Source organism: Sus scrofa, chromosome 7 (genome assembly GCF_000003025.6).
Source record: "Sus scrofa isolate TJ Tabasco breed Duroc chromosome 7, Sscrofa11.1, whole genome shotgun sequence".
Classification (NCBI taxonomy): Eukaryota; Metazoa; Chordata; class Mammalia; order Artiodactyla; family Suidae; genus Sus; species Sus scrofa.
This window is the reverse complement of record NC_010449.5, coordinates 49,099,130-49,235,392: the sequence shown is the minus strand read 5'-3', so window position 1 is coordinate 49,235,392 and position 136,263 is coordinate 49,099,130. Positions and strand designations below refer to the sequence as shown.

At 46.0% G+C, this 136,263-nt stretch overlaps 1 long non-coding RNA gene across 2 annotated transcripts; it reads left to right on the top strand.

Moving 5' to 3' along the window:
• Nucleotides 85,019–135,555, top strand: LOC102157546. Of its 2 annotated transcripts, none has more exons than XR_002345775.1 (3): nt 85,019–85,148; nt 129,199–129,359; nt 131,419–135,555. It is a non-coding gene; the product is annotated as an uncharacterized LOC102157546 (long non-coding RNA). The 2 variants fall into 2 exon arrangements; XR_002345774.1 differs by having other exon boundaries at nt 85,028–85,148; nt 131,435–135,555.

Below are 136,263 nucleotides of genomic sequence, written 5' to 3'. Positions count from 1 at the left end.
CCTCCCAAAGGTACCAGCTGCTCATACCATCACATTGGGTGGGGGTAGGATTTCAACATAAGAATTCTGGGGGGCACAAACATTTGGTCCATAATAGGCCTGAAACAAAGTGAGCATCTGTGACTCCCAAGGAAAATAGATTTGGCTGGCAGAGGAAATGTTAAGTCTTCAGCCCATGTGTAAAGATGGTCTCAGAAGGGGTGAGGAAAGAAAATGATCTTGGAGTTCCCATCGTGGCACAGTGGTTAACAAATCTGACTAGGAACCATGAGGTTGCGGGTTCGATCCCTGGCCTTGCTCAATGGGTTAAGGATCCGGTGTTGCCCTGAGCTGTGGTGTAGGTCACAGACTCGGCTCAGATCCCGCGTTGCTGTGGCTCTGGCATCAGTCGGCAACTATAACTCCAATTAGACCCCTAGCCTGGGAACCTCCATATGCCACTGGAGCAGCCCAAGAAATGGCAGGAAAAAAAAAAAAGACAAAAAGAAAATGATCTTATTGGTAACAGTAGCTGATGGGATTAATCAATGGTCCAATTCAAAATAAAGCCACACTCTGCTATAAACAAATGAATGAATCTTTATTGTGGGGGATTGTTAGTGACACAGGTTGGATGCATTTGATGGGTAACCAAGCAATGCAGGAGATAGCCCAGCTCAGCTGGGGAAGGCTGCCCAGAGGGATGTGGCAGGCCGGCTTTGGGAAAGAGGCATCTAAAGATGCATCATGTCATGTCATCAGACCTTCATTTTGCTATGAACCCACAAATTAGCAAATATGTCACTCACAAAAGGTTCTTCTAAACTTCAGGGCATTTTCTAAAGTTATTTTCCACTCTCCTTACCACATCACTTGTGTATTCAAAACTGTACCTGCAGGGTTGAATCTACCACATACTAAGTTGTGCCCCCAAATGTGTCTTTGTTTATACACAATAAATGGAGGGTCACTCTCATATCTTTTCTAAACCTGTGCCCAAAATGTCTGGTTTTATTTTGGAGAAACATTTATGTCTTGTGTTCTTCATTCTCAGATAAGATTGTGTGTGTGTGTGTGTGTGTGTGAGTCTTTCTGCTTATTACCATAGTTTCTCAGTTATTCAGCGAGGAAATTTTTTAGTGAATAGGCTTTGGGGCATGATGAGAATAGAAAAAAAATGACTATATTTTGTACACTGTCATTAGAATGATACACTTCTAATAACAGAATTGTATTTGTGGACTCAGTGCTTAAAGTTTAAAATACCGAAAATTTGAGTGTGCTTTGACAGAATATGAGGAAGTTGAGGGAGAAAAAGTGGGAAGTTTCTAAAGGGGGAACAAACATAGCAGCTTATACTATCAGTAGTGGCCATTAATATTCCCTTCTCTCTTTTACAATTTCTCTGAGTCTTGAATACTAGCAGAAATTAAGTTCCAAATTAAAATTTTTCATTATGAATGCTCAGCATTATCTTTTTTTGTTTTTGTTTTTGTTTTTGTTTTGTCTTTTTGCCTTTTCTAGGGCCGCTCCCGCAGCATATGGAGGTTCCCAGGCTAGGGGTCGAATCAGAGCTGCAGCCACCAGCCTACACCAGAGCCACAGCAACGCAGGATCCAAGCCGCGTCTGCGACCTACACCACAGCTCACAGCAATGCCGGATCCTTAACCCACTGAGCGAGGCCAGGGACCGAACCAGAAACCTCGTGGTTCCTAGTCAGATTCATTAACCACTGCGCCACGATGGGAACTCCTGTAATTTTTAAATTTTATTTCATTTTTTACTTTTATGAAAATTCCTGGGCCAGAGATCAAACCTGCAGCACAGCAGTGAGACCCAAGCTGGATGCTGGATCCTTAACCCACTGTGCCACAAGAGAATCCTCGTGATGTAATTTTTATATTGGACAAAGACACAGCCTAACTGCTTCTCCTTGATATTAACATAGGATTGCTATGGCTGTGGCATAGGCCAGCAGCTGCCGCTCCGATTCACCCCTAGCCTGGGAACTTCCATATGCTGCAGGTGCAGCCCTGAAAAGAAAAAAGAAAAAAAAAAACCCTCAAGGTAAAACTTTGCTGTACTGCAGAAACTGGCACAACATTGTAAATCAACTATACTTTAGTAAAAAAACCAAAACAAAACAAAAAAAACACACAAAAAGTAAAAAAAAGATTCATATATCTGTGTTTTCCATATTTATGCTTTCTTTCGCTCTTTCTTTCATTTGTGTATGCATTCGTTCCTCTGGGGTTGGGAACATGCTGAGTAGCTCATACATCATTTCATGTTTTTCTTCTGTCTGATTCTCTTTTCCAGGGAAACCATGCTATCTGCCTGGTTCCTATTACTGGAGAAAGATCTTAACCCAAATCTCACCCGAGGAGTTGGGATACATCTGTAATTGTTATTATTATTATTATTATTTAAGCTATGGTGTGCAGCAGCATCATGTGGAATCTCAGTTCCCAGACCAGGGACTGAACCTGGGCTGCAGCAGTCAAAGTGCTGGGTCCTAACCACTAGGCCATGAGGGAACTCCCCGTTACTCTTGAATTGACACTCCATCCTGCCAGGGAGAACCTAAGCCTGAGAGGTAGGCCATTCATGATGTTCTGTCACTGCGTTTGGCTCTAGGTACTGTCCCCATTTCTCTTCTGGTTTCTCTAGTTTGTTGTGAATTGCTAGCTAGTCATGCTCCTGCAGGAAGCTCCTAGAACTGCGGCCTTCAGTTGGGGTCTGAGGGATCACTAAGGTTTCAAGGAATCCTGGTATGATATCGCTGCTGACATAGCAGTGTTCCATGGTCCCGGCGTCAGCTCAGACGTAGCAACAAAATAAACACAGATGAGAGGGTCAGGAGGAGAATGAATCGCTAATGGTCCTTGCCTTCCTGGGAATGAGAGATGTACACTATTCAGGACTTAGCCAATATTTTCTGTAAGGAGCCAGAGAGAAGATGGCTTAGGCTTTGTGGACCACATATGAGAGATTTATTTTAAAGAACTGGCTTGTGTGATTGTGGAGGCCGGCAAGTCCAAAATTTGCTGGGTGGGCTGCAGGCTGGAGACCTAAGGATGTGTTGACGCTGAAGTCTCCACTCTGAAGGTTGTCTGCCAGCGGAATCCCCTCTTTCCTTAAGAGAAAAAGGTCTTTGACTGATTGCATGAGGCTCACCCACATTAGGGAGCGTAATCTGCATAATTTAAAGTCTGCTGATTTAAAGGCTAATCACTTCTAAAAAATACCTTCACAGCAACATTAGACTGCTACTTGACCAAACATGTAGACACCACAGCCTAACCAAATTAACACATAAAATTGGCCATCACAGGCTCCAAACTATTAAATAACATTTGATTTTTGCTTTTGTCCCACATCTTCTGATAATTACGGTAGGACGCAGGCAATTGATTTAACAACCTAAAAGCAACCTATTGCAAGAGTGCCTGGCTGCTGACATGGAGAATCGCCTACGAATTATACCATGAAAATCTCTCTTTCAGAAAACGAGTGACGCTGAAGATTTTTTTTTTTTTTTTTTTTTTTTTCCTTTTTATGGCTGCGCCCACAGCACAGGGAAGTTCCCAAGCCAGGGACTGAATCCAAGCCATAGCTGTGACCTACGCCACAGCTGTGGCAATATTAGATCCTTTAACCCGCTGTGCTGGGCCAGGGATTGAACCAGCACCTCCACGGCACCCAGAGCCACTGTAGCCAGATTCTCAACCCACTGCACCACAGCAGGAATTCCAAGCTGAAGATATTTAGAAAGTGCCTTTTTAGAGAGATTGTTTCAGAGGTACGTTTTTCTTTCTTTCCTAATGTCTTTTAGATTTCTGTTAGCTGGACACATTTGATATGCTAGTCAGGACTGAGCCAGATTTCTAACATGGGAGTCTGCAGAAGTGTAGGAAATAAAAAGAAAATGCTTTACTGGTGTAATCAGGAGGAGCACCCTTTTTTTTTTTTTTTTTTTTTAATTTGGGGCAAAAAAGATAAAGTCTGGGACCTGGACACACAGAGTAGCATCATGATTCCTTCTCCACCAGGTGACTCCTAGACTCCTCACTTCTGGCGGAGGTGTGACAAGCTATAGCTTGAGAGCAGTTTTTACTACCAATGCTCTTTTGCCAGCCCATCCACCTTCCAACACACCCAGATGTTAAGAATAACATCCTGTAGGTGAGAACTGGGACAAAGAAGTACCCTTTCCAGAATTCTTGTTGTGGCTCAGTGGTAAAGAACCCGACTAGTATCCAAGAGGATATGGGTTCCATCCCTGGCCTCGCTCAGTGGGTTAAGGATCCAGTGTTGCCATGAGCTGTGCTGTAGACTGCAGACCTGGCTCAGATTCCACACTGCTGTGGCGGTGGTATAGGTTGGCAACTGCAGCTCTGATTCGACCCCTGGCTTGGGAACCTCCATGTGCTGCAAGTATGGCCCTAGAAATGAAACAAAACAAGCAAACAACAAAAGAAGAAGTACCCTTTCCTCCTTTGTTCATTGCAGCCCCTCAAAACCAGGCCAAAAGTTAAAGTTCAAACTCCAGCCTCCTATCAGAAACAGAAGATGTATTTCTTTTCACAAAGAAGACCCTTGTTCTGGAGAGATACCCCACAGGTGTACCCAGCCTGTTGATGCTGCACAGTGTTGATGGGAATCCAGTCCCAGTGTGGCCGAAAGACTGCCAAGGCTATTCACTGCTCTGGAGCTGAGGGGCCATGTGGTCCAAAGCCCTGATTCCAGATACTTCAACCACTTCTTCGTGTGGCCCATTATTTTAGTTTTTGTGGACCCAGAAGGCTGCCATTTAGAGTGGCTTCAATCATCTATGTGTTGGTCAGTTCAAGTAAGTGTTAACTTCATCCCTCTCATTCCTAGCAAGTAAGGAGAGAGGATCAAAGTCAGCTATTGGCAGGGATTCGGTTTACACTGAAAGGCATGGACAAGAATGTTCATAGCAGCAGTTTTAGCAAGAGCTAATAACCAAGCTGAAAACAACTTAATGTCCAACAAGGCTAGAACTGATTAAAAAAAAGCACTGTTTCCATATAACAGAATACTAAACAGAAATAAAAATGAATGGAATTCTTGCTGTGGCACAACAGGATCGGTGGCATCTTTGGAGTCCAGGGATGCAAGTTCGATCCCCAGGCCAGCACAGTGGGTTAAGGATCTGCTGCAGCTGTGGTATATATAAGTTGCAACTGTGGCTCACATCTGATCCCTGGCCTGGGAATTCCATATGCTGTGGGGTGGCCAAAAAAGAGAAGAAAAAAAGAGAAAGAAATGAAAACGAGTTACAGGCAAGTGCCATAATGTGTATGAATCCCACATAATGTGGACCAAAATACAATAGATACCAAAAAATACATACCGTATGATTCCACTTATATAAAATTCAGAAATATACAAACCTGAACTATGTATTAAAGTCACAGACAATAGCTACAAAATAGTGCATATTGAATAATTCCATTTACATAAAGTCGGAAAACAGGCTAAACTCTAAATTGCAGTGCTAGAGGTCAAGATCATGGTTCTCTTTGGGGAGGACAGAAGAGCTGGGATTGGGAGGTGACCTGAGGAGAGCTTTTGGGGAACTGGCCAAGTCCTAAGTCTTGACCTGGCTGGTAGTTTTGTACTAATTTGTCAATATCCTTGGCATTTTTCTGTATGTATGTTATATCCACATTTCCAAGGTTAAATGAAATAAACATTGGAAATTTGAAAATCCATTTTAAAATAATGGATAACAAACATTGGACAATAATTAGAGCTGTATTTCTGGGATGTGACTAAAGTATTTAGAGGAAATTTTATAGCCTGAAATGAAATTGTTGGGGGGAAATGTCCCTCACATTAATGAACTAAGCATCCAAATAAAGCCAGAGAACAACAGCAGCAATGACAACAAAATAAGCCCAAAGATAATAGAAAGAAAGAGTAAATGAAATAGAAAAAAGGAAGAGGGTCAACAAAGCCAAAACTTGGTTCTTTGAAACAAGGCAAACTATTGGAAAGATTGAACAACATGAAAAGGAAAAAAACCGACACAAATAAATGCAATGAAGAACAATAAGACAGTTGGAACCATAAGATTAGATTATAATATAGATAATCTAAATTTTTTAGCCAATGAAACATGGATTAGATAATATAATTTTCTAGAAAAATGTAACTTAAGAAAACAGATACACAAATAAATAGGAAAGTAAATAGATTATATCCATTACATTAATTGAATGCCATGAAGCACATACTTTAGTGGGTAGATAGCCAATTGTCCCAGCATTATTTGTCAAAAAGATTATTCATTCCTCATTGAATTTTCTTGGCACATGTGATGGTTTATGTGTCAACTTGACAGGGTGCCCAGTTATTTGATCAAATATTATTAGGGGTGTTCCTGGGAGGGTGTTTTTGGATGAGATTAACATTTCCTCTGGCTGACTGCTCTCATCCATCTGATTCATTGAAGGTCCAAGTAGAACAAAGAAAGGCTCACCCTCTCCCAAGAGAGAGAACGTTCCTCCTGCCTATTTTTTTAATTTTATTATCTTTTTATTTTTTTTTTCCACTGTACAGCATGGGGACCAAGTTACACATACACGTATACATACTTTTTCCTCCCATTGTTGTATTGCAATGTAAGTATCTAGACATAGTTCTCAGTGCTACACAGCGGATCTCCTTGTAAATCCATTCCAAGAGCAATAGTTTGCATCCATTAGCCCCAAGCTCCCGATCCCTCCCACTCCCTCCCTCTCCCCCAGAGCAGCCACTAGTCTATTCTCCAAGTCTATGATTTTGTTTTCTGTGGAAACGTTCATTTGTGCTGCATATTAGATTCCAGTTGTAAGTGATATCATATGGTATTTACCTTTCTCTTTCTGACTTATCTCACTTAGTATGAGAGTCTTCAGTTCCATCCATGTTGCTGCAAATGGCATTATGTCATTCTTTTTTATGGCCGAGTTGTATTCCATTGTGTATATATACCACATCTTCCTAATCTGTCGATTGATATTTGGGTTGTTTCCAGCTCTTTGCTATTGTGAACAGAGCTACAGTGAACATGCAGGTGCGTGTGTCTTTTTTAGGGAAAGTTTTGTCCAGATATATGCCCGAGAGTGGGATTGTTGGATCATATGGTAGTTTTATGTATAGATTTCTAAGGTACCTCCAGACTGTTCTCCATAGTGGCTGTACCAGCTTACATTCCCACCAACAGTGTTGGAGGGTTCCCTTTTCTCCATATCCCCTTCAGCACTTGTTATTTATTTTTTATTTTTTGTCTTTTTTTGCTATTTCTTGGGCCGCTCCCGCGGCATATGGAGGTTCCCAGACTAGGGGTCCAATCGGAGCTGTAGCCACTGGCCTATGCCAGAGCCACAGCAACGCGGGATCCGAGCCACGTCTGCAACCTACACCACAGCTCACGGCAACGCCAGATCGTTAACCCACTGAGCAAGGGCAGGGACCGAACCCACTACCTCATGGTTCCTAGTCGGATTCGTTAACCACTGCGCCACGACAGGAACTCCCCCTTCAGCACTTGTTATTTGTGGACTTATTAATGATGGCCTTTTTTTTTTTTTTTTTTTTTGAACGAGGGCATTGGTTTTGTCCCACCTTTGGACTCTTGTTGAAATACCAGCTCTTCCTTGTTCTTTAGCCTGCTGGCCTTCAGACAGGACCTCCACCATCAGCTTTCCTTGGTCTGCAGCTTGCTGATTCACCCTGCAGACCTTGGGGTTTGTCAACCTCCATAATTGCAGAACCAACTCCTTCTAACAAATCCCTATCTATCTATCTATCTATCTATCTATCTACATCCTATCAGTTCTTTGCTCTGAAGAACCCTAAGATAGCACCCCTGTCAAAATTTAATTGACCATAAATGTATGGGTTTATTTCTGAACTCTCAGTTCTCTACTCTTGACCTATAGGTCTATCCTTATGCCAACACAAAATTGTCTTGATTACTGTAGGTTTGTAGTACGTGTGAAATCAGAAATTTTGAGCCCTCCAAACTATAAGCGTTTAGACGTATATTGATTTTATATTCTGCAATCTTTCTGAATTTGTTAGCTCTAAGAGTATTTTTTGTGGATTCTTTAGGATTTTCTATATGAAAGATCATACCATTTGCAAAGAGAGACTTCTTGTCTTCCTTTCCAATCAGGATGCCCTTTATTTCTTTCCCTTGCCTAACTGCTCTGCCCAAACCTCCAGTACAATGTTAAGAAGAAATGGCAAAAGCCATCTTTGCCTTGCTCCTAACATCATGAGGAAAGTTTTCGACCTTTCTGCATTAAGGATGATGTTCGCCATGGCTGTTTTCCATAGATGCCCTTTATCAGGTTAAGTTCCCTTCTACCCGTTTGTTGAGTGTTCGCGTTTGTCAAATGCTTTCTTCTGCATCAGTTGAGATAATCATCTATTTTTCATCTTCTATTAATATGCCTTCTTACATTCATTGATTTTCATAAGTTGAGAAAACCTTAAATTCCTAAAACAAACCCAAATAGATCATGTTTTATATGTTTGTTGCTGGATTCAATGTGCTAATATTTTGAGAAGGACTTTTGCATTTATATTCATAATGAATATTGGTTTATAATTTTTTTTCTTGTGAGGTCTTTGTCTGATTTGGGTATCAGGGTCATCAGGTACCTCAGCTAAGAACCGTTCCTCCTTCTTCTATTTTTGAATAAGACACGAAGGGTTGGTGTTAATTCTTCTTGAAATGTTTGGTAGGGTTCACAAGCGAAGCCATCCGGTTCTGAGCTTTTCCTTGTGGAAAGCTTTTTTTAAATTATTATTACGACTTTAATCTCTTTACTTGTTACAGGTTAATTCAGAGTTTTTCTTTTGAGTGAATTTTGATAGTTTATATTTTTCTAGTTATTTATTCACTTCACCTAGGTTATCTAATCTGGGGGGCATACAATTGTTCATAATAATTCATGTAATCTTTTTTATTTCTTTACAGTTGGTAGTAAGGTCCCCTCTTTTATTTCTTATTTATTTGAGTCATCTTTCTTTTTCCTTTGGCCAGTCTACCTAAAGCTTTGTTGAGCTTTTCAAAAAAACAAACAAACAAACAAACAAAAACAAAACACCTTTCAGTTCTATTGATCCTCTCTGTTGTTTTCCTATTTTCCATTTCATTTATTTCCTCCCATCTTTATTATCTTTCTTGCTATTCATATTTTCAGTTTAGTTTCCTCTACTTTTTCCTGTGTTTTAAGGTGAGATGTTAGATTGCTGTTTTGAGAATCCCCGTCTAATTTTTTTTTTTAAGCTATAGGCATTTACAGCTACTAATCTCCATCCAAGCATTTCTTTAGCTGCACCCTGTATGTTTTGGTATGCTGTATTTTCATTTTCATTCACCTCAAAAGTATTCTCTGACTTCCCTTTTGATTTCTTCCTTCGGGTACTGGTTGTTTAGGGGTGCACTGTTAAATTAACACATATTTGAGAATTTCCCAGTCTTCCTTCGTCATTGGTTTGCCACCTCATCCTACTGTGATCAGAGAACATACTTTGTGTGGGCAGAACCTATGAATGTAACAGATTCTCTCCTTCCAAAGGTTACTGTGTTGACTTTTGAGTTAAAAGGAAGATTGTCTGAGAGGGTCTTATCTAATCAGGTGATACCTTCAAAGGTCTGGGCCCTGCCAGAAATGACTTTCTTTCCAATCTGACATTGGAAGTGTTAGAGGTCCAGCAGAGAGGGTCATGTGACAGGAACCGGAGACTGGCCCCCAGGGGCTAAGAGCAGTGTCTGGCTGACAGCTATCAAGAAAGAGGGACCTCACTCACACGGCTGCAATAAAATGATTTCTGCCAACAACCTGAGGGAACTTGGAAATGGGTATCTCCCTTCTGAGGCTTCTAGATAAGAATTAACCTAACACCCTGATTTCAGCCTTGTGAGGCCCTGGGCAGAGGACCTAGTTTAGATGTGCCAGAGTCCAGCCCCACAAACACTTTGAGGAAACAAGTCTGTGTTGCTTCAAGTCAGGTTTGCGGTAATTAGTTACATAGCAATAAGAAGACTTAACACTATCCAAGTGGATGAGCTAGTTTATTACTCAGAGCAGGACTGCATCTGTCAGTTCCCTGCATCCCTCTGGGACCAGATGACAGGCAGCATGTGGGGGGCTTCGTTGCTGAAGAGCCAAGCCTGTCCTGCGGCATAGCAGTTTATAGCCTGCAGCTGTGCCCAAAGGAAGAGGCGGAAAGTGCCATGTGTGTCCTCAGAATCAGAGAGACCAATGAGACCCGGCCTGTGGTCTCCCAATCTCCCAGACAACAGAGAGGAAAATGGGAAAAGCCTCGTGACAGCCCCTCACCAGCCTGCCCATGTTATGTGGTCCTGGGAGGAGCACAAGGTCATTGGCCAAGGCTTGGACCTCTCTGGGGTTGAGCCTCACATTGATGGCTTTTGTGGAAGCAGGCAAGGTTACAGGGCACAAGGTAGAGCTGTTTCCCTACAATTAGAAGCTCTCAGTCTTTTTTTTTTTTTTTTTTTTTTTTTTTAAATGGCCAAGTTTGTGGCATATGAAGTTCCCCAGTCAGGGATGCAATCCCAGCCACAGCTGTGACCTATACCACGGCTGTGGCAATGCTAGATCTTTAACTCACTGCACAGGGCCAGGGGATCCAACCTGTGTCTCAGCAGTGACCCAAGCCACCTCAAAGACAACTGCAGATCCTTAACCCACTGCACCACAGACGGAATTCCTGTGTTTCAGTCTTTGTTTGGTCTGGTCTGTTTCCAGTTTGCCCTTTTCCCTACAGTATGGTCCTTCAGCATCCCAGCTGAAAGTCTGAGATGCTTACTGGCCCTGGAAGGACTCCTATCTTTGTCTCCTCAGCCCTTGGTGAGTGCTGACAGCACAGCTTTGCTTCTTACCATGGCTGTTGCTTAGGACTCAGCGGGAAAACATGAGCTATACATAGTTCAGCTGTATGTCACCTCTCTGAGTACCCCAATTCCACACCCTCACTGCCTTGATAGTTCTCTCGTGCCTTGAAACGGTTTGTAAAAATATTATTTTATACCATTTTTATAGTTGTTCTTTATTGGAGTTTGTGTGCTATTAGTGAGTCCACTATGGCCAAATTAAAGCTTCCTGTTTAACATTAGTAACAAGGCAGAGTGGCTTGCTTTTCTTAGCCTATCAATATTACACTGGAGATTTTTAGCCTTACAGCAGTGATTCCTAAAATTTTTCCTTTTTTATTGTTCTCCTAAGGAGCTTCTGAAGACCTTTCTTTTCCTATAATAACCACTCATATTTTTATATCATAGAAAACTGAATATCTGCTTATGTACTGCAGATCTTTTTTCTTTTTTTATTCTTTTTTAATTTTATAATGATTTTTATTTTTTCCATTATAGCTGGTTTACAGTGTTCTGTCAATTTTCTACTGTACAGCAAGGTGACCCAGTCACACATACATGTATACATTCTTTTTTCTCACATTATCATGCTCCATCATAAGTGACTAGATATAGTTCCCAGTGCTATACAGCAGGATCCCATTGCTTATCCATTCCAAAGGCAGTAGTTTGCATCTATTCACCCCAAATTCCCAGTCCATCCCACTCCCTCCCCTTCCTGTTGGTCTTTTTTCTATTTCTTTTTTCTTTCTTTCTTTTCTTTTCTTGCCACCCTGTGGCATATGAAGTTCCCAGGCCAGGGATCAGATCTGAGCTGCATTTGCTAACTATGCTGCAGCAACACTGGATCCTTCAGGCACTGTGCTGGGCCAGGGATCAAACCTGCATCCGAGCACCGCAGAACCCCTGTTGAAGCTACTGTGCCACAGCCGGAACTCCTGTACTGTGGATCTTTAAAAGGCCCCAAATTATTATTGTGTCTAGATTCTTTTTATCCCCCAAGGACAAATTTTGGCCCTCAATCAGGATGGATGCCTTAATTTCAGACTGAGTACTGGAAAGGAAGAGATGGTGCTGTCATTAATCACCAACAAATGATTATGGACACAGAACCGGGCTGTCAAATGACAGTCCCTGGCCAGCACCTGTTTGTGTGAAGGTCGATTGGACTGCAGCCATGCCCACTGTACATACTGTCTGCTTTCACACTACAACAGCAGATCCAAGTGGTGGTAATAACAACAACATGGCCTATAAGCCTGAAATACTTCCTGTCTGATTCTTTGAGAAAAAGCATTCTGACTTCTGATGACAGACACCCAAACCAACTGCAAGACTGTATTAAGGCGCCATTGCTGAATTCAAGGTAAGCATATAAAATTAAGCTGCCTGACCATTTGCTCTGTCTCTTGAAGCTGTAAAACAAATCATCCAAACTGAGTCATGTAAAAGAACAAAACTTTTTTATGCTTATGGATTCTGGGGGTCAGACTTTTGGAAAGGGCTCAGAGAGGATTGTTTTTCTCTGCTCCATGAAGTCTGGGGACTTGACCGTGAAGTCTCAATCAGCAGAAGGTGACCTGGGTGGCTAGAAGAGCTGGATCAGGAGGATGTATTTTCAAGGTGGTCTCTTCACTCATATGTCTGGGCTGAGATGGTTGGGGGACAGGTTCAGCTGGGACTGTGGACTGGAGCACCTAAATGGCTTCTCCATGAGGTTTGCACTTCTCACGGCATAGTGGCTAGATTCTGAGATGGAACATCTCAGGAGGCAGCCTTCAGAAAATGAGCATTCCAAGAAAACCAGGAGGAAGCCCCATGGCCTTTTCTGACTCAGCCCCAGAAGTCACATGGTGTCACTTTTGCCATAACCTATTGGTTTCAAGCAAGGCATAACTCATCCCAGAGTCAAGACAAAAGGAATCTGACTCCACCTCATAATAGGAGGTATGCAGAAGACTTTGTGATTTTTTTTTGTCTTTTGTAGGGCTGCTCCCTTGGCATATGGAGGTTCCCAGGCTAGGGGTCCAATCGGAGCTGTAGCCGCCGGCCTACGCCAGAGCCACAGCAATTCGGGATCTGAGCTGCATCTGAGACCTACACCACAGCTCACGGCAACCCTGGATCCTTAACCCACTGAGCAAGGCCAGATTAAACCCGCAAACTCATGGCTCATAGTCAGATTCATTAACCACTGAGCCACGATGGGAAGTCCTGTGATCATTTTTTAAAAACTGGCACAAAGAAACAAACCTAAGAACTTTTGATTATAGCAAAAAGAAACTCTACCTTAGATATAAAGATGCTTAAGACCTTTTAGAAAACTCTATCTTCATTGGAAAATGTTAAAGATATTCTTAGTAAATAGAGAATTAGATCTTATCCTTGGGTGGAAAAAAGTTCAATTATTTACTTATTTATTTTTGCTTTTTAAGGCTACACTCTTGGCATATGGAGGTTCCCAGGCTAGGAGTCTAATCGGAGTTACAGCTGCCAGCCTATGCCACAGCCACAGCAACGCCAGATCTGAGCCTCGTCTGCTCAGCTCATAGCAACACCAGATTCTTAACCCATTGAGCGAGGCCAGGGATTGAACCCGAAACCTCATAGTTCCTAGTCAGATTCGTTTCCGCTGCACCACGGCAGGAACTCCTTAAGTTCAATGATTTAAAGATGACGCATTTGCTCAAATTCATCTGGAAACTCAAAGCAGTGCCAATCAGAATTCCAGTAGAGCTGTTTTGGTAACTCTAAAAGAACTAACTCTTAAAAAATATATATATATATACATATATGAATGGGGGACCCGCTATATGGCACAGGGAACTCTACAATATTCTGTGATAATCTGTATGAGACAAGAATCTGAAAAGGAATGGATGTGTATATGTGTATAACTGAATCATTGTGTGGTATAGCAGGAATTATCACAACATTGTAAAGCAAGTGTACTTCAATAAAACTTTAAAAAGGGGGAAAATATGTATATGGAAAAACAAAGGACCAAATGATCCTCAAAAATTTTAGAGAAACAAGATATCTTGATATGCCCAACTCAAAGTCAAAATTTATTTTAAGCTTCAATAATGAAGAAATAATAGTATTGGCATAGGAGTAGACAAATTAAACAGAATAGAAAACTTAAAAGGGGAGTTCCCATCGTGGCTCAGTGGTTAATGAATCTGACTAGGAACCATGAGGTTGCAGGTTTGATCCCTGGCCTTGCTCAGTGGGTTAAGGATCCGGCATTGCCATGGGCTGTGGCGTAGGTCGCAGACTGGGCTCAGATCCTGTTTGCTGTGGCTGAGGTGTAGGCCAGAGGGTACAGCTCTGATTAGACCCATAGCCTGGGAACCTCCATATGCCGTGGGTGTGGCCCTAGAAAAGGCAAAATGACAAAAAAAAAAAAAAAGAGAGAGAGAGAGAGAGAAAACTTAGAACTAGACCCACAGGATAGAAAAACTAGATTTGTGATAGAGGATTCATGACAAATCAGTGAGGGAAAGAACGACCACTAAATTGATGATGAGATTACTGATAATCCAATTATCTTTTCTCTCTCACATCACACTCAAAGATAGGAAGAGTAAAGACCTAATGATATGAAAAACAAGCAAAAAATTTTCAGGCATAAATAAAGGGGAATATATTTGTTCCCCACGTATGGGAAATAATTTCTAAGGACTAAATAGCGTAAACCAGAAAGGAAAACTCTGGTAAACTTGAACATCAAAATCTTCCATGAGCAAAGAAAGATATCACAAATGCTAGGAGCAGATGTTCAAATATGTGTAATCTATGTGTAATCAACAAAAGAATACTAACAAGAAAGAATTCTTACTGTCGAAGAGAGAAAAGCATCAATCCAGAAGAAAATTGGGCCAATAATATAAAAAGAATTTTACAGAAGAAAACTGAATGTCAGCAGACGTGAAAATTTCCTGAGTACCTCAGATAATCAGGGACATACATATTAAAATAATGATATTGTGTTATCATGTCATACCTATCATGTTAATAATTTTTTAAAGACTGGCAAGACCAGTTCTTAGGTGGAAGTATAAATTAGTGAAATCACTTGAAGACAATTTGTTAATCTCTAATTTTGCTGAACAAGGACCATGGTAAGAACTGGGCTGGGTAATGAGTAAATCTTTCTTTTTTAAGATGGGAAAGAGGTATTGGGAAGGTAGGAAAGTTCTCCGGCAGGTAAGTTTCTAGGAGAGAAGTGGGACGTGAGCATGTGGACATGGAATACCTTAAGGTTATCTACACCTGCACACTCCTTGGAAAGAGTTTACTTTCCAAGTAACACAGTTAAAAGAGTAGTGTTCCGGGAACATGCTTTACACATTTCATTTGTTGGGTCAGAATACGTTGTTCAATGTGACAATGTGAACATCTAGTCCAACCAGGTTTATCCACATGCTTCCCCGGTGATCTCAGTTACATTCATGTTTGTCTGTATCTGGTCCATTCCAGGTGTTTCTGAGCCAGCAAGAATAGGGTCAGACTCTGAAATTTGGTGATATTACTGAAAGTATATTTGTGTCTCCATAGTGGTCACTGTGAGTACACATGGTCACAGAGAACTGGGCAGCAGAAATCCTGGTCCCTCCACCTGCAGCAGCACTTCGGCTTCAGCCCTCCAGCTCACAGCAGTGACATCCACAAGCTCAAGAACCCTAGGTGTGGTGGAGATGCCTACCACCCCTGCTACCTCTCCACCCCTGTAACAGCTGCCTGCAACCCAGGACACAGTGAGGCAGCCACCATCCTGGTGCCCCTGGCAGGGACACCAGCAGCAGCAAGGCACCAGCAACATCTCTAGCAGAGGCAGCGGGGGTGCTGATTCTCAGATAGAGTCAGAGTCAGCTCAGTTAAGTGCCAATTCTCAGATATAGCCTGAAAGAGCTCAGGTAAGAGAAACCAAACACTTGAGCTATAGGGCCTGCTACTAAAAAACAAAGGAAAGTTCTCTAATTACCAACCTGTTGAACTATTAGAATCAAAGTAAACCAAGTTTTACTAAAGAAGAAAGATGTCCAAGTCTTCAAATGTTCTGGCATCATGCAGCGTGAAAAACCACGGTAACATGGAATTCCAATAGGAAGATGACAATTCTCCAGAAACCACTTAAAGTCAAAGAAGTTTGTGATCTAGGGAGTTCCCTTCATGGCTTAGCAGTTAATGGACCCGACCAGGATCCATGAGGATGAGGGTTCGACCCCTGACCTTGCTCGTGGGTTGGGGATCTGGCATTGCCGTGAGCTGTGGTGTAGGTTGCAGATGCGGCTCAGATCCAGTGTTGCTGTGGCTGTGTCATAGGATGGTAGCTCTAGCTCTGATTCAGTCGCTAGCCTGGGAACTTCCGTATGCCATGGGTGTGGCCCTAAAAAGCAAAGAAATAAAAAGAAGATTGTGATCTAATTGATAGAGAATTCAAAATAGGTATCATGAAGAAACCCACTGAGCTGCAAGAAAACTCAGAAAGGTAGTTTAATGAGCTCAGAAATAAAATTACTGAACAGAAGGAATACTTTACCAAAGAGATTAAAACTCTAAAAAAGAACCAACCAGAAACTAAAGGACACAATAAATAAGGTAAGCATTGGAAATAGAGCAGAATAGGGGGAAGAGAGAATTAGAGAGCTTGGAGATAGAAATCTGGTTTTAAAAAAAAGGAGAGAGGAGTTCCCGTGGTGGCTCAGAGGAAACAAATCCGACTGGGAACCATGAGGTTGCAGGTTCAATCCTTGGCCTCGCTCAATGGGTTAAAAATCCAGTATTGCCATGAGCTATGGTGTAGGTCACAGATGAAGCTCGGATCTGGCGTTGCTGTGGCTGTGGTGTAGGCTGGCAGCTGTAGCTCCGATGAGACCCCTAGCCTGGGAACCTCCATATGCCTCGAGTGCAGCCCTAAAAAGACAAAAGGAAACAAAACAAAAAAAGGAGAGAGAATAAAATGTTTTTAAAATGAAGAAACGCTAGAAGAATTATCCGACTTCATCCAAAAGGATAATGGGTATCCCAGGAGAAGAGAAGGAGAAGGGAGCAGAGAACTCATTTAAAGAAATAATAGCTGAAAACGTCCCACACACATCCATAAAACTAATAGAATACATAATTATCTCAGTGTAAAAAGACCTTCTCCAAGACACATTATATTAAAATCATCAAAAGTCAATGATAAAGAAAGAACTTCAAAGGCAGTCAGGGAAAAAAGGGCAGTAAAGGAAACACAAAGGAATGCCCATGAGTCCCTCAGTAGATTTCTCAGCAGAAATTGCAGGCCAGGAGAGTCGAATGACATACTCAAAATATTGAAAGATAAAAACTATCAGCCAAGACTACTGTATTCAGCAAAGTTGTTCTGGGAGAAATAAAGGCTTTTCCAGAAAAACAAAAGCTGAGGGAATTTGTTACCCATAGACATGACTTACAAGATCTGTTGAAAGGAGCCCTTCTACTTGAAATGAAGACAAAAGTACACAAAATTGGAGTTCCCATTGTTGCTCAGTGGGCTACAAACCCAACTAATATCCATGAGGATGTGGGTTCGATTCCTGGCCTTGCACAGTGGGTTAAGGATCCAGAGTTGCCACAAGCTGTGGCACAGGTCACAGATGTAGCTCAAAATCTGGCACTGCTGTGGCTGTGATGTAAGCTGGCAGCTGTAGCCCCGGTTCGATTCCTAGCTTGGGAAATTCCATATGCCACAGGTGCAGCCCTAAAAAAAAAAAAAGAAAAGAAAAGAAAAGAAAAAAGTGCACAAAACTTTGAGAAAATTGTCATTATTTGCAGATGATATGATTGTATGTATTTAGAAAACCCTAAAGCCCCTGCCAAAACTTATTAAAAATAATAAATGAATACAATAAAGTTGCAGTGTGCAAAAGTAATATACAAGAATCTGTGCATTTCTATTTATTAAACATAAACTTCAGAAAGATAAATTAAGAAAACAATCCCACTTATAATCACAATGAAAAGAGTAAAATATCTAGGAATAAATTTAACCAAGGAGGTAAAAGACTTGTACACTGAAAACTGTAAGATGTTGCTGAAATAAATTGAAGAAGACTCAAAGAAATGGGAAGATATTGATGCTCTTGGATTGGAAAGATTAGCTTTGTTTAAATATCCATGTTAATTGAAGCAATCTACAGATTCAGTGCAATCCCCAATAAAATCCCTGTAACAATTTTCAGAGAAAAAAACCAAAAAAATCCTAAAATTTGTATGGAACCACAAAAGACCCTGAATAGCAAAAACAATTCTGAGAATAAAAGAACAAAGCTGGAAATATCACATTCCCTGATTTCAAGTTATACCTCAAAGCTACAGTAATCAAAACAGCATGGTATTAGGGGGTTTCCATTGTGGTGCAGTGGAAACGAATCCAACTAGTATCTATGGGGATGCAGGTTTGATTCCTGGCCTCACTCAGTGGGTTGGAAGTCTGGCGGTGCCACGAGCTGTGGTATAAGTCACAGACAAGGCTTGAATTCCATGTTGCTGTGGCTATGGCATAGGCTGGCAGCTACAGTTCTGATTCAACCCCTAGGAACTTCCATATGCCATGGGTATGGCCCTAAAAAGAAAAAAAACACCACCACCAACAACACCCTGTAAAACAGCATCGTATTGGCAATAAAATAGATACACTGATCAGTGGAACAGAACTGAGAGCCCAGAAATAAACTGACTTTATGGACCACTAACTAGAACCAGTGAACCAAGAACATACAATAGAGAACGGAAAGTCTCTTCAATAAATGGTGGTGGGAGAACTGGACAGTCACATGCAAAAGAATGAAAACAGACCACCATCGCTTACCACAGACCAAAAAATCAAGTCGAAATGGGTTAAAGACTTGAATGTAAGATCTGAAACCATAAAACCCCTCTGAGAGAAGCAACTCATCATGGACAAGGGATCCTCAATAACTTTAATCGCCCATTTTTCATTAGAAACTACGAAGGCCAGAAGGAAGGATGATAACTCATTTAAAGTGCTGAAAGAAAAGACCAAACTGCCAGACAAATATTCTATGTCCAGCAAAACTCTTCTTCAAATAAAAACTATCCTTTAAATTATGACAATCCCAGCAAAAAATGAAAAGGGAATTAATCACTAGCAGACCTGCCCTGCCTTACAATAAATGCTAAAAGGAATGCTCCAGGTTGAAATGAAAGTTTGGTAGATTACAGAGTTGTGTATGATCTTTTCTTAATTGCAGTACAGTTGATTTTCAATATTGTGTCAGTCTTAGGGTACAACAAAGTGATTTAGTTTTGCTTTTTTTTTCCAGATTATTTTGCATTATAGGTTAACTATAAGATATGGAATCTAGTTCACTATGCTACATAGTAAATCATTCTTGCTTGTGTCTTTTATATATAGTAGTGTGTATATATTAATTCCATACCCCTAATTTATCCCTCATGGCTCCCTTTCCCCTTTAGTAACCCTAAGTTTGTTTCCTATGTCTGTGAGTCTGTTTCGTATACAGATTCACTTGCATTATTTTTTAGATGCCACATATAAGTGATCTCATATAATATTTAACTTTCTCTGACTTGCTTCATTTAGTATGATATATCCTAGGTCCATCCATGTTGCTGCAAATCTAAATTAAGAGATCAGTACAAAGTTAACCAGCCCAACACTCATATTCATTCATTCAACACACATTTTTTAGCACTTTCTAGGTGCTGGGCACAGTTCCAGATACCAAGGATATACTGAGAAACTGAACTGACAATTCCGTCCTCAGGGAGCTTCCATTTCTGTGAATATAATATGTGTGTGTGTGTGTGTGTGTGTCTGTGTATTTATGCATATATATATATATTAAATTATTGTTTTGTCTTTTTAGGGTTGCATTCGCAGCATATGGAGGTTCCCGGGCTAGGGGCTGAATAGGAGCTACAGCTGCTGGCCTACACCACAGCCACAGCAACGCCAGATCCAAGCCTTGTCTTCGACCTATACCACAGCTCACATCATCACTGGATCCTTAACCCACTGATTGAGGCCAGGAATCGAACCTGCACCTTCATGGATACTAGCTGGGTTTTTAACCTACTGAGCCCTGAAGGGGAACTCCTATATATACTATTATCAAGGAGTGTCCCAAGTTTTGTCTAAGAATCCTCTATTCACTGTGAACCCACTGTAAACAAGGCCCTTAAAAAGACTCAGAGGTAAAAGAAAATCTGTTTCATTTTATTGTTTTTTACCTCCTATCTTGACAGCTCTGGGGGTTTTTATATTTTTAACATCATTTGTAGCTGAGACTGGAACCCTAAGGCATTACTGCCTGGGGGACTCCTGGGGGACTCTGAAAGGTGCTCTTTGTGGAGGTCTGAGGATAAAATCCTTCCAGTGACTTCCAAGGGGTCAGAGTTTGATGGTGAGGATGCCACCAAGAAAGAATGGGGTTATTCCTCTCCCCACCTGCTATGCCACCACTTCCTTGTACTGCTGCCTCTGCTCTTTGAGTCCTTCTGTACAGACACCGATGCAGTTAAAGATTCTGTTTCCATCATCTAGTAACTTCTAAGAAGCCTGAAGGGATTGTTCTTTGGGGCCATTGAACACGCACAGAAAGATAATTTGTGGAAACATTAAACTGCACAGAAAGCCTATATTTTCTTCCTGCCCTACCTCATTTCAAGGAGAAGCTGAGCTCTGCAAGGCAGATGCTGCCCAAAGGGTCTGGCTCTCAGGGTCTGCTGTAAAAGCCTCAGCTCAGGGAGTTCCCGTCATGGCGCTGCAGAAACGAATCCAACTAGGAACCATGAGGGTGTGGGTGTAATCCCTGGCCTCGCTCAGTGGGTTAAGGATTCAGCGTTGCCTTGGGCTGTGGTGTAGGTTGCAGATGCGACTTGGATCCCGAGTTGCTGTGGCTGTGGTTGTATAAGCCAGCGGCTGTAGTTCCAATTTAACCCCTAGCCTGGGAACCTCCATATGCCTCAGGTGAGGCCCTAAAAAGCAATAAATAAATAACAAGTTCTGCACAAATTCACACTTACACACACAGTACACATCATCCCTTCATCCCCTCTGTCCACATAGATTTACTGGATAATGGCTACATGATAGACCCTATGACAGATGCTCTTGACTCAGAAATGACTAAGAAAAGCTTCCTCACTGTCAGGCAAGAGAAACAGCCAAGTTGACAGGTGTATCAGTTAGCTACTGCTGGGTAACAAATGACCCAGAAATGTAGTGACTGAAAACAACCACCGTTCAATTAGTTCATGATTTTGCAGGTTTCCACTGGGGTTCTGGTGGTGTGGGCTGGCTCAGCTGTTCTCAGCTGGACTTGCTCATGTGTCTGCCACCAGCTGCCAGATCAGCAGGAGGCCAACTGCTCCTAAAGTAGCCCAGCAACACCAACAGGATCACCTCTACAAGATGGCTCATCATCCAGCAGGCAGACCTGGGTTTCTTCTCACAGGGGGTTTCAGGATTTGAAGGGGGTCAGGAGGATATGTCCAAGGTGGAAGACCATGTCATGTCTCTGCTTATATCAGGTTCACCACTGTCCATGGGCACAGTCCCTATTCAAGGGATGGAAGAAGAATCATGCTCTTGAAGAAAGATGCAAAGTCAAAGTCATCACACAGGGATGACTGTATCCTCTCTCTGGATACAGAGAGAGGGAGAATGTGCAGCTATTTTCACAATTGTAATCAGATGTGTTCTAAGCTATAGCAAAGCATTCCTTGAATACAACGGGATACCCAACAGGGGTGGGAAGTTATACTAGGGGTTGGTCAGGGAAGGATTCAACCAGGAAGGGATTCTTGAACCAAATTTGGAAATATGAGGGGGCGAGGAGGTGGGTCATGTTCTGGTTCATTCAGGAATCTCCAAGTGTTCTGTGGGCCAGTGCAGGTGAGGGTGGCATAGACAGAGAAAAGCCTCATAGACAGAGAGGATGAGACCAATGGGGCATTTCTGCTACATTTCTGAACCAACACTGATTTTTTTCCTGTTGTGTTTCCAACAACTTGTCCTGTCCTGCCTTCTGGAGTCACACAAACGGCCTCCTTTCTTGCCAGCAGAGAGCTTTCATTTTCCTCTGAGGTGTCAGGTGGCTCTCTGCTCACCCCTTCAACTTTCTCAAACTCTCCTTCAAAGGTTCCCAAAGACTGCTAATTCTTCTAAACAGCCTCCAGAACAAAGCCAGCATCCAACCCAAGCAGTGGACAGTGAGCTTTCCCCAAGTGCCCTTCTAAACCTATCAGATAGGCATAGGTCCTGAACCTCCATGCCTTCCTGGGAGGCCATATCCTATGCCTTTCCCCCATCCCCAAGGGGAGCACATGGAGGGCTGAGGAGCTTCACAGGAGCCCTTCCCAGGGCTTGAGGCCAGAAGGTCAAGAATGAGGGGCCAAATGTCCACCTGTGAGTAACAGTGCCTCCAGAGCCAGTGCAAACAGTCCCAGTCTGCACGGGATGCCTCTGATGGATGGATCTTCTGTGGAAGTCACCATTCATGCATTCATGCACTCAGCAAATGCACTCTGGGCACCTACTATGCTTCAGTCCCTGTCCTACTTCCTGGAACTGTAGACATAGGGCAGATCCTATCTCTGCCCCCACATTGCTCACAGCCCATTGAAAGGAGACAGATGTGTAAATGAGCCTGTCCTGTAACCTAGAGGAGCACAGTGATGGGGCTGGGGTGCTGGGCAGCTGTGAATGCACACAGCATAGGCATCAGCCAGTCTGAGCACGCCCCCCCCCCGCCGCCCCCCGTGAGCTGTACCTGCAGATGAGTACAGTGACCAGAGCCTGGTCTTGGTCTGTAGCCGTCACTGTTCTTAACCCTCACGTGGTTGCCTCTTCAACCTCTGAATGATGCTATCAGTTGGACTGAGTTCTCTCCATTGTATAGATCAGGAAGCAAGGCAGACAGAGGCTGACTTCCTGGGCCAAGAACACAGGGCCATTGGTGGGGGAGAAGGGATCAAACCCAGGAGCATGGCCAGGGTCACCTTTCTGTGTCCCCATGTCCCACCATAATAAGGCGGGGCCAGGAGAGAGGGGAAAGACAGTCTTCTAGTCAAAGGGAACAGCCTGTCAGAATGCTCAGAGGCAAAGGAGATCTGAGAGGGGTTCTGAGTGGATCCTGAGTGACCAGGGCTAGAGAGACATATCTCAATCCGATGAGCAGCCTGGGAGAAAGCAATGACCCATCACCATCTGTACCAGTCCCTGAAACCCCATTCTCTCCCCAAACAGACAGGAACCTCCTTGAGGGCAGGCAGGGAAAGGTTCCACATCATTTCATTCTATAATCATCATATAATCTTTCCTCACTGTTCCCCCATCCCTGCTTCAACAGTTGCCATGCTGAGGTTCAAACTGAGCCCTCGGAACAGAGCTGTGTCAGCGATGACATCATACAGGGCTTACTGGAAGCCTGGGAACTCACTCAGATCCCAGCTGCTCCCAGAGGTTGTGGATCTGAGCTCTCCCTGTGGCACAGCACCTGCAGGTGCTGTGTCGCAGGAACCCAGGATTAAATCACTGTCCTCAGTCTGCGAGAGATTGAGACTCCACCTGAGATTGGGAGGAGGGAGAGAAATCCTTCAGAGACCACTTTGAGGTCATCTTTGCCCTGACAGGACAAATGAGCAGCGTTATGGAGGAAGAGACTTTCTCTAAGAGGCCAGGTAAGGGGGGATGTTGGGAAAAGATTGTTTCTACAATCTTTTCTTAGCCTCTCTGCTTCTATTTTCTCGGCTGAAAACTCCATCTTGTCTTGCTTTACTTTACCCTCTAATCCTGCGTGAAAAACAGTTGCAGTGCTGGTAAATAACTTAAACTTAAGAACAAAGACCAAAAGGCATAAGTTATTCATGCGGTCAGCTGAGCGAGGACATAATGCATTGGTCTAGACATGCCAGACCTGTACAAATAGGCACGCTGTTTGCACAGCATATGTCTTGTTAAAATAAGAGAAAGAGGAGCCTCATGGCCCCAGGGGGTTTATGAGGGGTCATTAGCAGGATATGCACCAGCAAGGAGAAGGAGGTGCAAACCTAGGCACGCCGGTTGCGGCAGATGGGCACGCTGTCTGCGGAAGCACAATGGTGATTCTCTAGATGCCATGTGTAGACAGCTGACGCCAGTCTTCCTCAGTGCTAATGATTGTTAATTGCCTAAAGGTCAGAGTAAAAGCTTAACCAACTACCAGCCATATGACTTTTAAAAAATAAAAAAACTATATCCTGCACCTGCAGCCCCCTCCTCACTTGATGTAATCCTAAAGAGCACAATAAAAGCTCTTGAGGCGGTGCTCTTGGTCCCTGAGACCTTGAGTCCCCCTGTTCCCACCTTTGATTAAGATAAATGTCTCTATGTCTTGTTTTATGTTAATCTTTTAAGTTTCACAGCACCCGTTCTTCAGCCCTCACCTGCTGAGCTGGTCTCGGCAGGGGGAGGCAGATGGTCTGAAGGCTGCATGGGAGCTGGGTGGCCAGAAGTCTGCTTTCCTTGGACCAGGGAAGTGAAGAGAAAGGATTTGGTGTGAGGGACGAGGCTCACTGAGGCTTTCACCGAAAGAACCATCCCTGAGAAGACAACTACGTGCGTAACGTGAATGACTAAGTGAAAGCAGAGCTCTCCTGGGACTGACTTTTGTACAGACAACTAAGCGTGTCTTCATTCAATGGTTCAAATCTTTGAACCCAACTTTAAAGACAGATTGATCCCTATTGTAATGCAAAATTTAAAACTATATATCTATGACAGTTTTAACTTAGGTCTTATATTCTTATTATAGCACATATACCTACAACATTTTATAAAAATAAACTATAATCAGATATCCTCTTACATGTCAATTTCACCACCTCCCTGAAGGTGTTTATATTGAAAAACATACTATCCTTCCATACATACCTCTTTGCTCAGACACTGCTGTGTCTTAATATTTGTCTCCCTAAAATAACACCCAAGGTGATGAGATCAGGAGGTGACCCTTTCAGAGGTGATTAGGTCTTGAGGGTGGTGTCCTCATAATGAGGATTAGTGGCCTTATCAAGAGATCCCACCAAGTTCCTACCTCCTCCACCATATGAGGACACAGGTGGGATCTAGACAGATGATCTAGACAGGTCTCATCTGTCCAAATGGTACCCAGGTCTTGGACTTCCAGCCTCCAGAATTTTTTTTTCTCTTTTGGCCACGCTGTGCAGGCAAATGGAGTTCCCAGGTCAGGGATCAGATCCAAGCTGCAGCTGTGGCAAAGCTGGAACCTTAACTGACTGTGCCTGGCCAGGGATGGAACCTGCGTCTTAGTGATGCAGAGATGATGCCAATCCCATGGTGGCATAGTGGGAACTCTGGCCTCCAGAATTGTGAGAAATAAATTTTTATTGTCTGTAAGCCACCTAGGCTGTGGTCTTTTGTTTTATCAGCCCAAATTGACTAGGAAAAACATATATATGCCATCACAGAGACACTGGTAGCTCTGTTTCTTTGCTTTTTTAGAAGCTGGATCACATTCTAACCATGTTGTTCTCCATTTTTCGCTTGACCATCTCTGATGGGTTCCTGTTAGTAGGTGTAGCTAACACAGTCTTTTTGGTTCTTAATTTAATGTACATTTACACATAAATGAATTTAAATAATTGCTTAGAACACATTATATACACTTACCAATATAAGCCTAAAGAACGAAGTATTTTCTCTAAACAATGTCCTTTCCACAGGTTGTATCTCTCCACCCCTTGAGTCAAGAAAGTTCTAATCATCTTACAAGTAGCTTATCTCATCCTTGCTGAAGTGATTGTACTCATACTTACAGAGAAACACATCTGCTCAGTTATGCACACACACACACATATATATATGTATGTATATACACATATATAGGTATTCGAATATGTTCAGATATTTGCCATTGTTTTACCCATATGGGCTCATGTCATACATATTAATTAGCCTCTTCTTTGTTTCCTTCCTCCTTCCTCATGTGGAAAACATGATCCATGCCTCTACCAACAGAGGGCCTTAAACAGAAAAGCAAAGCATTTCCCACCTGCTCTTACCTGAGAGAGCCTTCATGAGGGCTTCATCACACACATGTAAAAGGACACAGTAACTGCTGTCTTCCCTCCTCAAAAAGAAGGAAATGATGCTACCAGATCAGGGTTCATGTCTCCATGCCTCTCTCCTGGCCCCATTTCTCACCTGTGTAGTAAAACAGGGAAACAAGCTATCAGCAGAGATAAGCTGAACCCAGGAAGTATTTCTCGGCAGGGTGTCTTCCAGGTCCACTAATCCATCCAAGGAGAGGTCAGCTGATGAGCAAAAGACTAAACTGCAGGAAGAACAAGGTGGGGTTAGGCAGGGTCTCCTGACCCATCAGGCCCTGCAAGAGGTGTTGGAGGCTCGTTTGTATCTTAAGTCAAAGGCATTTCCAATCCAGTTGAAAAGGTTCAGGGCAAAAGACTTTCTCGGAAAGTAGAAATGGGCCCAGGACCCCCAAGATCAATGTGCTCTACCAGGGGCCAGCTTTGCAAGTTGGGGTGTCTGTCCCTGGCTGCCTGCAGAATCAGGCCTTCCTAACTGTTCATCTCTCCCTTTCTCAGTGTTCTGTGGCCTCTGTCAGTCTTAAGGTGGTAGCTCACACAGCTGCTTGTCCCCCTCAGAGGTGACATATTTTCAGGCACCAAGCAACAGTGCTCTCACATGTCTTTTAACAGAACAGTTGCTAAAAGGGACACAGTAACCCGAATAATCCTGAGATCCCTGATGAAGCAAAATCAGTGTTGTCTCTGGTTATGGGATGTTCTCAGGACTTGGGGGCTCAAGGTCACTGGGGTCATGCCCATGGCTGGAAATCCTCTGTAACTCTGTAGCTTGGTGTCCCAGGAGGATCTCAGACAAATGCCTGACCCAGCGGTGAGGGAAACCTACATCAGGTGACAGCAATGTTCCTGGGATCTTTATTCCAAGAATTTTAGTCTGTACACTCTCAAATGTTAGGCGATGAGAAAGCTGGGACCAGGGAGGCTGCCAAAAGGAAGAGGCTTATTTCATGCCCTTTAGGATTTTGTTCAGGCTTTTTTTTTTTTTTTTTTTAGGAAGTAATGCTAAGCAGGATTTGTTGCTAATGTTGAATTTTCTAAGTTCATGTCTTACCCAGAAGTTAGATCTGGAGAGTCTGTTTGGAGCTCATTTGCGTAGTTCTCTGGTCCAGCCATAGGACAGTCAGTTCACAGCCAGTGATGCCAGTGGTGACCCTGAAAGGTACCAGCCAAGACCAAGCAGGCTTTGCTGCAGACTCTTTGTCCTTTAGCTTCACCTCCTTCCTAAGCCTTCCAGCTAGACCATGCACAGCACGGAGGCGCATTGGGAAATCAGGCCAGTCTCATGAGTGACCCTATAAAATGAAGGCTCCCCCCCTTATCAGCACTAGAATTATCTGACGATCTTGCAAGAAATGCAGATCCTCAGGCCTCTCACCTGAGGTCCTGAGCAGCTATTGGCACATGAACCTCTTTTTTGCCTCTTTCATGGGATTCCTACAGGCTGGGCATCTGGGGCCTCAGAGTCATGTGAAAGTGAGGACAAAGAAGAACTGGGGGACTATCCCAAGGGATAAAGTGGGGAGGAGTCCAGGAGAGGAAGGAAACAGAGCTGCATGAGAAAAGAAGGTCTAGGAAAGCACACCATTGGAAAGGATCCATAAACTCTCACCATGGAGATCACGTGCTGGGTGGAGCAGCAGTGGACCCCAGCAAAGCACAGGGTGGTGCATAGCCATAAACCCGCTCACCCTGCAGTGTCTATTCCTACAAGGCTAGGCAGACGGGAAAAAGACCCTAAAAAATGCCTGGATGTCCATAGGGACAACACACAGCCAGAACTGCTGCTGCAGTGGAGGTGGGCAAACCCTGGCCCTGTGCACGCAGCAGTTGGGGGAGCCTCCAGAAGAGCACTGGTGTGGTCCTAGGCCCCCAGCTAGAAGTGAGTGCCCTGGGAGGGCGCTCCAGGGTAGTAGCTCCAGCCTGGAGAGTGTGGAGCCATATTCCAAGAGCATGGCCTCTGAGACTCTGTGTCAATAGGGGCCTGGGGTCCCCGCAGAGCCTGGCAACCTGAGGCTGCGGACGGGCCGGGCTAGATGCTGGGCTCCCAACCTGACTTCCACGGGGTTGGCAACAGGGCAGGTTGGGACGGTGCTGCCACTACCCCACCACCCTTCTCCCTGCTCATTCCAATAGCACATACCCTTCTGATGGGCAGAGCAATGTGGGTAGAGTATGATCCAATTTCCATTTTAAAAAAAATACCCTAAAAAAAAGATCTACGTGTATGCCTGTGACTATATACAGATATATCGAAGAAAGGAAAAAGTAAGGAAAATAGGCAAATATTTTTAAAAATTGGACACCTTAAGGCAGGAAGTACAATTTACATATGAGGAGGTGGCTGTGACTATAACTTCTTTTTAAAAAATCTGTATTGTTAAGCGTGCTACAGAAATGTGAGACCTTTGTGAGCTGAAAAATTACATATTTTTGTGAGCTTTAAAAGTACATATTTTTAAAACTTTTTTTAAAAAAGTTCAATGGACATACGCTTTTGAATGTGTCATATTAAAAGGAGAGCGACATTCAATCCACATTTGAAAGATATAAATAATTTATTTCATCTTTAAAAATGAAAATAACTTTTTAGATGAATATATTTAAATATGTATAAAAAAATCTTTCTGTTGGCGCCAAAGATTTGAATCCGACTAGTATCCATGAGGATGCAGGTTTGATCCCTGGCCCCGCTCAGTGGGTTAAGGATCCGACATTGCTGTGAGCTGTAGTGTAGGTCAAAAATGCCACTTGGATCTGGCGTTGCTGTGGCTGTGGTGTAGGCCATCGGCTGCAGCTCCAACTCAACCCCTAGCCTGGGAACTTCCATATGCTATGGGTGCGGCCCTAAAAAGACAAAAAAAAAAAAAAAAAAAAAAAAAAGATAGGTCCTATCTTCATACCACAGGACAAAGAAAGAATGAGCATGTGCCATGGACGTGTTCATTATCAGAGGGTAAAACTGCTCTCAAAGGATAAAGTTTTGAAGCTGCTTCCATTGCACTTGGGAGGCTCCCTTGCAGAACTCAATCGGATCTACCGATCTGAGCAGGGCAGGGCACCCAAGCCCAGCTGCCACCTCCATTCCTCCCAAGAGGAAACACACACCCCTCCAACCCCAGTCCTCCCAGGGAGGCCAGAGGCCTCTGATGGTGAGCTCATCAACCCCGTGGAGGCCCTGCCCACCTCCTACAGGGCCCCTTCCCCGCCTCTCGCTGGAGGTGGCCGCAAAGGGGTCCTATTGACTTGGCTTGTTCTCCTCGCACGCTGTTTTCCCCATGTCCTGGAGTCCTCCTGGGTCATCAGTGACACGCCCCCTGGACAACTTCACTTCCTCAAAACTGCCTTGACCGAGGCCCTCTCCTGGCGCTCAGAGCCCCCTGAAATCCCCTTTTCTTTCTCGACTTACACCATAGCCCTCTTCAGGGTCAACTCCTCATTCTCTAGGTGAGACCTCCAGTCTGTCCTGGCGGGCGACACTCTGCCCTGACTTGGCGACCGGAGTCGGCTGTCCCAAGGTCCTGGGCCCCTCCAAGAGCCCCTCTGGGGCGGGAGTGGACCCTGAGGGCAAGTGCAGGAGCTCCCGGGGTGGATGGGGAGCTCACCCCAAGTACGGTCAGGACAGGCCCTACCCTCCAGCGCTGCTCCCCACCGGGGCCTGAGCTCGGCCCTTCCACCTCGCGCACCCGCCGGGCCTCCTGCCTCTGCAGCCGCTCCTGCTCGCGCCGCAGCTGCCTCAGAGCCCGGCTCCGCGTGCTCCCCTGGTCTCCGCCTCCAGGCGCAGGCAGCCTTCCTCCTGGGCCCGCCCCTCCCGCCTCTCGGCCGCCAGGAGGCGCCGCTGGGCGCTCAGGTGGCAGCGTCGCGACCACGTGGAGCGGAACCCGCGGCCGGCGCTCCAGCAGCTGCTCAGAGAAGACCCGGCAGCCGAAGCCTCCCCGGATTCCGCGCTCGGCTTGCGCCCGGGGCGCAGGGAACACGCGGCAGCAGGCCCCGCTGTGGAAGGCCGGCTCGCGGCTCACCAGCCTCTGGGACGCCGTCCAGTGCCTCGTTGTCGGCGGGGTTGGGCGGGGAGCCCAGGATGCGCTCCTGCGTAGACGCGGCGCGGCTGGTTCCCGGGTCCCAGGGCCACTTTCCCCTGCATGGTGCGCGCTCCAGTGTAATATTCGCAACGCACCTACCGCCGCTCCACCCGCGCTTGAAGCTGGCCGAATTGGAGGTCCACTCGGTGCAAGGCGAGCACAGAGACTGCTCTGCTAGCCGGGGGGTCTCCCTGGGCCGGGCGCTGGGACTTCCTGATTGGAAAATTCTGGGCTTCAGGATCCGGCGTTGCCGAGAGCGGTGGTGTAGGTCGCAGCTTGGATCTGGCGTTGCTGTGGTTGTGGTGTAGGCAGGCAGCTGTAGCTCCGATTAGACCCCTAGCCTGAGAACCTCCATATGCCGCGGGTGCGGACCTGAAGAAAAAAAAAAAAAGAAGAAGAAGAAGAAGTTCTAGGCTTCCTGACTTTGTCCTTCAGGGTTGAGGTTTCCGAGAACAGAGTGTGAATTGCGCGAGCTCTGGGGCCTGGATCCCGGCCTTTGTGCTCTGGTCTCAGGGATCTCTGGGGGCGTCTCTGTCCACCTCTTGAAATCTTAGGTCTTACCAGACACCCTTTCTGTGCCATCACTGTACCCAGCGCAGAGTACCCTGTTTTGGGTACAGTGCTGGGACATAGTCTCTTGAGCACAATGGTGCTAACAATAGTGGCACCTTATGCCAACAGTCTCTGGGATGACATTCTAAGACACCTTGGGATCTGATGTTTATAATTGGGGGATCTTCCAAGTTATTTTTTCTGCCAGCTTCTGTTTAATGACAAATGAATTTGTCCTTCGGCAGATGGAAATCAGCTGTTTCCCTGGAACCTTCATATTATTATGATATTTCTTAAAGAGATGTTGTCTGTGAAGTGATTTGTTAGTAAATTTAGGGTGTTAGCATCCAACAGGAGAAATAACTCATCTCTTCAACTTTTCCTTAAGGGAGGGTCCCCTTGGAGGGAATTATACTTAAAGACATAGTAATGCGTACACTCTGTTAAGATTTTTGCATGTACACTTGTTGCCTGTGTCCACTTTAACCAAGCAGCAGTAGCAGGTGAAAAGTTTTCTCTAAACAAGCTCCTTGAACAAGTCCCTGTGAGAAGAACTCCTTCTGAAGGCAGAAAACAGACGCCAGCCTCTCATCCCTACCTCCATGGCCAATGGGAAAAACCTCAGAGTGCGCATGCGTGGGTCAGACGCGTAAGCTTCAGGGCGTGTGCATGTTTCTGAGTGGGAGGTGGTTTGAAGAGCCTCGGATGCAGTGAGAGTTGGACACCAGTTGTGCGTTTCTCTGTGGGTAGAGAGAAATGAAAGGACCAGGGAGAGACAGCAGGTGGAGAGGAGGAGCCTGGGGAGGTGTTAGTGGCCAGGTCAAGAAAGGAAGGGGACTCAAGGCTGGGCCGGGGTTGGGGGGCAGCACAGGGGAGAGGCAGCGAAGACGGGGGCGTTGACTGGGTGGGGAAAAGCTGTGGAAGTGAGATTGACCGCGGAAGGGCGGGTTAAGTGGAATTGATCATGTGATTCTGATGTGATCCTAAGTGTGATGCTGAGGTCCCTGGAGCTGTGGGATGGGATCTGCCCAGATCTTTCCTTCTCTCCGCTGGGGGCAGCTCCGGGCCCACCAGGGCAGGGACCTAGAGCTGCACAGCACACCAAGCTTCCTCACTGGCGTGACCTTCACTCCCCACTCTCATAACCTCCTAGTCAATATTATTTCTTAAAGCCTCACGTGATACATTCATTCACTCTCAGTAGAAAATGAGATGACATGAAGGACAAGACACCTAACCACGTGCTCCCCAGTCCCACACCACAAGGTCTCAGGCTTTAACATTCGAGTTACCGATCTCAGTCCATCCTGGAAAGACCCTCTGACTCCCAGTAGGAAATTCCTGGTCTCACTCCCTGGTTCCTTCACTTATTCGTTCATGTGAGTCACTTAGTTGTCTCCTATGGACGGTTCTTTCACTGAAAGCCTCAGCGAGCCTCATCCTTCACACCAAATCCTTCCTCTTCACTCCCCTGACCACCTGTCCAGGGAAAGCAGACCCCTGGCTTCCCGGCTCCCATCCAGCCATCTGACCATCTGCCTCCCCCCTTACTTGGCCTTCACGAGGGTAGCCAAAGATGTGGAGGAAGCGAACCTCTCACACACTGCTATGCACTGACAGAAATATAAAATGGTCTGACCCCTTTGGAAAATGGTTGGACTGGAAAAAAGTTAAGCCATAAAACCCACCTATAAATATAATAAAATTGAGGGGTTTTTAAAAATACTATCGTGCTGCTAGATATTTAGCCCAAAGAAATAAAAGCAAAATCTGCAAGAGACACTTGTATGTGAAAGTTTATAGTAGCTCTACTTATTTACAGCCGAAAGCTGGAACAACCCACATATTTTTCAAGAGATGAATATGGATAAACATAGTTTGGTACCTTCATGCTGACTGCTAGTCAGCCATATTGATATACCTGGTAACGTGGTTGCATCTCAAAGTAAATATGGTGGTGAAAGAAGCCAGATGTCAAACTACATTTTGGATAATTCTATTTATAAAAAATCCTGGAGGGTGTTCCCGTAGTGGCACAGTGGAAACTAATCTGAGAGGTAACCATGAGGTTTCCAGTTTGACCCTCGGCCTCCATCAGTGGGTTAAAGATCCAGCATTTTTATGAGCTGTAGTGTAGGTCGAAGACTCGGTTCGGATCCTTTGTGGCTGTGGCTATGGTGTAGGCCAGCAGCTATAGCTCCAATTCGATCCCTAGCCTGGGTACCTCCATATGCCTCGGGTGTGGCCCTAAACAAAACAAAACAAAAATTCTGGAAAATGCAAAGCAATCAGTAGGGTCAGAAAAGCAGGTCAGAGGTTGCCTGGGGAGGGTGGGAGGAAGAGGCTGAGGGTGGTTGAAAAGAGATAAATCCAAGGGGGACAAAGAAAATTTGGGGTTGATGTAAAAGTTCATTATCTTGGTTGTGCTGATGGCTTCATGTGTGTGTATGTGTCAAAAATCATCTCGTGATGGAGTTCCTGTCGTGGCTCTGTGGTTAATGAACCTGACTAGGAACCATGAGGTTGCAGGTTCGATCCCTGGCCTGGCTCAGTGGGTTAAGGGTCCAGCATTGCTGTGAGCTGTAGTGTAGGTCACAGACACAGGCTTGGATCCCACGTTGCTGTGGCTGTGGGGTAGGCCGGTGGCTACAGCCCCGATTAGACCCCTAGCCTGGGAACCTCCATATGCTGTGGGTGCGGCCCTAGAAAAGACCAAAAAAAAAAAAAAAAATATATATATATATATATATATATATATATATATAAATGGTGAGGGTATGCATTTGACAGCATTAATTGGCCAGATATTCCATGAGTGCTAAAAAAAACACATGTTTATGAAAATCACTAACATGCCTTCCTAGCTTCTGATTATTTTAATCTGAAATAAATCTGTCACCCCTATGTTTGTCTGATGTCTATAATGCTCACTTAATTACGCAAACGGTACACTCTTAAAATGATTTAAAGTAGCATCATTGATTTTGATGAACAAAGGCTACTCTTGATGATAAAAATTTCTTAACATGTGTTTCATGATTCTTTTTTTTTTTTCTTCAAAGAGAGCATAAACCATCCCCAATACGAGTATCTTCTCACACAGAAGTAAATCCTCTTTTCTCTCCTGCTTGGTTCACTGGGCAGCTTCCAAACGATAGTCTATCCTGGTTATTGTAACTTCAACAGATAAACAGAGACAAATATGCACCCTAGATAAAATTGTAAATACATAATCATACCTTTCTGTTTGAGTTCTGTACTTGCAATGAGCACTTAGCTTCCAAGAAAATATACCTGTGAGCATAATCTTTGATTTCATTGGAGCTTGAGTAAGTTCCACATCTTTGTGCCTATTGCTAAGCTGGGTTTTCCTTGTGATGCTGTTTACACATGGTTAAAGCCTTTCTTTTTGGAAGGAAAATATTACAAGTCAGTGTATCAGCTTCAAAAGGCACATCAAGCAGCCTCTGCCTAATGAATGGAAAGATAAAGCCCAGGTATGGTTCCCAGCTCACGAATGCCTAAGCAGCTTAATTAGACAATAAAGACACATTTGTAATGGATGAAATGCCCTTGGCTGAGCACTGCTGCACTTGAAAGTTAATTTCTGGTTGGAAAAGCAATAGAGAGTTTGAAAACCAGAAGGAAACTTCTGGTCCAGTGGTTCCCAAATTGAGCCTTTGGGTTGATGTTGGTCTTGGAAGATCAGGGTATTCACAAAGAGAGAGAAAGAAACAAAAAAGACATGGCAGTAATTATTCATAAAAATAAATCGACTCAATTGAAAATTACGAGGTCAAAATAAACAAATAAACCAAAAAATCAAGCATGAACCACACAAAACTATTTCCTCGAAAACAAAAGCACACACACACACTGACAGATTTCTCTGTCCTGGGGGCAGACAGATTTCTAAAATGGTCCCTAATGACCCCCCCCCCCGCCCCCGTCCGACTCCTGGTGTTCATATCCCGTTTAATCCACGCCTCTCCCCCTCAGGCTGGGTTACACAGAGTGACTTACTTCTAATGGATGGAGTGAGGCAGATGTGGGTAGAAAGGCCCATGACTTCCCCCTTGGCTGGCACACTCTCTGGCCCTTCTGGCTTGTTTGCTCTGATGAAGCCAGCAGCCAGGTGATGAGTTGGTCCCTGGAGAGGCCCACAGGGCAAGGGCCTGCAAGCTGAGTGCTGCCCACAGCCTCACATGCCTGGAGCAGCTCTCCTCCAATCTAGCCCAAAGACTGCCCAGAGCTTCGGCTTGCAGCTGGATTGCCACCTTGCGGGTGACTGGAAATGAGCATCCAGATAAGCCACACCCAGAATTATGTCCCCCAGAAGCTGCAAGAGGAGTTCCCGTTGTGGCTCAGTGGTAAAGAACCCAACTAGAATCCCTGAGGATGTGGGTTTGATCCCTGGCCCTGCTAAGTGGGTTAATGATCCTGAGTTGCCATGAGCCATGGTGTACCGTTTGCAGTTTGTCACAGTGTAGGTTGCAGACAAGACTCAGATCCCATGTTGTTGTGGTGTAGGCTGGCATCTGAAGCTCTGATTCGACCCCTAGCCCGGGAACTGCCATATGCTGCAGGTTTGGCCCTAAAAAAGCAAAAAAAAAAAAGAAGAAGAAGAGGGAGAAGGAGAAGAAGGAGAAGGAGAAGGAGAAGGAGAGGAGAAGGAGAAGAAGAAGAAGCTGCTGCTGCAAGACAGTTACTGTTGTTGTCTTAAGCCAGAAGGGATAGGGAAGGGGTTCGGGACAAATGCCCCCCAAATGTCACTTTCTCATGTGGATTACTTTGAGCTAAAAGCAACCCAGACTCTGTAGACTCAGAGAAAGTTCTGCCCCTCCCTTAACTACCTAGAAGCCCTTAAATTGGGGGTTTGCCCAGGATGAGAATTATTTCCAGAGATACATTTTTCTCTGCATGGCTCATCTGTATAGCAGGGCAGGCATCTAATTACCAAACATCTGCTCTTACAGTGGAGTGAGTGACCCTGCTGTCCTTGCAGGCCCGGGCCCCTGTCCCATTCCTTAGCTCAGGATGACACATAGGCCTCTTTTTTTTTTTTTTTTTGCTTTTTAGGGCTGCACTTGTGGCATATGGAGGTTCCCAGGCTAGGAGTTGAATCAGAGCTGCAGCTGCCGGCCTACACCAACCACAGCCACAGCAATGCCAGATCTGAGCTGTGTCTGTGACCTACACCATAGCTCACGGCAACGCCGATCCTGAACCCACTGAGGGAGGCCAGTGGGATCAAACCCGAGTCCTCAGGGATCCTAGTTGAGGTCCTTATCACTGAGCCACGATGGGACCTCCCACATAGACCTCATTGTACCTTTCTGTCTTTGAATTTCCGTGCCTACAAAATTAAATTTGATTTCCCTTCTATTAATCGGTCTCTTGTCAATTTGATTACTAGACTAGTCAAAAGAACCTTTGAAAGGTAGAGGAAAATTCCTGCTACCCAAGAGTTACTACCCATGGTTACTACTCTAGGGCATCTCTCCACTTCCACACACACAATCGTGGGGAGACCTTCGTAAACAAGATAATAGGTTAAAAGAGAAAAGTTAAATGCTTTTGCTTGAAAAAGAATGCTGTTTTAACTTTCCATGGCAAAAGATATCAAATTCAAAGTCAGTAACTTCTATTTCCCAGAGAAAACTGAATATCATCAATTCAACAGATAAATGGCAGATTGGAGAGAAAATTCAACACATATGGCAGATAAAGAATGACTATCTATAATGTGCAAATTAATTATTTAAGGAAAAGAATAGGAGATTCATAGCAAAGCGTAGCCAACTGGCAGATATAAAACCCTCTGAACTCTGAAAATCACAAGATAAATAATGTGTTATCATCTTAAGCCCATCAGACTGACAAAACTAAGATGAATTGTAAATTCTCCCTCTGGTAAGCTTTCAGGGAAAAAAGATTCTGACTCACCACTGATAGAAATGGGAATTAGAAAAGAGTCTGGCTGTTTTAAAATTAAAAATGTGGAGTTCCCATCATGGCGCAGCAGAAACGAATCCGACTAGGGACCATGAGGTTGCAGGTTCAGGTTCGATCCCTGCCCTTGCTCAGTGGGTTAAGGATCTGGCATTGCCATGAGCTGTGGTGTAGGTTGCAGACGTGGCTCGGATCCTGCGTTGCTGTGACTGTGGCGTAGGCCAGCAGCTACAGCTCCGATTAGACCCCTAGCCTGGGTATCTCCATGTGCCGCAGGTGTGGCCCTAAAAGAAAGACCAAAAAAAAAAAGACAAAAAAAAAAATGTACTCTTTGATCCCATAAGCCACTCTTTAGATTCTACCCATAGGAATAAGAAGCACCAACACATAAAACTTTGTGTACAAAAATGTTTCCTGCAATGTGTTTTTTTCGTTTTAGGGCCAAACCTACAGCACATGGAAGTTCCCATGGTAGGGGTGGAATCGGAGCTGCAGCTGCAGGCCTACACCACAGCTACAGCAACCCCATGTCAGAGCCACATCTTTGACCTACACAGCGACTTACAGCAATGCCAGATCCTTAACCCACTGACTGAGGCCAGGGATCAAACTCACATCCTCACAGAGACAACGCTGTGTCCTTAAGTGGCTGAGCCACAAAGGAAACTCCTCTTGCAGCATAATTGTAATGGCTAAACGCGGAAACAACGTGAACCAGCATCAGTAAAGGAGACGCTGAATAAAGCAAGTGTGTAACACTCTGCTGTCCTGAGTAGTTGAGGTTGTTCGTGGGTCGCTTCCATGTGAGGAGCACAGAGTCATGTGTGGCACAGTCTTACTCCTGCAAAACAGTGACCCCCGATCTGATTTTACTCACATAGGAAAGAGATAGAGGCAGATAGGTAGACAGACAGAAAGACATTGACATAGATAAGAAGGAGACAGAGAAATAGAAAAATAAACATTAGGTGACCATGTTGGACTAGGGATGGAGACGGAGACAGAGACAGGGGAGGGACTGAAGAGAAGAGGAAGGGTCGCCAAAGCAAAGTGAGAATTTAAATTAAAAATGATGGCAATTCCCTGGTGGCCTAGGGGGTTAAGAATCCGGCATTGCCACGGCAGTGGCTCAGGTCTCTGCTGTGGCAGAGGTTCAACCCCTGCGGTGGGAAATTAAGCTGGGTGCAGCCAAAAAAAGAAGGAGAAGGAGAAGAAGAAGAGGAAGAAGAACAAGAGGAGGAAGAAAGAAAAAGTGTCCTCAGTAAATACATCAAAACCTCATTTGCGTAAATTGTGTGTTTGTGTGTGTGTGTGTGATGCACAAAAGGATCATGACAGAAGGTAATGGTGACTCTCCTAGGAGGTCGAATTTCAGAGACTTTCATTTTTTTTTCTTTATACTGTGTTGTACTCTTTTATTTTTCTCCCCAGCAAACATGTATTATTTATATACTCACCACGGAAAATCTACTTTCACCATGGAAATGGAAGAACCCATTTATCATTTTTATCAGTTTTATGTATTGTACTAGTTCTACAGAGGTTTTATTTGAAAAAAAAGAATTCAGCAAAGCACTGCTCTGGACAATAGGGCCTCTCTCCTCAACGCCCCCAAGCACATGACATTCCAGAAGAATAGATTGATGTCTCCCGTTTGCCAGCAAATAAGTGGGTGTGAATGGATAACAGCTAAATGTGCAGTGGTGATCACGTTGTGGTGTATAAGGAGGTCAAATTATAATGCTGCACACCTGAAATTTTACAACATTTTTAACCTAGAAAAAAATTAGATTTGCCAAAAAAAAAATAAGCAATTGAATTAAAACACATTGCAAATTTTTGTTTACAGGACAGGCTAACGCTGGCAGTCAGAGGCTGCATCCAGCTCAGTGATGATTTTATGAGGCACACAAACTATTTTAAAGTATGAATTATGGGACTGCCTTATGCACACTATTGTATGTGGAATAACTGGCCAATGGGGATCTGGTGTGCAGCACAAGGAACTCTACCCAATATTTTGTAATAACCTGTATGGTAAAAGAATGAAAAAGCACAGCTATGTGAATATGTATAACTGAATTACTTTGTTGTAAGGCAGAAATTAACACAACAGTGTAAATCAACTATTCTTCAAAAAAATGAAAAAAATGAAAAAATAAAAACATGAATTAGGAGTTCCTATTGTGGCTCAGCAGTAATGAACCCTGCCAGTATCCATGAAGATGTGGTTCGATCCCTGGCCTCTCTCAGTGGGTTAAGGGTCTGGCGTTGCCATGAGCTGTGGTGGAGGTCGCAGATGCAGCTCACTCAGATCCTGCCTTGCTGTGGCTGTCACATAAGTAGGCCGGCATCTTCAGCTCCAATTCGACCCATAGCCTGGGAACTTCCATATACCACACGTGTGGCCCTAACGAGCAAAATAAGAAAAGGAAAGAAAGGAAGAAAGAAAGAAAGAAAGAAAGAAAGAAAGAAAGAAAGAAAGAAAGAAAGAAAGAAAGAAAGAAAGGAAGGAAGGAAGGAAGGAAGGAAGGAAGGAAGGAAGGAAGGAAGAAAAGAATTAAAACTAAATAACAACATACAAAATCAGGAGTTTTTTTAAATTCTAGAGATCAGGTTTCTTTTATAAAGAAACTGCTAGTTGGAGTTCCCATCGTGGCTCAGTGGTTAACGAATCCGACTAGGAACCACGAGGTTGTGGGTTCGATCCCTGGCCTTGCTCAGTGGGTTAAGGATCCGGCATTGCTGTGAGCCATGGTATAGGTTGCAGATGCAGCTCGGATCCCGCGTTGCTGTGGCTCTGGCGTAGGCTGGTGGCTACAGCTCCGATTAGACCCCTAGCCTGGGAACCTCCATATGCCACGGGAGCGGCCCAAGAAATGGCAAAAAGACAAAAAAAAAAAGAAACTGCTAGCAACATGGGGCACACATTCCTACATGAAAAAAGCCATCCAGACCCTGGTGGTAGCCGTTACCTTTGGCTGAGACTCACGCTCTGCAGCTCCCAAAATTCCCCCTGGGCCCCTCCTCATGTCACCTGCCTGGCCTCTGATATCATTCTAGGGGCTACCTGACTTGCTGCAAACAAGGGACAGAGAGGGCCAGAAAGTAGCCCCGGGGCTCACTCTGATTGCTCAGATGATGAGCTGACCAAGACCAGGACAGGGGACTTCAACTTCCCACAGGACCTAAGATTTCCAGGTTGATGGAGCCACTTTCCCAGACAACTGCTCCAGAGCTGCACCCAAATCCACACTGCTGGTCCCCGTAGTTTGGGTGTCATCCTCTGGTAAGTCTGCTGTCTGCCCATCAGAGTACCCAGCACGGTCCTTTGGAACACACACCCACAGCGGGACCAGGCCGCAGGGCGAACCCCCAGTGTCTTCTCTCCATGCACCTGCTTTTGTAAGCTCCTCCTTCCCCAAATAAAGCCTGTGCCCGAACCTCTACCAGGTGATGCAGAATTCATTGGAGGCCCCACAGCTAGGCGATTGCAGGGTTGGGTTCCCAACCCCTCCTCCTTTGGGAATCCATCTCCTCAGGCAGGAGAAGTCAGGCAACAGCTGCATCCTGGTTACATCCTGGCTTAGTTCATCATATTTCTCCTGCATTACTCTTCTTCTACCTTGTGTTCATCCCTTGCTGATGTGGGCTGGTGACATCAAAACTGACAATCTGGGAGTTTCTGTCATGGCACAGAGTGTTAACGAATCCGACTAAGAACCATGAGGTTGCGGGTTCGATCCCTGGCCTTGCTCAGTGAGTTGAGGATCTAGCATTGCTGTGAGCTGTGGTGTAGGTGGCAGACGCGGCTCAGGTCCTGAGTTGCTATGTCTCTGGTGTAGGCCGGTGGCTATGGCTCCAATTAGACCCCTAGCCTGGGACTCTCCATATGCTGCGGGAACAGCCCTAGAAAAGGCAAAAAGACAAAAACAAACAAACAAACAAAAAAACTGACAATCTGGTTCCAGAACATTCTCAGCTTTTAGGTTGACACATGTCCCAAACGTGATTCCGAGAGCAGAAACTCTCAGGCTTCATGGCGCGATTCCCCAGCTGAATTGTTCTTGGCATGACAGGACCTCACTTTGTTCCTATCAACACCATGCCTGCAGCCCTGACAGAAGAGGGTTCTCCTACCTGATTTAAAGAAGGAAAAAGAGTGTATTTGGAGCTGGGTTTTTCCTGGAAGAATGCATGGGATTACGAAGACAGCATTTCTCCTCTGCTTGTTCCTTATTCTTCCCTTTAAAAATGCCCTGAGGTTGCAGGGGAACTTCTTGCCAGGTTTTAAGTGTTTGAGCCACCATCTGTGGGCTGTTCTAAGGCAATCAGGCATCTTGGGTTGTGGTTGGTAATATCTTCCAGGCAGGGAAAGGGAAAAATAAGAACATCTCTCTGCTAAGTTTCTTTTTTTTTTTTTAGGGCCACACCTGTGGCATATGGAAGTTCCCAACCTAGGGGTCGAATCGGAGCTACAGCTGCTGGGCTATACACACACCCACAGCAATGCAGGATCTGAGCCACATCTGTGACATACACCACAGCTCACAGCCACACCAGATCCTTAAACCCCTGAGCAAGGCCAGGGATCAAACCCGCTACCTCATGGTTCCTAGTCAGAGTCATTTCCGCTGCACCACGATGGGAATTCTTTTTTTTTTTTTTTTTTTTTTCCTGCCAAGTTTCTATGGTAACCTATGCAAGCCTAGAATAGTTGTTTGGGAAAAGAGCTGGGAAGAATGGTGTGTAGCTTGGAGAGAGAGATTTCCCCTTGTGGGGTGTTCACGGAGTTCTCAGGAAAATGTCTTCTGGGGCCTGGGCTAGTGGATGTCATTGCTAAGGTCTGAAATGAACATCAGACCAAGAGGTAGAAGCCCAACTGCAGACTAGGGAGAGATTTGTCTAGAGTCTGGAAATAGAGGCAGATCCTGAGGGCTGAGCACCTAGGAAGACCACAAGGAAAGATGACAATCGGAGATGGCCTCAAAGAACAGGTGGGCAGAGGGTCTGTATTGAAGACTTGTGATCCACTCAGCACGTGTGTAATGGATGCTTATAACATGGAGCATAGTAAAAATCGTACCATTTAGCGCACAGTTTTTTCAACCAACCCAGAGAATGGCCATCAAAAGAATTAATGATCTTATTGGGCTTGGTAGATGGTAATATCCTTTGTGTCCTTTGAGGTTTGCAGGAGCTATTTGTTTTAGAGTAAAGATATTAAATTCATGCTTGAGAGGATTAAGGAAGGAAGACAAATGGCCTCCAATGAAATAAACCACCGCTCATGGAAAATGCCTCTTGAATTGCTCTAACATCGAATCCTCAAGTCATGTCAGGTTTGAATTAAAAGCCTAATTTCATTCTTGCTTTTGTTTGCACGAGGGTCCTGTTGCTCTCCAAACCCCTCTTTTTTCCTTTTGTCTGGGTCTGGGAGAGCTGGGCACGGTCTACTTTGGGTCAGCCACTTCTCAGGCCCAGGCCTGATTTTTATCTATAGAAGGAAAGGGATGAAATGATGTCTCAGTCCCCAACATTTACAGATCCTGGGATTTTCCATCTAGACCATCTAAGCCTTGTGTTTGTACATGTATTATTGCTCACAGAATTAGAAATTGAAGTGTAAGCTTTAGGAGGTAGGCATTTTTATAGATCTAGCTGGAGTGAACCATACAGACTTATTTAGAGAAGGAGATGCATTTGCTCAAGAGAAGGCATCCAAGTTCTTCCTTTATTTGATTAAAAGATGAATGTCACAGCCCTCGTTCTTTTAAATGAGGTTTATTAAGCTTCACACCACGCTCTGAGTGCGTATCAATGTACTGTCGAGCTTTCAGCTTTATTTAACTTCATTAGGAGTAAATGTGATGAAATCACACTTTGTATTTCCTTCAATGGCACAGGAACTGAGATTAGGCAAGCTGGCTGGAAATTAAAACCTCAATAGCAGTCCATGAATCACTCTCACTTGGGCACACATCATTTCTTTTCCATTTTCCATTTTCTATCTCAATCACTTTTCAACTCTCTGATTTTGAAATTACTGATAAAAAAGACTGGATGGCTATAAAGCCCAAAGCATCCAATTACCTGGACCTGTCATCACCCAAATGCCCCTCGAGTCTGCCTTTCTGGGTCCTGGAAATAGTCTCTCAAGGAGGGCGTGGGGCAGTGTACCCTCTGGGGATATAGCCAGGTGTGTCCCCATCTGGAAGCCCCTTGTGCTTATCTCTGGAGGAGCCCAGGTCCCACTCCCCCGTGAGTGGGGTGAGACTAACAGTGTGACACTGCTGTAACTGCTATGGCCAGCCTGACTTTGTGCCCCAACTCTCACACCGATTTGTTGGCAATACCAGGTCCCCGCTCTCTGCTGGGCTCTGGGCTGCCCACCTAGAACTCCAGAGGGGAGGAACGGTCCCTTCCCTGGGGCTCCCTCCTGCAGGGATGTCTTCCCTTCCTTCCTGTCTCTCCCTCAAGGCTCTTTGTTCTCAGGGTTACAGGGGAGCTTAGAGAGCCCTTAATTCCCCTCCCTGACCCTTCAGATGGCTGAAGAGCATACCTGCCTTCACCCCTATGTTCTCAATGGCCAGGCTAGAGTTTGGCAAGTAATAAATACTTTACTATGCAATGGAATACTACTCAACCACAAAAAAGAACGAAATAATGGTGTTTGCAGCAACATGGCTGCAACTAAAGATTCTCATACCAAGTGAAGTCAGTCAGAAAGAGAAAGACAAATACCATATGATATCACTTATATGTGGAATCTAAAATATGGCACAGATGAACTATCTACAAGACAGAAACAGACTCACAGACATAGAGAACAGACTTGTGGTTGTGAAGGAGGAGAGAGGAAGGAGTGGAATGGATGGTAATTTGGGGTTAGTAGATGCAAACTATTACTTTTAGAATGGATAAGCAGGAGTTCCCGTCGTGGCGCAGTGGTTAACGAATCCGACTAGGAACCACGAGGTTGCGTGTTCGGTCCCTGCCCTTGCTCAGTGGGTTAACGATCCGGCATTGCCGTGAGCTGTGGTGTAGGTTGCAGACGCGGCTCGGATCCTGCGTTGCTGTGGCTCTGGCGTAGGCCAGTGGCTACAGCTCCGATTGGACCCCTAGCCTGGGAACCTCCATATGCCGCAGGAGCGGCCCAAAGAAATAGCAAAAAGACAAAAAAAAAAAAAAAAAAAAAAAAAAAAGGATAAGCAATGAGGTCTTATTCTACAACACTGGGAACTATGTGCAGTCTCTTGGGATGGACTATGATGGAAGATAATACGAGAAAAAGAATGTATATATATGACTGGGTCACTATGCTGTACAGCAGAAATAGGCACAATGTTGTAAATCAACTATACTTTAATAAAAATGAAAAATAAATTTAAAAAAGTAAATACTTTCAAGTGACTGAATTTATGATACTTTCCCAAATTTCCTCCCCAATAGTGCTGGGAATATATAAGAGCCTGCATAAATATTTAGTCTTTATTGTAAAATGGAAGACTGCAGCTAGTGAATACCGCCGTCCTTATATTGATGGCAAGGGCATTGGATGGAGTCAGATGACACTGACGGTGCTGGCCGAAACGAGTCACTGAATTGGAGGCATGCTGTTTGACTTACAAAGATAGAAAAATTCTTTGTTCAAGCAGCAACAGCAAATAAACATTACATTCAGTGTTTATAGAGGCCAGCTACAGTAATGAAGGAGAGTAATGAAGGTTATATTGGGAACTGAGCAGAAACCAACTGATAACCTGTATACTGGGTAGGTCAAGGGGAGAAGTTGTTTGTTTTTTCTTTTTAGGGCTGCACCTGTGGCATATGGAGGTTCCCAGGCTAGGGGTCGAGTCAGAACTGCAGCTGCAGGGCTACGCCACAGGCACAGCAATGTGGGATCTGAGCCGCATCTGAGACCTACACCACAGCTCATGGCAATGCCAGATCCTTAACCCACTGAGCAAGGAATCGAACCCTTATCCTCATGGATCCTAGGCAGGTTTATTACCACCGAGCCACCATGGGAACTCTGGAGAAGTCATTTAAATTGAGAGATATAATCAGCGATCAAAGGCATCAGAGCCGTGAAACCACATACAAAACAATAACAAAAGTATATAAAGCACACTTATTTGATAAAGAGGAACTAAAAGATTGCACATTGCCTGTAAGTATAGTAGGTGCTCAATAAATAGTTCTTGAGGGATTTTTAAATGATGCGCCAGAATCAACTTCAAATTATCCATTTGGAATGGCTTTGGCAGTAGCACTCTGATAGGGAAAAGGGCCTGAGGAACCACCTTGAAGCTGGATGTGCACAGCAAGGCAGGATTTTTTTTTAGATTGTATGTTTCTTTGGAATAATTTTAGAAATTGTTGGCTGATAGAGAGCATGCAGAAATAAAAGCCCTGACCAAGCCCTTTGACGCTGCCCTTGGTAATAGCAGATTTTTAACATAACACTATCAGGGCATTAAGGATAAAACAGACTGAACTGGAAACCTAAGGGCTTGAAAACGTATTGAGTCAATAGTACTTAGCACTGTATGTTTGTGTGTATATGTGTGTGTGTACATACACATGTCAAACTTTGAACCATACAAAACATACCATATTTTCCAGTTCCAATTAATTATTTACAAAAATGGATCTTAAAGTTCAAGATCTAAAAAGTAGGAATTGCAGGAGCTACATTGAACATTCATAAAGCAATGAAACTACAAAGCATAAAACCAAAAATCCAACTAGACAGTAGGAAATATTCATCCCAGTTCTACTGGATAAAGGAGGGGGACGTGATTCCACATTGATATAACTGAGTATCGCCAGTCATTACAAATCATATTTCAAATGTTTTTGACATATGTCAAAATATTCATGATACATCAATGAATGAAATAAGCATAAACATTCTTTACAGACATCGTGATCTCAAATAGAGACCCAAATATGGACAATGTGTGTATGGACAGGGACAAGTAAAGATAAAATAGACTCTTGGTTCGGTTGAGGGATAGGTCCTGTTATCTTCAACATTTTCTATCTTTGCTGATAACATTTAATAACTGCATAAAATACACTGAAACATTAGAACACTTTTTCCTCAGTTATATCGTCAACATAGCAGTTGGCTTAGGGCATGGTGTATTGGGAGGCAGTGCAATTCCCAAGAAATAATATATTTGTTACCTTAGTACAGTCAACAGCATAGGCAAAATGAATAAAGAATGGAAATGCCAAGGAGTTACAGATGCTGGATCCATGACAGTTTCTCTTACCATCTAAAACATTTGGTTCCACACAAAAGACTCGTAGCACATGTACTAGTGTAGGCTCTTTAGGTTGCAAGTGACAGAAACTTAATTAAAAATGAATTAAGGGGAGAGAGTGGTAAGTAGAATATACTGACACTTGTAACTGAAAAGTCCAGAGGTCATCTTCAGGCATGGCTGTATCCAGGCACCCAAACAAGGTGGCATGTCCCCATCCATCTCCTACACTGCTTCCCTCTCTGTTGCCTTATTTCTGTGTGTGGTTAGCAATAGTCACTAGCAGATACAGAATTCTATTCTATGGGTCACCTTAACGGAAAGAGCACATCTCTTTTCCAGAAGTTGTAGAAGTCTAGGAACTGACTGCAATTAAGCTGCCTTGGATCACATGCCCACTGCTGATTGGAGGACGGAATCGGCCAGTTGTCCAGGTCTGGACGACTCTGCATCTGTGAGCCCATTTGGACTTAGCTCTATCAGAGTCACATGGACTAAGATGGTGTTGGGTTATTGGACATTTTTTCTAAGTTGCTTCCTCTAGCACATGTGATTGGATACTTACCTGAGCAAGAACATGGATGACGTATCCATGTCTTAAATATTCCGGGTCACTCAGATATATTCAAACAAAGATGGTCTAATGTACAGAAAATTCATAGCCATGTCCAACAGAAATACAATGAGCCACATGCATAATTTTAAATTTTCCAGCAGCCAAATTTAAAAAGTACAAAGTTACAATCCGAGTGAATGTAATAACATAATTTAGCCCAATATATGAAAAAATAACAATATTTCAACCTGTAATCAATAGAAATAATTATTAATGAAATTTTTATGGTTTACATTTTTGCATGCTAAATCTTCCAACTCCAGTGTCGTTTATACTTTTGCACGTACAGCTCATCTCAACTTGGACAAACATATTTTTCAGTGCTACACAGCCACATACTCAGGAATTACCATCTTAACACAGATATACATTATAAAGAAATGTTAAGATTATAAAACGTTATACGTGTCTCTAGAAGGGAGACTTCATTTTCTACTTCATATTTTACTATCTTCTAAATGTTCTGCAATGAGCACATAGTTCTTTCTAAATAATGGTAAAACGGTAAGAAGTATGTCAAGGCCCTTCCTGCAGCGGGCTTGTTGATGGGCCAATGCGAGCTGGTGGGAAATATCTCTGAATTTTCCCCAAGTTTCTAGCATGGGCATCACTCCCATTCTGATAAGAATAAGGACAGATGATTCTGACTATTCGACTTGATGTTAATGGGATGCTGAGCCAGAGTTCCTGTTGTGGTTCAGTGGAAAATGAATCTGACTGGCATCCATGAGGACACAGGTTCAATCCCAGGCCTCGGTCAGCAGGTTAAGGATCTGATATTGCCATGAGCTATGGTGTAGGTCGCAGACATGGCTTGGATCTGGCTTTGCTATGGCAGTGGTGTAGGCCTGCAGCTGCAGCTCCAATTTGACCCTTAGCCTGGGAACCTCCATATGCCCAGGTACAGCCCTAAAAAGACCAAAAAAGAAAGAAAGAAAGAAAGAAAGAAAGAAAGAAAGAAAGAAAGAAAAGGAAAGAAAGAAAGAAGGAAAGAAAGAAAGGAAGGAAGGAAGGAAGGAAGGAAGAAAGGAAGAAAGAAAGAAAATAAAATGTAATGCTGAGCCACAAGAGAACTCCCAGTTGGTTTTATTATTGGCTTTTAAGTTTTATGCACACACTGGATCCCTTGTGGGCTCCACTAGGGGGTGACTTTCCCCACGCCACTGGGAAGGGGCAAAAACTGATACAACACTGCCTACGGAGGACAATGTGGCACTATTTATCCAAGTTATATGTACTTTTGCTCTTTTGTCCAGATGGTCCACTTCTGGGAATTATCCTACAGATACTAAAGCACAGGTACAAAATGGCTTATTTATTTTTTATTCACTGTAGTTTTAAGTTTAAAAGACCGGAAATGACCCAAATGTCCATTAAAAGAAAATCAATTTTAAAAAAAGCAACAAAACGAAAAACAAAACAGAAGTTCCTGTCATGGCTCAGTGGAAGAAAATCTGGCTAGTATCCATGAGGATGCAGGTTCGATCCCTGGCCTTACTCAGTGGGTTAAGGATCCAGCGTTTCCCTGAGCTGTGGTGTAGGTCACAGGCTCAGCTCGGATCCAGCATTGCTGTGGCTGTGGTATAGACCGATGGCTACAGCTCAGATTCGACCTCTAGCCTGGTAACTTCCCTATGCAGCACATGTGGCCCTAAAAAAACAAACAAAAAAAAAAATTGAAAATATCTTGGTGTATCAACCGAATGGAATAGTCTGCCACGTGGTTGAGGGGTGGCTGGGGTGGGAATAAATCTTTCTTCTGTTGAATCAGAGAATCAAAAACAACAGCAACGTGCAGAACAATATGAATAATATTCTATCTTTTGTATTTAGGAGGGAGAACGTGAACTTAAATTTACGATTGCCTGTATCTGCACTCTGGAGAGATACGTCAGTAACAATAAGAGTGGAGGTGGGGTGAGGAGATAAAGAAATGGATGGATGGATGGATGGATGTTTGGATGGATGGATGGAGGAATGGAGAGAGAGAGACTCAAAAAGAAAGAAGTCTCAGTGGAGGCCTGCTGGATACCTTCCTATCTATGCAAGGCTGTCCACTTCATGCTTGTTCCATGTGTCTCCAGAAGGCAAGAGTAGGACCCCTAGGCTGGGGTAACAACTAGTATGCATGCTTAGCTCCATGTCTGAAATAGATGGGCAGGGAGGGAGGGAGGGAGAGGATGAGAATGAATTCAATGTAGCATTTGGTCTTTTGCTTTGAGGCTCCAGGAATTCATCTCAAACTTGGCGCTTTCTAGAGGCAGTTCACTAGCCTTTCTCTTGACACATTAGTGCATAGGTCTTCCTGCCATAAATCACTTAGACAACTTACACTCCACACTTCCTTTTTGCAAAACATTACCAATGCTACCACATCAAAGAGTGGCCTCTACATAAGTAATTTAACAACTTGAGACACAGATTTACTTGGCCGCCCTGACTCTATGGCACAGACAAATGGGGCTGAGCATTTTTATCTGTTGAGTTTATATTTTTAATGAACACCCATTCAGTTTGTCCTTCTGATGAATGAATTCCACCTTCTTTTCATAACTTGGCAGTGTCGCCAGTGACTTCCAATCGATCTGTTCTAATGAGCTCAGCACAAAAGTTGAAAGTACAGGGGAAAGTGGAGGAAAATTCCCATTCATTCCTCACCTCATTTAACACCAGAAATTGCTTCTCGTGATACAGTAGAATCAGTATTCTCTCCAGACAAGGGTGACATGTAATCATTCGTTATTGATAATTCATTGCATTATACAGAAAATGTTTCATTGTTGTCCCTCAGCTATGCCAGCTGGCTGAGGCTAATTGCATCTTCTCTGCACATCTGTATATAAGCAGGATGGGCATCCACACAGACTTCAGATGTTGCAAAAAAGAGAAGTAAGGCAAATGAGGGTAGGAGACATTGGAGAGGCTCAGATCATGGAAATTCAGGTACCTAGCTAAGTTCATGTGGGACTGAAAGTAAATACAGCATGGGTCACAGCTGCGTCTCTGCCTGAAGGACAGAGACACAGCCCTTTGGAGAGGAAGATTCTAAAGACTGCAAATTTATTCTTAGAATCTTGGAAAGGATCCACCCTTAGGACATGCGCTGAAAGTACAGGAAATTGGTCTCCTGGATGAAAATAAGCAATGATTTCAGAAAGGAGCCATGATTTGTTTTGTTATAGCCACCCATTTACCAGCGAAATAAACATTTCATTGGAATGGAAAAACCTTGTAGCTCTTACTTCTGTATTTTCTTCCAATAGTATTTAACATGTGAATTTGGAGACACGCACAGTCAGAGCATAGCATGAGGCAACTGTAGTCCCGATTTGCCAGTAAGCAGATGTGTAATTTGTCTCTGCCTCTGTGAAGAGTTCAATCCTTCAGCTTCTTTCGAAAGTGCGGTTTGCCCCGCGTTGCTGTGGCTCTGGCGTAGGCTGGTGGCTACAGCTCCGATTCGACCCTTATCCTGGGAACCTCCATATGCCGCGGGAGCGGCCCAAGAAATAGCAAAAAAAAAAAAAAGACAAAAAAAAAAAAAAAGTGCGGTTTGCATATTGAACTGTTTATCATGTTTTGTTGGACTGTAATGTTTTTTTTAAGAGAAATAGTACAGGAATAACAAGAAAGCATCTCATAAGAGATGAAATCGACAAGGAAGGAAATGCAAATCAAAAAGGCATTGTAAGGGCTTTTACGATGTTTCCTTTGTGGCTCTGGGGTAATGAACCTTACTAGAATCCACGAGGACACACGGGTTTGATCCCTGGCCTCCATCAGTGGGTTAAGGATCTGTGTTGCTCTGGCTGTGGTGTAGGCCGGCAGCTGCAGCTCCGATTTGACCCCTAGCCTGGGAACTTCCATATGCCACAGGTGTGACCCTAAAAAGCAAAACAAAAACAAACACATTCTTCTTTAACATGTAAACATTTTATCCACCTAGAATTAATTTTGATATATATGTCTGAGCTTCTACGTTTTCTTTTTTTCTTCTCTTTAAAATCTCCTTTGTTTCCGATCTTTCCAAAGTATCTCTCATTAATACTTCAAGTTTATGTTTGTGGTTTTTGCATGTAAGAGGGAAAAGTTTGACTCTGGGCATGAGGTCCTAAGATTGATACTGGAAACAAGACCATTTAAATCAGGATTTCATGCACAGCATGCAAGGCCCAAGGCCATTTTCATGCATTCATTCCTTTAGCATGTATTTACTGACCACCTACTTTGTTCTGGATACAGCCGGTGCACCTACTACGTACAAAAGAATTGTCAGAGCCAAGAAATGCCTTTAAGAGGCTCACCAGAGCACAAGGCATTCCAGGGTGGCCACAACCGGGAGGGTGCCGCCTGGCGGTGATCTGGGATCCCCTCGCTGTGGTCTCAGAGTTCTCTGGCTTGCTCCTGTTCCCTAGAATTCCTCTTTGGCAGTTTGCCCAGTTCTAGAGTCTTGGCTGCAGCTGTCTCCCCACTTCTGATCTTTTAACCCATGTCACTCATTTCTCCCTGTCCCCCAAACTCCTGCCACTGGCAACCACCAATTTTTTCTTTGATTTTGGGAGTTTGGCTTTTTATTTTTGTTTTGTTTTTTTTTTAGATTCCATATATGAGAGCTCATAGAGTGTTTGTCTTTCTCTGTTTGCCTTATTTCACTTAGCATCATGCCCTCAAACTTCATCCATGTTGTAGAAATGGCAAGATTTCATTCTTTCATGGCTGAATAATATCCCATTATGTATATATAGACACTTGGGTGGTTTCCATGTCTTGGTTATTGTAAGCAATGCTGCAATGAACATGGGGGTGCATATATATGTTTCATTTTCTTTGGCTAAATACCCAGAAGTGGAATTACTGAACCATACAGTAAGTAGTTCTACTTTTAATCTTTTAAGGAACTGCCATATTGTTTTCCATAGTGGTCGCACCAATCTACATTCCCACCAACAGTGGGAATTTTCAACTTTTAAAAATTAGTATTTTTTTACCCACTGCTATGAAATGCCATTTTATCATATGCTAGTTTCCTTAAAATATTTAGTTTCTTTTCTGTATATCTGCCTATTTTTGAACTATGGCCACATTGGTTTAACTGTCATAGCTTTTAGCCAATGCTCATAGCACAAACATTATTTTTACTTCCTCGAGTACTTCTTGGCTCTTTGTGAGCATTTATTCTTTGGGATGAAGTTAGATCTACTTGACAAGTTCAAAAATAATCTTCTTGTATTTTCATTAGAATTACATTCAACCTCCAAATTGGTTTGAAAAAAATTCATATCTTGGAATAACTCTTCCACTGCCTAGGCATCTCGCTTCAGTTATTCAAGTCGATTTTTATGTCCCTCAGTAAAACACACACCACTGCAAAAAAGACCCAGCCAATTTCATCCTAATTTTACACTGGAACATTTATAAATTATGTTGTTATTTGCTCATGGAGTTCATGATATTTCCTACGTAATGATGACTAGGACAATTATGGATTTTCGAGTATTTGTTTTGTAGCCAGCCACTTCATATTAATTCTTCTGGTTTTTTACATTCCTTCTCTCAAGTTTTCTAGGTTGACAAACATGACTTAGTTTCTAGGTAAATAAGTCATGGTACTTTTTTTCTTCTCCTTCCTCATGAGCATGCTTCTTTCCTTTACCTGATTGAATGACAGAGAACGTTCAAGAACAGGGTTATATTAATAGTGTTGCTGGAACTTGGCCTGTCCTCAGAGGTGCCCAATAGAAATGTGGAGACAGAGTTTTGCATGAAGGAGAAAAAATAGTTTTATTGCTTTGCCAACAAAGGAGGGTGACAGTCTTTATGGCCTCAAAGACTGTGCCCCCCTTAGGAGAGGTTGGGAGATGGTTTTATAGTTTGGAGAGTGAAAAATAGGACTGCAGATAAGGATCAGGCTAGAGGCAAGCTTGCATTGTTTTCAAGGCTGGTGTCCAGTGGTCTGGTGGTCTTCTTTGCAGCATAAAGAAAGCTTCATTAACATCTTCCCTTTGGTGGGGGGTTTAGTGCGGCAGAAGAACTCAGAGATCTTGTTGTCTGTATTCCTGAGGAGGGACCAGGACCTGCCCCAAAGCTGCACTATTGTTTCTTGACGGTCCTCCCAGGTCTCTGCATCCCCTCCCTTCCCTGATTAGCAACTGTTTGAACCTGTCCCTTGGAACTCAGGGAAGGTCATGGAGGCTGAAGTTTATTCCCTAAAAACAAGCAATGGGGGACTCAGAAAGGCTTGTGTGCCCAGGAGCCCACAGGGTCCTGCTTGGTTTCCATAGCAGTGTGTTACTGTCATTTTTATTTTGTCGCTGGCTTGGATGGAAAAGGCATCACACACTGGCCATTGCCTTGGGAGTCACTCCCCCGGGATCACGATGAAGAACCCTGTTAAGCCCTGGTGCTACTCACAGAGCCTTCCTGTGATGGTCACTCTGAAGGCAACCTGCCAAGACCTGGCTCTACCTACTGTGTTTCCTGCATCTCCTCCCCAGCATTTGTGACCGCTGGGTTTGGCTGATCTTGGAGGGGCCGGCCTGAGAGCACTGAGGCAGAATATTAACTCAGGTAGTCGTTGTAGGTGCGTGGGCTCCATACATTCTTTGATATGGCTATTGATTAACATTTGTGGCTTAAGGGCTCCAGGGAGTAACTTCCCCACAGGCTTTGTTTACTATAGGAAATGCCCACTAGCCCACTCCACAACTGATAGAAAAGGAATGAGAGGAATGCTGACTTCGTCTAAGGAAAGAAAGGGACAAAGAAACCATAAAACTTATGGGACATTTCCAACTCTGAAACCCCTATTGGACAAGGACTGATATAGATAATTGAGCAAGGCTGATGGGAGAAAACCACGTCTTTCTGGATCCCACCCATTTTTAAGAGATAAAAATCCCTATAGGACAGTAGAGAAGAGGGCTCTTCTCCCGCCTCCCAGCAGCCCTGGGAGCCATCTGCTTTCCTTTAATAAAGACTTTGCTTGCTTGCTGCCTATGTGTGCGTGGAATTCATTCTTCAACTTCTGTGAACAAGAACAAGAACCCGGATTCCAGTATCAGCACTGCTTCTCACTGGAGGTCAGCAGGTCAATGGGCAGGCTCTGCCCCACACGTCCCTGGTCCCCTCCCTGGGACCAGCAGACAGCAAGGGCCTCTCTTCTCCTGGTGATGGCAGAGGGGCGAGAGGGTTAGCAGAAAAGGGCAAGGACTTTTGAAGTCCATACTCTGAATGGGGATCTCTGCATTTCAGCCCATATTCAGACCACAAGGCCAAGCCCAAAGTCAAGGGAAGGAGCGGTAAGCTCCACCCTAGATGAGCCACAGTACAGGTGTGGGTGTGGGGAGGGGAGGGCCTTGCTGCGTGCCCTACTCACTCCGCTGCCCCAAAGAGGAGCAGGTCAGCCCTAGGACCACAGGAACAGGAGAGACGAATCCCAAAAGGCATGATGTGTTAAACCTATAAAATGGGCAGTTAAGTTTAAAGAACTCCCATTAGCACAAGCATCCACTTAATGCAAACATTATAAACATCCTCAAAAAAGTTGTAGCAAAGAAGAGGCTGTTGATAATAATCTGGATCCGAAAGACTAGATTATTCCACAAAATATAGTGTTAAATGAGGGGATAATGAGGGTTGAAGAGCTTGTTAAATTTTTTATTTTGCTTAGAGTTGTTTTTCATTTGAGTTGAGACAGATTCAAATATATGTTTTTCCTTAAAGGTAAGACTAGTATCATTAAAAAAAAAAAAAAAAAGGTGTGTAGTAGCTTCTACGTGTATAAGGGAAAAAGCAGCATGAAAAAAATATTAGCGGAGTTCCCATCGTGGCGCAGTGGTTAATGAATCCGACTAGGAACCATGAGGTTGCGGGTTCGATCCCTGCCCTTGCTCAGTGGGTTAAGGATCTGGCGTTGCCGTGAGCTGTGGTGTAGGTCACAGACGTGGCTCGGATCCCGCGTTGCTGTGGCTCTGGCGTAGGCTGGCAGCTATAGCTCTGATTCGACCCCTAGCCTGGGAACCTCCATGTGCTGCAGGAGCAGCCCAAGAAATGGCAAAAAGACAAAAAAAAAATATATATATATATATATATCACAAAGAATAATGAGAAAAAAAGAAAATAAGAAAGCATAAGATAAGAGAGTCACAGATATACTGAGGACCACGTCCTGCTCTGTGGGCTCCAGTAGAGGGGCACGGTGGGTAAACTCAGCCTCATACCTGTCCTGCAATCAAACAACCCCTTAGGAGTTCCTGTCATGGTGCAGCGGAAACAAATCCGACAAGGAAACATGAAGCTGTGGGTTCGATCCCTGCCCTCGCTCAGTGGGTTAAGAATCTGGCGTTGCCCTGAGCTGTGGTGTAGGTGGCAGACAGGCTTGGATCCTATGTTGCTGTGGCTGTGGCGTAGGCTGGCAGCTGTAGCTCCGATGGACCCCTAGCCTGGGAACCTCTGTATGCCATGGGTGCAGCCCTAAAAAGCAAAACAACAACCAAAAAAACCCACTTACATAAATGTCAAATTGCTTGAATCAGTTAGGGTACTGGGTACCATGCTCTGAGAACTTACCATTGCGGAAGGGGGCTGACCTGATATGGGGAGTCAACAGAAGCTTCCTGGAAGAGGTGCCCTTGGAACTGAGATGGGATGGATGAAGCGGCATCTGGAGAAGGGGATCCCTAATTATTGCGTATAAATAGCTACTCCCCTCTTCCTTTCCCCTTGGTTCTTTTTTTTTTTTTTTTTTTTTTTTTGTCTTTTGTCTTTTTGTTGTTGTTGTTGTTGTTGTTGTTGTTGCTATTTCTTGGGCCGCTCCCACGGCATATGGAGGTTCCCAGGCTAGGGGTTGAATGGAGCTGTAGCCACCAGCCTACGCCAGAGCCACAGCAATGCGGGATCCGAGCCGCGTCTGCAACCTACACCACAGCTCACGGCAACACCGGATCGTTAACCCACTGAGCAAGGCCGGGGATCGAACCCGCAACCTCATGGTTCCTAGTCGGATTCGTTAAACACTGCGCCACGACGGGAACTCCTCCCCTTGGTTCTTACATCACTCATCACTTCCTGAATATCTGTTATTGATTCATTTGCCCATGGCTCAAACCACCAATAAACTCTAAGTTCCAATAAAGTAGGACTATGATTGTTTTTGCTCACTGTTCTATCCCAGATCCTAGAATGGAGCTTGGCACCTAACAGGCACCAGATATGCCGGTGCTGGCTCCATGGATGAAGGTGCGTGTGGATGGACTCAGGGTGTGGAGACATTTCCTGACTGCAGACTCCATCGCCACACGTAAACCTTGCTGCTCCCTGGGCCTTTGGACCTCCTCATCCTTATCTCTGAAACCCCCTCTGCCCCTCCAGCCACACTCACATGCTGTCACCCTCTGGGAACAGCATCACAACTTGATGCTGGAAGTAGCCATGAAGTGGAGAGGGCAGGATGCAGGTGCAGGAGAGGAAGGCTTGCTGCAGGCACCAAGTCCCAGAGGCAGTGAGGGTGGATGGGCTCTGGGGCAGAAGTGGAGGGGGTGACACGGAACCAAGGACTGTTACCCTCTTATATGGGGTCTGCGAGTACAAATGCAGGCGAGCCACCAGGCTGGTGGTTGAAAGGGATGGTCACAGCCAGGGGAGGTAAATGTCACCTTTAGAATTACCCTTTGCGAGAGTTCCTGTTGTGCCTCAGCAGGTTATGAACTGACGAGTATCCATGAGGACATGGGTTGATCCCTGGCCTCTCTCAGTGGATGTGGGATCCGGCGTTGCCGTGAGCTGTGGTGCCATGAGCTGTGGTGTAGGTCACAGACACGGCTTGGATCTGGCGTTGCTGTGGCTGTGGTGTAGGCTGGCAGCTGCAGCTCTGATTCAACCTCTATAGCCTGGGAACTTCCATATGCCACAGGTGCAGCCCTAAAAAGCCAAAAGATAAAAAAGCTCAAGTATTTCTTTGACCAAAATCTTCTCCTGCTTCCCAAGAAGAGTGATTGTCTGGCCCCCATTTTATTTTGTTTTGTTTTTTAGATTACAAAGTTTTATTTACAAAAGGCTTTGGTTGTTTTGGTTTTCCATCATTTTTGGCAAACATTTCAATATTTTTAGTAACCAAAGATTGTCAGTGTCGTCTTTCCTCCCCCAGGAGAGCCACCCCACTAGGTCCCAGGAAGTAAGCCCTTGCTCAGAGGTCGCCCGGGTGGTTGGCGTGGGTTGGGGGAGAGCTTCCCTGTCCCCATTTTGACATAAAGGATGAGTGTGTGAGGCGCAGGGGCTCCTACCCAGACTGTGCTGCTACCTACACGTGGGACCAACAACTTCCTTGGCCTTTAAACAACTCCTGGGCAGCTGCAGCCAAAGGGAAGTGAAACAGCACGACGGGCCATTGACGAGTGGTATCATTTGGTTGAAACTTAAAAACAACAGGGCCCATATGGGTAGGAAATTATTTTTAAATGACTGAAATGTCTAATTTGCATAGCTTATACTTCTTGTTCATATTTGCACCCGGTGGGTGTTGTATGAATATTTGAATACTTAATGACTGATGGATGTAATTTGCTAGGACCTCTCATGGTTGAGAAGCGTTCGAACCAAATCCTTTTTTTTTTTTTTTAAAGGCTGCCAATATATAGAAAATGTTAAAAAGTATCAGAATGGGTTTAAGAGAATTATAGTATATCTTAAACGTTTACATTGAAAGAGACAACACTTTAAACATACACACAAACACACAATGCACCTGTATACAAACTTCGTCTGGCAAGAATGTCTAAAGCCATATTTGAGAGCCTTGGTGACCCTGGTCCTGTATGCATCCCAAGTTAGATCCTATAATTTACATTGTACTCTATTGAGTTGGTGAGCTTATCTTTCAATTGCTAAAAATCTTCCAGATTAAAAAACTCACTGGGTTGACAATCAGAAGACCAAGAACTGCCCCCCCCCACACACACACTTTTCTCTCCCTCTGAGTCACTTTGGGCATCACTTTCCTTGGAAAAAGAAAAGATGGCCAGGTAGCCTCTGGGGCTTTTTCAATCCCTGATAATGTGAGTTCACTTCGGACTCCTGATGGGTCTTTACCATCAGGAATTTCAATTCAAGGTGCTGTCTCGTGCAGCAGGATAAGGATTCAGCATTGTTAACTGCTGTGGCTCAGTTTCCATCCTGGACCGAGTAGCCAAAAAGAAAAAAAAAAAAAAAAAAAAAAGAAGAAGAAGAAATGTGGAATGCCAAGGCCGTAGGGATTCGTGATGACAGGCCTATGACACTGGCTTTCAGGAGACCTAGCCCTAGGGAATTTAAAAAAAGAAATCACAAAGGTGCAACATTCCAGCAGCCCATGGGCACGGGGCCTGCCAGGCTGGCCTCAGTAGCATCCTTCCCCTTCCCTGGGTCAAGAGGGCCACATTCTCATGCCCAGCTGCCCCAGACACCCACCTCTTACACAACCGCATTTTTTTCTGTTCTTTCTTCCCTGGTCCCTGAGTTTGGATTTCTTTGGTGGCTGAGCTTGATCCTCAGGCCACATGGGGCTCAGTTGCCCCAACTGTGCGGTGAGGATGGCACCTGGAGAATGGTGCCTGGGAAAACTTTCCAGCCCATGGAGCCAAAAAGAGGACATCGTGGAGACAGCCAGCTCAGGGCATCGGCAGGATAGCTGAACCCTGGCCCCTGCCTCCCACCAGGCTTCAGCAAGGTCAGAGCCTCGGCAGTGTCAGACCTCAGAGCCAGAAATCCCAGACTCCTCTCAAGGCCGCTGCCATGGACAGACTCCGCCTGGGTGTCTCTGTGTCTGAGTCCCAGACAGAGACTCAGGTGCCCCAGCTGGGGCCAGGAGTGACCGCAGACCAATCAGCCTGTGGCCAGGAGCCAGGTCCCGTGGACCAACATGCCACTAGAATCCTTTCAAGGAAGAATGGCTGTGAGCCAGGCCACCACCCAGATGGTATTGGCATCAAAGGGAGCTGGGGAATAATTGATCTTCTCTGAGCCCACAAGCACTGAGAGGGTGAGTCATTTTTCAGTGCCTGGGAAGGCTTTTCAGCTTGGCACACGGCAGATGGTGCTAAGGTCAAGACCAGGAAATTATTCGGTTCACCGAGCACAGATGCCATTTGAAACTCAGCCCAGCTTCTTGCAAATAGATATCCTCAGTCACTAAAAAGATGGTCCCCACCTGCTCCCATTCCAAACCCACCCTACACATCCTGGCCAAGTGCATCCTGCCAGTACACAGCACTACCCATGACACCCTCATATTCAGGATGTTCCAAGGTCTCCCCACAGACCCCCAACTCCTCTCAGGCTTGATCCCACCTCCACCCAATGCTGTGCCAGCCACACCTGTCCTACTCGCTGTTTCTTTTTTTTGTGTGTGTATAACTTTACTGAGATGTAATTCACACACCAAAACATTCACCTTTTTAATTTTTATTTATTTATTTATTTTGGTCTTTTTAGGGCTGCACCCATGGCATATGAAAGTTCCCAAGCTAAGGGTCTAATCAGAGCTCAGCTGCAGGTCTACACCACAGTCACAGCAACACAGGGACCGAGTCTTCTCTGTAACTACACCACAGCTCATGGCAATGCCAGATCCTTAACCCACTGAGCGAATCCAAGGATTGAACCTGCATCTTCACAGACACCAGTTGGGTTCGTTACCACTGAGCCACAACAGGAACTCCCACCTTTTTAAAAAAGTATACAATTCAATGAGTTTTAATATATTCATAGTTGTGCCACCATTGCCACTATTTAATTTCAGTACAATTTCACTATCTTCCAAAGAATCTCCATATGCATCAGCAGCCACCCCTGATGTCCCCATGTGGTAAGAGCCCTCCCAGAACAAAGGGAAGGCACCATGGCACAATCAGCATCTGTGTGCACACATGTGACTCTGTGGCAACGTGGCATAACCAGCACCTATATGTACATGTGTAACATAGTCATCCAATCAGAATGTACAGAATGTATGTTACCCTATAAGGAAAACAAAGAGGCTGAAATGGAACAGGGAAGCTAATGAAGCATATACAAGGCTACACTCCGCTGTGCTCAGGCCGCAGCCTTTGGATATGAATCCGCTGAGCCAGGGCCGGCACAAAAAAACACTGCTTCCTGGCAATAAACCTCCATGTCCCATCTCTCTATACACAGTCCTGCAATACCCATTTCCCCAGCTCCTGGAAACTATTGATCTACTTTCTTTTTTTTGTCTTTTTGCTATTTCTTTGATCTACTTTCTGTTGCTATAGATGTGCCTGTTCTGGACATTCCAGATGAATGGAATCACATAATATGAGGCCTCTTTAATATAGTATAATGTTTTCAGCCTTCATCCATGTTGTAGCATGTGTTGGTAATTGATTACTTTTTGTGGCTGAATAACATTCCATTACATGAATATACCACATTTTGTCTATTCATTCTGGATTCTTTCCATTTTTCTGACTAGTACCAATAACACTGCTTTGAATACTTTTGTATAGATCTTCCTTGACTTATGATGAGGTTACATCCTAATAAATTCATTGTAAACTGAAAATATCATAACTTGAAAATGCATTTACAAGTTCCCATTGTGGCTCTGAGGGTTAAAAACCATATGTAGTCTCTGTGAGGATGCAAGTTTGATCCATGACCTCACCCAGTGGGTTAAGTATCCAGTATTGCTGCAAGCTGCAGTGTGGCTCACCGATGGGGCTTGGATCTGGTGTTGCTGTGGCTGATTCAACCCCTGGCCTAGGAACTTCCATATGCCTCAGTGTGACCATAGAAAGAAAAGAGATGCTTCTAATTCAGCTAACTCACTGAACATCATAGCTTAGCTTAGCCTACTGTAAATGTGCTCAGAACACTTACATTAGCCTCTAGTTGGGCAAAATCATCTAACACAAAGCCTATTTTATGATAAAGTTTGAATATCTCCTCTACTTTGTTGAACATTGTGCTGAAAATGAAAAACAGAATGGTTGTGAGTGTAAGGGTTGTTTACACTCGTGGTTGCAGAGCTGACTAAGAGCTATGGCTCACAGCCCTACCCAGCATCACGAGAGCATCTACAGAATATCGCTAGCCCGGAAGATCAAAATTAAAATTCTAAGTACAGTTTCTACTGAGTATGTATCACTTGCACACCCTCATAAAATCAAAATATGCTAACCCATTCTAAGCCAGAGATCATCTGTATGAGTTTTTGCACAGACACGTGTTTTCAGTTCTCTCTGGTATATACCTGGGAGTGGAGTTTCTCATCACATGTTAACTCTTTGGTTCAACATTTTGAGGAAGTACCAAATTGTTTATCAAAATGAACGTACCAATTTATATTCCCACCAACCGTGCATGAGGGCTTCGATTTCTCTACATCTTTGCCAAAACTCTTCCTTGTATTTTTTGTTTTAGCTATCCTTGTGGGATATGTAACAGCAACTCATTGCGGCTTTTGTTTGCCCTTTTAGGGTTGCACATGTGGCATAGGGAGGTTCCCAGGTTAGGGGTCCAATCAGAGCTACAGCTGCCAGCCTACACCACAACCACAGCAACGTGGGACCTGAGCCTCATCTTCAACCTACACTGCAGCTCAAGGCAATGGCGGGTCCTAAACCCACTGAACGAGGCCAGGGATCGAACCTGCATCCTCATGGATGCTAGTCAGACTTGTTTCAGCTGAGTCACAATGGGAACTCCTTACTGTGGTTTTGATCTGGATTTCCCTGATGACGAATGATATTAAGCATCTTTTCACATATGCTTCTTGTCCATCTTGAGTAGACGGTTGCTGATAGATGATAGATAGATAGATCGATAGATCGATAGATTGATAGATAGATATCTTGCATATATCTTTGCAGAAAAGTCTATTCAAATCTTTTGCCCATTTTCAATTGGGTTGTTTGTCCTTTCATTGTTGAGTTGCAGGAATTTTTTTTTTTTTAATTTTTTTTTTTTTGTGTGTCTTTTTGCTATTTCTTGGGCCACTCCCACGGCATATGGAGGTTCCCAGGCTAGGGGTCTAACCTACGCCAGAGGCACAGCAACGCGGGATCCGAGCCGCGTCTGCGACCTACACCACAGCTCATGGCAATGCTGGATCGTTAACCCACTGAGCAAGGGCAGGGACCGAACCTGCAACCTCATGGTTCCTAGTCGGATTCGTTAACCACTGTGCCACGACGGGAACTCCAAGTTGCAGGAATTTTTTACATATTCTGGATACGGTTTCCTCATCTTGCCTAGGATTTGTGGAAAGGCCTAAGACTCTTCCTGGGAGACCCTTGGTTAACTCTCCACAGGCCTGGGTCCCTCTCACCATGCTGTTAATAGTTTGTTCTCTCACGTGAAACAAAAGACATTATCAAATTGTGGTTATCAATCTTAAGCAAAATATGGCAAAATACTCATATACCTTCTCAGAAAAGATATGTTTCACATACTTCATCAAATAGAACATGCAATGTTATGAAATTCCTGTGGGAAACTTTTTTGTGTAGAAATTCTGCTTTCTTCTATTTATCGCCAACCCTGGAGCAGAATGCTTGTCATAGAACCCATCTGTATGAAGAAAGGAGGGTATAATTAAATCTCAACCCAGATAATTAAGCATTTCTGCTTCAGGGGAGGTAATGAAGGAATTAAAAACAAACTGCCTGTGGGCCAGTTGTCCAGTGGCAGGCGAAATCTTCCAAGAGTGATCTTTCCCCCTCAAAAAGATAAAATGTAAGTGTCCAGAATGTCTCAGGATATAAACAAAAATCCTTTCACCCTTGGAAGGCTGAAACCAGGGTGGGTAACACCTGAAAAGGTGTTTGATCTCGCTTTGGGTGGAGGACGAAGAGGTGACAGAAAACGTCTTTCTCTAGTCTCTGTGTCTTCCCATCTTGAAATTCCCTCCTTATTATTACTAGACGAGAAATAAATTGGAATTTGCTCTGGGGCAAAAAAGAACTCAGTGTAGATTTCAGTAAGATCCTAAAACACCGCTCTGTTAATAGAGTTTGCTTTACTCCAATGGTGATTGGAGCCATTGAAAAGTTTTAAGCAGGAATGACATGTTTAGATTTAAGTTATTAAAGATGGTTTCAACTACATGGTAAAGAATGGGAAGGACAGGAGTTCCCTTCATGGCTCAGTGGTTAAAGAGCCCAACTAGGATCCACAATGACGCGGGTTTGATCCCTGGCCTCGCTCAGTGGGTTAAGTATCCGTGAGCTGTGGTGTAGGTCGAAGACTTGGCTCTGATCCTGCATTGCTGTGTCTGTGGTGTAGGCCTACAGCTGCAGCTCCAATTCGACCCCTAGCCTGGGAACTTCCATATGCTGCAGGTGCATCCCTGAAAAAAGCAAAAAAAAAAAAAAAAAAAAAAAAAAAAAGCATGGGAAGAGCCAGCTTGAACATAAGAAAAGTTAGGAGGTTGCTGCAATAATCTGGGGGAGGGATGATGATACACGAGGACAAAGGAGATGAAGAGAAGAGGGCAAATACTGGGGCTGGATTATTGTGAGTGAGGTTAAGCGTGAACTTGATCTTGCTAATGGCTCCCATGTCCCTGAGAAGGTGGGTGGAGAAGGTAGGTGGAGAAAGAAACACATGGGAAGAGGAGTAGGGGTAGGGAGGAAAACGATGGACTGGACCTTAGACATGTACAGATAGAGCTGCCCTCTCCGTGCATCCAAGGGTGATTGGAGGTGAGAGGTTGAAGGCCAAGAGAGAAAGGGAGGCTTGGGGAGGTTTGGGAGCTGTCAGCCCAGAGATGGTCACTGGAGTCTTGAGAGTGAGCAGGGTGCTCAGGGATGGTGCACTGGCAGAGCCCCCGGGAGCATGGGTCCCTGGAAAGGACACGTCAACCAGGCAGCCCAAGACAGATAGCAAAGACTTCGAAGGGGTCCACAGAGGGTGGACAACATGGAATCAACAGAAGAAGGAGGGTGCCATGAACTGAAAGTTTGTGTCTCCTCAAATTCATATTTGGAAATCCTAATCTTCAATGTGATGGTGTTTGGAAGGTGATGAGGTTCGGATGAGGTCATGAGAGCCCCCATGATGGGAATTAGTGCCCTTATAAGAAGAGGAAGAGATACCAGGGACCTCTCTCCACCAGGCAGGATGCAGGAAGAAGGCTCTCCCTGGAAACAGCACCTGCTGGCATGTTGATCTTGGACTTTCCAGCCCGCAGAACTGAGAGAAAGAAATTTGTGTTGTGTAAGCCACTCGGTCTATGGCATTCTGCTATAGCGGCTCAAGCAGACTAAAACAGAGGGCAGAGAAACTGAGCTAAAAAAGGCCGACACAACATAAAGAAAGAAAAACAAGAAGGAAGGGAAGGAAAAAGTAGGGCCGTTGGCTTTAGAGCCATTTAAAGTCACTGACAGTCTTGGTGAGATAAGCCTTTTGGAGCGCTGTGGACGGGAAGCCAGATTTTAGCAAATTGAGCTGTGTAGAGAGTAAGTGCCCAGAACACACTCAAGAACAGGAGCAGAGTGATGGAGATGCGGCTGGAAGACCTCACTGGAGGGGTGGCAACATATCACCTTGTGCTCTGTCTTCTTGGTTGTCCAGCACTTAATGGTTGCCTTTTAGGTTTACTTGTTGGTGTCTGCCTCTGCGGCCAGTCTATAAACACCTTCAATCTGGAAACAGCCTTATTTTTGTCGACAGCCCCAGTGGCGCCTAACACAGAAGAGCTGCACAGCAAAAATTGGGGGGGGGGGGGGGTTTCTGTATGACAGGTAGTGTCTGGATTAGAGGGCCCTGTGTCCACGCACCAGAGCAGAATATGGGTTGTGTGACTTGTTTCCGTAGCATCTGAAAGGGGGCAACTGTGTTGCTCCGCTTGAAGGAGAAGCACATTGAGCCGGCTCAGCCATGTGGGACGTGCATTGTTCTTTTCACCATATGGCCTGGGGCCGACAACAAGGGGGGCGGGGGCGGACACCATCGGCTCCCAAGAGCCTCAGGATATGCGACAAGTGATGCGAGGCAAGGGTAATAACACAGCAAGAGCTGGAAGGGACCCAACATCTTGCTCAGTCCAGACTCTAAAGATCGGATCATGCTGCTTTGGCAGCGACGGTCACAGGCCCTCGGGCTGTTTGTCCAACCTCCTCCCAAGGATGCATTTGCTTCCGTGATAGCCAAGATAATGGGACCTGAGGCCCTGGTCCACTGACCCAGAGACTCCATGGAAATGGCACCCAGGTCCCTTTGCGACCCCCACCTGCCACCTTCACCACCTGGAGGGCAGCTGGACTGGGACCCGCCACCCTGTTTTCTCTTGGGCTGTGCGGTAGACAGACGAAAGTGCAGGGTTTGGGAGTGAGACAGACCTGAGTCAACTCCCACCTCAGAGCTCAAATCATGCCCGTGTTCCTTGTTGGCTCAGCGGGTTAAGTATCCGGCATTGTCAAGGCTGTGGCTCAGGCTCGATCCCTGGACCTGGAACTTCCACATGACCCAAGTGCAGCCAAAAAAAAAAAAAAAAAAACAAAAAACAAACATACCCAGGCTGAATTACCAGAGGAAGATGGGTTCTCAGTGGATACTTTAATTGAGGCACGTGGAAAGATGAAGGATCTGTTGGCTCTGGGGTATGTTGGTGGCTCACACCCCTTCCTGATTCCCCATTACAGCCCTGAGGGACTAGAGGCACACCCCTTGGTGAAGTGTACATTCTCCGGCACCAGAAGATGCTGGCAGGAGACGGCAAAGAGGGGTGAATGCTCCTAACTTTTGAATATTGTGCCATGTGATATTTACATATTAAAAATATGAATCAGAAGAAAAGCAGTGCTCCCAAGATTTTTTTTTTTTCCCTTTCTGTTTCGGCCACCTAGAGGTCTATGGAGTCCCTGGCCAGGGGTCAGACCTCAGCTACAGTCATGACCTATGCCACAGCTGCGGCAACTCCAAATCTTTAACTCACTGTGCCGGGCCGGGTATGGAACCTGTGTCCCAGCACTCCCAAGTCGCTGCCCATCCCATTGCACCACAGCAGGAACTCTGAAGAAAAGAAGATATGTTTGAAGGGTGAGGATTCCAATATACTTATTGTATGTGTTGAAAAGAAAAATTCAGGCAATTAGTATACATTAAATCTGTGGGGCTGACACATGGCTATCTGTTAAAATAATCTCTGTAATTTCCTAGGACTTTTTAAAGGATTCTGATGTGGTGAGGAGGGAGTGGATGTAGCAGTGGCAGTGGATGGGGAGGAGAAGGTGGTGATACCAGAGGCATAAACCAGCTGCCCTTGGTGATTGCTTGTAATCAGAGGTTAGGAGGCATGAGTGTGGCTGATTTTGCCATGGAGACCTCAGCAATCTGGCTCGGGTGGTGGTTCCCAAGATTGAGAAGAGGAACTCAGGAGACGTAGTCTGAAAGGAGACGGGGATGTGTTTAGTTCAAGTATGCTGAATTTATGGTGCCCGAGGGCCGAGGGCTGTGAACACAAGTCCTTTTTTTGTTGTTGAATCACCATCATCATCATCATCATTATTATTATTATTGCTTTTTTTTTTAGGGCCACACCTGTGGCATATGGAGGTTCCCAGGCTAGGGGTCAAATCAGAGCTACAGCTGCCAGCCTACACCATAGCCACAGCAATGCGGGATCCGAGCCACGTCTGTGACCTATACCACAGCTCGTGGCAACGCCGGATCCTTAACCCACTGAGCCACAGGCCAGGGATCGAACCCGCAACCTCATGGTTCCTAGTCGAATTCACTTCCGCTGCACATGGGAACTCTATGTTGTTGAATTATAATTGACCTAAAATGTGATATTAGTTGCAGGTGTACAATGTAGTGATTCAGTATTTTTATATGTCGCACAATGATCACCACGGTAAGTCTAGTTACCACCTGTCACCGTACAGAGTTATTACAGTGCTATTGACTGTGTTTCCCAGGCTGTAGATTGCATCCCTGTGACTTATTTAATTTAGAGCTGGAAGCTTGTACCTCTTCGTCCCCTTTCCCTTTGTGCCTGTCCTCCATCCCCCTTGTCCCCCCTCAGAGAGCCACCAGGGTGTTCTCTGTATCTACAATGTCTGTGTTTTTGTTTGGTTTATTAATTTTTTAGTTTTTCAGATTCTACATATACGCAAATGCATAGGGTATTTGTCTTGGTCTGACTTATTTCACTGAGCATAATACCTTCAAGTTCCATAAAACTCCTAGAAGAAAACCTAGGCAGTTGGCTTTTGGACCTCAGTCTTAGCAATATTGTTTGGGTACATCTCCTCAGGCAAGGGCGGCAAAACACAAAAGAAACAAATGAAAACTACATCAATGGAAAGGCTTTTGCACAGTGATGAAATAAAGTTTATATTTTAAGGCAGGACAAGAAAAATTAGGGAGTTCCCATTGTGGCACAGAGGAAACAAACCAGACTAGGATCCATGAGGATGTGGGTTCGATCCCTGGCCTCACTCAGTGGGTTAAGGATTCGGCATTGCCGTGAGCTGTGGTGTAGGTCACAGATGAGGCTCGGATCCTGTGTTGCTGTGGCTGTGGTGTAGGCTGGCAGCTACAGCTCCAATTTGACCCCTAACCTGGGAATATCCATATGCCATGGGTGAAACCCTCAAAAGCAGAAAGAAAAATTAAACATAAAATTCTCTCTTGTTGTTCCATTTGGGCTTCTTCCCTCCCTAGTGTGCAGTGTGCATCTGCGTTAACATTAACAAAACCTCCTCAAAAAGATGGGAGTGCCTGCTCTGCTGGACCATGAAACTCAATTCTTTTCCTTTCTCCTGACCCCAGCACTGTAACTTGTGAAAAGAGCAGCATTCTTTCCCAGCTCTGTAGGGGGTCATGGTTCCTTGCTGCTGGCTTTGTACACGCTTACCTGGACTATGCGTCTTTGGTGAACTTTATGTAAGTATCAGTATGTCATCTTGACGAATGATCCTTTGTTTCAAAAACATATATGTCTGTGCTTTTGACTTTTAATAGGGGAAACAGTTCTTAGCTCTTCTAAAGGTCTGTCTCCTGGCTTATAATCTTCAGTTTGGCCTGAATACATTTCCCATTTTTATGTCAAGACTTGATTGTTAATTGAATTTTCCTTGACAACAGGGAAGGAAACTGTCAACCAGACAAAAAGGTGCCCCCCCCCCAAAAAAAGCAGAGTTCCCATTGTGACTCAGCGGAAATGAATTTGACTAGGATCCATGAGGATGGAGGTTCGATCCCTGGCCCCACTCAGAGGGTTAAGGATGTGGTGTTGCCATGCCCTGTGGTGTAGGTCGCAGACTCATCTCGGATGTGGTGTTGCAGTGGCTGTGGTGCAGGCCAGCGGCTACAGCTCTGATTCAACCCCTAGCCTGGGAACCTCCATGTGCCACAGGTGAAGCCCTAAAAAAAAAAAAAAAAAAAAAGACAAGAAGGTGACCTACTGAATGGGAACAGATATTGATAGCCAAAATATATAAAGAATTCATACAACTCAGTATCAAGAAAAAAACAAAGTGGGTTAAGGATCTGGCTTTGTCATTGCTGTGCCTCGGATGACTGCAGTGGCGCAGGTTTAATCCCCTAGCCCAGGAACTTCGGCATGCTTCAGACAAAGCCAAAAAAAAAAAAAAAAAAGAAAAAAAGAAAATTCAAAGCGTTTGGCATTTCTTCCAAGACTCCCCTTGTGCCCCCCTCTGCTGCATGCTGTCCCTCCCCTAGCCAGATCCTCCTCCACCCAGTACTAAGCCCTCGTGTCCCCAGGTTTGTCCACAACCCCCTCCACAGTCTATGCTCTCTTGCAGGCAGTCCACGCTGGTGCACGACTTCAGTCACCCACACATTCCCCCTGCTCCCCGTTTTACCTCTCTTCTGGGCTCCAATCCCTACATCTAACTGTACCTGTGAAATCCTAACTTGAATATACCACAGACATCTCAAGTCTGAACTAATGCTCTACTGTCCCCCAGATCCACTCTTGATCTCAGCAAATGATTCCGCTCCTCCTGCCCCCCACCCCCCCCCTTCAGCTAAAACCCTGAGCTCTGTCTCTGACCAACCCCTCCTCTGAAACCCCCCAAACCAGTTCCCCACCTCGTCCCCTTAGCTCTACCTACGCTCCAGCATATCTGGAGGTCCTCCTTCTGGGCTACCTGTCCCCGCCACCACACTGGTCCAGGCCCATCTTCTGATGCTTCTGCATGGACCCTGGCATCCGCCCTGCTGCCCTCTAGTACGCTCTCCCGCGTGACTTCCAAGATGCAAATCTGACCATGTCCCTCTCTTAGAATCATTCTCAAGCCATGCATTGTTCTTAGAATGAGGGCCAAGTCTTGATGGAGGCCTTCAAGTCATGCATGTCTGACTCTGCTCATGCTCTGGCTTTATATCCTGCCACCTCCCCCCGCCACCCCTGTCCTCTTTCACCTCCTCCTTTACTATATGGCTCAGTACTCAGGGCCTTTGCACATGATGCCATCGCAGTCTGCTCTCTCCCCATGCTTTGCCTGCCTAGCTCCTTCTCACTGTAAGTCCCCGCATGAATGTCACCTCCTCTGGAAAGTGTTCCCAAGTGCCCGCATCCTATTACATTCTCCGTGGGTACCTTCTGCCTCTGCATCATGACAACGCAATTGTAACCAGGTGCCGTGTACACAGTTCTTGAATATAACTCTAACCCACTGGATTATGAATTTTGTGAGCACAGAGACTGTTTTCTTTATTCACTGAACCTACGGTGGGAACTCCGCAGATACTTGTTAAACAACATGTGTGTGGTGGGGGGAGAAGAGAAGTGGGGGGAGAGGCATCTATGTGTATGGATGGGGACGAGGGAGAGACTGACAGCGTGAGAGGATTATTTGTCATCCTACATTATGTAGGCTCTGGGGCATATGAATTACCAGGCTCAGGATAAGAGAAGAGCGGACACCAACAGTTGGGGTCCCCTCCCCCTTCCACAGTCAGAGATGTCAGGTCGTTGCCCTGCAGTCTGAACAGCCAGGCCCTCTTGAGGCAGGTCATCCAAGGAACATTAGCAGTGGCCGTGGCAGGGCAATTATGGTAAAGGATACCCAGGACTCTCGCCCCACCACTGCCTGGCTGACCCTTTCCAATGAAAAATTCATCAGCCTTTGGGGAGAAGACAAGATGGATCACAGACAGAGACTGAGTGGCCTGAGATTTAATATCAGTCTCTCTCCCTTCCTATCCCAAGCTCAAAGCTTTTAAAAAGTCTTAGAGCGCTCAGCCTTTCCTCTCTTTTGTCTGCTCTTCCCATCATGGGGGGCACAGCTTACTTACATTAGAAGCGCATCCCATCTGGCAGACAATGCTGAGGTTTGGAGCTGGGAGTTAGAGGATGTTGGGTGATAACAGCAGTGCTGGGATCTGCACCCTCAAACCCAACCCTGAGGGGGATGGACATGCCCAGGGAGAAAACAGGGGAGTGAAGAGTCCTTCTCAGAGTCGGGGTTCCTTATGGCTCTAGGGGACCCTGGGCTCCTGGGAAGCATCCTTGCTAACCCACTCAGGACGGGGGAGAATCAGGAACCACAGACCCAGGATCGAGACTGTGAGAACGCTGTGAAGTTCCAGAAACTCTGCACTCCGCCCGCGCCCAGCCATTTGTCACTGCCTTATGCTTGCCCAGAGCATCTGAGGAAGTTCCTTACATCAACAGGAAACGCTTGTGTCTGGACGTAAAGCAGGACGGAAGCTAAGGATCAGTCCTGTTCCAAGAGAAAACCCAAGAGGCAAAATTAAGGTGAGGAGGCCAAGTTCCAAAGGAGAAGTAACTCCAGACTCCAGCAAGGATGGAAAAGAGGGGCCTTGGCAGACGACGGCTCTGTGGTACCCGGGCTCCTGTGGGGCATCGCCAAGTAGAACCGAATGTTCCGAGAGTAGGTTCGTCTCAACAGCTCCTCTCAACAGACCCCCCTCCATACACACACACACACACACACACACACACACACACACACACACGGGGGTGGGTGCTGAAGGAGGAGCCCAGGGGCCCAGGGCTTAGAGCGATCTCTATACTGGATGATGCAGCCCGGAGAAATCAGACTCTCCCGGGCTGAACTTTTAAACTCAGTGGTCCTCAAATTGGCAGGGACCGTGCTTGAACAAAGATAGCTGGGGCCCTTATGCAGAGTTTCGGATTCAGCACATCTGGGATAGGGCCTGATAAATGTGCACATCTAACAAAAATGAGAATTCCCAGGTGATGCTGATGTGGGGGTCCTGGGCCCACCCTTTGGGCTCTTGGGGACTGCTACGGTTGGGCTGCAGGAAGATCAATGTGGGAATGTGGACAGATGAGAATAGCCTTGGGAAAGCCTGGGATAAGGAGGAGGAGTCATGGAAATTGGTGTGTGGCATCCTGCTGGGGGCCCAGATGAAGGTTGTGACCCCAGCAGAGAATGGAAAAGGGTCGGATGGAGAACAATTTCCTCTGTTCGGAGAATCCTAAACAGCCCCTAAGGTTCCACGAGGCACAGGCTGTTTTGTGCTCCCTGAGAACCTGCTCGAATACCTCAGAAAGTTAAACATAGAATGACTCTGTGACCCAGAAATTCACCTTCTGGGGAGGCCCCTGAGGAAACTGAGAACACAAGCCCACACAGAAACTTATCTAAGCTAATGTTCATGGTAGCGGAATAGTCAAACAGTGGGAACAACACGAGTATCCATCATCTGGTGAATAGATTTTTATTTTTATTTTTTGTCTTTTTTTTTTTTTTTTGTCTGTTGTTGTTGCTATTTCTTGGGCCGCTCCCGCGGCATATGAAGGTTCCCAGGCTAGGGGTCTAATCAGAGGTGCAGCCACCGGCCTACACCAGAGCCACAGCAACGCGGGATCCGAGCCGCGTCTGCAACCTACACCACAGCTCAGGGCAACGCCGGATCGTTAACCCACCGAGCAAGGGCAGGGACCGAACCCGCAACCTCATGGTTCCTAGTCGGATTCGTTAACCACTGCGCCACGACGGGAACTCCTGGTGAATAGATTTTTAAAAGGGACTAAAAAAGCCCTGAAAAAGAATGAAATATTGATACATACTACAACATGGGTGAATTTGAAGGCATGTGAAGTGAAAGCAGCCAGCCGCAATGGGCTCGTGTTTTGTCCTCCCAGTCCTATACCATGTCAAGAATAAGCAGTTCCATGGCAACAGAATGCAGATTCGTGGCTGGTGGGGCTAGGGACACAAAGGAATAAGAACTATCCATTTAATGGGCACGGGGTTTCATTTTGGAGGGATGCAAATATTCTGGAATTAGAAAGTGGGAATGATTGTATGATACTATAAATACACTAAAAGCCACTGCATTGTACATTTTTAAATGCTTTAAATGGTGTGTTTTATGTTATGGCTATGTTGATGAAAAAAATATGTAATAACCTGCTTACATTTTCTATCTATCTATATCCCCTTTGGGAGGGCGAGGCTTGAATTGAGGACTTAGGAATGTTCACATAGGGAAGAGCGGAATTTGAGAGAAACGGCTCAGAGTGAGTGCCCTGTCTTCATTTTCCACAGCTCAGTAATGCCTGTAACTTTAGGGCATGGAGAACCATTGCTTCCATTCCATATGATACTGTTCCTATCACATAACAGGAAAATGCAAACTTTCTCTCCAGCCTCTTATGTTGGAAGCAAACATATCTTACAAACAGCAGCCTTGCTCCCAGTGGCAAAAATCAGCCCAGGGGACCATGGCTGCCTGACTTGACTATGAAATCAGCAGGAGGGGTAGGCAGCTGGCCGCAGGCATCATTGAGACCGCAACCCAACACAGGCTTGATACAGACAACATAGCCTTCCCTTCACCCTGATCTCACCCCTGCCAAGGTGCTGGGTCCCTGGGCTTAGCACGGGCACCCTGAAAGGGACCACACCCTTCCCTCATGTGCTGGTTTCTTCATTCAGCTTTTCCTAAGCAACTTCCAATGTCAGGGGCTGTCCTGGGTGCTGTTCCAGGAATAAACGAGAAAGGGGCTCTGCCCTCTTGAGTCAAGTCAGGGAACCCTCTTCAATTCCTGGTTACTAGAGAATGAAAACAAGGGGCTACAGTGGCTATTTCATCATTCGTTATTCCTATGGTCCAGCAAACCAGAGGACACAGCTCCTAGATGAAGTTTCACACCTGTTTAGCACCACGTCCTGGGGAGGTTGCTTATCTCGCTGTGTCTGGCGTACTTTATCTGAATTTGAAAGTGCTTTGTGACCGTACGATTTCATTTAACTCAACCTTATGTTGCACTAGGATATTGTTGAGTTCTCCAATAATATGGCCACTTTTAAAGGTCATTCTAAGCAATTTTTATAAATTTGGCTTATTGGTAGTTATTCTAACGAGGGGATGACCTCTTGAGGCAGAACAATAGTGATTCTAGAGATCTTAGACATGTTCTCTTTGGAGTTCCCGTCGTGGCACAGTGGTTAACGAATCCGACTAGGAACCATGAGGTTGCGGGTTCGGTCCCTGCCCTTGCTCGGTGGGTTAACGATCCGGTGTTGCCGTGAGCTGCGGTGTAGGTTGCAGACTCGGCTCGGATCCCACGTTGCTTTGGCTCTGGCATAGGCCAGTGGATACAGCTCCGATTCAACCCCTAGCCTGGGAACCTCCATATGCCGTGAGAGCGGCCCAAGAAATAGCAAAAAGACAAAAAAAAAAAAAAAAAAAAAAGAAATGTTCTCTTTGTTTTTGCTCATATCCCTCTGGACATCAAAAATAACCTGAAGTTAATTATACTTTCAAAAGAATCTCAGGGATATAAGATGAGAGATTCAGGAATGGACAGGTCCAGGCATATTTGGTTTCAGCACCCAAGATTCTGGACAGCAATCCCCTCACTCTCTACCACTGAAAAAGCCTCTGTTAAGGTTAATTTAGCACCTCTTTTTAACACAAAATAATCTCAGTTTTAGGAAGGTGACTGTGCCCTTGACTTCGGCAAGCCAGTGAGGGTTGAAGAGCAGGGAGAATGAGGTACTCAGAGGACAAGGCTGGAAGGAGGGGGTGCACTTCGGGCAACAGGACAGCTGGACCCACATCAAGGCCAGCAGCAAACATTCACACCATAGCTCTTGAATTCCCAGCTTGCAGGAAGACCCTAACTTCCTCAGCACCCCACAGTGAGGCTGACTCTCTGGGCAAGGCTGGACCCTGCTATGCATTCTCTCCCTTTCTTTTTCACACCATTTCCGCCAAAGCCTGAGTATCAGGCAGGGAGGGGGAGTTCTTTAAACCATAGGCTGAAGATAGAAAACAGGTTTTAAATTTTTTTCAGTCCAGGGGAATATGGAAGAGCGAGAGGTAGGAGCCAGGAAGAAGTGAGGACCAGGTTTGGGTCAGATCCTCTGCCTCTGTTAAGATACAGGGAGACTTGGGTCAGGCATATGCCTGCCCACTTCCATCTCAGGAAAGCACTTCTGCATACATTTTGGAGGCAGCAGAGACTGGGACACAGTACAGGCTGGGTTGCGCCGTGCAAAATTTTAACCAACCAATCTCAGGGGTTGAATGCTGCAAAATCTGTTTCTTGCTCAAGTTGTCCATGACCAGTAGGGGTCAGCAGAGGGCTCTGCCCTGCGCGGTCCTTCAAGAACCCTGATTGATGGAGGGTGTATCACACTGGGGCTGTACTATTTGGCGTCCATGGCTTTCCCCATCGCTTGGCAAAAGAAGCAGGTGCTAAGAAGGCTTTGCACTGGCAATTAAAGGCCTCATCATGTCCACAACGCATTAACCAGAAAGACTGAAATATAATCTTCCCATGTGCCCAGAAGGGGAGAATCACTGTGGATGAGCACGAGAACGTTCTATCACCATTGCCTCCAGGGGAGAGCACCTGGAAGACCCCCCATTTTCTGTGTACTCATTGTACACAATTATAATGACAATTTAGGAAGTGAAAACTGGGACCTCCCATTATGGCTCAGCAGAAACTAACTCAACTAGTATCCATGAGGATGTGAGTTCAAGCCCTGGCCTCACTCGGTGGGTTAAGGATCCGGCGTTGCTGTGAGCTGTGGTGTAGGTCACAGATGTGGCTCAGATCTGGCATTGTGGTGGCTGTGGTGTAGACCAGCAGCTATAGCTCCAATTGGACCCCTAGTCTGGGAACCTCCATGTGCCGCAGGTGTGGCCCTAAAAAAATAAATTAAAAAGACGTGAAAAATGGAAAAGAAATCAACCATTTTTTCTCTCCCATTCTCTATCCATCTGTATAAATAACTGTACATTGTTTAGTGTTTTTCTTCATGTTTTCCTCATCAGATGACACAAACATTTTCCCACGTTGCCCCATAATCTTCATCAACCTTTTACTCTGATAACTGGCAGCCATTTCCATGTCTGAGTCCCTCTTTGATGACTTGACTGCTCTCTCGCTCTTGACATTGAGCCCTCACTCTACACCAGGCTCAGCACTCATGCTTCACATGTGTAACCTGGTTCAGTTCTCACAGTGCCCTAAAACGCACATACCCATTATCCTATGTCCAGGCGAGGAATCTGGGACACGGAGATGGTGAATAAAAAGCCCCAAAACCTCTCAGTGAGGAGGTAGCAAACCCAGGATTTGAACCCATGCCTCTGATCCCAAAGTCCACCCATGATGACAACCAGGTAATCTCTATTGTGGATCTTGCTGCTAGAAGCCTGTCCAACGTCTCGTGCCACCGGCGTCTTTGCTCTTGCCCTGTACCCCCACAGGACCCTGCCCCCACTTTGGCCAGCACTGTAAGACCATCCGCAAAGCAGGTGCCCAAGGCATTCCGGGTAATGTGGGTCTTTACCAAAGATTTTCCCCAGTAGATTACAATGGATACCACGCAACAAGGCTGTCTAAAAGTTTGTTTTAAACATGTCTTTCTGGAGTTCCCATCTTGGCTCCTGTCTTTCTGGAGTTCCCATCTTGGCTCCTGTCTTTCTGGAGTTCCCATCTTGGCTCCTGTCTTTCTGGAGTTCCCATCTTGGCTCCTGTCTTTCTGGAGTTCCCATCTTGGCTCCTGTCTTTCTGGTGTTCCCATCTTGGCTCAGCACTAATGAACCCAACTAGTATCCATGAGGATGCAGGTTTGATCCCTGGCCCTGCTAAGTGGGTTAAGTATCCAGCATTGCCGTGAGCTGTAGTGTAGGTCACAGACATGGCTCAGATCAGACATTGCTGTGGCTGTGGTGTAGGCTGGCAGCTGTAGCTCCGATTCGACCCTTAGCCTGGGAACCTCCATATGCCACAGGTGTGGCCCTAAAAAGACAAAAATAAACAAATAAATAAATGGCTTTCTCTCTTCACAAAATATCAGCTGTTTAATATTCCGTCCCCCTCCCTGTCACTCAGCTCTAGCTGCATCTCCACAATCTCCTTCAGAGTCATCTCCCTCCTGACCAACTGGTCCTCTGCTTCCCACTCCTCTCCCAGATGGAGTCCTCCGGCTGCGTCTCTTTCTGGGGTGGGGTGTCGCACCACTCTCCTGACCCTCCAGTTCTCCCCACCTCCCACCCCCACCTCCTAAAGGAAGAGGCCATCCTCGGTGCTCACCCCAGATGCAGGCCGGCTACAAGGCCTTCCCCTGCAAAAGGAAACCACAGGGAGGGCCCCATAATCATGGGGCAGGTGCTTCACGCCATACCCTGCCCCCAACCCATCAGCGTATTTCCTGAGGGCATCTGGGTACCGTCTGGAAACAGGCTTCAGAAGAGCCACGCCTCCCTCTCTGGCGAACCATGAGTACAAGGGAGAGGGCCGTGGGCTGAGCAGGAACTTCTCTCCTGCATCTCCTCCGACGGCACTCTGTTCCCTTCTCTGCACCTTGGGCCCTGAGGGACACCACACTGTGACACCCTTGAGTCTTCCCCTTCCAGCTAACTGCCCTGAATCCTTGGTTTGCAGAACCTAGGGATGCAATAGACCAGGTGCCACTCGGCCACACAGTAGCAATTACAATTGAAGAGTGCAAATGTGGCCCTGTGGCAGGTGAGGCAGTTGGACACGGCAGAAACTGTATTAGACAAAGACTCAGGAGACAGATTCTAGTTCCGGGATTTTTTTTAAATTTTATTTTATTAAGGCCGCACCTACAGCACATGGAAGTTCCCAGGCTAGGGGTTGAATTGGGGCTGCAGCTGCCGGCCTGTACCACAGCCACAGCAACGTGGGATCCAAGCCACATCTGTGACCTACACCACAGCTCAGGGCAACACCGAATCCTTAACTCACTGAGCAAGGCTAGGGATGGACCCTGCGTCCTCATGGATACTAGTCAGGTTCGTTACTGCTGAGCCATGATGGGAACTTCCCATTCTGGGATTTTAGACTGAAGTCTCCTGACGTTGGACCGGCTGCTTCATCTCTCTGTTCTCCGTTTCCTCATCTGCAAAATAGTTACCACTTCCTGTCTCCTCCGCCCAGTCTGTGTGCATGGTTACAGTACAGATGGTGTATGAGAAAGGACCCTGCACTCCCTGAGCTGGTCCAGCTGGCAGGCACCATCTCCTTCCCCGGAGCCTCTTCATGGAGGACTGGGTCATCCATCAGCCTTCTGCAAAATGCAAAGCAGGTTTTGGCTGTCACCAAAACCCGCTGCCTGCTGCCCTTCTAGTTCACTGAGAGCGTGAATCAGCCTGAAGTTTCTGGCCCTGAAGCTCTGGGTATGGGGAGAGCAAGGGTGAGCTGACCCCACGGCAGGGCTGCATCATCAGCAGAGGCAGGGAGCCCAGAGCAGAGGCAGAAATGGCATCATGGAGCCAACAACAGCCAAGAGCTGTGGATTTTCCAAAGCTTTCCTTCAAAAGCTGCATCCTCAGCCTTTGCACGGATAGCACGACAGAGCCGATGGGAAGCTTGGGGTGCTTCTGTGCTCTGGTCCAGTGGAGAAAAGGTGACCAGAGAGAGCAAAGGGCTGGTCCAAAGTTGTGTGCAGAATCCTGTCTGGTGTGTCCTTTCTATGCTGCCTTCTCAGGTTCCCTCCCGAGGGTCTTTGGGTCTCCTCTTTCTGGGTCTATCAGGCAACCCAGGGCTAGGACACGGCCAGACAGGGAGATGCCCAGGGCTGAGCTTTCACAGGCAGACCCTCCCTCAGCACCTAACACCCAGCAGGCAGGGGATCTCCCATCCTGCCCAGCCTGCAGGCTCACTTCCTGCACCAGGCACCCCACCTGAGCATCCATGTTCTCAACTTGGGCCCATCATTAAAGACACAGAATCTAACCAAACACTGTCCTGCTCTCATGGACATGCACTCCAATGAAGAGAGCTGGACCACAAGCCAATATACAGGTAAGGACCATGGGGGATAAATGCTACAAATAAACAAAGCAAGGTAAGCGAGACAGTTTCTGTTGTGTAGAGAATGGTCATGGAACTTAATGGACAGTTGAATGAAGGAAAAAGGGAGGGAGCTGTCATTGTTGATTTCTGGTGGGAAAAAATGGTCCTAGCAGAAGGAGCTGGATATGCAAAGGCCCTGGGGCAGGAATGAACCAGAGATGCTGGAGAAGAGCAAGTGGACTCATGCTGGAGAAACATGAGCAAGGAGGAAGAGGCCACAGAGGAGGGTGAAGAAGGACGAGCGTGATCTCCCAGGGCTTGTAAGCATCAAAAGACTTTGTATTTCACTCTGAGTAAAATAGAAAACCAGGGGAGATTTCTGTAGGTTTTCAAAGAGAGTAGCTCTGGGTATTTCCCTTGTGGCACAGCGGGTTAAGGATCTGGCATTGCCACAGCTGTGGTGCAGGTCGCAACTTCAGTGCAGGTTCAGTTCCAGGCCCACAAAATTCCACGTGTTCTGGGTGCAGCCAAAAAAAACCCCTGAGAAAATAAAGAAATTTTTGTTTTGGAGGCATGGTCAAATTCTGAATATTTTCGGCAGATAGAACCAACTTACTTAACTAGTAAGTGGACAGTAGGAGAAAGAGCCTCAAAAATGACTTGAGGATTTGAGGCAGCGTAGAAGCTGCTGCCTGAATCTCCTTACCCATGACAGAGCTGGTTTCTCTGGCTATGCTTCCCTCTGTGGGACTCAAGAGGAAGCCACAGTTGACTGGGACCACGAGGCTGCCCTGCCAGAGACAGCAAACTGTCCCTCCAGGGCCCAGGGCAATCAGGACCCTTGGGCCAGCAACGAGTCTTGGAGACTGACCCGCACAACCTTCCCCAGCCTCAGCTAGAGCTCAGACCCCTTGGCAGCCCTCCAGGCAGTGGCTGTACACTGTGCTGTGCTGAAACTATCATGGGTGATTGCAAGCCCCCAGTGGCTTATAAACTGGCTTGAAAATTCCTGAAATTTTAAAATTTTATGTATGTGTTATTTGGGGTTTTTTTAGGGCCACATCCTCAGCATATGGAAATTCCCAGGCTAGGGGTCGAATTGGAGCTGCAGTTGCCAGCGTACATCACAGCCACAGCAACTCGGGATCTGAGCCTCGTCTGGGACCTAATCCACAGCTCACAGCAACACTGGATCCTTAACCCACTGAGTGGGGCCAAGGATCAAACCCACATCCTCGTGGATACTAGTCGGATTCGTTACTGCTGAGCCACAACAGGAACTCCCAAAATTCCTGAAAATTTTAAATTGGCTCTTGCAAGCTAATACAGACTGGCTCTAGGGCACCACCATCCTCCACTCTCTTGCTAAATATCTCCTCATGCGGAAAACCTATTGCCTTCCTCCATAATCCTTCCCATGCTGAGTTTGAGCCAAAGCCTTTGGAGATGCTTTTCCCCAGCTGTCACCTTATGAATCCCATCATTGAAATAAAGGAATTCCCGGGGCCATCAATAGAAATTGGCCATGGCTATATGTCTAGTGAGTTGCAGAGCCAGAACTTGTACCCAGAGTGGTCTTATTCCAAGTCCAGAATTCCTTCAGGTGCACCCCAACATCCCCCGGGGGGCCATTTAACCCACTGCCAGCATCACAGAGTGTTAATGACCACTGCAGTCAAGAGGTATCTAATTGACTGCTTCATGTTCTCACCCCCTTTTCTCTGGACAGAGATGTGTCAGAACGTGGCATCACTGTCTGTTCCATCCAATAGTCATGATGATTAATGCTGTATTCTGTTATGGCCCCATCCCCTTGGGTTTGCTGGCTATGGGGGTGCTGTATTATTGCTCTGGAGGATCTAGAGACTTCTTACTCCACTGTCGTTAGGCTTGGCCATGTGACTTGCTCCTGCAGCAGGTTTAAAAGCTGTGTCCTCTCTTTCCCTCTGTTATCAAGCCAAAATACTCCATATAGAAACTGCTTTTTCAGCCTGGGTTCCCAGCTGGGCTTCCCAACATGGTACCAAGCCACAGCCCACCCATAGCGGACATGCAGCATGAGAGCTAAACTCTGCTGTGGAGAGACACTGAGATTTAGGGTTGGTTTGTAACCACAGAATAGCCTCATCTACCTTAACTGATGCCCCAGCTAGCTGGCATTTGTCCCAATCTGGGTTAATGAAGCCATGACTTGGAAATTTAATAACTGAGAACCAAGAAAATTCGTCTTTTTGGGTGATGGTTACATACAACTCAAGAGACTGCTGTGTTTTCCTGGATGGAGGAGGAATGGAAGCAAGGGTCAGATGAAGAAGGAGAAGAAGCGGAGATGGTGAGGAGAGAGAGAGAAGCCCTAGAAGCTGAGGTTGTCCAGCAGCTCTTGAAGCTAATTTGCGTCTCAGTCCTTACTCTGCCTTGGCTGCCTTACTCTCCTTGCATTCTCTAATCCTTCCAGGGAATATGCCTTTTTTTTTCAAGCTAGTTTAAGTTGATTTCTGTCCCTTGCAATCGTAACCCTACCTTATCTATTCTCATTTCACAGAGGAGAGGCTGGGGCCCAGAAAAAGTTGGGACGTCCCCAGGTTCTCAGCATCCTTTGTGGCAGTGCCTAGACTCTACCTGATGGAGTCACGGCACTATCCTCCTTATTCCACTAGAGGGCAGGCTGGAGGTGCACAAGTTGAGGCTTGGGCTTAAACTGAGGCTCAGCCTGGGATCTGAGCTCCCAGAATTTTCGGAGAGAGAAGCTTGGGAAAAGCCTAGAATATGAGGATGCCGAAGGACTGAATCATAAAATGGGAATTTTCCCCCAAGATTTTTTCTTTTTTTTTCTGAATGCTTAAGTAATATATGCTCATAATTTTAAAACCTGAGTCATTTTGTAAAGTATAAGAAGAGTTAAAAACTCACCTGAAATTCCATCATTCAGAAAAAAAGCCTGTTGATATACTAGTTGATTGCTCATCCAGTGATTTCTCTAAGCTTATATGTACAGCCATGTGTACATGGAATCAGTTGTACATGAATGAGATTATGTATGTGTGTTAGTTCGTTCAGACTGATTCAACAAAGATACCATAAACTAAGAGGCTTGCAGTCAACAGAAATTTATTTCTCACAGTTCTAGAGGATGGATGTCCAAGATCAAGGCGCCAGCAGATTTGGTGTCTGGTGAGAGCCAGCTTCCCGCTTCACAGATGTGTTACTTTCCTGCTGTGTCCTCTCATGATGGAAGGGAGGGGGGACCTCTCTGGGGGGTCTCAGTGACAAGGGCATAATCCCATTCATGAGGGCTCCACCTTTAAGACCTGAGCATCCCCCAAACCTCCCACCTCCTGTACTCTCACAGGGGTTAGGTTTCAAATTATGAATTTTTCGGGGACACGAAACATTTAGTCTATAGCAATGTGGTTTTCCAAACGAACTCCTTTTTTTCTTTTTGGTCTGCGCCCATGCGGAAGTTCCCAGCCAGGGATCCCACCCAGGGACTGAACCCATGCCATAGCTGTAACCAGAGCCATAACAGTGACAATGCCAGATCCTTAATCCACTGAGCCACAAGGGAACTCCTTGAAACTTTCTTTTTCACTTAACAATATGTCATGAACAGGAGTTCCCGTTGTGGCTCAGTGGTTAGCATCCATGAGGACGTGGATTCAATCCCTGGCCTTGCTCAGTGGGTTAAGGATCCAGCGTTGCCATGAGCTGCGGTGTAGGCCACATCTGTGGCTTGGATCCCGTGTTGCTGTGGCTCTGGCATAGGCTGGCGGCTACAGCTCCAATTGGACCCCTAGCCTGGGAACCTCCATATGTCGCGGGTGCAGACACAATATGTCATGAACACTTTCTTTGCCAGTAAGTACAGAGTCACTTTATCATCATCCGAGGCTACAAAGTTCTCCTCGCTATGGATAGACTCATCCTGGCATGTCCTCTGTGAGCTGCCATTAAGTTCACAACATATCACCAGAGCTGAGAGCATGTCCTTTGGAGTTAAATTGCCTCTATTTAAATGCCGGTCCCCCATATTCCAGCTGTGAGACTTTGTCTAACCTCTCTGTCCTGTTTCCCCTTCTGTAAAATGGAGATGCTATCTTTCTATTCAGGTGGAGCCGGGTGAGAAAGGAGGGGTTTGTTTTGTTTCACTTTCGAGAATTAAGCAAATGAATACACAGGAAGTGCCTGGAACAGTGACTACATCACAGTAAATCTCAATACATGTCATTATTTAATTAACTTGCCCCCAGCTAGAGACATTTAGGTTGTTTCCCATCTTTCACCATTATAAATTATTTCTGCAAAGCAGTAAATGCTCACTGCCTGCATTTTGTTCATTTGTCAAATTATCTCTTTAGATAAATACTTGAAAATGGATTTGCTTGGTTTATTGCTATGCACATAAAGTATTCAATTTGATATTTGTTTTCAAACTTCTTTCTGGAAATATTGTACTAATTTACATTCTCCTCAACCATGAGAAGAGAATGCATTTTTTGAGGCCCCACACCAACACTGAATTTTGTCAGTATTTTAAAATTTGCCAGTCAAGAAGGTAAAAAAGCACAAAGTCCCAAACTTCTTATTGGTATTTATCTCATTGCAAGGAAGGATGGTATTTTGTCCTCTATATTGGATATTTGTGTTGCATCTCTTGTGAGTTGCCTGCTCGGCTCTTTAATTCCCTGTTTTATTGAGGTGATTGTCTTTTTTGGTAATGACTGTAAAAGTTCTTTGTAAATTATGTACATTAAAATGTTTCTGTAATATTAGGGCTTCCAGATAAAATACAGGACATCCAGTTAAATTTGACTTTCAGCTAAGCAGTTAATGGGTCACACTCATATGAAAAAATTATATGCTGTCTACCTGAACTTCAAATTCAACAGGGTGTTTGTATTTCTATCGGTCAAATTTAGCAATCTCTTATCTTTTCCATTTTGTCTTTTACAACTCATTTTATGGTGTCTTTTTGGGTTTTTAAAAATTAATTAATTAATTAATTTTTTTATTTCGCTTTTTATGGCTGCACCCATGGCACATGGAGGTTCCCAGGCTAGGGGTTGCCAGAGCTGCAGCTGCCGGCCTACATCACAACCACAGCAACATCAAATCTGAGCCCCATCTGCGACCTACACCACAGCTCGAAGCAACGCCAGATCCTTAACCCACTGAGCAAGGCCAGGGATCGAACCGACATCCTCATGGATACTACGCGGGTTCATGAATGCTGAGCCACAATGGGAACTCTGATGTCTTTTTTAGGAAAGAAATGTATTTGAATTTTTTATGAATCATATCTATCAGTCTTTCCTGTATGGTTTCATAATATTTTTGGAAAGAATTTCACAATCCCAGGTTTACAATAAATATTCATTTATATATTCATCATCTTGTTATTTTTTGGCTTTACTTTTTTTTGGAGGGGGTGGGGAATGCCTGCATCATATGGAAATTCCTGGGCCAGGGATTGAACCTGAGCCACAGCAGTGACGGTCCTGGCTCCTTAACCCACTAGCCCATCAGGGAACTCCCCAATATCAATTTTTTTTTAAAGTCTCCTATTCTATCACCTTGAAGTGCCACCTTCTTTGGTTTTTTGGGTTTGTTTGTTTGTTTTTGTTTTGCTTTTTAGGGCTGCACCTATGGCATATGGAGGTTCCCAGGCTAGGGGTCTATTCAGAGCTGCAGCTGCCAGCCCACACCACAGCTACAGCAACACGGTATCTGAGCCACGTCTGTGACCTGCACCACAGCTCACAGCAACACCAGATCATTAACCCACTGATCGAGGCCAGGGATCCATCCCTCACGAAGGGAACTCCCAGAAGTGCCACGAAGGGAACACCCAAAAGTGCCACCTTCTAACACAGAAATTTCCTGTACACTTCTAAATTTGGGCTTTTCATCCTGCTCCATTGAACAGTCATCTCTGGGGCAGTAGCATGCTGTTTTAATTACTGTTGCTTTGTGATAAAGGCGGTGTAGTGTGACAGAGGTTTAAGCACAGATGCATAGTCATGAAGGCACAATACTTGCATCAAATCCCTAATCCCCACGCTACCGGCTGTGTACTTAGGGTGCGATATGTATTCTACTGGGCCTCAAAGTGACAGCAATATTCATGTCTGCATCACAGGGTTGTTCTGAGGATCAAAATGTGTTAATACATGTAAAGCACTTCCTTACACAGTAAGCCCTCTATCAATGTTGCATTTTATTTATTCATTCATGCGTGCAGGCAGTCTTTCCTTTTAATATCCAACAGGGCTCCTTTTTCATACGCCTCTTTATCAACATTTTGTTGACTGTTCTCTCATTATTCTCCCACAGGAGGCCTCAAATCATTATGCCAAGTTAAAAAGAAGATTCTTCTTGGAAGTTGATGATGATTGTATTGAATTTACAGATAAAGAGGATTTTAGAATTTGCAGACCAAGAGGTCACAACGTTTGCTTTCTTTTATCCAAGAATAAGGATTGTGTCTTAATAGATTCCAGTCTTAGGTGCCCTAGTAGACAGTAGAAGTTTTTGTTTGCAAAGTAGAAGATATTTCTGGTAAGTTTATACTCCTAGCTTTTTATGGTTTTGCTATTAGTAAGAACAAGACTTTTTTTCACTGGCATTTCTAACCGGTTAGTAGATCCACAAGTACACTGTTAATTTGGTATGTTTATTTTGTAACCGGCCAGTTCCTTGCTGTTTCACTCAATCTTCAGTTTGGATTTTCTAGCTAGGCAATTGCATCTGCTGTGTATAGTAATTGTTTTTCTTCTGTTTTCCAATTCTTTAAAAGGTCTCCCCAATTTTTTTGTTTTACAAAAGCACAACTTCAGTGTTTTTGCACTTTTTTTTTTTTTTTTTTTTTTGCTTTTCTTGTCTAACTGCCTTAACCAGAATTTCCAAACCAGCTTCCTGGTCTTGCTCCTAACTTTGATGGAAATGTTTGTCTCGCTATGAAGCATAATGCAGGCGGATGCGCTGAGAGAGGTATTTACTTGAGAAAAAGGAAATATCTGAAGGGAGCGCTTTGGAAGAACAGATCCGAAAAGCCCAGACTGGTTTGTTCACCGGCAAGGGGCTCTTGGCCCACGCTCTGGCCCGGGGGCTGAAGTTTCTCCCTGCGTTTCCGCTTGAACAGCATCCAGCTGCCTCGCCTTTAAAATGCCTGGGCGGCCGCGGCTCCGCTCAGAGCCCCCTCTCGGCGGCTGGCCCGGGCTCGCCCGCGCCGCCGGGGCGCTGACTCAGCCGCAGCCCGGCCGCTGCCCGCCGAGCCGGGCCTGGGCAGCGCCCCCCGCGCCCAACGCCCCGCGCCGGCACGCGCCGCAGGGAGCGATCGGCTGCCGCCCCGGCCTCGGCGCCGGGCGGGCCGGGGCCCCGGGAGCGCACGGACGGCCTCGCCAGGTAAGGACTGCGGGAGCATCCTGGGACCCGTCGCAGCGGCGCCTGCGGGCTGGGGCGCAGCAGGGTCGGCAGTGCCGGGGCTTCGCTCGGGTGGGTCGCCGGCCGCGGAGACAGCCCGCCGGCCGCAGGCGGCGGATCTGCTGGCTGCGGTCCCGCCGAGCCCCGCCGAGCCCCGCCGCCGCCGCCGCGAGGGGATCCGCGGGGCCACCCGAGGCCGGGACCCCCTCCAGGGCGGCGCGGCGCCCCGGGCGCGCTTCGGTCGGCGGGAGAGGGCCGGGCGGGCGCCGGCAGGTAGCAGCAGCCATGGGCTGCCCGGGTGGGAGCCGCGCCGGGCTCCGCGTTGCTGCAGCCCCAGTTATGCTGTGGGGCTCTGGGCTCTGAACCTGGACGAGCGGGGAGTTCAGGAGGTCGCTCTGCTGAGCCGTCACCTCTCCATTTGGGGCCCTCGGCCCCTCTCCGCTGAGAGGGATTTAAGGCGTCTGAGTTGCAACTGAATCAAAGTTAGAAATTCTTTCTCGTCGAGTTCAGTGCCTAAAATTCAGTCTCTTGTGGCTCACCGTAACCTAGAGCAGATTTTTCTGTGTAGCTGACGAAGGTCACATTTCATGTAACTTCTGGGGAAAGTTCTGTTGGTGGCAGCCTTTCTAAAATGTCAAGCGTCATTGGGTTTTGTCCTGATCTGCTGCGAAAAGCCTAATACAACCTTTCCAGTATTTTTTGCCCCATGTCAGCGAAGAAGTGCAGAAAGACTCTGGGTGATATTTTGGGGAATGCATAATGGAAGGGAATTTGATAACAGTCTCTGTTGCCCATAGCGAAAGTTCTAGAAAGGAAAAACTGTCAGGAAAGACCAAGGTGAGACACCTTCTCACTAGCTGTTCAATAAAGGTCACAATGTGGCTTTGGACCCAGAAATGAAGTCCCAGGCAGGGCTTTCATTCTGTCTTCCATTCTAATCCACTTTGGCATCTTGCAGGATCTTCTTAAGCACTGTGTGAGTTTCCCTGAGCCTCCCCAGAGTCCAACCAGAAAATCAAAGTGTCTAGGATGTGGTCTTAACTTCTTTACATAATATACACATCCGGTGACCTAGGGGTGGATGCCCAGCTACGGGGGGAACATGGGTCTTCCCTCCCTTTCCTGAAGCCACCACTTGAGATGAACTGTAATACTCTCATCTGTGGTCTTTGGAAACCTGAAAAGTGTGTCTGGACATCAGAAAACCAAGCATCCAAGCCCTTAGATGTGATTGACAAACTGGATTTGAATTAAGGCTACCTTTTCAGGGATGGCTCAGCTTAAGACCCGTAGCAGCTTTGAGGACACACGAGAAGGGAAATTGCCAACCTGGAAAACTGTTCTGAAACCAATGACTTTACATTTCTCCAAAAGCAATATCATGGGTAGGCTGTTAGTTGCTTCTATATGATCTTTAATGTGTTCTTATTCCAGAGGATGAGTTTCCCAAGTCCCTTTTTTTTCCCAGTTGTATTTAATGTTTCTGAACAACATTCAAGTAATGAGTGCATGGAGTATAATGTGTCTCTGAGCTCATATATGTTTGGAAATGTGTAGCAAATTTCTGGTCATTAGATAAGATGTAAATTTGAAATAAACAAGGTTGTGGTAGACTAAAGGGGTTTGGGTTTTTTTTTTTTTTTTGAAATCGTGTGAGCCTTAATTAGCCTGAAAAAAAAAAAAAGTTCTATTGATTGCTCATTGGTTGTGATTTTGAGGAGGGCATATCTCTCCCGTTTATTTCCTTACAGGGTTAATGCAAACGCAGCCATTCTGAATACACTGCCCTGCTAGTTAATCTTTCTCCAACAAATATTTACACTACCGGGCCACACTGTCACAGCACAGCCTCAAAATCTGCAGTCCTAAGGTGGTTGGTGTGTTGTATCATTCAGATCTGACCATCTTTCCATGATTTCAATGGAAAACAAAATGGTATCAAGGAAAATGTCCCTAAATTATCTTGTCCGGGCCACAATGGAAAGTACAGTGTTTATAAAATTGACAAGGTTCCAAGATTCTGAGGCCAATGCTTTAATAAGTCCTGATGCAGAGGAAGACCATAATGGCTCTGGATTTTGGCATCGAAGCCTCTGGAACTGGTCCACGTCAGGGAATTTTTTTAGATAACTGAAGTTCACATTCAAACATTGAAAGTGGCAACGTTTTCGAATATTTGACTTGTTTTGAAAGGAAATGTTCCTAAAGTGCGTTCAGTGTTTCCTACAATCAAGAGAACCAGCTCATGGGAATGAATGCATTTCCTGACTACAGGGAATTGGCCCTGTGAAAGTCAGTTATCTTGTGTCCATAGGGGAGAAAGAGCCCTGATGTTTGCACCTGACAGATCAGCATTTAGCCCTGGCTCTGCCTCTGGTCAGATGACCTTAACTTCCTCAAGTTGCCTTTGTGAGCTTCCGTGCGCCCGTTTGTAAGACCCCAGGAGAACCGGGACCTAAAATCAGTACGATTTGCTAAGCACCTACTGCATGCTAAGCATTTTATACATGCTGTGATTTAATTCCTAGAGTAGCAATTATCATCCCCATTTTCCTGATGAGGAAACTTTTGATCAGAGAAGCCACTTGAATCACCCAAGGGTAATTCAGGGCAGGAGAGCTGATCTTCTAAACTGGGATCATCTGATTTTGAAACCTATGTTCTTCTCACCTATGAAGCTGCTGAAAGGAAAATATCTCTGATGTAGAGGCAGCACGCAGAAAAAAAAAAAAAAAAGTGGCTGCACTTGACTGTGATGACAAGATCCACTTTGTGAGGATGAAAGTATGTAAAATAATCCATGTTTGATCTAGGGGATGGTCCCTCTGTAATTGGTCGCTTATTTCATGGAAGCTTCTGACTCCTTCTGAGACTCAGTTTCCCCCTTTTAAATTTAGGAAACTATTGCCTTCTTTGCTGGGTTGTTGTAAAAATCATTGTTGGTGAGGTATAGGAAAGAGCTTAGCATATAGTATGTGTTTTTACAAGCAAAGTCCTTGTGGGCCTCTCCTTCTGGAGTCTGCCCCATTGGTACTCAGTAGATTTCCTCTGTGTGTGTGTTTTTTTTGTTTTTTGTTTTTTGTTTTTTTTTTTGTCTTTTTAGGGCCGCACCTGCAGCATATGGATGTTCCCAGGCTAGGGTTCCAATCGGAGTCATAGCCACCAGCCTACACCACAGCCACAGCAACTCAAGATCTGAGCCACGTCTGCGACCACAGTTCACGGCAATGCCAGATCCTTAACCCTCTGAGCAAGGCCAGGGATCAGACCCGTGTCCTCATGGTTGCTAGTCGGGTTCATTAACTGCTGAACCATGACGGGAACTCCTTCTCTGTGTGTATTTGAGCACATGCCCCTATGCTGGCCATTCCTGGAGCTGGTCCCTCCAAAGATCATGACACCTTGGGCCCTCCTGATGGAGACCCCTTGGAAAACTTATTTCAAGGGAACAGAGAAGGACAGCATCCTAGACAAGAAGAGGTTGGCTTGGGATCTCTAATCCCAGAATCCTCAGCCTGCCACAGATGTCTCAGAGGCCCCTGTAGTGCAGAGGGTCTTCCATACAAACCAGCATCCTTCAATGTGCCCTCAGCTTTGGCCTCAAGCCCCTTTAGTCACATCCTGCCCACTTGCTAACCCAATGACAAAAGAGAGAATGTGACCCTGGGTCTCAGGAAATGACTGGCCTCAAGGCACACATGTCATGTTCAGTGTATAGTTGACACTGTTCTTATGGGAAATAAATTTTTTTTTACATTCTTAAGTATTTTATTCTACTTCTTTTTTCTTTCTTTCTTTCTTTTTTTTTTGGCCACATCCTTGGCTGGTGGATGTTCCTGGGCTGGGAATTGAACCCAAGCCATAGCAGTGACCTGAGCCATAGCAGTGACAATGCCAGATCATTAGCCTTCTGAGCCACCAGGGAACTCCTTGTTCCACTTCTTCATACCACTTTGTTTTAATATAAAACAAGGCCGCCTACCACCACTACTGCTCTGAGGCGGGGGGGTTGCCCTTCTACTCTGGGCTACACTCTTGTACCCTACGTGGTTGGCATACCCCAGGTGGGGAGGCCAGGCCCTGGGGTGTTCCGACCCTTCCTCTGAAAGGTCTGAGGCCTAGTGCCTAGGCCCATAGAAACCCACAGACTCCAGAATGGCATTTCATCCTTGTCCTTGGGGTGGCGAGACAGAAAGGAACTTGAGTTTCCCCGACAGATTGAGCTGGGTCAGAGAAGCAGGCGATCCTGCCACCACTCCTGCAATCTAGGCTTGTGGCCGAGGTTGGGGATTGCAATGTGATGTTCTTTCCATAGGTATGAATAGGGACATGGATTTCTATGCTCAGGTGGCCGTGACAAGTTGACCAGAGGTGGCAGGTGTGATGACATCTATTTGTCATGCAACAGTGGCATTGATAGCCAAATGTGCTGGAAGTGTATGGCCATCTCTGTCACATCCTGCTCTCTCTGGAGACACTGTCTTCTCCTTGGTGCAGGTGGAGCTCCCTGTGTTCTAGAAGACCGCAAATCGACTGGACGTATCTGTCATGCCTCCCCCACTTGCCCAGAGCAGATACGGCTGATCAATCCTGACATTCTTTCCCACGCAGCCAGAATCCTCAACAATTGCCTGGAGTGGGCTCACGAAATGGTGTTTTGTTGGGTGTGTAGACAGTAAGAAGATGAGGTGTTTTAAGCCACAGGAGTAAGATGACGGCCCCCTCACCTTTCTGCATGCCCCTCCTACAAACCATAGGGACACTGATAAAATCTGTCCCTGTGCAGCCCAACATGTCCCCAGACTTGCTAAAGACAGAAGTGCAAGCAAGCTCTTTGTTGTGACCTCCAGGTTGTCCCGATGCAGTGTTGCCAGTGGGCCTCGGGAGCTCACCTGTGCCCACCTGGGGCTGCCTACATTGAATCAGGTGGAACTTGTACAACCAGGTCATCCGTATTAATCTCTTGGGGTATCGAAACAAAGTATTACAAGCTGAGTGGGTTAAACACAGAAACTTATTTTCACACAGTTCTGGAGGCAAAAGTCAGATCAAGGTGTCAGCAGGGTTGGTTTCCTCGGAGGCATCGCTCCTTGGCATGTAGACGGCTGCCTTCTCCCTGTGTGCTCACGTGGTCTTCCCTCTAATTGCGCTTGTGTCCTAATCTCCTCTTTTATTTATTTATTTTTTTTGTTGTTGTTCTTTGTTTTTGCTTTTTAGGGCTACACCCTCGGAATATGAAGGTTCCCAGGCTAGGGGTCCAGTCAGAGCTGTAGCTGCCAGTCTATGCCAGAGCCACAGCAATGCCAGATCCAAGCAGCATCTGCAACCTACAACACAGCCTATGGCAATGCCAGATCCTTAACCCACTTAACCCATCAGGGATCAAACCTGCATCCTCAGGGATGCTAGTCAGATTCCTTAACCACTGAGCCACAAGGGAACTCCCTAATCTCCTCTTCTTACAAGAACTCTAGCCATGTTGGGTTAGGGCCACCCTTTGACTTCCTTTTACCTTGGTTACCTCTTAAAAGGCCCAATCTCCAAATATGGGCATATTCGAGGTACTGGGAGTTAGGTCCTGAACATATGAATTGTGGGGAGCGGGAGACACAATGAAGTCTGTAGCAACAACTGCAGGAATGAGACTTGAACTTGGCCTGTTTGAGGGGGTATGGTCCTCCTTTGCAATGAGGCCTCATGCAAAGGAACAGCCATGAGCACCAGGTCCCTGAAATGGATGGTACTGCCATCCACTTGCTAGGATGGATGGACCTGCCATGCAAACTTCCATCAGTAGTACAGCTGTTCAGGAGTTCCCATCATGGCTCAGCACTGACTAGTATCCATGGACGCAGGTTTGATCCCTGGCCTTGCTCAGTGGGTTAAGGATCCAGTGTTGCCATGAGCTGTGGTGTAGATCACAGATGCCGCTGGATCTGTGGCTGTGGTGTAGGTTGGCAGCTGCAGCTCCAATTTGACCCCTAGCCTGGGAACCTCCATATGCCACGGATGCAGCCCTAAAAAGCAAAAAAAAATGAAAGGGGGGGGAGGGCTACCTCTGTGGGACTGTGGCCAGGATGCTGGAAGGATGGTAAAGAAAGGTGACCCAGTTATCAATACCTTGGCTCGTTAGACTCACAAATTAGGGGATCTTAGAGATATTCTCCCCGTGGGGACCAGGGGAGGGGGGACATGAGAGCCTCTGGGTTGTCCAATCCCCCTTTCTTGGCTCTAACTCTTAACTCTACCGCTTATGGCTGTGTGACTGCTGATAAATCACTCCAACACTCTGAGCTCCAGTTTTCCCATGGGTAAAGTGGAGGTGGGAAGGCTGACCCCCGAAGCTTTAGGAGGATCTTACAGAAGCAAACATGGGAAATTAACTAGTGCCATGCTTATTTCACACCAGGCCTACAGCGATGTGTGAGGGATCTGAATCTGATTCTAGAAGCATACCTTATGTTGCAAGAATGAAACAGAGAAATTCCCAAAGCATCATCTGGGAGGCTCACAGTAATATTGAGATTCAAAGGCCCAACCCTGAACTCCTGAGCCAGCACTTCCTGGCACAGAGCTGGCAATGCACTTTTTTTTTTTTTTTAAGCTTTTTAGGGCCGCAACTGCAGCATATGGGAGTTCCCAGGCTAGGGATCGAATTGGAGTGGTAGCCACTGGCCTACACCACAGCCACAGCAATGCCAGACAGATCCGAGCCACATCTTTGACCTACACCACAGCTCATGGCAACGCTGGATCCTTAACCTACTGAGCAAGGCCAGGGATCAAACCCGCATCCTCATGGATACTAGCCAGTTTCGTTTCCACTGCGCCACAACAGGAACCTCCCAGTGCACATTTCAACAAGCCCTGAGAGATGGCTGGTACACTCAACTAAAGTTTGAGAATCACAGACCCGACTTGGGGAAATGAGCATCATTGGCGCCCTTGCAAACTGTGGACTCATCCAAGTCCACAGCTCCTTCTGTCTGGACAGGAACACAAATGCCCTCATTCTCCTTCTAGACCTGGAGAGACACACCGTCACTCCCACAGCGGGCTTCACTCAAGGGTGTCTTGTAATTTCCTGGTTTCCACAAAAGTCACGATGCAGGCAGCTGTCAGCACTGCCTGTAGCCAAAGCTCTGCTGTCCAGGCTGATGTGGCCTTGATCTCCATTGCACCAGCCCTGGAAAATCACAGAAGGACAAACAGCCAAGGCCGTGTCTGGAAAGAAACCTGTGCTTCCAGGTCTAAGGCGACTGTCTTTAACCACTACGTTTTTTACCACGAAAGTTCAGAAGTGCTCCAGTTTCCATCTATATGGTCACCTTTGGTATGTCTTATGGTGATTTTTTTTTTTTTACCTTTACATAGAGTGAACCTTGTGTGGGAGGAAAAAGATGCTAATAGCATAATAGCTGAGTCCTTTGGGTTCAGAGCAAGAAAGGTTTACTATCTATTTTCAATGGTTATTTGTTCCGAAAAAAATTTTTTTTCTGATTATTCAAGTTACAGATACACTTTGTAGAAATTTGGGGAAATTCTGAAACATCCTAAAAAGGGAGGAGTTTCCATCGTGGCACAGCGGAAATGAATCTGACAAGGAACCATAAGGTTGCAGGTTCGATCCCTGGCCTCGCTCAGTGGATTAAGGATCTGGCATTGCTGTGAGCTGTGGTGTAGGCCACAGTTGCAGCTTGGATCCCGCATTGCTGTGGCTGTGGTGGAGGCCGGCAGCTGTAGCTCTAATTTGACCCCTAGCCTGGGAACTTTCATGTGTTGTGGGAAGCAGCCCTCAAAAAAAAAAAAAAAAAAAAAAAAAGGCAAAAGACGAAAAAAGAAAGGGGGGAGGGAAATAATAACTACATATGCTCCTGGCCATATATTATCATTTTGGTAGCTCCTCCTGTACATACCTTATTTCCCCTAGACATATCTTTTTGGTGCTACTGTTTATTTGTTTGTTTACATAACTGGAATTTGTGAGCACAAAACCCAACAACTGTGATCATGAACTGAGGCTGTCATGGGGTTTGGCAGTGCCCTGCGGCCGGGACAGGAGATGGTCGTGGATGAGGAGTCTGATGAGGGCTTTGGGCAGGATTTGAGCAGCACACGTAGGTGGAATGGCATCTCAGGTAGAGAGAGTGGTGGCAGAAATAAACAGGGGCAGAAGGGAGAGACCTTTGCAGTGGTTTTAAAACATATCTGCAAGATAAAAGACCCTTCTTATAGGTGCAGTAAGAATGTAAATCAGTGCAGCCACTATGGAAGCAGTATGGAGGTGCCTTAAAAACTGAAAAGAGAGTTACCATATGATCCAACAATCCCACTCCTGGGCATGTATCTGGAAAATACCAAAACTCTAATTTGAAAAGATACCTGCATTCCCAGTGTGCATAGAAGCACTGTTTACAATAGCCGGGACATGGCTTGAGGTTACATAGAGAAGATGGGGTACATATATGTGATGGAATATTACTCAGCCATAAGCAAGAATGAAATAATGCCTTTTGCAGCAACATGGACAAACCTAGAGATTATCATCCTAAATGAAATAAATCAGGCAGAGAAAGACATTTATCACTTATATGTGGAATCTAAAAATATTAATACAAATGGACTTATATACAAAACAGAAATAGACCTACAGACATAGAAAACAATCTTTTGGTTACCAAAGGGGAAAGTGGGGGGTGGGAAGATAAATTAGGAGTTTGGGATTAATGTATATTATACATAAAATAGTTAAACAACAAGGACCTATTTATAGGGAACTATACTCAATATCTTGTAATAACCTATAGCGGAAAAGGATCTGAAAAAGTGATATTTATATGTAAGTATATAAGTATATATATATATATGAACTTCATATATATATATATATATATATATATATAGTGAATCATTGTTGTGTACCTGAAACATTGTAAATCAACTATACTTCTATTTAAAAAGAGAGAAAAAGAGAGAGAATGACAATTGGAAATAGTAAAACAAAGCATGTCTACAAATTCTTTGACACTCATTCCGGCAAGAGTTGGGGTCCACGGCCCCTCCCCTTGAGCCCATGTGGGCCCTTGTGGCTGCCTCAGGGAATGAAATTAGGTGGAAGGGACACTTTGTGACTTCTGGGCTGGGTTAGAAAAAGTCACTCACCTGTCCTCTGTTGGGACACTTGCTCTGAGATCCTTGAGCTGCTTGAGGTCACCATGTGGAGAGACCACGTCATTGAGATCTGATTAACACTTTCTTACAATCAGAACTGTACACAGTTCCCCACTCCTTGCTGACCAGCCCACCTGCCTCACTCTTTGCTATGAGCCCTTCTGCACAGACTCAGAAGGGAATCTCTGGAACCTTCGACAAGGATGATCCTTTCCGTTTCCCCAAACAGAGCCCCCTTAATATGCTGCATGTCCTTCCAGGAGAGTGCGGTTTGGCTTTGCCCAGCCATGTCTCATCTGGGCAGCAGGCAGCTACAAGCCCAGCCTCCCACAGTCGACCCTGTGTTAGCTGCCCCTTTGCAAGCTTCAGTTTATCAAGAATAAGGCAAGGATGATTGCGGGGTCTACTGATTTTTTTTTTTTTTTTGTCTTTTTGCTATTTCTTTGGGCCGCTCCCATGGCACATGGAGGTTCCCAGGCTAGGGGTCGAACTGGAGCTGCAGCCCCTGGCCCACGCCAGAGCCACAGCAACGAGGGATCCGAGCCGCGTCTGCAACCTACACCACAGCTCACGGCAACACCGGATCCTCAACCCACTGAGCAAGGGCAGGGACCGAACCCGCAACCTCATGGTTCCTAGTCGGATTCGTTAACCACTGCGCCACGACAGGAACTCCGGGTCTATTGATTTTAACACATCTTTTACCAGTGCATCCCCCACTGTCCTGAGCTTTCTCAGGCCTCGTCTCTGTTCACTTGCATCTGCCTTGCTGGGCTCTGAAAAAAGGAAGCATTCGCCAAGCATGAGAGGATTGCTTTATGTTCTGCAGAAAACAAGCCGACATTTTCAAGGACTTGAAACAGAGAAGGGTAATTAATAATAACGGGCTGGACAGATCTTCCCATTGGTAACAAGGATGTGACATTCAGCCAGGTGCTGCAGGACCATCTCTGCAGAGATGCAGAGACCCAGAAGACGTGCGCAGCGACGTACTCCAGCAGCGCCCGCTCTTCAGAGGGCCCAGAGCATCAGATGCCTCCATCAGCCACAGCTTCCCCCCAGGAGCTGCTAACACAGATCTTTCCATGTATGGGAAACGCTCTTCCATGTTTCCTGCTCCATCTAAGCCAAGAGCCCTGAGAGATGGGTATCACTGCCCCATTCTCATGAGGAAGCCCAGAGACACCCCTTCCCAAGCCACCTCTTGGCCACCAGTAGGCCACGCCCAGATCGAGCCTGCTAAGTCTACACTCTGCCTCATCTCATGGGCTTCCAGTTGGGAGGTATTATTTTTCCATGGGGGTAAGAGAGAGATGGTTTTGCACTGGAATTTTGCAGGAAAGGCAGGAAGGGAGATGATGACGCGAAAGATTCTGTTGATGTGTCACTACATGCCTGGCCTTAGAAAATAGCTCCAGCCTTTTGTCCAGGGCGTTTGCTGCCACTCTTGGGCCCCAACCTGTGATGACTCTGCCTTTGCAGGACTGGTCCATCCCTTCTCCTCATCACTTACTTGCAGTGGCTACCCATGCCTTCCCTCCTAGGGTTCCCCGGGGCCTGGCCCAGAGAACCAGCCAGGGCGAGAGTGGACAGAGGGACTTCCTGGGGTGGTAAAGCATCTTGGTACCCATTGGAGGAGCCTGATGTGTAACTTTTCCAGCATACCTGGAGAAATCTCACTGTGCATTTACCAAGCTGGCAGGACTCACAACGCCCATGTCCCCCCTCAACGACCAAGCCACATAGGACACCCCGGAGACTCCCGAAGCCAGGCCTTGCTGGCTGCGCTGACCCACATCTGTTCTGGGTGGCAGGTCCAAGGAAACGGGTAAGTGCACTTTGTACAGCCTCCCTCCTGGGTGCAGAGGAGGTAGTTGAAAGGAATCTGAGGACTGGCAGGTGGAAGCTGCAGCTCACGTGGTCACAGACGAAATCTGTAACAAGCCCAAGGTTCTTGACCCCCCTGTGTGACGAAGGGGTTGCATGTTCCAACTCACGGCCTGCTTCTTTAAAGCAACACCAGACTGGGAGAGCAAACTCAAATACCTACAGAGGCCAGGCAGGGGACACGAGTGCCTGAAGCAGGCTGGGCCTAAGACGATAGGGAGTGGTGGTGACTGTGGAAAATGAGACCCAGGAACAGTCTAACGGGGACACTGGCAACTTAGCTCCAACTACACATCAGACCAAGCAGAAGTGTAGGACCAGGGTAGCAGATCTGACAATCTTCCAAAAGCAGAAATTCTGAATCTTGTGTAAAAATCCCCCAATGGCAGATTCTGTAAAATTGAAACAAAATTAAACTCATAGCGCCCCTGCAGCCCAAGCATAACGTATCTTTGCCTAAATCTACAAAGGAAGGTCCATTTTGTGACCTTGGATGTAGACACTATGTTGGCATCGTCTAGCGGAGTGGAATATGAGGCCCGATTTAGAAAACAGACAAGTCAGAGCTGTTCTGGGGCAGAGCAGCCAGATGGGACCACATCTTGGCCGCCCTTTCCAGCTCCAAGGTGTTGGCCCCAGACTTTCTAAAGTGACGATTCTTCCCCAGGTTCACGGGAGCCCCCTGGTGGGAAAGAGGTTTTCCTGCAGGTTGCAAACTTGCCACCAAGTCCCTGAAAGAGCAGAGTGAAGGGCATCTGGGGGGACAAGAACTCAGATTTCAGGACACCTCCGTCTCTCCTGTGTCTCCGTAGAATCAGGCACTCGAGTGACTGTGACACCAAGTGCAGCCTCTCTCTCTTTAGGGTGCCTCCAATCTTCTCAACCTATGTCACATATAAGAGAGGTGTCTGCCTGGACCAATCTGAGCCTCGCTTTCCTCCTCTACAAAATAGGAAGAGGGGTCCGTGCTCCGCCCACCTCACAGGGGTGTTTGTCACAACAGTGGAAACGGGGTATGGACGTGTGAGCGTTAGGTGTGGATCAAGGCAGAAGATAGGGCTTATTATCATTTGCCACATCTGGGTTCTGAACTAGCAAGAAAGGAAGAACTTGACTTTGGCACGTCTCTCCTCATTCCCCAGGCTCTAGGCAGGTGTCCAGGAGGTGGGCCCAGCGTTGTGGATTTCTGAACGTCCTGATGATCACGACGCCGTGGCTTTGCCAGCCTGCAGCGTGCGTCTGTCATGCTGGGGGTAGAAGCAGGGCAGCCCACAGGCAGCTCTGCTTGCTCCTGGGTGGGCTGGTGCAGAGGGTCTCAGCCACCTCTGCAGCCAGAGAACCCGTCCAGCCCTCCAGACCCAGGGCGATGGCAGAAGGCAGAGCAGGGCTGCCCCCCTCAATGTGCATGTCCACTGGGCACCCCCACTGCACCAGAACAGAGAAGCAGGGGTGAACGGGGGTCCCTGCCCTCAAACGAGGGGAGGAGGGGAAGATGGGCCCTCGGCTGTGGAAGCCTTTCCACATTCGAGTAGAGCAAACGCATCAAGAGTCCTAAGAAACCCTGTAGGAGATCTTCAGTTCAGATCAGAAGGGGTGGTTTTGAACTTGGCCTGAAAGATTTCTAAGGGGTGTGGGCTTTATAGACAGAAGTATCTGTGTGAACAAAGGCAGGAAAGTAGAGAAAACCCATAATGTGTTCGAGAACCTCGGTTATTGGAGTAGAATATATGAGAGGAGGAGAAGCTGGAGGCAGGAACAGAAGGGGAGAGGCAGGGAGGGAGGAGTCTGGAAAAGAGGGGGAGGGGAGAGGGGAAATGAGGAGGGGGAGGGAGAAGGAAGGGGAGGGGAATAAAGACCACCCTTCCACCTGGATGCCCACTGCCTTAGGAAATCTGAATTGTTAAAACGGAAATTGGAGTTCCTGGTATGGCCCAGCGGGTGAAGAACCTGACTAGCATCCATGAGGACGTGGGTTTGATCCCTGGCCTTGCTCAATGCCGTGAGCTGTGGTGTAGGTCACAGATGCGGCTTGGATCTGGTGTTGCTACGGTGGTGGTGTAGGCCTGCAGCTGCAGCTCTGATTTGACCCCTAGCCTGGGAACATCCATATGCCATGGGTGTGGCCCTAAAAAAATAAAACAACATAAAATAAAATAGGTAAAACCGGGAAGGCTTTCTTGCTAGTTCTAGCTGTCCCACCCCCATCCAAACCCCACTCTTTGGGTGTGAGGCAGGGTGGGTGGGGGAGAGTTTCTTGGAGGGAGGGGTTCCCAGAAGACATCCTTGCAGGCCTCCTGCTGCCCTGAGCTCCTGGCCCCTGGCCCTGGGGAGTGGTCTGGGGGGAGCAGCCCCTTCCGGGCTCCACTGCCTGTAGATGGGAATTCAGCTGCCAGCTCCCCTCGTGGTTGCTGTTGGCTAGGCCATTGCTTGGTTTCTTGATTTCTAAAGCGGAGGGACCGTGACCCCCTCACCAGCAAGGCCTTGGCCAGGGGCAGTGAGCGAGCCCTGAGGCTTCTGGCCACAGCAGCTGGTGCTGGCTGGATTCCAGCACTTTCACCCCAAAGCCCTTGTGTCCCAGTGGCTTCTCCTTGGGCCCAGCATGAAGCAGGACCAAAAACCCCAGGAAGAAGCCAGGCTTCTCCAGGGCCTTCCCTGTCCCAGGACTTCTGGGTGCCTTTGTTCAGAATCGTGATGCTGCCTGCTGAGAAGAAAATAATGCCCCTCGTTCAGAGCCACCTGAGCGTTTATTCACTGGCTTTATTTTCACCTAATGTGACATTTGCTACTGCTTTTCATATCTTGAGCAAAGTGTCTCCAATAAACAGGTGTATTTTAAAGAGCTCTTATCAATGAATCAGTGAGACAAATTAGTTTCTAAAATCCTGTTCCCCCGAACAGATGTCTGGAAATTTCTCAGGACTTCCAGAAGGGAGTCTTTGCCATGAGACTTTCTACTTTGCGTGGTGATTAGGAACTGATTCCACTGCTAAGAGCTTATCATTTGATGGGAGAGGGGAGTTGTTGGCAGGAAGTTGAGCGTGCAGCTCCATGTAACAGTGAGGCTGGCAGACCAGTTCAGCCTGCAAGCTAAGCCATGGCCCCATCGGGGTCTCTGGGTCAGGCAAAACCAGAGTCAGGTAGAGAGACGGAGAGCTTGGTCTTCCCTGGGGATGAGGGGCAGAGCCAGATGCAGGTTTTATGAGCCCTAACGTTTATGCAGTTTGGGGAGCCCTCCTTCATAAAACAACACAAAATTATGAAAACAAAATTAGGCACAAAAGCGAATCTGTATTTCAAATGAGGAACTAAGTCACAGCCAATTACAAACAATAAAAACATTAAAATTTTTTTTTTACTTAGGAATTCCCTTTGTGGCTCAGTGGTAACAAACCTGACCAGTATCCATGAGGATGCGGGTTGAATCCCTGGCCTCGCTCTGTGCTGCTGTGGCTGTGGTGGAGGCTGGCAGCTGTAGCTCCAATTTGACCCCTAGCCTGGGAACTTCCATGTGCCGCAGGAGCGGCCCTAAAAAGCCAAAATAAATAAATAAACAATCAAATAAATAAATAAATATTTAAAAAGATAAAAAACCCCACAGACATGACAAAAATTCATTAAAAATGAACATAATTTCAACTCAGCCATCAAAAAGAACGAAATACCAGCATTTTTAGCAACATGGATGGACCTAGAAACTATCATGCTAAGTGAAGTCAGCCATACAATGAGGCACCAACATCAAATGCTTTCACTGACATGTGGAATCTGAGAAAAGGACAGACGGAACTTCTTTGCAGAGCAGATGCTGACTCACAGACATTGAAAAACTCCAGAGGAGACAGTTTGGGCTGTGGGATGGAAATCCTGTGAAATCAGATTGTTATGATCATTATACAACTACAGATGTGAGTTAAAAAAAAATGGACATAATTTCAAAAAGTCCATTGCTCGACCTGCCCGGATGATATTTTTATTCCCACATTTTGGGGGCTGAATTTTGCTGTCCTCTGTCATATTGCAACTCCTTTTGCAAAAGCGTTTCTCCAGAAATCAAAAATGGCTCCAATTTTCTTTCATAGTTGGCTAAACTTTGATGTTTTGGGGGCTTAATTTTGAATGTTTCTTTTAGCTTCACCATGCCTTGCTGATAGTGTCATAAATTACTGCGTATGTGAGGAACCCTCTCTTACCGTGCTTGCATTTGTCAGTGGGAAGATTTCAAGGCTTTCCCCCATCGTCTCGGGCACAGACATCCTCTCCTCTCTGAATTGATGACACTCATTAGGCAGCTGCCTCTGCTATTCACGCCGTTAGTGATGGATTCAGAGCTTCAGCGCATCTTCACGGGTGTCAGTATTTCATGCCAATCCAGTGTGAAATCAATAAGAGCCACAGCGATGGTTGGGCTAGGACATTTCTGGCTGAGGGGAAGGGTCACACTTCATAAGACAAAGGTGAAGGGCCCACTTTGGGGAAGTGGGGCATCCAGGCAGCTCCCGGGGCGGGGGGAGCCTTAAGGCTGGAAAGCACATGAGAGCAGACGAGAGCAGGAAAACAGTGCTGGCAAGCCTCTGAAAAGAGACTAACTTGCCTTGGCTTAAGGAATTAAAATCCTGTCCATGCCTCTCTCAGCATGTGACAGCCAATGCAGTGGATTCTAAAGATCGGGTCAGACAAGCCTCGGTTTGACTCTTCCCTGGCACTTCATGGCTGGGGAAAACTTGCCACACACGGCCTCGTGGTACTCAAGTCATTGTGGGCTGGATACATTTATACCCATCATCCAAACTGAATGTATTTCCAAAGGAACTTTTCCTTGGCCTGATCCCCAAAATGCTGCTGATCTTTGAAGGCCTCAGACTGGAGGGGCATTGAGCCCCATGCTGGGGAGCTGGAGTAGCAAGGGGCCGATTCTGAATCATTTGAAGTGACTGTAGCTTGCTTTTGCAAGTTTTGCTAAAATATATGACCACGAGAACATACCGTTAGAGCACACACCTCCCAAGACCTGAGAAGAGGCCCAGGTAAGCCAGGGGTCCTGAAATTTAAGCCCCATTAGCCTTATGGCAGATGCACCTCTGGGAAGGCTGCCTGGAGGAAGAGGCAGGTGAGCCAGGCCTAGGAGTCTTTGGCTGGACCTTGAGAGTGGACATTTCAAGTGCAGGGATTAAAGTGAGAAAAGCTGTCCAGGGTTCCCGAATGGAGAGAAGCCTTGACTGCTTGGCTGAAGGGCTGACTTGATCCTGGAGACGATGGGGAGCTGTAGCATGTAGGTGATTACGGTCCTTGGGGAGGGTTAGTCTGACAGCAGGCGTCGGACAAGAGATGAGCAGCAGCCCATGAGGAGGGACCTGGGTCAGAGTACTAGGACTTTTGAAGGACCAGGAAAGGGAGGTCTGATCGGAGAAGGCTTTAGAAGGCAGAGCCACCAAGGCTGGGGTGTGGGGATACAAAAGACCCAGGAGAACCCAGGCAGCACTGCTGTACTGACGGCTCAGGATGTTAACAGGTGTTACTTGAAAGAAAAAGAATGATATGGCCAAATACATCTTGGAAACACTGATGATAATATAACTGCACAGGGAGTTTCTGTTGTGGCTCAGCAGTAATGAGCCTGACTGGTATCCACAAGGATGAGGGTTCAATCCCTGGCCTCGCTCAGTGGGTTAAGGATTCAGCATTGCTGGGAGCTGTGGTGTAGGTCGCAGATGTGGCTCAGATCCCGCATTGCTGTGACTGTGGTGTAGGCTGGCAGTGGTAGCTCTGATTCGCCCCCTAGCTTGGGAACCTCCATATACCAAGGATTCGGTCCTAAAAAGCAAAAAAAAAAAAAAAAAAAAAAAAAAAAGAAGAAGAAGAAGAAGAATTTGAACATGCAGGACTTAGCATGGATCTCAGCTGCTGCAGTTTGAATGTTTGCATCTCCCCCCACAAATTAATATACGGAAATCCCAGCCTTCAAAGTGATGGTATTAGGGGATGGGACCTTTGGGGGGTGATGAGGCCATGAGGGTGAAGCCCTCATGGACGGGATTAATGCCCTTAGCAAAGGGACCCCAGAGAGCGCAACGGTGTGAGGTCCGTGGGCTGGCAAAGGGCCCCACCTGATCCCAGTCTCAGGCTTCCAGCCTGCAGGCGTGAGAAATAAATTTCTGTTATTTACAAGCCACACAGCCCGAGATGTTTTGTTACAGCAGCCCAAACAGACCGAGATACCTGCAAAAGGCCAGTCCAGACGGACCACTGGTTGAGGGATATTATGCACGGCTTGCTATCAACCAGACACCTCTCTAAGTGCTTTATGTGTATTAATTCTTCCTGGTCCTCACCACCACCCATCCCTGTAAGGTAGTTACTGTTGCTCTCCCCATTTTGCAGATGAGCAAGCTGAGGCTTAGAATGGTTCCGTGATTTGCTCCTGACCATCATTGCAAGGTGGGCAGGGCCAGATTCAAGCCTATCGAGGAGAGGAAGGGGCTGGCAGAGTGGTACAAGGGGAGGGCTCCAGGTCTTAACTACAGAACTGACCCTGTGCAGCCAGGAGTGACATAGTGGGACATCTCAGTGAAGATGTCCAACGGGCAAGACTGGCCTTCAGGAGCGAGGTCAGGCTGGAAATAGAAACTGGGACTTCCCCTGCAGCCTGCCCTAGTGACATCATGCCACTCCTGGCTGCTCCCTGCCAGACAAACCCACAACTGGGTTATGCGAGTGAGCATGATTTAGGGCAAGCTCGTTCTGAGATGCTGAGCTGAGGCGGTCAACCAGCCTGATCAGTTTCCCCTGGGCCCTTGGATGAGGTGGGACCTGTCCTGCATCCATCTACAGCTCGTACTGAGATGAGCTTTGGGTATCCAGAGGGAGAATCTCATTCTCGGGGCTTCTGCTGCTCAGATTTCTTACCAGGTCCCTGCCAGTTAATCCCACAGGAGACCCTAGCTGGAGGAACACAGGAGGCCTGCGCACTAGTGCTCCTTCGGCTTGGCCAGCTGAGAGGGGCTTCTTGCAATCCCTTCCTCTGCCTCATCCTCTCCCCATGACTCCACAAAGGAGAATGGCTGAGGATCAGGGGAAAAACTCTGGTTGCAAAACAGAGAGGTCCTACAACCTGACCAAGGTCACACAGCCTGGAAGCAGAGGCATTACTCAAACCCTCAGCCTGCTGTTCTCTGCATCTCACTGTCCCTGCTTCACTGAAGAAGGCCACAGCCGAGAAGCAGGCTTATATCCAGAAGTGGCCTCTGGTACCCAGAACACAGCAGGGTGGGCCACTGATGCAGCGGTTGCTGTGATGAGGGAGGCGTTTTGGCAGAAGTGATGTAACACAGCCCCATCCAAAGAGCACAAGGTGCTGAGTCCCAGTTTTCACTTCTAGATGTTATGCATCTTATCCTGTTCCTGACCCAACCTACGCCCAGACTCTCATCCATCCCTGATCCCCATCATCCTACTAATTGAGCACAGTGCCTATTTTTACCAAGAATGTTTAATGATTTGTTTCCAAGGTTCATCCTAATGCCCCTGGTCTCAGAGAAGCAGCCTCCGAAATGTCAGTTTCCTATGATCAATCCCCGTCCCCAAACCCTCCCCCCCAAGAAGTCTGCAAATGCATTGAAGTAAGAAGACTGGTGTTCTTTGGCTTCTGGCTTCTGCAAGGTGCCCTACACGCAAGGACGCAATCCTCCAAAACAACATGCCCCTCTTCCTGGTGAGGACTCTGGGCTCGGTGACTCGCTCAAGGTCATTCCAGTTTCCCACAGCAGATTTGCTCCCGTTCTGAGGGCCACTCTGCTCCTGTGTTTGTGCGGGCAGAGGAAGTGGGCAGGGAACCCTGTGATGGCGATCCATTCCTGAGCACTGTTGGAACCCATAGGGAGCCCCTTAAGTTCTCAAGAGCCAAGGGCACCCACAGGGTATCCTCAGTCCCCACAGACACCTTTGCATATGCAGATGAGTCTGGATGTGCACAGCTACTGTGGCTGCCAGCTTTGGAGGGGCCATTAATTTCAGGGAGATCAATGACTCCCAACGATTCTCAGGGACAGCCAAGTCTCCTCTGTTGGTCTGAGTCATTGTGGGGAAGCTGGCTTGAGGAGCTCCCCTGAGCCCCTCGTACCAGCAGGTGCAGCCCCAGCCCTCTGATCCAGCTTGGGGTGGGTAAGGGAGATACTCCTTGGGGTATTCAGTCATCAAGGAATGTGCCCCATCAGAGGACACCAGGTGACTTGCCGTGTGCTCCACTGGGATCTGGGGAAGTCAGCCATGAGCCAGACAGGTGTGCGGGCTGAGGGGATGGGAGCATTTTGACTCCTGCCGTCGGCTTGGGACACATCTGGAGGGAAACCATCAGAACAAAAATAAAAACCACGGTGAATGTTTTCATGGCATGTTCACCCTCCGTTGGGCACATGTATCCTCGTTTATTCTTCTCAGCGATCCAGTGAGACTGATTGGGATATCACCATCCCCATTTTAAAGATAAGGAGACAGAGCTGGAAGAAGTTACAGGGTATCCAGTGTCACATGGCTGGTCAGCCAGGTGGCCAGAATCTGAGCCATCATGTCCCAGGACCTGAGCTAGGAACCACTTCACTCCCCTCCTAAGAAGATAGCATTCCAGGGAGTTCCCATTGTGGTTCAGCAGTAATGAACTTGACTAGCATCCGTGAGGACGTGGATTCAATCCCTGGCCCCACTTAGTGGGTTAAGGATCCAGTGTTGCTGCAAGGCTCAGCATAGGTTGAAGATGTGGCTCAGATCCCGCGTTGCTCTGGCTCTGGTGTAGGCGGGCAACTGTAACTCCGATTAGACCCCTAACCTGGGAATTTCCATATGCCACAAGCGCACCCTAAAAAGCAAAAAAAAAAAAAAAAAAAAAAAAAAAAAAAAAGCAAAAAAAAAAAAAAAAGAAATGAAAAGAGGAGAAGAAAGGAGCAGTCTGCAGATGTCCAGTTTCTGTTTTCGTATGAGAAAGGGCTTTGCGCTTTGAACTCTTGGTGGTGGGAGATAAAGGCAAAGGCTCAGTATACCTGAGCCAGCCTGAGTGTTTATGAAAAGACACCTCTGCTGAGGCTTTTGGGAGATGGAGAGTTTTCTTTGGGAGGGCAAGGGGGCATGCACAGAGTGGTGTGGGTCAGGGAAGGCCTGTGCCTGGGGTGACCGTCAGGGCTGGGAAGAGCTTAGTGGAAGAGTGGCTTGAACAGAGCCACTCACTGCTGGGGGACTCATTGCTCATCCGCATTGTGCAACTGTTTCATTAGGAGGAGAAAAACACTGATTCTCTATTTAAAAAAGCAATCTGGGGGAGTTCCCGTTGTGGCGCAGAGGAAACGAATCCCACTAGGACCCATGAGGTTTCGAGTTCGATCCCTGGCCTTGCTCAGTGAGTTAAGGATCCGGCATTGCCGTGAGCTGTGGTGTAGGCCAGTTGCACCCCTGGCCTGGGAACCTCCATATGCCTTGGGTATGACTCTAAAAAGACTAAAAATAAAAATTAGTGTACGCTGAATTTCCTAAACATCTCTTGACCACTGGTCTGCTGTAAGACCTTTGGACAGGTCCAGAAGGAGGAGATTTGTAAATGAGTCCTCCGTGCATCAAAGGATGGATTTTCCCTTTTACACCCTGACAGCCTTGCCCACATCTTGCTGGTCCTCACTGCCACCACTGTCCTTCACCACCCTCCTCATCTCTCTATTTGTTGATTGCACGTCTCCAGGCATTCAGTGCCCCAGGCAGATCCCACTCCATTCCCATAGGCTGGCTCTCTCCACGCCCGCCCCAGGTACCTCTCTGCCAACACCGGGATCTCATTCCCCAGAGTCATCATGGACCTCCACACTCCAGTCCCACGGTGGCCCCAGAAGCACCGCGCCATCTGGATGCCCAAGCCTGGGACACCACAGTCTCACGAAGCTGGCTTAGCTTGGTAGCCACAGCCACAGCATTGTCCTTGCTTTGGCAACACCTTCGATGGAAATCCTTTTCCATAATATAAAGTGCGCACCATTATCAGCCATGGCTCTTCCCAAGTGTGCATAGATCTTTCCCGTCTTGCAAGATGGGCAGTATTTTTACAAAGTTAATGGGCTTTTCTCTTTCACCTTCACCCGGTTCATCCTGGGCAACAGTCTGCGCGGGAAGCGATTAGAATGCTACAGGCGGCACGCAGAAAGGCCGCGCTAATATTCAGTTCCTGACAATCAAAAATATGATTATGCTGCAGAATAATAGCCTTGCAAGCCAGGCTATTTTCCTGAGAAGAAATTTTCCAAACTCCCTTATTTCCTTCTTTATTTAGCATATCACAAACCAATTTAGAAGAGTTGGCTCATAAATTTCTCCTGTGGTTTAGAGCCTTGCCCGTGTTCTTAATGAGATATTAGCTGCATTCAAGAAGGAGAAATAGACCCAGGGGAAGGAAAGCGGGGTCGAGAGGGGTGGTTTGCAAAAAATGGCAGAGAGGATGGGAAAGAGAAAGAGATTGAAGGTAATGAGAGCTGTGATGCAACTTCTCTTGCAAGGGAGGGGCAAGGTACCTTAGGTACGTTGAGGGGCCACCTACGACTGGGAACTGTGGGACAGACACAAAGTGTTGTGGGCAGAGCCAAATTAAACTACATAATGATAACAAGAATGCAACCAAAGAGTCTCTAAATGTTTGGAAACAAAAGAACACACTTTTTTTTTTTTTTTTTTTTTCTTGGCCATGCCCATAGTATACAGAAGTTCCTGGGCCAGAAATCAAACCCCCACCACAGCAGTGACAATGCTGGATCCTTAACCTGCTGTACCATGAGGGAACTCCTAGCAACACACTTTTAAATACCTGTAGGTCCAAGAAGAAATCTCAGTGTAAGTGAGAACATGTTTTAGGTTTGTGGGTTACAGCTCAAGCACTACTCCTGGGAAAATGTATAGCTAGGTTGAAAAAGAAGAAAGGTCCAGCGTCCATCAGTGAGGGATGTTTCCAACCGAAAAAGGTAGAAAAAAGGGCAAAAATCAAAGGAAGGAAATAGAAAAATAAGGGTAGAAATCCATTAGGTAGAAAGCAAACATACCACTAAGCCAAGAGTTAGCTTTTGAAAAGATTAGTAAAATTGACAAACTGATGTAGGAAAAGAAAGAAAACACAAATCACTGATATCAGGAAATAAAGGACAGTATTAGAGTAGATTCTACAGACATTAGAAAATAGTAAGAGGTGGAGTTTCCATTGTGGCATAGTGGTAATGAATCTGACAAGGATCCATGAGGATATAGGTTTGATCCCTGGCCTCGCTCAATGGGTTAAGGATCTGGTGTTGCCGTGAGCTGTGGTGTAGGTCACAGATGTGGCTCGGATCCCGAGTTGCTGTGGCTGTGGTATAGGATGGCAGCTACAGTTCCAATTTGACACCTAGCCCAAGAACTTCCATATACCACACCTGCAGCCCTAAAAAGAAAAAAAAAAAAAAAAAAAAAAGACTTCTCATTTCACATTAGGGAAGTGCAAATAAAACCCACAATATACCCAATAGGATGGCTGAAATTTAAAAGTTTAAAAATACCAAACACTGAGGAGGATGCAGAGGGATTGGAATTGCTGACGGGAATGTGGATTTATACGTCTACCTTGGAAAACTCTTTGGCCATATTTGCAAAAGCTAGCTATGTAACTACTGTATGGGCCAGCAACCTGACTTCCAGGAATGCAACCAATAAAAATAGGTACATATATGCACCGAAAGATAAACAAAAATTTCTTAGCAGTACTATTCATAGAAGCCCAAGCTGGAAACAACCCAAATGTCTGACAGTTATAGAGTCAATAAAAAATCATACTATGGTCACACAATAGAATACTTCACAGCAATAAAAAAGAACTATTGAGGGAGTTCCCTAGTGGCCTAACAGGTTAAGGATCCAACGTTGTCCCTGCTATGGCTTGGGTCACTCCTGTGGTGTAGGCTCGATCCCTGGCATAGGGACTTTTGGATGCCATGGGCATGGCCCCCCGCAAAAGAACTATTGCTAGATGCAGAATATGGATAAAGTCATAGACGAAAATTTGAGTGAATGAATCCAGACACAAAAGAGTATGCACATGATTCCATTTATATAAAGTTTAATATAACTTTATATAAAAAATAGGTGCCATCCTAAAAAGACAAAAAAAAGATTTAAAATATATATATTATCTTTAAAAAATGGGTTTTTAAAATTTTATTTTGTCTTTTTGAGGGCTGCACTCACAGCATATGGAGGTTCCCAGGCTAGGGGTATAATCGGAGCTGTAGCCGCTGGCCTACACCAAAGCCACAGCAACGCCAGATCCAAGCCGCATCTGCAACCTACACCACAGCTCACGGCAACTCCAGATCCTTAACCCACTGAACAAGGCCAGGGATAGAACCTATAATCTCACAGTTCCTAGTCAGATTCGTTTCCGCGGCGCCACGATGGGAATTCCTAAAAAATGTTTTTAAAATAAATAAAAGTTAAAATGCCTACCAGATGAAGAAAAAATGAAAACAAACAAAAGAAAGAAACAGTAAAAATCTTCTCTTCTGAGGGGTTCCTGTCGTGGCTCAGCAGGTTAAGAACCCAACATAGTGTCTGTGAGGATGCATGTTCGATCCCTGGCCTCACACATTGGGTTAAGGATCCAGTATTGCAGCAAGCTGTGGCATAGGTCACCGATGTGGCTTGGATCCCATTGCTTTGTGTGTGGCATAGGCTGGCAGCTGCAGCTCCTATTCAACCCCTAACCTGTGAACCTCCATATGCCACAGGTGCGGCCATAAAAAGAAGAAAAAAAGAACAGTGGTTTCTTCTGAGCAGCAGAAGTTATGCTAAGTTTAAAAAATATTAAGTAGTCATAAACTTCTCCATCATAATCAAGTTTTTCCCAATCACCTCAAAGAAAAATTAAATGTATATATTAAGCACTCAGAAATAAGTAGGAAATATGCATTTTTTTCATGGAAAAAATGCTAAATTGTGATGAATGAACATGAATGAAAGCCTGAATACTTTTGTCATAAATGGAAAGACTCTATATTATAAAGATGGTAAGTCATTACTAATTAACATAAGAATTCAGTGCAATTCCAATCAACATCCCAACAAATTGATTCTAACACATATGAGGAGCCAATGTACTCTTTTTTTTTTTTTTTTTTTTTTTTTTTGCTTTTTGCTTTTTAGGGCCACACTCGTGGCTTATAGAGGTTCCCAGGCTGGGGTTGAATCAGAGCTACAGCTGCCGGCCTGCACCACAGCCACAGCAACACCAGATCCAAGCCGCGTCTGCCACCTACGCCACAGCTGACGGCAACACCAGATCCTTAACCCACTCAGAAAGGCCAGGAGACGAACCCCCATCCTCATGGATCCTAGTCAAGTTTGTTAACCACTGAGCCATGAAGGGAACGCCCCCTGAGGAGCCAAGGCACTCTTGGATAAAATTACAAAGTGGGGGACTTGGATTAGCACATATCAAGATGTACTAGAAAGTCACTGTAATGCAATTTAAGACAGCATCCTATTGGCACAGGAAGAGACAATAAAGAAATTTAAAGGGACAGTGAGCACAGAAATGGACTCTGTGTTGATGGAAACTTGAGGCTGCACTACAAATCACCGAGGAAAGGACAGACCAGTCAATGAATGGGGATGCGGTGGTTGTTTATCCATATGGGGAGACATAAATCTAAACCTCCCTGTCAGATAACCTGAAAATCAATTTCAGATGGATTATAAACCTAAATAATAAAAATAGAATTTTGAAAGTCTAGAAAATATTTATAGAATACATTGATGACATCAGGATAGGAGAGGATTTAAGAAGTCATGGAAATCATAAATTATAAAGGAAAAGATTAAGGAGGGTGACTCTACTGAAATTTAAAAATTTGAACAAATATAAACAAGATTCTATGAAAAGCTGTGGTGCAACAGAATCGGCAGCATCTTGGGAGCACTGAGACACAGGTTCAATCCCTGGCCCGGCACAGCAGGTTAAGGATCTGGTGTTGCCACAACTGCAGTGTAGGTCGCAACTGTGGCTCAGATGTGATCCCCGGCCCCCTGGAAATTCCATATGCCGAGGGATGGCCAAAAAAGAAAAAAAAATTTTTTTTAATTTTAAAAATTCTATGAACAAAGTTAAAAGACAAACCATAGACTGGAGGCAAAATTTGCAAAACACAGGGCCAACGAAGAAATGATATCTAAACTGAAGTTCAAAACAAACAAACAAGTAAACGGAAAGTCATCCAACAATTCAAAAAGAGAAAAATGAAATGCCCAATAAAGTTATGAAAATATATTCAACATCATCAGAAATCAGGGGAATGCAAGTTAAATCCACCATGAGGTACCATTCACTCCTGCCAGAATGGCAGTCATTCAAGTTTGACAACACTCAGACTTACCAAGGATGTGCATGGCAGGAGCATCTAAGGACTGTTGGAGAAAGTGTGGATTGGAACAATCATTTTGGAGGAATAATTGGCAATATGCAATAAAGTTAGAGAAAGGCTTATCATAGGACTCAGGAATTCCATTCCAATTAGCACACCATAGAAAAACCTGGCCCAAGTGTACATGCATAAGAATGTTCAATGAGGAGTTCCTGTCGTGGCGCAGTGGTTAACGAATCCGACTAGGAATCATGAGGATGCGGGTTTGGTCCCTGCCCTTGCTCAGTGGGTTAACGATCCGGCGTTGCGGTGAGCTGTGGTGTAGGTTGCAGACGCGGCTCGGATCCTGCGTTGCTGTGGCTCTGGCGTAGGCCGGTGGCTACAGCTCCCATTAGACCCCTAGCCTGGGAACCTCCATATGCCACAGAAGCGGCCCAAAGAAATAGCAAAAAGACCAAAAAAAAAAACAAAAAAACGTTCAATGAGGGGTTCCTGTTCCCGTCGTGGCACAGTGGTTAACGAATCCAGCTAGGATCCATGAGGTTGCGGATTCGATCTCTGGCCTTGCTCAGTGGGTTGTTAAGGATCCGGCATTGCCGTGAGTTGTGGTGTAGGTTGCAGACGTGGCTCAGATCCCACATTGCTGTGGCTCTGGCGTAGGCCGGCGGCTGCAGCTCCGATTTGACCCCTAGCCTGGGAACTTCCATATGCTGAGAGAGTGGCCCAAGAAATGGCAAAAGAAAAAAAAAAAGTTGAATGAAACACTGTTTTCAGAATTTAAAATTTGAAACAATGTAAATGATCGTTATTTGGGGAAGTCTTGGTCCAACCACAGAATTCTATGCAACAGAGAAAAGGAATGGACTAGCATGTATTAGCATGGGGAAAAGTCTCAAAGTTATCACGTTGTTTATTTTTTATTTTTTGTCTTTTTAGGGCCACACCCATGCCACATGGAAGTTCCCAGTCTGGGGGTCAAATTGGAGCTGTAGCTGCCGGCCTACATCACAGCCACAGCAACACAGGATCTGAGCCGCATCTGCAAACTACACCACAGCTGATGTCAACGCCGGATCCCCAACCCACTGAATGAGGCCAGGGATCGAACCCATTTCCTCATGGATACTAGTCAGGTTCATTAACTGCCAAGCCATGATGGGAACTCCTTAAAGTTATCATGCTGAGTGACAAAGCAAATAATGAGACGATGCAGAACTCATAATAGCATGCATTTAAAGTTTTAGGACCACAGGGAATTCCTGCTGTAACACAGTGGGTTCAGAATCTGATGGCACGGCTTAGGTTGCTGCAGAATGGCAGGTTCAATCCCTAGCCTGGCATAGTGCCTGCAGCTTGGATTTAATCCCTGGCCTGGGAACGTCCATATGCTGCAGGTGTGGCCATAAAAAAAAAAAAAAAAAAAAAAAAAAAAAAAAAGTGCGTAGGAATGATTCATAACAACTTCAGGTTAATACTCACTTCTATGAAGTAAAATGGCAAGTGGGGTGTCTAGTTGGAATACATAGTTGGCTTCCATGACACCATAATGTTTTATTTATGTTGAAGAAAAAAAACAAACAAGGCAAAACATAAATATTGGTGAAAACTGCATAGCGAATACGTAGATATTCTCTCCTACATGCTTAACTCCTGCAATAAAATATTGACCAAAAAAAGATAATAGATATTAATGAGGAAAAAACTAAGAAGAAAACAATTCACTGGAAAGCAAGAGAAGACCATAGAGTTGATCACTAAAGTCAATAGTTTCAAAATACTAACAAAATGGAGAGTCTCACCAAGAGGAAGCACAACTACATACACGCAGTGAGAAATCAGCAAATAACCGCAGCCAGGAATGACCCCAGAAAGTAATAAGAAAATACTATGTCACTGAGGCTGAATATTTACATAAATGGACAATGCTCCCCCCCATCACAAATTTCCCAAATCGCTATCAGAAGAGGTAGAAAAAGCTCAACCCATTGGCCTCCGTTAAAGAAACTGAGAAGAGTGTTTGTTGCTCACCATCCATTTAGACCCCGTTGCAGGCTGAATTCAAAACACTTCTCACAGAGTTCCCGTCGTGGCGCAGTGGTTAACGAATCTGACTAGGAACCATGAGGTTGCGGGTTCGATCCCTGCCCTTGCTCAGCGGGTTAAGGATCCGGCGTTGCCGTGAGCTATGGTGTAGGTCGCAGACGAGGCTCGGGCCCTGAGTTGCTGTGGCTCTGGCGTAGGCCAGTGGCAACAGCTCCGATTAGACCCCTAGCCTGGGAACCTCCATATGCCGCAGGAGTGGCCCAAAAAAGACCAAAAAAAAAAAAAAAAAACACTTCTCAGGGGGCATTCCCGTTGTGGCTTAGTGGGTTATGAACCCAGTTAGTATCCATGAAGGCGGGTTCGCTCCCTGGCCTCACTCCATGGGTTAAGTAAGGATCTGGAATCACCATGAGCTGTGTTGTACGTCGCGGACGAGGCTCAGATCTGGCATTGCTGTGGCTGTGGCATAGGCCAGCAGCTCCAGCTGGACCCCCAGACTGGGAACTTCCATAGGCCGCAGGTGTGGCCCTAAAAAGAAAAAAAAAAAACAAAAACAGATAATTCTTCTTCCTATTAAAGACAGAATTATACAGAAATCTTCCCAGTTTGTGCTTAGAAATTTGTATCACAACCTTGATACAAAACCCCAACAGAAGAGCACACACGCAAAAATAGATACTCTTTTACTTAGTAATGGTTGTAATAACCCTAAATAAAATATTAACATTTGAACCCAGTAGTGTTTCGAAAGCAGCATACCGAGTAGAATTTTTTCCAGGATGTAAATTTGATTCCCCATTAAGATATTTATTCATAGACAATGAGAAATACATATGTTCATCTTGAAAAAAATATTGAAAATCATTAGAATATTAGAAGGAACAAAAAACAGCTAGCATTTATTAAGCATTTACTAAATATCAGGCACTGTGTGGAGAATGCCCCATGCTTTATTTCAATCCTCACAACAATCCTATAAGGCCAGAATTATTATCATCTCTTTTTCTCTAGGCAAGGGACTAAAACTTAGAGAATTGAAGTACTTTGCCCAAGTTAAAACCTTTAACTTGGTGGAAGTTACTTACCAGAACCAACAGCCAACAGCATAATCATTGACATAGATCCCCCAAAGAGTTATGCTGCTATGTCGTTCATAATAGAATCGAGCCGAGGCCCAGCTTATAACTGGCACAGATGAAAAACCCAAGATGAGTTTTCTCCCCTCTCATCCTGGCACTAGAGCCTGCCTTCTGCCATTGGAAGGAATTCAAGGAAACCAGAGAATTTTGTTGGCAATACTATGGATACTGGCAAGTCGCCGCACTCCCCAGCAACCAGAATTCAAGGGTTCTGATCCCCCAAAGGGGTCTTTGACCACAACATATGCCTTCTCTGAGCCTCAGTCTTCCTAACTCTAAAATAAAGGCATTGGCTCAGAGGAGGTTCCAGATCATCGTTTTTGACTCTATATCGACAAAAAAAGTCTCAGATGACTTTTGCAAATTACAACAAAGTACATGTCAGCTCGTTGGCCCTCCTGCTGCTAGATAACACTTGTAAAATCTTTAAGAAGGAAATGTGAACCTCTCCATTCATAGCTGGAAGCAAACTGTGTTCTTTAGAAAAGAAATATCTCTTCCTAGTTTGCAAAACTTTGGGCTCTTGTCAGTTTAACCTTCAAAGACAGGAAAGCAAATGCGTGTAGCTCTTCAGAGGGGATTTGCATTAATTTGGGGGAAATACTATCAACAGAAAGTGTTCCCTTTTGCTGTATGTGTAACACGAGTAGAGACAGAAAACATATGCTTTGTGCAGTTCAGTGGAGCCCCAGACCCAGCCAACAGGAAGACAGCCTTCAAAGTTTTCTAATGCAAGATGAAATAAAAACAGATGTTTTTAAGTATCACATTGGGAGTTCCTGCTGTGGCGTAACAGGATCCAAGGTGTCCTGGGCACACTGGGATGTGGGTTCGATCCCTGTCCTGGCGCAGTGGGTTAAGGATCTGGCATTGCCACAGCTGTGGCTTAGGCCAAGACTGTGGCTCAGATCAGATCCTTGGCCCGGAAGCTCCACATGACGCAGGGCAGCCAAAAACTGAAATGAAATGAAATGAAATGGAATATCACCTTGGTTCTGCGCAGCAGGGTATTCAAAGGTGGAAATTCAACATTTCTTTCTGGGAAATAAACTACTGGTGAGCAGACCTGGGGAGATGCTGGGAGAGGTGAGCACCTTTGCAGGAAGAGCCTGGGAATCTCAAGAATGGAAACTAGGGAGTTCCCATCATGGCTCAGTGGTTAACAAATCCAACTAGGAACCATGAGGTTGTAGGTTCAATCCCTGGCCTTGTTCATCAGGTTAAGGATCTGGCGTTGCCATGAGCTGTGGTGTAGGTCACAGATGCAGCTTGGATCCCGTGTTGCTGTGGCTGTGGTGTAGGCTGGCAGCTTCGGCTCTGATTAGACCCCTAGCCTGGGAACCCCCATATGTCGCAAGTTGGGCCCTAAAAAGACAACACACACACACACACACACACACACACACACACACACACACACACACACGGAAACTAATTGAGACCCTCTCCCTTTGTCCCCGAGATTCAGGTTTCAGAAATGTTTCGGTAGTTCATGGTTTGTCTGAACCATACCCAGAGGGAGGAAAGAGCAACGATGCCTATGAAATAAAATCGTGAGGATAAAAGCATTAAGCTTGGGGGCAGATTTCTGCCTGGAGCTTGGAGTTGGGTTTTCTGGAGAGAGGAATAATTCAGAACCCTGAGGCTGTGGATCCTGGGCTTAGTTGCAATCCAGACGTCCTGGTAGCTGATTAGAGTCGCAGGAATGGGGCCTGTATATGTGAGTGAATCAAAGGAGCTGTGACGTGGGGTCTCTTGACGGAGCACTTTGGAAGGTTCTTCCTACACCTGGAAGAGCCATCTAAGCTATAAAGTAAATTCTCTAGCAACTTCCCAAGGTGACATGGCATCCTTTGGCCACAAGGGGTCACTCTATCTGGAAGGCCGGCTCAAACTGGCTCTCATACATAAGCACTTTGGGGACTTCTTAGTCACAGGAAACGTATTCAAAGTAGGTGACGCTGGAGCTTGAGTTGCTCAATAGAAGTATTAGCAAGAAATGTGTTCCTGTTGTTTTGAAATCCCAAAGTGGCTAAGAGGAACATAGATGTTCAAGAGGAGAAGAATCCCAGTGGTGGCCACCAGGCTCCCCCAGCTCTCAGAACAAGGAAGGGTGTCCCCAGTCCAGGGGAGCTCCAGGTAAGCCATGATGCCCTGGAGGACTTTAGGCAGCTTCATGGACTTGGCCTTGGTCTGGCTGCTGGACCCCAGCCCAATTTGGGCTAAGTAGACGCTCTTCAAACACTTTGTGGAGATTTTCATTTTCCAATACATTTTGAGTCCATTATGACCATTTACATTCTAGAAACATCCATATCATTGAATTTTTCAAATGTATTGGAGTTTTATATGGCACTGCTTCATTATGCTTTTAATCTCTTTGGTGTCTGTGGTGGTAGCCCCTTTCTCATTCGTAAAGGTACATGTCTTTTCTCCTTATTTCTAGATTAACCTTGCCAGAGGTGTGTCCAGGTTCAAACCATTACAGAGACCTTTCTCTATGATTTACTTTTTAATTCTATCAGTGCTCTGTTTTGTGAATTGTTAATGTCTGCTTTTAATTTTACTATTTTCATCCTCCAGATTTCCTTGATGTGTTTATATAACTATCTCAGTTGATTTCTTCTTTCCCTGCATTTAATTCTTTTTTTTTTCTTTTTTTTTTTTAAGGCCGCACCTGCAACATATGGAGGTTCCCAGGCTAGGGGTCCAATCAGAGCTGCAGCTGCCAGCCTGCACCTCAGCCATAGCAATGCCAGATCGGAGCTGCATCCTCGACCTACATCACAGCTCACAACAATGCCAAATCCTTAACCCACTGAGCAAGGCCAGGGGTCGAACCTGCATCCTCGTGGATACTAGTTGGGTTCTTAATCCACTGAGCCACAACAGGAACTCCCTCCCTCTTTTTGTTCAATGATGAAACTTTGAATTTAACCCTGAGAATAGTAAACAGCTTTCACTCATCTTACCACATAACTTCTAATATGTGACACTCTCATTAGAGTGATTTTTCTAAATATTCTGTAAGGGTAGCTTAATTTTCTCATTAACGCAAAAATTTTTTTTTGATGTTTTAAAATCAAATAGCTTATTGGTTTGTTAGTTTGTTTAATCATTTGTGGTCATAAAATACAGCCTGTAAAATTTCTACTTTTTAGAATGTATGGATGTTTTCTTTGTAAATCTATACTAAATCAATTTTCATAAATGTTCTGTGAACTTTGGAAAATAATGTATATTCCCTATAGGCAATAAAAATGTCTATTCAGCTGAGTAATTATATTATTCAATTATTTTATATCATTCTACTAGCGTTATCTCTAAATGTTCAAACACATATCTTAACCTACATTATTTTATCAATATTAAAATATAATTGACATTAAATTATTTAGTTAATTAAAATTATTGAAATATTTACATCACCAAAGTAATAATTAAAATGTATTATATTCTAGGAGTTCCCACCGTGGCTCAGCGGTTAACAAACCCAACTAGTATCCATGAGAACACAGGTTTGATCCCTGACCTTGCTCAGTGGGTTAAGGATCCAGGGTTGCCATGAGCTGTGGTCGCAGACATGGCTCGGGTCTGGCATTGCTGTGGCTGTGGTGTAGCTCTGCAGCTACAGCTCCAATTCGACCCCCAGTCTGGGAACCTCCATATGCCACTGGTGGGGCCCTAAAAAGACAAAAAGACAAAAAAATAAAATAAAATGTATTATATTCTAATGTCCTTCCACCTTCCCTCCATTACTTTTTTTGAAATAATATGGAATTTTAGATACAATTTTTTTTGTCTCTCTCTTTTTTTTTTAAGGGCCGCACCCACAGTATATGGAAGTTCCCAGGCTAGGGGTCCAATTGGAGCTGTATCCACTGGCCTACTCCACAGCCACAGCAATGCCAGATCCAAGCTGCGTCTTTGACCTACATCACGGCAATGCCGGATCCTTAACCCAGTGAGCAAGGCCAGGGATCGAACCTGCATTTTCATGGATACTACTCTGCCAGTGAGTGAGGCCAGGGATCGATCCTGCATCTTCATGAATACTAGTCTGGTTCCTTACTGCTGAGCTGCAACAGGAACTCCTACAAATTGTTTTTATAAAGCCTTTGTGTTATGTAACTTTTATTTTTAAAATTCTTTTTTTAACATTTGCATTGTTTTAGACCTATTTTTTAAATAATTATTTACACAGTAGATTATTTTTATTGCTTTTATTATCCTCTACATGTTTTCCTTTCCCTTGAATCCTTCACTTTGATTCATTTATTGGTGGTCATGGTACCTCTTCAAGCAAGTTATTTTGGCTGGAAGGGTTGTGTGCCTAACAAGTTTTTTTCAAATCCTTTACTCTCTGAAAATATCTTTCTATGGCTCTCACAGCTGAATAGCATTATTTTGTATAGAATTCTTTGTTTTTCATCTTCCCCTTTAAAATCTTGGAGCTATTGCTCCCCAACCTCAGAGAGTTAACATTTATGATGGAGAGAGGCTGAAGCCAGCCTACCGATATTATCATCTTACCCTCTGTGAATAGCCTGCTTTTCTCTCTGTCTCTCTTTATGGCCTCAGAGTGGTTTTTTTTTTCCCCATTATCTCTGAAAATCAGAGATCCCCAGGTAAAAATGTAAGAGTGAGTCTCTTTCCATTAAAAAGCCCTTATGTTCGCTTTGTCCTTTTGAGCTACAGACTTAAGGCTTTCTTTAGCTCAGGGAACTTTTCTTCTATTATCCTCTGTTCTGTTCTCTTCTGTCACCAAGTGTGACTGAACGCCCAGATAGGCCAAGGTACTTATTGCTGAGCGATCATATTCATCTCTGTTTTCCTTTACTTCTGGGATAAGATGAGGTCTCTTTGCTGGTTCCGGCAAGTGTGACAATATCTGGGGCACCTGATGGGAGCAGGTTGCAGACCGGACTCTGCCTCCTCCTCCCAGAGGCCTGAGGAGTCAGGAGCCAGGTGTGGAGTGGAGCTGTGTGGCCATTTCTTACCTTTCAGTGGAAAGCACAGGCAGGAGTCAGTGCAGGGAAGATCCCAGGAGGAAGTTTTTTGTTTGTTTGTTTGTTTGTTTTTTAGGGCCGTGCCCGTGGCATATGGAAATTCCCAGGCTAGGGGTCAAACTGGAGCTGCAGCTACCAGCCTATACCACAGCCACATCAATGTCAGATCCAAGCTGCATTCCCAACCTACACCACAGCTCACAGCAATGCCCAATCCTTAACCTACTGAGCAAGGCCAGGGGTTGAACCCGCATCCCCATGGATGCTCATGGGGTTCTTAACCCACTGAACCACAATGGGAACTCCACCAGCAGGAAGTTCTTACCTGTGGGGAAGAGCAGAGACCTTCCCCAGCCAGACTGGGGCCAAGAGTGAGGGACCGATGGGGCACAGCAGTAGTTACTCTCAACACAGGTTGGGTGGCTAAACCTCAGATCCTCATAAACATACCTAATCCATGAGCCAAGCAGGTGACTCCAAGCAGGAACATGGGCTGCTGCCAAACAGAGAGGAGACTAAAAGCAAGCCGAATCCAAGCAGGCTCGGGTCCCTATCTGGGGTTATCAAAGGAGGTGAAAATCAGAGAGCAGGCTCTGAGCAGACCCAGGAGCAACCTGAAGCTTCCACAGTGCGTTTGTCCTTGAACTCACAGGAGAATGCGAAAGATCTGGGTCAGAAAAGGACCATCTTTCCTTTGATCCACATGAAACCTCACGAGATAGACATAATTAACCCTATTTCAAACGCAAGGAGATAGAGGCTTAATGGGGGCAACGTTTCCAAGAGTCTCCACTAGTAGACAGTGAACTCAGAATTTTTTTTTATTAAAATATAGTCGATCTACAATGTCATGCCAATTTCTGCTGTACAGCGAAGTGACCCAGTCACACAAATATATACATTCCCTTTCTTATAATATCTTCCATCACGGTCTATTCCAAGAGACTGGATGTAGTTCCCTGCAGTTACAGCCAGACTTCGTTTCTCTTCCATTCTACATGCAAGAGTTTGCATCTGCTAACCCCAAACTCCCAGTCCATCCCACTCCCTCCCCTCTCCCCATGAACTCAGAATTTGAACCCACATCCACGTGTCGCCAGAGCCTGAGTTTTCCCATGGTACCACATCACCTTACATAGCATCATGGAGTAACCATGTAGCGTTATCTTTTTCTTTTTCTTTTTTTCTTTAACCTGCTCCTCATAACGAGCAGAAAACTAGAGCCCTTCCTGGCACTGCCTTCCAGAAATGAAGATGATTTTTTTCAAGGGTTCTATATTTGAGAGTGATTCTATATGGAACAGTTCCCTAAGATCACCTCAAATAATGGCTCTTCCAGCATGAGGACAAGAACAGCTTTGGCCTTGTTCTCGTGTTGCCTCCCATGGCCTCTACTGATGCTCTTGCTCTGGCTTCTCTTGCTGCTGCTTTTGCCAGGACCAGAGCTGTGACTATCATGCCTGCTGGCCCAGCAGGCTGGAAAGAGCGGGAGTTGCAGCTCCCACTGCACCAGGGTCCTGGCCTCGGTTCTTCTTCTTCTTCTTCTTCTTCTTCTTCTTTTTTTTTTTTTTGGTCTCTTGTCTTTTTAGGGCCACACCCACGACATATGGAGGTTCCCAGGCTAGGGGTCGAACAGGAGCTGTAGCCGCTGGCCTATACCACAGCCACAGCAACACGGAATCAGAGCCACGTCTGTGACCTACACCGAAGCTCACGGCAATGCTGGATCCTTAACCCGCTGAGCGGGGCCAGGGATCGAACCCAAAACCTCATGGTTCCTAGTCAGGTTTGTTAACCACTGATCCACGATGGGAACCCTAGGCCTCTGTTCTTGATGCTGTAGCCACAGCAGGACTACAGATGAAGCTCTCCGTATCTCTGTCCAATTGCTTTCTTCTCCCTTTCCCCACCTCTCTGGCTGCCTTTGTCTGACTGCCTCTGTGTCCAAAGCTGGTGCACTTGTGTTCCGCCTTCGTTTTGGTTTTCAGTTCCTTTTAAGGTGCATTTTTTTGACAATCTGCCCAGGAGTCATCCATCTAATAGTCAGACATCATGTTCTCGTGTGCGCTTGATTGATTTGCTTCCCTTTCTCCAAATCTGGAGAAATAGAGAAAAATACGCTGTGTCTTTTATGGATTGAATGTAAGCATCAAAAAATTATGTGCATGAGTGCATTTAGCTTACATGTCTAGAGCGACTTCCTGTTGCCTGTGTAACAAATGCCCGCAAACTTAGTAGCTTAAAACTGTTGCCAAAGAGCTCTCCTGTGGCACAGTGGATTAAGGATCTGACATTGTCACTGCTGTGGCTTGGGTCACTGCTGTGGCTCGGGTTCGATCCCTGGCCCAGGAACTTCCACATGCCAAGGGCACAGCCAAACCAATCAAAACCATTGCTCAAACCTGAACTCTGTACACAGCGGCCACATTGAATCTCAGAGTTTTAGGCAAAGGAGAAAAAGATAGATTTATTGTCTTGCCGGGTGAAGGGGGACACAGCAGGCTTATGTCTTCAAAACTTGTCCCAACAGGAGAAGATTTGGTGAGGAATTTTATAGCAATGGTTCAAAGGCTAGATTGCTGCTAAGGGTATGTTAGGGTCCTGCATTCTTTCAGTCTGGCCTCAGGGGTTCTCCTCCTGAGCTCCTGTGGTTCTCAAGGTTATCAAACTGTGACCTTCTCTCTGGAATGAAGAAGCCTTTACCAAGTCGTTAACATCTTCCAGTTGTTGAGGGTTTCAGTTCTGCAGGAGAGCTCAAAGATACTGTTATGTGTATCCACGTCCAGGAGATCCGCAGGGTCCTGCTCAGTTTCAAAACCACAGAAACGTATTCTCTTCCAGTTCTGGAGGTCAGGAGTCCAAAATGAGCCTTAAGGGGTGACAATCAGGGTTTCAGCAAGGCTGAAGTTGGAAGTCTCCAGGGGAGAACGCATCCATTGCCTCTTTCACTTCCAGAATTCCTTGGCTCCTGGCCTCATCGCTCCAGCCTCTGCTTTTGTAGTCAACCTCTTCTACTATTCAATCTCTCTCAGTCCTTGTTGCGGCAGCTGTCAGCAGCCCAAGGCCAGGGTGAATCAGCTCTGGTGGCAGCCCTATGGCCAGTGTACCAGCTCCAGCAGCTCTTTCACCTGGCAGGAAACCAAGCGAGCACTCGGAAAGTTGGAGAACTCAGGTTTATTACGCCGGTGGGCTCAGAGGAGATTGCTCTCAGGAGTCTGAGCCCCAAAGAGGGGTTTCACAAGGCTTTTATGGGCTAGTTCTTCCAGGTGGGTGCTTGGCGGACCAGAGTGAGAACTGGCAAAGTAATAGATGTGGGAGCAAGTTTACAGAAGCAGATGTGTGGCAGAGGGATGGTTAGGGGCAGTTGGCCAGATTTTGCTTAGTCATCATGGCCGGGGTGTCTCCTTTCTACCTTTTTGTCAGGACATTTTCCCCTACATCCTTATTCTCCTAGGACACTTGTGATGACCTTCAAGACTCAGCCAGAGAACTCAAGATAATCTCCCCACCTCAAGATCCTTAACTTAGTCACCTCTGCAAAGTTCCTTTTGCCATGTAAGACAACATTCACTGCTTGCGTAGAGTCAGCTGTGGACCTTTTTTTTTTTCCCCCACACCTGTGGCATGTGGAAGTTCCTGGGCTAAGGATCAAACCCACATCACACAGCAACCTGAGCCACTGCAGGGATGACGCCAGATCCTTAACCCCCTGCACCACAAGGGAACGCCTTGAGGATATATTCAAACTACCAGAGTCTACTCTCTGGCTTCCAAAGAGTCATGTCTATGCTATATACATTCACCCCATTCCAACATCCCCAAGAGTTTGAACTATATGGTATCATCTCAAAGTCCGAAATTTCATCATCTAAATTATCTAAATTTGGCATGCATGAGACTGCATGTGATCTGGCAAAATTCCATCTGTGGACTTGAAAGACAAGTTATCTGCTCCAAAAATACAGTGGTGGGATAGTCATAGGATGACAGTTGTACACGGTCCCATTTCAAAAGAAAAAAAAAAAAAATGAGGAAAGGAGTCACCAGTCTCAAGCAATTTTGAAATCCAACCAGGAAAACTCCATTACTTTTCAAGGAGATTCTGGGAATAAATCTGTGGCCTGAGTCTCCACACAGTCATTCTTCAGCTTTCTTGAAGCTTTTAATCTTATCAACCTGCTTCTGCCTGTAGAATGTTTAATCTTTAATTTTATCTCGTCTCTGTCCCTTCCCATTCTAGCTGGCAGTGTTTCTAATATAACATTATCAAAACCTTTGTGTGTTTCCCATGTATGTCACAGGGATTCTTTCCATTAGATAAGAGAGTCCTCCAAAGATCTTTTCTTGATAATCTCGTTTCTATTCCTGGCTTCTTCTGAGATGACCAGTGACACATCTAATCTCTTCAGCACTCTCAAAAGGTTTTCCAGTCCTACCCTTGTTCAGAACCTTCTGTCCTGATAATTAATCTCCTAATTTTAGCATCTTATGATCAGAATAGGCTAAGTAAGGGTCCTTGATGTAAAGCAGGGCATGGGTAAAGCAGGTGCAGTAGCCCAAGGGCGGTCTTCTAAAAAATATTAGGTGTGAGCTGCTAGGATCAAAACATGCAGAGATGGAGTTCCCATCATGGCGCAGCAGAAACAAATCCAACTAGAAACCATGAGGTTGTGGGTTCAATCCCTGGCTTCACTCAGTGGGTTAAGGATCCAGCATTGCTGTGAGCTGTTGTGTTGGTCACAGATGCGGCTCAGATCCTGTGTTGCTGTGGCTGTGGCATAGGCCGGGGCTGCAGCTCGGATTGGACCCCTAGCCTGGGAACCTCCATATGCCACGGGTGCAGCCCTAAAAAGACAAAAAAAAAAAAAAAAAACAGACAAACATGCAGAGGCTATTCGCACATCAAATAGTTAAGGGGACAGAGGGGACAGGAGATTTGCGTGAGACCAATAGCATCAGCATCATATCATAAAAATGATAGAGCAGAAGTTCCTATTGTGGCTCAGCAGTTAATGAACCCAATTAGTATCCATGAGGACATGGATTCGATCCCTGGCCCTGCTCAGTGGGTTAAGGATCTGGTGTTGCCTTGAGCTGTGGTGTAGGTCAAAGACTCGGCTCAGATCCCACATTGCTGTGGCTGTGGTGTAGGCCAGCAGCTACAGCTCCAATTCAACCCCTAGCCTGGGACCCTTCATATACCACTGGTGTGGCCCTAAAAAGACAAAAGACAAAAAAATAAAAGATACAGCAGAATTGGTAAGGTGGTTTAGAGAAGTATGATACAAAGATGATGCATTCTCTTGGCAGAAATCCTCTCTTTTATTTTATCTGAAATGGTGCTACTTCATACTGTCTCCTTCTCTGGAAGGTCTCTTAGAGGTTAGAGCTGTTTCAATGTTGAAAGATAAGTTCTCACCTCAATTTCCCTTAATCCCATCCCCCCATGCATCTTTCCAGCCCTGGGAATGGTCATGGTCTTAATCATTTCTTAACACATACTCGGCATCTCCCTCTGGCAAGTCTGTTAATTGCTCTGATAAAGGAATGAGGCCACCAAGTGCAGTCCCACAGGACAATGTAATCGGTGTCGGGTTATGACACTGAACATCCTCTGTGTCCTGAGCAAATGTCATCCACTTAACCCATCTGTCATCTAGGGACGAGATTCTGACAGGTCACCTTTCATGATGGCTCCTCTCCTATTTTTAGCACCACTGGGTTATGACACGTGGTGATTTTTGTTACCCAGTTGAATTCACAATGTTGAGAGAACCTGTTGTTTATCCCTGAAGTGATGGCAAGACGCTTTTTCAGTCTCCTTGCCTTCCTACCATTGGTGTCTGAAGGGCAACAGCCGAGCTCTGGTTTGCATCTTCTCTAATGTTTAATGTGAGCCCACAAGGCAGGGGCCTGGCCTGGCTCCAGGTTGGTGGTACCACTTGGTCAGACTTGGACCCGGCCGCTGAGGAGCTTACACACTGCTATGGACTGAATTGTGTCTCCACTAAAATTCATATGTTGGGGAATTCCCATTGTGGCTCAGTGGTAATGAATCCAACTAGTGTCCATGAGGACATGGGTTTGATTCCTGGCCTCCCTCAATGGGTTAAGGATCCGGCATTGCTGTGAGCTATAGTGCAGGTTGCAGACATGGCTCAGATCCAGCATTGCTGTGGCTGTGGCTGTGGTGTAGGCCGCAGCTCCATTTGGTCCCCTAGCCTGGGAACCTCCATATGCCTCAGGTGCGGCCCTGAAAAGACCAAACCAAAAAAAAAAAGGGAAAATCATATGTTGAAGCCCTGATCCCCCAGTGTGATTGTATTTGGAGATGGGGCCTTTAGGAGGTAATTAAGGTCAAATGAGGTCATAAAGTTGGTAGGATTGGTGGCCTTACAAGAAGAGGAAGAGAGGGTAGTCCCTCTCTTTAGGCACATACATTGAAGAAAGGCCATTTTGTGAAGACATTAAAAAAAAAAAAAACAAAAAAAACCTGATCTGGAACGTCTATCCTCCAGAATTGTGAAAGAATTAATTTCTGTTGCTTAAGCCACCCAGTCTGTGGCATTTTGTTATGGCAACCCTAGCAGATAAGGCACACCTATGTACAGACACAAAGAGACATCTCAGCACAGAAAGCAAGGTCTTGAGCACTCCGCCCCCCTGTATACATTCGTACCGAAGTCCTATATTTCTGTACCTTTTGAACCGTGACTGCTTCGTTGCTTCTTTCTCCTAAAACCCTGACCGGGGTACTTATTTCCAGGACCCATATTCGGGCCATTCACACTGTCCTGTGGTACCCCACGGCATCTGGCAGGATCCCTTTCCATCTGGATCCGCTGCACCCCAGCCCTAGAACTGCTCACTTGGACAAGGATGCTGGTCAGCTCAGCAGCCATTTCCCTCCATTCATTCGCCCAGATCAGAATCCCTGACTCTGAAGCAAGTTCACCTGCAGATGCCCCGAGCAGGTGGCAGATGGAGCATCTGGCTTGCGCAGCAGGTTCAATGCTGAAAGATGGTTCAATTATGTTGGGGACCAATGAGCTGGCCCCTGGGAGGGCGAGGCCCTCAGCTCCCGGGAAACGGTGTCCCGTTCCTCCTGGGTGTCACGTCCTCACTGGGAGGCGGGGCTGGAAGGGACTAGTGTCTGCCCGGTAATTAAGGTTAATGAGCACCCTCCATCTGGAGGGTGGAAAGGCGAATCTGTTCTTTGCATCCACATTCTTGGCATTCAGCCCAGCTGGAAGGATCCAGAAAATGTTGTTAACCTTCCTCGCAGGCATGTTGCCAGCTTATGGGACCCACGCCTGGCCCCAGACAAGACAGGGGAGGATCACAAGACAATCTCTTTGGGGTCTGTGCGGGGTATCTGATATCAACTTAAAGCAGACTCTGGGTGAGGGATTTCAGAATCTGTGTTTGAGAGACCAGCCTGGGTCCTGCCGTGAAACACGAGAGCATGAAACTCCAGCACATTCAGCATCTGTCCCTGAGAGCCACGGAGGACCATGTGACACAGGCCTGGCTGGGGTCAGAAACATGAGTGTGCCCCAAGGTCAGCTGGGCCAGGCCTCTGAGATGCTGAGAAAACCCCTCCCCCTCTTCAGTCCCATCTCTTCGTCTACGAAATGGAGGGAGGTGGACTGAATCGGTGTTTTCAGAAGTTCTGTGGGTCCCCAGTGTGGAAAGTGCATGCTGCACTCAAGATAGTGTTAACCGCTGAACAGAGTGAGAAGAAGTGGTTCTTTACACTCTAGCAGTTACACCAGAAGCATACGTTTCTGAAAAAAGGAAAGACAAAGCAAACGTGATTAGGTAATACAGCTGTCCCTCAGGATCTGTGGGGAGTTCCAGAACTCCCTTGGGTACCCAGGAGTTCCCACTGTAGCTCAGTGGTTGATGAATCTGACTAGCATCCATGAGGATGCAGGTTCGATCCCTGGCCTCGCTCAGTGGGTTAAGGATCTGGCATTGCCATGAGCTGTGGTGTAGGTCACAGATGCAGCTCAGATCCTATGTTGCTGTGGCTGTGGTGTAGGCCGGCGGCTGCAGCTTGGATTCACCCTCTAGCCAGTTCCACTCCATATGCCATGGGTACAGCCCTAAAAAGCAAAAAAAAAAAAAAAAAAAATTAAAAATAAAAAAGAATTCCTGGGGAGTTCCCATCATGGTGCAGCAGGAACAAAATCTGACTAGGAACCATGAGGTTGCAGGTTTGATCCCTGGCCTTGCTCAGTGGGTTAAGGATCCAATGTTGCTGTGAGCTGTGGTGTAGGTTGCAGACGCGGCTTGGATCTGGCTTCGCTGAGGCTGTGGCACAGGCCGGCAGCTATAGTTCTGATTAGACTCCTAGCCAGGGAACCTTCATATGTCACGGGTTCGGCCCTAAAAAAAATAAATAAATAAATAAAGAATTCCCGGAGTTCCCGTCGTGGCGCAGTGGTTAACGAGTCCGACTAGGAACCATGAGGTTGCGGGTTCGATCCCTGCCCTTGCTCAGTGGGTTAACGATCCGGCGTTGCCGTGAGCTGTGGTGTAGGTTGCAGACGCGGCTCGGATCCCGCGTTGCTGTGGCTCTGGCGTAGGCCGGGGGCTACAGCTCCAATTCAACCCCTAGCCTGGGAACCTCCATATGCCGCGGGAGCGGCCCAAGAAATAGCAACAATAACAACAACAACAACAACAACAAAAAAGACAAAAGACAAAAAGAATTCCCTTGGGTACCCAAATTCACAGATGCTCAAATTCCTTATATAAAATGGCATAGTATTTGCAGATAACTTACACACATCCTCCTGTAAACTTTACATCATCTCTAGAGTCCTTACAATACCCAGAACAAGGTAAAAATCATCTCTAGCGTCTTATGCCCAGAACAAGGTAAATACTATGTAAATAGTTGCACATCCAATGTCTCTGCATTGAACATCTCCAGATGAGAAGGATGAATGTGGATCTCCTAACAGTAGTTTTCTCTCTGGCGGTGAGCTGGATCTCTGGAACAAAGGTCATTAGGAAACGGCTCTTCGTGGTTTTCTGCCTGTAGGGTTTTGAATTTGGGGCTGTGTTTTAAGTATTATTTTACACAAAAATGTTACATTTAACCCTCAAAAAATGAAAAATAGAACTATCTTTGCTCCAGCAATTCTGCATGTGCTTATCGACTCAAAAGCATCAAAACAGGGTCCCAAAGCGGTATGTGTACCTCCATGTTCACACCAGCATTATTCCCAAGAGCCAAGAGATGGAAACAACCCAAGTGTCCATTGGCAGATGCCTGGATAAACAGAATGTGGTATATTCCTACAGTGCAATATTTATTCAGCCTTCTAAAAAAAAAAAAAAGGGAAATTCTGACATTCATTGGCTGACTTTTGAGGACATTACACTAAGTGAAATAAACCAGTCGCAAAAAGATAAATCCTGTGCTGTTCCACTTATACGAAGTACTTAGTGTAGTCAAGTTCACAGAGACAGAGGTGGAGTTTGTGGATGCCAGGGACTGAGGGGAGGGGGGCTGGGGAACTGTTGTGATTTTTTTGTTTGTTTCTTTCCTTTTTCGCTGCTCCCGTGGTGTAAGGAAGTTCCTGGGCCAGGGATCGAATCTGTGTGCAAGAGGCGTGACCTACCTACACCACAGCCAGGGCAAATCTGGATCCTTAACCCACTGCGCTGTGCTGGGGACTGAACGGGTGCCTCCACAGAGACAAGCTGGATCATTAACCCACGGCAGCACAGCGGGAACTCTGGGAGATGTTGTTTGATAGGCACAGCGTTGGGGTTTTGCAAGATTAAATGAGTTCTAGACATGGATGGTGGGGATGGTTGTGCAACAGTTTGAATGTCGTTCATGCTACCGAACTGTGCACCTAACCACGGTCACTATGGTAAATTATGCATTATGTCTATTTTACCACCTTTTTCTTTCTTTTTTTTTTTTTTTTGCTTTTTAGGGCCAAACCTCGGCATATGGAAGTTCCCAGCCTAGGGGTCGAATCAGAGCTACAGCTGCCAGCCTACGCCAGAGCAACGTCAAATCTAAGCCACATCTGCGACCTACACCACAGCTCACAGCAATGCCGGATCCTTAACCCACTGAGCAAGACTGGGGATTGAACCCACATCCTCATGGATACTAGTCGGGTTCGTTTCTGCTGAGTTACAATGGGAAGTCCCTTACCACAATTTTAGAAAATATTATTTTTTGAAAGAGAGAAGGAAAGGAAAAACCCTAAGAGAATAAAGTATGGCAGCTCCCACCACGGTGCCCAGGGAGAGCTGCCCAGGCCAGACCTTCCTGCCAACCCAGCTCACACCGCGGACTGGGCAGCATGGGGAGTAACCAGCCTTTTTCTGTCCTGTTCTGTTTCAGCTGCTGCCACTGTGGGTACTTGCCCTTGAGTGAAAGGCCACTACTCTCACTGGCTCCCAGCTGTGACATCCCATCACTCCCCCTACGTCCTGGAACAGCCTGACCCAGGGTGCGAGCCCACCCAGCGGCCCTTATGTAGTGGTGACCACTCCAACCAGCAGGTCAGTGCCCTCTGGGAAGGGGTGCGGAGGGAGACAAGGTCTGAGGGAGGGGAAAGCATAGTTCCCTGTGGTTATAGATGTGTCTGAACCAGCCAGCCCAAAGCTCGCACAGCTGCCCTCCTGAAGCTGCAGAGGCAGTGGGGAGACAGAGGCCCACTTTGCCTTCCACCAGAAGAAATGGAGGCAGGCAGAGGCTTAGGATTTGGGATGTGGGACCCTGGGGAAGTCACTTCCCTTTTCTGTGCCTCAGTTTCCATGTTCATAAAATGGGCATGTTGAGAAGTTCCCTGGTGGCTCAGCGGGGTAAGGATCCAATGTTCTCACTGCTGTGGCTCTACTTACTGCTGTTGCATGGGTTTGATTCCTGGCCTAGGAACTTCTGCATGCTGTGGGGACAGCCAAAAAAATTAAAAATTAAAGTAAAATAAAATGGGCTTTTTTTTTTTTTTTTTTCCTTTTAGGCCCATATCCATGGCATATGGAAGTTTCCAGGCTAGGGGTTGAATCGGAGCTGTATCTGCTAGCCTACACCACAGCCACAGCAATGCAGGATCTGAGCCACGTCTGCAACCTACACCATAGCTCATAGCAACACAGGATCCTTAACCCACTGAGTGAGGCCAGGGGTCGAATGCACATTCTCATGAATACTAGTGGGGTTTGTAACTGGCTGAGCCTCGACGGGAAATCCCAGAATGGGCTAGCTTGCCTCCAGGGCTGTGAGGATCAAATAATAAACTGGATGTGAAAGCACAATATCCAGTTCAAGTGCTCTGAGAGTTCAGGGGTGATGCTGATGATGACTGTTCACTGAGGGGAGAGGGAGCTGGAGGGGGACCCTTCACCTCCACCTTCACCCCCCACCCCCCACCCCCTACCAAGCTCGCTGTGATGGCTGGGCTGCAAGGACCTGCCCTGCCCTCCTGGCCTGCTTTGGGGAGCCCTCCTTCATTCAGGGTATTGGCTGACCACCCCCAGGGCGGGACCATGCTGCCTTGACCTGAATCTTTGCGCCCTTGTGATGCAGCCTCACGCCCTGTATTATCACAAAAGGGAGGCATAGGCCTGGCAAAACGATAATCTTGTACTACCAGGCGGTGGCAGAGCCGGGGTCATTGTCCACCTGGCTGCCCAAACTGTTCTTCCCATCACACCTGCAGCGGTTTTCCAGCCATGTCCCTAGGGCTCAGAAGTCCCATGGGAGTCCCAGGAGGCCCCCATGGGCGGGGTGGGGGTGGGGAAAATGCCTCCCACCACATTCAGATACAGCAGTTCCTCTTCACTCAACTCATATATTGGTGTTCAGCATTCATTTTCATTTGAAATATAGGTTGCTTAAAAAATATATATTAACTACCTAATTCTTTTAATGCTTTCTGGTCGCCCTCAGTCAGTGGCTTGGCAGAGTTGAAAGCATTATGTATTTATTTATTTTTGGTCTTTTTTTAAGGGCCGCACCGCATCATATGGAAGTTCTCAGGCTAGGGGTCGAATCAGAACTGCAGCTGCCGGCTTATGCCACAGCCATGGCAATGTGGGATCCGAGCCGTGTCTGCAACCTACACCAAGGCTCACAGCGGCACCAGATCCTTAACCCACTGAGCGAGGCCAGGGATCGAACCCACATCCTCATGTATCCTAGTTGTGTTCTTTAACCGCTGAGCCACGATGGGAACTCCTGAAAGCATTATTATAACTTTCTTGCTAAAGGGTTTTCAGGCAGTGGAGGCACCTGCAGGGGCTTCATCCCCAAGAAGCCCCTTGGCCATGTCCTGGCCCTGCCCCTGCTGGCACTCATCTGTCACCTCCCACCACCTCACCCCCACCCCCCAGGAGGCACTGGCTTGTTGGAAACCTTGGTGGCCTACAAGGTTCAGGGCTGAGACTACATGGGCCCCTGGAAGGAAGGCAAGAGTCTGTTCTCACCTCATCCTCAGGTCGAGGTGGGAGGGGTGGGGCTCACAGCAAGCTCCCAACCCAAGGGAGCATATAAGAGGGGGAAGGGGTTGTGCGCTGTCCCCACCCCAGGCAAGTGGGCCCTCCCCTCCCCTCCCCACAGCCATGGCTCTCTGCAGGAGTGGAAGATGGTACCTGTCAACCCCAAGGCGGAGGAGGAGCCCGCAGCCGTTGCCGAGAGATGGAGGACCCCACACCTGAGCCCGTCTATGTCGATGTGGACAAAGGACTGACCTTGGCCTGCTTCGTCTTCCTCTGCCTCTTCCTTGTCGTGATGATTATTCGCTGTGCCAAGGTCATCATGGACCCTTACAGCGCCATCCCCACATCCACCTGGGAGGAGCAGCACCTGGACGACTGAGGCAGTGGCGAGGGAGCGAGCCCCAGTGCTCTCTGAGCAGGGGAGGCCCAGGATGCGCTCTGTGTCCCCTGGCCATCGGCTGCCAACCCACGGAGGCGAGAATGGATTCGGCCACCCGGGGTTGGAGAAGGCTCACCTTAGTCTTGTCCACTCTCACACGAGCAGCAGAGTGAAAGGCTCGGGGTGCTGGGGGTGTTGCGGTGGTGGCACAGTCTGGAGATAAGAGCAATGGGCCCAGAGTCAGGAGGTCCCGGGTTCTAGTCTGGGGAATCACTCTGAGACTATGGGGCCATCACCTTCCCTGGGTCCTGTGCACCTTTTGGAATTGGATACAGATCCTACCATCGCACAACGGGGGTCTCATTTTGGAGAGACTCTTGCCCTTGACATGCAAAGCAGCACACGCCCTAGCCCTGGAGGCTCCCAGCACAGATGTCCCATGGGAGCCCCAGCCCCTTCCCAAGGAACCAGCAACGCAGCAGGTGGTAAAGTGAGAAAGGAGAGGGGAGGCACGTCACCTCAAAATTCACAAAAGGCACAGGGACAGCTTCCCAGCAGTGTTTTTTTAAACGAAAATCTAGATGGAGTGTATTTTTCCAGGTATAAATGAAATGTGCATTTTAGAAGTTTGGGGACATACAGAAAAAATAGAAAGAAAGGAGGGAACTAACACTTAGATTCCCATTTCCTGGAAGCCACCACATTGATATATTTTCTCCCAGGCTTTTTTACTGATATATTTTTAAATAGTCAGATTCATGCTGTTTGCAGGATGTTGTATCCCTTCATATTCGAGCACAAACACTTTCTCAGTGCATCAAACTCTCTTGATAGCCGTCGTTTTTACTGGTTGCCAAGTGTTCCATGGGGTGGAGAGATCACAGTTGAGTAATCCTCTCTTTGGTCATCCATTTCATTTTTTTAATGGGCTTCCCCTCCCATAAAATTAGTTCACTCCGTGACCTCTTGAGAGTGCATGGTCCCCGAGATGAACATTGGACAGGAAGACCTGGGTTCTAGTCCTGTCAGTCACACTAAGGCTGTGTGACCTTGAGCAAGTCGCTTAACCTCTCGGTGCCTCAGTTCTTTCATTTGATAATGAGGAGGAAAAGACTTGCCTTTCTTGTTCTGTGTAAGCCTCCTGGGAGTGAAGGGACAGGAAGGGGGGGTGCTTTGAATGTAAATGTGCTGTGGGGGAGGGGCAAGGAATAAGTTATTGATAATGACTCTTCTTGGGGGGACTCCTTCTCCTTTTCCCACTCCTCTGAGCCCCTCTCACTGCATCACCTGTACCTATGACCTTGCAGCCAGAACAGGTAGGGGGTTCCCATCGTGGCTCAGTGGTAATGAATCCGCCTAATATCAGAGCTCACAGACCTGGTCCCGAATCCCAAGCCCTCTACTTTCTTGCTCTGTGACCCCAAATAACTCAGCTTCTCTGAGCCCCAGGGGCCTCATCCGCAAAATGAGAGAATAACATCTACCTCACAAGGTTGTTGTGAGGATGAAATGAGAGAACACGGGCAAACATTAGTGTCTTTTCTTGATTCCACCATTTCAGGAGAAGTCAGGGGCCTGAACTAGAGCAGTGGTGCCAGATTCCCCCTTCCCTGCAGAGTCTCGGACCCCAGGCTTTCCCCAGCTTCCCAAGACCACATCTGAAAGGCCAACTCTCCCAGCCAGGACTGCCGGTCAGAGGAATACTCACAGCAATCTCTCCTGGCACCTGACCACAAGGGATAGGGTGTCTATTAATTTACATAATTGTCAACTGTCGCCAGTATTCTCATGCACATCAGGTGAAGATAAATTAGACCACCTGAACTCCCCCTTCTGAATGCATTTATTCCATCCCTCCAAGGCATGGCTGCCATCCCCATCAGAAGTGACCTGCAGGTCTGAAGAAGCTCAAGGCTTCCTTTTCATCTCCTGCATCCCAACCATGAGTCCCCTGCCATCTCAGGCCACACAGGTTTCCAAAGCACTGTCAGGACCAGGTGACCCCTGAAAGTGAACAAGGCCACAGCTGTTCAGGCAGCATTCCAGGGCATATCCAGCTGTTGCCTCCGACTCCCGTGTGAGATGCACAAAGGGACCTCTGGCAAAAGCAGTGGACTGAGGTGCACCGGAGGCTCTGTGTGGGAGCAAGGACCTGGAACATTGCCTCAGGTCCAGCAGCAGCCTTCAGCCTGCAGCCTACTTCAGAGATCCCAAGCACTTTTGTGAAAGCCTCATCAGCATGGTTTTGCAATGTAAATCAGAGCCAGCTCCCAATCGGTTAATAAGAGATCCCAAGGAATAAGAAGTGGTCTTGAAGACCTCAGTTGGAAATACTTAGCGCTTCCAGGAGTGAAAAACAGGGTGCCAGGGGCCATACTACTCAAATTGCAGTGAAGGATGAATAGCATCTGCCACATTGAGGCTCTTGTTAGAAACCCCAAATCATGGACCCTGTCTCCAAACCTACAGAATCACAACTGGCGGTGGGGGGGGAGGGCCCTCGAACCTATTAGCAAGATCTGTCAAGGGATTATTCGTATGCACATTAGAGCTTGAGAAGCACTGCCCTGGAGATTCTTTAGTCTCTCTCTCTCTCTTTTTTTTTTTTTTTTTTTTCTTTTTAGGGCCACACTTACAGCATTTGGAGGTTCCCAGGCTAGGGGTTGAATCGGAGCTGCAGTTGCCAGCCTTCAGCAATGCTGCCACAACATTGTGGGATCCTTGCCACAATGCGGCCTATACCACAACTCACAGCAATGCCGGATCCTTGACCCACTGAGTGAGGCCAGGGATCGAACCCGCATCCTCATGGATACTAGTCGGGTTCATGACCACTGTGCCACAATGGGAACTCCAGGTTTCAAATCTTTCTTTTCTACACTTAAATTTACTAATATTTCCCACCTTATCTCAACTCGTTTTTTGGTGGCCAAGAGAGATACTAACATTTCAGAAAAAGACGGGAAAACATAAAAATCGCTCCTAATCCAAGCCTCCACAAAACATTGATGTCCATTGTGTGTCCATGTGTTTCCTTCTAATCCTTGTCCACATGCAAGATATATTTTTTCCATAAAATCCGTTGGTTACATCATTTAAATTGACAGCTCTGAATATTACATCATTTAAATTGACAGCTCTGAATATTACATCATAAGCATGTTTCTGATACTGTCTCCCTATTTATCATTTCAGTGGCTATAAACCATGTCATCTAATGCGTGTACATAATTATCCAGATTCTTGTTAAGTACTTGGATTTCTTTTATTTTCCCTATTACACGTGTTCCAATATATAAAAAATAAAGCTAAAGACAGACACAGTAACCACCCCCCCCAGGGCTTGCTCAGGATGGTGGAGAATAAACATGTAAATTATACCCCCTCTGCCTTAGAGACACACATGGGGGAGGGAGATCCATCTAAGCATTTGATCATATCAACGAGCTTATATGATCAAGAAAAAACAACTGAAATTTCAAGCTTCTGTTGTTGGTTTATGCTGCTAAAAAATGGAGGAGATGGTTCTTTGTCATCGGAGCACCTTACAGTGTCCAGCCAGCTGAAACGAAGTGTGAGGCTTTGGACTGAAAAGATCAATTGGCCAGCAAAAGAAATGAGAATTTTGGAAGACTGGAAACTGGAAGAGAGCAAATGAAAAGCATCAGAGAAAGAGAGAGAGAGGTCTGTGGTGTTAGCCCTAATCCAGGGTTTAAAACAAAACGTGATCAGAGAGAAACTCCCCGCTGCAGGCAAGGGGTGATGGATTTTCCAGACAGCAGTGCCTCATGGCTGAATTTAAGTTGTTGCCTGTTCTGTGCTCTGCTACAGTCCTTTCCTGTTACTCCAAACCCTCAGTAAAGTCTGATACACAATCCATTTTGTGGCTGTGGTATCTGGGGGCAGTAAAGATATCTGGGGGAGGTGGTCAATGTGAAGGAACGTGATCTGCAAAAGGAGAGTCGTCCCCGGGACAAGAGAGGCAGCAGAAACAGGCGGAGGCGGATGTGGCGCAGCGGAAATGAATCCAGCTAGGAGCCATGAGGTTGCTGGTTTGATCCCTGGCCTCTGTCAGTGGGTTAAGGATCCGGTGTTGCCATGAGCTGTGGTATGGGTCGAAGATGAGGCTTGGATCCCACGTTGCTGTGGCTGTGGCGCAGGCTGGCAGCTGCAGCTCTGATTCGACCCCTAGTCTGGGAATCTCCATATGCCATGGGTGCAGCCCTAAAAAGCCCCCCTCCCCCCAAAAAAGAAAGAAAGAATAAATAAATAGGCAGAGACAGGAAATCAGAATGACCGTCACTAGCAGAAATGTGACCCCCAAGGAAGGAAGCTCAGACAGGCTAAATAAGAGGACACTAGTTTTACCAGCCTGGTAGAGCAAAACTTCCATCATCTCTATTCCATTTTTCCCAATTAGTTGCTCAAATATTTACATGTTCTTTTTTTTTTTTTTTTCTTTTTAGGCCCGCACCTGTGGCATATGGAAGTCCTTAGGCTAGGGGTCAAATCAGAGCTGTAGCTGCCGGCCTACACCACAGCCACAGCCACAACCACAAGGGATCTGAGCCGCATTTGCAATCTATG